This window comes from Hyla sarda, chromosome 5 (genome assembly GCF_029499605.1).
Source record: "Hyla sarda isolate aHylSar1 chromosome 5, aHylSar1.hap1, whole genome shotgun sequence".
Taxonomy (NCBI): domain Eukaryota; kingdom Metazoa; phylum Chordata; class Amphibia; order Anura; family Hylidae; genus Hyla; species Hyla sarda.
Genome location: NC_079193.1, coordinates 146622131 through 146766309, shown reverse-complemented (window position 1 = coordinate 146766309; position 144179 = coordinate 146622131). Strand labels below are relative to the sequence as shown.

Here is a 144179-nt window from a genome sequence, read left to right as displayed (position 1 = left end):
AATAGGAAGGGTTTGGAAGGGTCAGGTCTGGAGAGGACGGGAGCCGAAGAAAAGGCAGACTTGAGTCGTTTAAAGGCGTCTTCTGCTTGAGGAGGCCAGGACTTGGGATCAGCATTTTTTTTGGTTAAAGCCACGATAGGAGCCACAATGGTAGAAAAATGTGGAATAAATTGCCTGTAATAATTGGCGAACCCCAAAAAGCGTTGGATAGCACGGAGTCCGGAGGGGCGTGGCCAATCTAAGACGGCAGAGAGTTTGTCTGGATCCATCTGTAGTCCCAGGCCAGAGACCAAATATCCTAGAAAAGGAAGAGATTGGCATTCAAACAGACATTTCTCAATTTTGGCATAGAGTTGGTTGTCACGAAGTCTCTGAAGAACCATACGGACATGCTGGCGGTGTTCTTCTAGATTGGCAGAAAAAATTAGGATATCGTCCAGATATACAACAACACAGGAGTATAACAGATCACGAAAAATTTCATTGACAAAGTCTTGGAAGACGGCAGGGGCGTTGCACAGTCCAAAGGGCATGACCAGATACTCAAAGTGTCCATCTCTGGTGTTAAATGCCGTTTTCCACTCGTCCCCCTCTCTGATGCGGATGAGGTTATAGGCGCCTCTTAAGTCCAATTTAGTGAAGATGTGGGCACCTTGGAGGCGATCAAAGAGTTCAGAGATGAGGGGTAAGGGGTAGCGGTTCTTAACCGTGATTTTATTAAGACCGCGGTAGTCAATGCAAGGACGTAGGGAGCCATCTTTTTTGGACACAAAGAAAAATCCGGCTCCGGCAGGAGAGGAGGATTTACGGATAAAGCCCTTTTTTAGATTCTCCTGGACGTATTCGGACATGGCAAGAGTCTCTGGGGCAGAGAGAGGATAAATTCTGCCCCGGGGTGGAGTAGTGCCCGGGAGGAGGTCGATAGGGCAATCATAAGGCCTGTGAGGAGGTAGAGTCTCAGCTTGTTTTTTGCAGAAAACATCCGCGAAGTCCATATAGGCCTTAGGGAGACCGGTTACTGGAGGAACCACAGAGTTACGGCAAGGGTTACTGGGAACCGGTTTTAGACAGTTCTTGGAACAAGAGGACCCCCAACTCTTGATCTCCCCAGTGGACCAATCCAGGGTAGGGGAATGAAGTTGAAGCCAGGGAAGTCCAAGGAGAATTTCCGAGGTGCAATTGGGGAGGACCAAAAGTTCAATCCTCTCATGATGAGATCCGATGCTCATAAGAAGGGGCTCCGTGCGGAAACGTATGGAACAGTCCAATCTTTCATTATTTACACAATTGATGTAGAGGGGTCTGGCGAGACTGGTCACCGGGATGTTGAACCTGTTGACGAGAGAGGCCAAAATAAAATTTCCTGCAGATCCAGAGTCCAAGAAGGCCACTGTAGAGAAGGAGAAGGCAGAGGCAGACATCCGCACAGGCACAGTAAGACGTGGAGAAGCAGAGTAGACATCAAGGACTGTCTCACCTTTGTGCGGAGTCAGCGTACGTCTTTCCAGGCGGGGAGGACGGATAGGACAATCTCTCAGGAAGTGTTCGGTACTAGCACAGTACAGGCAGAGGTTCTCCATACGGCGTCGTGTCCTCTCTTGAGGTGTCAGGCGAGACCGGTCGACCTGCATAGCCTCCACGGCGGGAGGCACAGGAACAGATTGCAGGGGACCAGAGGAGAGAGGAGCCGAGGAGAAGAAACGCCTCGTGCGAACAGAGTCCATATCTTGGCGGAGTTCCTGACGCCTTTCGGAAAAACGCATGTCAATGCGAGTGGCTAGGTGAATAAGTTCATGTAGATTAGCAGGAATTTCTCGTGCGGCCAGAACATCTTTAATGTTGCTGGATAGGCCTTTTTTGAAGGTCGCGCAGAGGGCCTCATTATTCCAGGACAATTCTGAAGCAAGAGTACGGAATTGTACGGCATACTCGCCAACGGAAGAATTACCCTGGACCAGGTTCAACAGGGCAGTCTCAGCAGAAGAGGCTCGGGCAGGTTCCTCAAAGACACTTCGGATTTCCGAGAAGAAGGAGTGTACAGAGGCAGTGACGGGGTCATTGCGGTCCCAGAGCGGTGTGGCCCATGACAGGGCTTTTCCGGACAGAAGGCTGACTACGAAAGCCACCTTAGACCTTTCAGTGGGAAACAGGTCCGACATCATCTCCAGATGCAGGGAACATTGGGAAAGAAAGCCACGGCAAAACTTAGAGTCCCCATCAAATTTATCCGGCAAGGATAAGCGTATCCCAGGAGCGGCCACTCGCTGCGGAGGAGGTGCAGGAGCTGGCGGAGGAGATGACTGCTGAAGCTGTGGTAGTAACTGTTGTAGCATAACGGTCAGTTGAGACAGCTGTTGGCCTTGTTGCGCTATCTGTTGTGACTGCTGGGCGACCACCGTGGTGAGGTCAGCGACAACTGGCAGAGGAACTTCAGCGGGATCCATCGTGCCGGATCTACTGTCACGATGCCGGCTGGCAGGTAGTGGATCCTCTGTGCCAGAGAGGGATTGGCGTGGACCGTGCTAGTGGACCGGTTCTAAGCCACTACTGGTTTTCACCAGAGCCCGCCGCAAAGCGGGATGGTCTTGCTGCGGCGGTAGTGACCAGGTCGTATCCACTAGCAACGGCTCACCTCTCTGGCTGCTGAAGATAGGCGCGGTACAAGGGAGTAGGCAAAAGCAAGGTCGGACGTAGCAGAAGGTCGGGGCAGGTAGCAAGGATCGTAGTCAGGGGCAACGGCAGAAGGTCTGGAAACACAGGCAAGGAACACACAAGGAACGCTTTCACTGGCACTAAGGCAACAAGATCCGGCAAGGGAGTGCAGGGGAAGTGAGGTGATATAGGGAAGTGCACAGGTGAACACACTAATTGGAACCACTGCGCCAATCAGCGGCGCAGTGGCCCTTTAAATCGCAGAGACCCGGCGCGCGCGCGCCCTAGGGAGCGGGGCCGCGCGCGCCGGGACAGAACAGACGGAGAGCGAGTCAGGTAGGGGAGCCGGGGTGCGCATCGCGAGCGGGCGCTACCCGCATCGCGAATCGCATCCCGGCTGGCAGCGGAATCGCAGCGCCCCGGGTCAGAGGACGTGACCGGAGCGCTGCCGCGGGGAGAGTGAAGCGAGCGCTCCGGGGAGGAGCGGGGACCCGGAGCGCTCGGCGTAACAAGTACCAGCCCTACACAGTTTTGTGGAAGAGAAGGTGGGCCATTCCTTGAGCCTGTCTGTGTTTACTAAGTGCACGGCAGCGCCGACTTTTGAAGCTATACGAACAGAGAAAAGTCATCACCGATTTCTTGATGATCCAAGCGGATAGGAGTACTCCCCTGTGTAACTTCAATGTCAGCCAGTGGCAGCTCATACGTGACACCTGCCGTTTGCTCAGGCCCTTTGAGGAAGCCACATTATTAGTAAGTGGCCAGGATTACGGGATGAACAACGTCATTCCACTGCTTAATTTCCTACAACACGTGTTGGAAACGATGGCTGGTCAGGGCAATGGAGACGTGGTGCCTACATCTCACGGCCACATGAGCCCTGTGGGGGCTGAACTGGAGGAGGAGGAGGGGCACAGTAGAGCACAGTTCATGTTTCGTCAAATGGGCGGTTTTTCTAGTCATCAGACAGGAGAGGAGGAGCAGGAGCAGTCAGAGGAGCTAGTGGGTTATGAGGAAGGTGAGACAGAGGACCCAGATACACCGTGGCAATATGCAGTGGAGATGGAGTCCCTCCGAGTCACTTGCACAAATGGCACAATGCATGCTCACTTGCTTGCGTAGTGACCACCGAATTGTCACCATTCAGCAGTGGGATGACTTCTGGCTCTCCACCTTATTGGACCCTCCCTACCGCCATAAAATGGGGGCCTTTTTTTACACCCACTGAGAGGGAGGACAAACTCACCTACTACAGAAACATCCTACGTAGTCAGTTGGTCAATGCCTATAGGCGCCATCGTCCATCCTCTCGCAGGTCTGACTCGGGGGGCCCTCTGCTCTCACCTTCCACTGCCATACCAGCTCCATCAGCAGCAGCCTGAGTCGTTGATGAGTACCTTTCTTCACCTGCATAGTGAAGCAACTTATCAGCAGCAGGTAGACCTGGAGCAGGACCTGAACCAGCAGGTGGTGGCATGTCTTGACATGACCATGCCAACACACCTTTAAGATCCGCTGGACTTCTAGCCAGCAAAACTTGATTTGTGGCTGCAACTAGCAGAGTTTGTCCCGGAAAAGCAGTCCAGCCCAGCCAGTAGTGTATCATCAGAGCAGGTGTTTAGTGCGGCGGGGGCAATAGTCACCCCAAGGAAAACTCGTCCACGAAAAATGTGGAGAGACTGACCTTTGTGAAGATGAATCAGGTATGGATCAGACAGGATTTCCATCCACCAATGTCTGATGCGTCAGAGTAGATGGACCATGGTGCCACACCAACACTTCACAAATATGGATAGTGCCAAACAGATTTAAGGCGCTGCTCCCCAGTTACAAACATCTCTCCGCATCAGACCTTTTTTCACCCACCTTCGTCATCGGGTACTGGTATTGCTACCCATCACACCACTCATCCATCACACCGCTGTCTCATTCAGCCACTATATCGTCTCCTCATACTTCAGCCACCTCCAGGCTGTGCCATTCAGCCACTTTATGGTCTCCTCATATGCCGCCAACTCCAGGCTGCACTATTCAGCCACTATATGGTCTCCTCATCTGCTGCCAAATCCAGGCTGTGCCATTCAGCCACCATATGTTCTGCTAATGCTGCCGTCTACTCCAGGCTGTGCCATTCAGCCACTATATGGGCTCCTCATCTGCTGCCAACTCCAGGCTGTGCCATTCAGCCACAATATGTTCTACTCATGCTGTCACCAACTCCAGGCTGTGCCATTCAGCCACTCTATGGTCCCATCATTTGCCACCAACTCCAGGCTGTGTCATTCAGCCACTATATGTTCTACTAATGCTGCAGCCAACTCCAGGCTATGTCATTCAGCCACTATATGGTTTACTGATGCTGCTGGGCATGGGACATTACCTACAAATTTTCATGGTAGCACTAACTACCATAAATCTTCAATTTCAATTTCAAAATTCATCTTTAAATCTTATGGATTGTGAGGCCCTATAGTCTCCTCATGCTGCTGCGAGCTGCAAACTGTGTCATTTAGCCACTATATGCCACCTCTAGCCTCTGTCATTGTGCCGCCATGTGACTCCTTGTTAGTTTAGGTTTTGTGGTCATACAGTATTAGTTCAAAGTAAACACTGGGACATTAAACTTGGGAATCTAAAATAAATCTTAAATTTAAATAAATCAATGTAATCTTTTCAAGACTGAGGCCCTATGGTCGTCGCCGTCATATTACCTGTAGAATTATCACAAGAATCCAATAAAACAGCTTGGAGCGATAACAATGAATCATAACTGATTAAATGAAAAATTCTCACTTTCACAGTCAGGGGGACGCTGAGAGGTAGGGTCTGGAACAGGTGGCATCTCGCCTGGTGGAGGACCGCCAGCTCGATTTTAAGATACAAGTACGAGCTTTTTCACTGCAGCCACTTTTAGCTTTATGTGCCCACTTATCCAATGGCACAGAAACTGAATATGCTCCTGTCCAAGTTTCTGGTACTGCAGTCCCTCCCTTTTCAAGTGGACACTCAGAGTATGGGGGTGCGCTGAGAGCCAGGGGCTGGGACAGGTGGTAGCTCGCTTCGCGGCAGACCGGCAACTCGATGCTCACCAGAATGGATAATCAAAAAATTTAAATACATTCTAATTAAATTAAATAGAAATTACAGAAAAAAATCTACCACATCCAGACGCTCTGCGGTAGTGATTCTAATAGCGATGCCTGTAATCTGCATGTCATACTGAATAACAATATTATTTCACTAACACAGCACACTCCCTATGCATGTTAGAACAAAGCAAAGAGTTCTACACCCCTATTGAGGCTCGCTGTAGGCCAGAAATAGCCGTTTTTAATCCAGATTCGCCGCAAATAAATTCAAACCGAACCACATTTTTTTCAGAAAATTCTGCGAATCGGACGAATTGAAATTTTTTAAAAGTTCCTTCATCTCTATTATATATCAATATATATACATCCACAGTTAGTCTTTTCTCACCAGTGCAAACAAGAAACCCAGTGCACAGAAATAAAAAAGGGGTGGGAATGCCATTGTGCTGTCGTGACTACGAGAAAACAATTATCGGTGAGAGGCTATCGCATTAGTAAAATGGGCATTTAGATTACATGGAGGATAAAGCCCTGCTAAGAGATAGGCAGAAGAGATAGCCTGATGAATCCACCTAGAAAGGGAACCTCTAGCAGCCTTATTTCCCTTGTTAGGACCTGAATATAGATGAGCAAAGTTACAGTAATTCGATTCATCACGAACCTCGCGGCTCGGCGGTTGCTGACTTTAGCCTGCATTAATTAGTTCAGCTTTCAGGTGCTCCGCAGCACCTGAAAGCTGAACTAATTTATGCAAGCTAAAGTCAACCGCCGAGCCACGAGTTTCGTGACAAATTGAATTTCTGTAATTCGCTCATCTCTAGACCTGAAATCTGGACAAAAAGTCTCTGATCTCCTAAAATCTTTTGTCCTATCAATGTACTCTAACACACACCTCCTGAAATCTAAGTTATGAAAGGACCTTTCTGTATCATTAGATGTGTTGGCAGAGAATGATGAGAGAACAATTTCTTTGAGACATATGGAAGGCAGATACCACTTTTGGTTGAAAGGCAGGATCTGGACTGATTACATTTCTGTCATCCAGGATTTTTTGTATACGGTTCTTTGAATGATAAGGCCGCTAGCTCTCCTACTCATCTGGCAGATGTAATAGCCCCTAGGAAGACAGTCTTTTGAGTCCGAACTGATAACAGAATCTCAGGCAATGGTTCAAATGGATGTTTACTTAAAGCATTAAAGGGGTACTCCAGTGGAAACCTTTTTTTGTTTTAAATCAACTGGTACCAGAAAGGTAAATAGATTTGTAAATTACTTCTATAAATAAAAAATGAATCTTTCATCAGTACTTATTAATTGCTGAATACCACAGAGGAAATTATTTTCTTTTTGGAACAAAGAGCTCTCTGCTGACATAACGAGCACAGTGCTCTCTGCTGACACCTCTGTCCATTTTAGGAACTGTCAAGAGCAGCATATGTTTTCTATGGGGATTTTCTCCTACTCTGGACAGTTCTTAAAATGGACAGATATATCAGCAAAGAGCACTGTGCTCCTGATTCCACAGAGAGCTCTGTGTTCCAAAAAGAAAAGTATTTCCTCTGTAGTTTTCAGCAGCTAATAAGTACTGGAAGGATAAAAAAAATTTAATAGAAGTAATTTACAAATCTGTTTAACTTTCTGGCACCAGTTGATAAAAAAAAAAAAAAAATAGGTTTTCTACCGGAGTACCCCTTTAATGCTTCGGACAGTTCCTGAGACAAGCAGAGGTGTCAGCAGAGAGCACTGTTGTCCTAAAGAAAAGAACAACTCAACTTCCGCAGCTGATAACTACTGGAAGGATTAAGATTTTTTTTATTAGAAATAAATTACAAATAGGTTTAACGTCCCGGAGCCAGTTGATATAAAAAAAAATAATAATAATAATTTTTTCCTGGAATACCATTTGTGTTGATCACAGCGGGTCTTAGTCCTAAGACCCACTGCAATCTCTCTGCCAGCCGGGAAGCTGATCACAAGACCACCCGCTTCCCTGGCCTGTCATTGAGGATTGCAGCAGGTCTCAGGACTGAGACTCCCTTCAATCAAAACAACTTTTGACATGCCTGATTGTCATGTCAAAAGTTGTTTTAATTGCAGTAACCCTAATGTAAAACCAATCTTCAGTGTCTTGGGAGAATCACACTGTAGGTTAAATAAACACAGGTTAAGTATAAATAACTATATAAATCCTAGACATGGTGCACTAGGGTACATGGAATCCCATTAATATAACTGTGATTAATGTCATATTTAATGTCGTATTCTCTACAAGCCAACTCTTGTGGATAGGCAGCTCAATGTGCTACTATACAAAGTAATAGGAAATATCATTATAAAGAGACAGGATGACATCTAGTGGCTAGACTAGGAAATGCCTGCAAAACTTATTAGGTAGGTAGGGTCCAAATCAAAATAGGCTACACTTCATGGTGTCGCTTACAGGTTTTAAGCATGAAATTCCCATCTCTACTCATGGAATTAATCGTGTAGGACACATCAAGAATAATGTTTTCGCTATTACATTTATTTAGCATACCTACCTCCTTCTCCTAATATTTCCTCATCCATCCTTGTTACTCTCTCACTCCTTGGAGTTAGACTATTTCTCTATACCTCCTGCCATTCACCTCTGTGCCTCCTGCCACCTACTTCTGGTCACAACCAATAGCTGCTGCAGACTTATCTCTGGGGTAAATCATTGCGTATTTTAGGGCTCTGCCACTGCCTCAGACTGCCCCACAATCCCTCTGTGGCTTGTCTTGCAGTGGGTTTCCTTGGTCAAACATGCTCCCCTTGTCTCCAATCCTGCCCATTCCTAAGTACCTTCCTGGGGCTATCTTCTCTGCCAGCACTGCTCTGTGGGGCTGGCAGATGGGTCCAGAGATGGCCGCTGCGTCACTGCTTCTGTATGGCTGCCGATGTTCAGGTCCGGCTCACCAACTCTGGCTTAAAATTAAGTCATTGGATAGGAGATAAGGTGTATAAAGCCAGAACACCCTTTTAAGTTTGTGATAATATCTGTAGTCACCTAGCTTTAAAAAAATTGACTGAAGAATTGGGTGAAATTACTTACAGCACAACCCCAACGATGGTTCGTACCGCCACCCGAGCCTATAGCACTTAAATGGGCACTTTCATTAAAAAAATTTTTATATTGCACTCCTTATGGTAAATAAAAAATCTTTCTAATGTACTTTTATTTGTGTTCAACCCTTTAAGGACTCAGGGTTTTTCCGTTTTTCCGACACTACAAATGTTCACATTTATTTTTATTTACATTTAATTTTATTTTTTTTAATGGGAAAAAGGGGAGGGGGGATTCAAACTTTTATTAGGAAGGTTAAAGGTTAAATCACATTTATTATCTAACAAGAATCCCAGAGGATTTCGGGGCATAAATTTGAACAACAACCTTTCGGGGTCACCCCCAAAGGGTTAACCCCAAACTAGAAATCCCCCCTAAAACATGTATACTTTATTATAGCTACTTAAAATATAAGTACTAGGTGTGACTTGTGAGTTAAAAACACAGCCTTAGTTCAGACTATTATATCTGTGCATCCATATACACTACACGTAAATATCACTAATGATATGCAAAAGTCTATGACTGAGGATGCATAATAAAGCTTGTTTGCTGACAACAACAGCTGCTGATTAAAAGAGATCACAATCTAGCCATCCGCATCCCAACGTTTCGTCAGCCTCCGCCTGAGTGATGCTAAACTTTAGACTTTAAGTACACCAAAAAGAGGCCATACTTACTGGTTACTGTTTCAAAAGCTGTTTCAAAACTGATTCTGTCCCAGTGCTACATAGGGGAAGCTGCAAAATACTGAAAAACAGCTTCTCACATGGAGAGGAGGTGGCTTCTTAGGATTATAGTTGCACAGAAAGCAAGCATCTATAACTAGTGAGCATAGCTTCTTCTCATTGAACTTAACTCCTTAACGACGCAGAATGTATATTTACATCCTGCGCGTGCTCTCGCGATATAATGCGGGGTCACGCGATGACCCCGCATCATATCGTGTCGGTCCCTGCGGCCATCAACGGCCGGGACCCGCCGCTAATAACGGTCATCACTGATCGCGGTGATGCCTTGTATTAACCCTTCTTTCCGGCAGCTCAGTGGTGCTGTTCGGGACCGTCGCGGCATCACAAACAGCTTGCAGGATGCAAGGAGGATCCCTACCTGCCTCCTGCGTGTCCGATTGCCGAATGACTGCTTCATGCTTGAGAACCAGGCAGGAGCAGTTGAGCGGCAATAACACTGATCAATGCAATGCTATTGCATGGCAGTGATCAGTGTAGGAAATCAGTGCGTGTGCAATGTTATAGTCCCCTATGGGGGCTATAACATTGGAAAAAAAAGTGAAAATAAAGTGTTAATAAATGTGATTTAACCCCTATCCTAATAAAAGTCTGAATCACCCCCCCCCCTTTTCTCATAAAAAAAAAACTATGTACATTTTTTGATCACTTTTGTATTTTTGATCACTTTTTAAACCATAAAAAAATGAATAAAAAGCTATAAAAAAAAGTCCGATCAAAACAATGGTACTAATGGTACCAATATAAACTTCAGATCACGGCACAAAAAATAAGCCCTCACACATCCCCATATGCGGAAAAATAAAAAAGTTATAGGGGTCAGAAGAGGACATTTTTAAATGTATACATTTTCGTGCATGTAGTTATGATTTTTTCCAGAAGTACGACAAAATGAAACCGATATAAGTAGGGTATCATTTTACTTGTATGGACCTACAGAATAAAGGAAGGTGTCATATTTACCCAAAAATGCACTGCGTAGAAACGGAAGCCCCCAAAAGTTACAAAATGGCGTTTTGTTTTTTCAATTTTGTCGCACAATGATTTTTTTTTGTTTCACCGTCGATTTTTGGGTAAAATGACTGATGTCATTACAAAGTAGAATTGGTGGCGCAAAAAATAAGCCATCATATGGATTTTTAGGTGGAAAATTTAAAGGGTTAAGATCTTTAAGGTAAGGAGGAAAAAGCGAAAATGCAAAAAAAGGAAAAATGCATAGTCCTTAAGGATTTAACCCCTTAAGGATGCAGGGCGTACCCATACGCCCCCGTTTCCGAGTCATTAAGGACTCAAGGCTCTCCGCTTCCGGCATTCACCCCCCCACCCCCCATGTCGGCCATCGCCACAAATCGCCGATAAATTCAGAAAAATAGGGATGATCGGAAACAGCTCCGATCATCCTGAAGGATAGGAGCAAGGTGGCAGGGGTGCCAACTCCTCCTATCCCCTGCCATTGGTCGGTTAGGACTAACCGACCAATGGCAGGAGGGGGTCGGGAGGGTTAAAGTTGAAATCCCCACTCTACCCGGCCCTGGATGTTGGGGCAGAGAGGGGAGAAGATGGCGACGGGTACCAGAGTGTACGGGAAGGTGGCGGGATGACAATCGTGGTGGGCAGTGGCAGGATCGGCAGCGGGATTGGCGGCAGTAAGGAGGTGGCGGCAGAGGCAGCGGTTGAGGCAGCAGTGAAGGTCAGTTGTAAGTGATCTTCACTGCTGCCTTCTAGGAGTTGCCAAACTACAACTCCCAGCATGCCCAGACAGCAAAATGATGTCTGGGCATCCTGGGAGTTGTAGTTTGGCAACATCTGGAGGGCCACCGTTTGGAGACCACTATACAGTGGTGCCCAAGCTGTAGCCCTCCAGATGTTGCAAAACTACAACTCCAAGCATGCTTAGACTGCCCAGGCATGCTGGGAGTTGTAGTTCTGTAACATGTGGCCCTTCAGATGTTGCAGAACTACAACTCCCAGCATGTCCGGACAGTCTCAGCATGCTGGGAGTTGTAGTTTTGCAACATCGGGAAGAGCACAGTTTGGAGACCACTATACAGTGGTGCCCAAATTGTAGCGCTCCAGATGTTGCAAAACTACAACTCCAAGCATGCCCAGACTGTCCAGGCATGCTGGGAATTGTAGTTCAGCAACATCTTGCCATTCAGAAGTTTTGCAACAGCTGGAGGTTTCCCCCCCCCCCCCCCCTCCACACCATGTGAATGTAATGTACAGGGTACATTCACACGGGCGGGGGTTTACAGTGAGTTTCTCGCTGCAAGTTTGAGATGCAGCAAATTCTCCGCTGCAGCTCAGACTTCCAGCGGGAAACTCGCTGTGAACACTCCTGTTTGAATGTACCCTAAAAACACTACACTACACTACATCTACACAAAATAAAAAGTAAAATGCTAAATATACACATACCCCTACACAGTTACCCCCCCCCCCCCCAATAGCCTACAGCTGTTGCAAAACAACAACTTTCAGTGTTCCTGGACAGCCATTGACGGCATTCTGGGAGTTTTGCAAGAGTTGGAGGCACCCTGCTTGGGAAACACTGCCGTAGGGTAATTTTGGTATCGGAGGCAAGTATAATTCTTGCATTCCGGTCCGTCCCTATGCAATCCCTAATTTAGGCCTCAAATGCGCATGGCGCTCTCTCACTTCAGAGCCCTGTCGTATTTCAAGGCAACAGTTTAGTGCCACATATGGAGTATTTCCTTACTTGGGAAAAATTGCCTAGCAAATTTTGGGGGGATTTTCTCCTTTTACCCCTTATGAAAAGGTAAAGTTGGGGTCTACTCCAGCATGTTGTTGTAAAAGAAATTCATTTTTTACACTAACATGCTAGTGTTGCCCCATATTTTTAATTTTCACAAGAATTAAAAAGGAAAAAAAGACCCCCGGAAATACCCAATATGTGGACATAAAATGCTCTGCGGGCGCACAACAAGGCTCAGGAGTGAGAATGCCATGTGTTACGCCGAGCGCTCCGGGTCCCCGCTCCGCCCCGGAGCGCTCGCAGCGTTCTCTTATTCACAGCGCCCTGGTCAGACCTGCTGACCGGGTGCGCTGCGATATTGCTCCCAGCCGGGATGCGATTCGCGATGCGGGACGCGCCCGCTCGCGATGCGCATCTCGGCTCCCGTACCTGACCCGTTCCCCGTCTGTGTTGTCCCGGCGCGCGCGGCCCCGCTCCTTAGGGCGCGCGTGCGCCGGGTCTCTGCGATTTAAAGGGCCACTGCGCCACTGATTGGCGCAGCAGGCCTAATCAGTATCCTCACCTGTGCACTCCCTACTTATACCTCACTTTCCGTGCACTCCCTCGCCGGATCTTGTTGCCATTGTGCCAGTGAAAGCGTTTCCTTGTGTGTTCCTAGCCTGTGTTCCAGACCTCCTGTCGTTGCCCCTGACTACGATCCTTGCTGCCTGCCCTGACCTTCTGTCACGTCCGACCTTGCTCTTGTCTACTCCCTTGTACCGCGCTTATCTCAGCAGTCAGAGAGGTTGCGCCGTTGCCGGTGGATACGACCTGGTTGCTACCGCCGCTGCAAGACCATCCTGCTTTGCGGCGGGCTCTGGTGAATAACAGTAGCAACTTAGAACCGGTCCACCGACATGGTCCACGCCAATCCCTCTCTGGCACAGAGGATCCACCTCCAGCCAGCCGAATCGTGACAGTAGATCCGGCCATGGATCCAGCTGAGGTCCCGCTGCCAGTTGTCGCCGACCTCACCACGGTGGTCGCCCAGCAGTCGCAACAGATAGCGCAACAAGGCCACCAGCTGTCTCAACTGACCGTGATGCTACAGCAGCTACTACCACAGCTTCAGCAATCATCTCCTCCGCCAGCTCCTGCACCTCCTCCGCAGCGAGTGGCCGCATCCAGCCTCCGATTATCTTTGCCGGATAAATTTGATGGGGAGTTTTGCCGTGGTTTTCTTTCGCAATGTTCCCTGCATTTGGAGATGATGTCGGACCAGTTTCCAACTGAAAGGTCAAAGGTGGCTTTCGTAGTCAGCCTTCTGTCTGGGAAAGCCCTGTCATGGTCCACACCGCTCTGGGACCGCAGTGATCCTGTCACTGCCTCTGTACACTCCTTCTTCACGGAGATTCGAAGTGTCTTTGAGGAACCTGCCCGAGCCTCTCCTGCCGAGACTGCCCTGCTGAACCTGGTCCAGGGTAATTCTTCTGTTGGCGAGTACGCCATCCAATTTCGTACTCTTGCCTCTGAATTATCCTGGAATAACGAGGCCCTCTGCCTTTAAAAAAGGCCTATCCAGTAACATTAAAGATGTGCTGGCCGCACGAGAAATTCCTGCTAACCTGCATGAACTTATTCATCTTGCCACCCGCATTGACATGCGTTTTTCCGAAAGGCGTCAGGAGCTCCGCCAGGATATGGACTTTGTTCGCACGAGGCGGTTTCTCTCCCCGGCTCCTCTCTCCTCTGGTCCTCTGCAATCCGTTCCTGTGCCTTCCGGCCGTGGAGGCTATGCAAGTTGACCGGTCTCGCTTGACACCTCAAGAGAGGACAAGACGCCGCATGGAGAACCTTTGCCTGTACTGTGCCGGTACCGAACATTTCTTGAAGGATTGTCCTATGCGTCCTCCTCGCCAGGAAAGACGCACGCTGACTCCGCACAAAGGTGAGACAGCTCTTGATGTGAATTCTGCTTCTCCACGTCTTACTGTGCCTGTGCGGATGTCTTCTTCTACCTTCTCCTTCTCTGCTATGGCCTTCTTGGATTCCGGATCTGCAGGAAATTTTATTTTGGCCTCTCTCATCAACAGCTTCAACATCCCAGTGACTAGTCTCGCCAGACCCCTCTACATCAACTCTGTTAATAATGAAAGATTGGACTGTACCGTGCGTTACCGCACGGAACCTCTCTTAATGTGCATCGGACCCCATCACGAAAAAATTGAATTTTTGGTCCTCTCTAACTGCACTTCTGAAATTCTTCTTGGATTACCATGGCTTCAAGGCCATTCCCCAACCCTTGATTGGACCACAGGGGAAATCAAGAACTGGGGTACTTCTTGCCACAATTATTACAGACAATTTATTCCACACTTTTCCACTATTGTGCCTCCTATCGTGGCTCTAACCAAGAAAAACGCCAATCCTAAGTCCTGGTCTCCTAAAGCGGAATGTCACGATTCGGCTGGCAGGAGGTGGATCCTCTGTGCCAGAGAGGGATTGGCGTGGACCGTGCTGGTGGACCGGTTCTAAGTTGCTACTGGTATTCACCAGAGCCCGCCGCAAAGCGGGATGGTCTTGCAGCGGCGTTAGCAACCAGGTCGTATCCACTAGCAACGGCTCAACCTCTCTGACTGCTGAAGATAGGCGCGGTACAAGGGAGTAGACAAGAGCAAGGTCGGACGTAGCAGAAGGTCGGGGCAGGCAGCAAGGATTGTAGTCAGGGGCAACGGCAGGAGGTCTGGAACACAGGCTAGGAACACACAAGGAAACGCTTTCACTGGCACAATGGCAACAAGATCCAGCGAGGGAGTGCAGGGGAAGTGAGGTATAAATAGGGAGTGCACAGGTGAACACACTAATTAAGCCAACTGCGCCAATCAGTGGCGCAGTGGCCCTTTAAATCGCAGAGACCCTGCGCGCGCGCGCCCTAAGGAGCGGGGCCGCGCGCGCCGGGACAGGACCGACGGAGAGCGAGTCAGGTACGGGAGCCGGGGTGCGCATCGCGAGCGGGCGCCACCCGCATCGCGAATCGCATCCCGGCTGGGAGAGGTATCGCAGCGCACCCGGTTAGCAGGTCTGACCGGGGAGCTGCAATTGCGAGGATGTTGCGAGCGCTCCGGGGAGGAGCGGGGACCCGGAGCACTCGGCGTAACACGGAAGACGCATTTAAACATCTCAAGTCTGCCTTTTCTTCTGCTCCCGTACTCTCCAGACCTGATCCATCTAAGCCCTTCTCGCTGGAGGTAGACGCCTCCTCGGTGGGAGCTGGAGCAGTACTCCTACAAAAAAAATTCTTCCGGGCATGCTGTTACTTGTGGGGTTTTTTCTAGGACCTTCTCTCCGGCGGAGAAAAACTACTCCATTGGTGATCGAGAATTACTGGCCATAAAATTGTCACTTGAGGAATGGAGGCACCTGCTGGAGGGATCCAAATATCCAGTTATTAAATACACTGACCACAAGAATCTCTCTTATCTCCAGTCTGCCCAACGGCTGAACCCTCGCCAGGCTAGGTGGTCGTTGTTCTTTGCCCGTTTTAACTTTGAAATTCATTTTTGCCCTGCTGACAAGAACATTAGGGCCGATGCCCTCTCTCGTTCTTGAGATGCCTCTGAAGTGGAAGCCTCCCCGCAACACATCATTCCTCCGTACTGTCTGATCTCCACTTCTCCAGCTTCCATCAGACAAACTCCTCCAGGGAAGACCTTCGTTTCTCCACGCCAGCGCCTCGGGATTCTCAAGTGGGGACACTCCTCCCACCTCGCAGGCCATGCTGGCATCAAAAAATCCATCCAACTCATCTCTCGATTTTATTGGTGGCCTACTCTGGAGACTGATGTTGTTGATTTCGTGCGGGCTTGTACTGTCTGTGCCCGGAATAAGACCCCTCGCCAGAAGCCTGAAGGTCTCCTTCATCCTCTGCCTGTTCCTGAACAACCTTGGTCACAGATTGGTATGGACTTTATTACTGACTTGCCTTTATCCCATGGCAACACAGTTGTTTGGGTGGTCGTTGATCGATTCTCCAAAATGGCACATTTTATCCCTCTTCCAGGCCTTCCTTCGGCGCCTCAGTTGGCGAAGCAATTTTTTATACACATTTTTCGCCTTCACGGGTTGCCCACGCATATCGTCTCGGATAGAGGCGTTCAATTTGTGTCTAAATTCTGGAGGGCCCTCTGTAAGCAGCTCAAGATCAAATTAAACTTCTCTTCTTCTTATCATCCCCAATCCAATGGGCAAGTAGAAAGAATTAATCAGGTCCTGGGTGACTATTTGCGACATTTTGTTTCCTCCCGCCAGGATGACTGGGCAGATCTTCTACCATGGGCCGAATTCTCGTACAATTTCAGAGTCTCCGAATCCTCTGCTAAATCCCCATTCTTCGTGGTGTACGGCCGTCACCCTCTTCCTCCCCTCCCCACTTCCATGCCCTCTGGTTTGCCCGCTGTTGATGAAGTGACTCGAGACCTTTCCACCATATGGAAAGAAACCCAAAATTCTCTTTTACAGGCTTAATCCTGGATGAAAAAATTTGCTGATAAGAAAATAAGAATTCCCCCCATTTTTGCTCCCGGAGACAAGGTATGGCTCTCCGCTAAGTATGTCCGCTTTCGTGTCCCCAGTTATAAACTGGGACCACGTTATCTTGGTCCTTTCAAAATCAGGTGCCAGATCAACCCTGTCTCTTACAAACTCCTTCTTCCTCCTTCTCTCCGTATTCCCAATGCCTTCCATGTCTCTCTCCTTAAACCACTCATTCTTAACCGCTTCTCTCCCAAAGTTGTTTCTCCCACTCCAGTTTCCGGGTCATCTGACGTCTTTCGGTGAAGGAGATTCTAGCATCCAAGACGGTCAGAGGTAAAAGATTCTTTTTGGTTGACTGGGAGAATTGCGGCCCAGAGGAGAGATCTTGGGAACCTGAGGACAACATCCTGGACAAAAGTCTTATTCTCAGGTTCTCAGGTTCCAAGAAGAGGGGAAGACCCAAGGGGGGGGGGGTACTGTTACGCCGAGCGCTCCGGGTCCCCGCTCCTCCCCGGAGCGCTCGCAGCGTTCTCTTATTCACAGCGCCCCGGTCAGACCTGCTGACTGGGTGCGCTGCGATATTGCTCCCAGCCGGGATGCGATTCGCGATGCGGGATGTGCCCGCTCGCGATGCGCATCTCGGCTCCCGTACCTGACCCGTTCCCCGTCTGTGTTGTCCCGGCGCGCGCGCCGGGTCTCTGCGATTTAAAGGGCCACTGCGCCACTGATTGGCGCAGCAGGCCTAATCAGTATCCTCACCTTTGCACTCCCTACTTATACCTCACTTCCCCTGCACTCCCTCGCCGGATCTTGTTGCCATTGTGCCAGTGAAAGCGTTTCCTTGTGTGTTCCTAGCCTGTGTTCCAGACCTCCTGCCGTTGCCCCTGACTACGATCCTTGCTGCCTGCCCTGACCTTCTGCTACGTCCGACATAGCTCTTGTCTACTCCCTTGTACCGCGCTTATCTCAGCAGTCAGAGAGGTTGAGCCGTTGCCGGTGGATACGACCTGGTTGCTACCGCCGCTGCAAGACCATCCCACTTTGCGGCGGGCTCTGGTGAATACCAGTAGCAACTTAGAACCGGTCCACCGACACGGTCCACGCCAATCCCTCTCTGGCACAGAGGATCCACCTCCAGCCAGCCGAATCGTGACACCATGTATATTTGAGGGGCTTTGCACAGGGGTGGCTGATCATTACAGCGGTTCTGACATAAACGCAAAAAAAAAAACGCACATGTGACCTCATTTTGGAAACTACACCCCTGACGGAATGTAATAAGGGGTACAGTGAGCCTTAACACCCCACAGGTGTTTGATGAATTTTTGAAAATGAAATTTTTTCATTTTTTTTTCGCTAAAAGGCTGGTGTTATCCCAAATTTTTCATTTTCACAAGAAGTAATAGGGAAAAATCCCCCCAAAATTTGTAACCCCATTTCTTCTGAGTATGGAAATGCCCCATATGTGGATATAAAGTGCTGTGCGGGCAAACTACAATCAGTCTGGAATTGAAGGCCATGTGTGTTTACAAAGCCCTCCGTGGTGCCAGAACAGTGGACCCCCTGCCACATGTGACCCCATTTTGGAAACTACACCCCTCATGTAATGTAATAAGGGGTACAGTGAGCATTTACACCCCACAGGTGTCAGTGGTCTGTGAAAATGAAAAATAAAATTTTTCATTTGCACAGCCCACTGTTCCAAAGATCTGTCAAACGCCAGTGGGGTGTAAATTCTCACTGCACCCCTTATTACATTCTGTGAGGGGTGTAGGAGGTGAGAAATAATGTTATAGTAAAGATCTTCGGGATGGCAAGAATATTAATATTGAGGAGATGGTTTGCCCCAGAGGGTCCAAAAGTTCAAGAATGGCAAAACGCAATAGAACAGATAAGAAGATATGGGTCTATTTATTATGGGAAGAAAAATGGCCCTAAGATTGAAAATTAATGGAGGAAATGGTGGTGGTGGGGGGGGGGGGTATGGGAGGGAGAAGGGGGGAGGGAATAGGATGCTTTGTCAATTTTTATTGTTATTTACTGTTGTAATTTATATTTGGAAAAAAAATTATTGAAACAAGAAAAAATAAATATATAGGGGGGGGAAGTCAGTCATAGTCAGTCTCAGTCAAGTAAATCAAGTATTCTGTATCAAGTCAGCGTGGCCCTGCATCAATTTGTCCAAGTCCACTATAAGTCCCAGCAAGCCCTGTGGTCTCTGAAGTCACTGGTCACCTCCTTGGGCCTAGTCAAGCTGTATAGACCGTTACACCTGTCTGACTCAGTAAGGCTGCCTTTGTTCCATAATTTGGCATCGGAGTCATTATTTGCCCCCGTGCCTAGCCCAGCATCCAGCAGTATACCTTCGGGTGGTGTAGAGGATAAACCATGCCCTGGCATCACTTACACAAGGGGTTAATGCCATCTGCCCCTAGGGTAATTCCATCTGCTTTCATCACACCCTCACCACACTCTCTCCACAGTGTCAATGCTCTGCAGCACTGACATACACATACAAGAGAAGCAGAAGCAGGTAGACAGAAGGCAGGGTAACACCTGGGAAGTGACAGGAGGCTGCCGGTGTTCTAAATTTTTCTACGCGATTGTAGAAAACTGTGAGAAACACCACATCAGTGTAGCTGGTGTAGCCTCTGGTGGCTGATTTGCCATGCTGCAGCACACCATCTCTGTCTCCTATTTTGACACAGTATGGAGGAGGAGGAGGAAAATGTCACCTGCCACAAAACTTTACACAGAACAGGGTGGAGGCGGGACATGTCACCTGCCAAAACACTTTACACAGAGCAGGGTGGAGGAGGGACATGTCACCTGCCACAAAACTTTACACAGAGCAGGGTGGAGAAGGGACATGTCACCTGCCACAAAACTTTACACAGAGCAGGGTGGAGGAGGGACATGTCACCTGCCACAAAACTTTACACAGAGCAGGGTGGAGAAGGGACATGTCACCTGCCAAAACACTTTACACAGAGCAGGGTGGAGAAGGGACATGTCACCTGCCAAAACACTTTACACAGAGCAGGGTGGAGGAGCGACATATCACCTGCCACAAAACTTTACACAGAGCAGGGTGGAGGAGGGACATGTCACCTGCCAAAACACTTTACACAGAGCAGGGTGGAGGAGGAACATGTCACCTGCCACAAAACTTTACACAGAGCAGGGTGGGAGGGACATGTCACCTGCCAAAAAACAACTTTACACAGAGCAGGGTGGAGGAGGGACATGTCACCTGCCAAAAAACTTTACACAGAGCAGGGTGGAGGAGGGACATGTCACCTGCCACAAAACTTTACACAGAGCAGGGTGGAGGAGCGACATATCACCTGCCACAAAACTTTACACAGAGCAGGGTGGAGGAGGGACATGTCACCTGCCAAAACACTTTACACAGAGCAGGGTGGAGGAGGAACATGTCACCTGCCACAAAACTTTACACAGAGCAGGGTGGGAGGGACATGTCACCTGCCAAAAAACAACTTTACACAGAGCAGGGTGGAGGAGGGACATGTCACCTGCCAAAAAACTTTACACAGAGCAGGGTGGAGGAGGGACATGTCACCTGCCACAAAACTTTACACAGAGCAGGGTGGAGGAGCGACATATCACCTGCCACAAAACTTTACACAGAGCAGGGTGGAGGAGGGACATGTCACCTGCCAAAACACTTTACACAGAGCAGGGTGGAGGAGGGACATATCACCTGCCACAAAACTTTACACAGAGCAGGGTGGAGGAGGGACATGTCACCTGCCAAAAAACTTTACACAGAGCAGGGTGGAGGAGGGACATGTCACCTGCCACAAAACTTTACACAGAGCAGGGTGGAGGAGCGACATATCACCTGCCACAAAACTTTACACAGAGCAGGGTGGAGGAGGGACATGTCACCTGCCAAAACACTTTACACAGAGCAGGGTGGAGGAGGGACATGTCACCTGCCAAAACACTTTACACAGAGCAGGGTGGAGGAGGGACATGTCACCTGCCAAAACACTTTACACAGAGCAGGGTGGAGGAGGGACATGTCACCTGCCAAAACACTTTACATAGAGCAGGGTGGAGGAGGGACATGTCACCTGCCACAAAACTTTACACAGAGCAGGGTGGAGGAGCGACATATCACCTGCCACAAAACTTTACACAGAGCAGGGTGGAGGAGGGACATGTCACCTGCCACAAAACTTTACACAGAGCAGGGTGGAGGAGGGACATGTCACCTGCCAAAAAACTTTACACAGAGCAGGGTGGAGAAGGGACATGTCACCTGCCACAAAACTTTACACAGAGCAGGGTGGAGGAGCGACATGTCAGCCACTTTCTCCCTCTCAAACATACCTGTACCAGAGGTGAGGGCTCTCTGCTAGGTTAATATAGCAGTGCTGTCTGTTACGTTAATGTAGCAGAGTTAAGTAGGCTCTACTAATGTAGCAGATGCGTTTGCGCTTTGCTACCTTAACATAGCAGAGGAACGTTAATGTAGCAAAGGAATTTTATTATAGCAGAGGTTAAAGCTCTCCGTTATGTTATTGTACCAGAGGTGAGTGTTCTCTGCTATGTTAATGTAGCAGAGGCGAGTGCACTCTACTATTTTAATGTAGCAAAGGGATGTAAAGGGATGTGTGGTGACAATGTGGTGCAGGTAATAGTGTAGGGTATGTTGGTATGAACCCTATGTTGTTGTGACGCCAGGATGTGGTTTCCTTAGAGTAATGGTCCTACCGCAAACCGTCCCAGAAACGGTAGGGAGAAATAATTGAATGTCCACAGCAGATATTGATGAAAACCGGAATAAACTTTACTGCATATTTTATGCAACTGCAGGAAACAGAACAGTCTTTAGTATAGAGGATCGTAGTTCAGGTTCCTCACAGGTTGGCTGGGACTTGTTAGATATCAATGAGCTTTGATTTGCTAGCCACTGTGCTACTGGTTTGAAGATAATTGAGTTGCAGTAGTCACACAGGATTTAGTAGTTTTGAGCTGGTTAACTCACGGTTTAGTGGCTGCGGAAGATAAGGCTTCAGGCCTAGCTTGAATTGATGATTTGTGCTGAGATCAGTGCTGCTTGATAGTCCGGAACTAAGAGAGCAAGCTAAGTGAGTGAATCTAGTGGCAGCAGCCCCTTATATAATAAGAGGGGGGGGGGGGACAAAGCTCATTGGTCAGCCAAACCTGTCAGTCCTGACGCATGGAACCCTGGGTATATCACATAACCCAAAGGTCCTTAAACCATAGCATAACATAAACGAAAGGCACGTGACCTCTAAGGTCCTATACATAGGTATCCTATGTGAATTAAATATATACATTGAATATTACATATTAAGAGGCCACTAGGAGTTAGCCCTTCAGGAGAGCCCATTATCATGGAGGTAGGAGACGAGAGGGGAGAAAAAGGTGCAGGGGGCGCTCCCTGAGAGAAATGTATTCACTGATGTGCACCCTCCACCACACCAACAGTGATATACCGACCTTGGAGGGGCCGCACTGGGACCTGTGGAGCCCTAATGTTGGATGAGCTGCTGCTCTCCCACCGGCATCAAGCTCCTAAGTAAGGAGCCAATATGCAATGTGAGGAGAAATGGTGGTAAAAAGCCGGTACAGTGGAGGCGCTGCTCGAGTGGTGAAATTACTGAGAAACTCAGGCGGTGCAGGACAACGATTTTTATTGAAAGTATTGGGACAGCGCGTTTCGGCATCTGCTGATGCCTTCCTCAGGTCCACTTAACAATTCCCATATTCCTTTGATGTTCAGTGTGGGAGAGCTGAAAAATGATCCTGTCTGGGGTCTGCACCGAGGCTTTTTTCCACCATTTCTCCTCACATTATCATGGAGGGAGTCTGGCTGAGGGGACTCCAGACAAAAGGGACAGGACACCACAGATGTTAATGTAGCAAAGGGATGTAAATCTACTTAAAAAAATAGAGGCAAGTATGCTCTGCTACATTAATGTAGCAGAAGTGAGTGCTGTCTGCTATAATTATGTAGCAGAAGAACATTAATATAGAAGAGAAGAGTGGTCTCTGCTATATTGATGTAGAAGAGATGAGTGAGCTTTGCTATGTTAATGTAGCGGAGGCTATTGCATTCTGTTATGTTAATGTAACAGAGGCATTTGCACTCCACTATGTAGCATGAGCGGGCTGCTTGTTGAGCCCTGCTACATTAATGTTGCCAAAATAAGTGCACTCTGCTGCCTTAAAGGGGCTGTGGTGACCCACGGGTGTATGACGGGACCACGAGTGTAGCGGTGTGAGTGGTGGGATCAGATGGTATTAACTCCTAGTGTTCCGGAAAACCACACGCCCGGTTCCTCCGCTATCCCAGTTGCTAGTAGTGAAATGAGAGTCCACAACCAGTTATGGTCAAACGGAGGCTTTACTGAGTATAAGACAGATGGAATTATCTTCACAGCTAAGACCAAATTTCCCAGAGAGGTGGTCAGGACCCAGAACGACCTCCCAGCTTGCTGGACCAAAATACTATTAATTAAGTTGACTTGAGATTGGACTTGACTTGACTATATGCAGGACTTGATTAGTTTCAGTGACAGCAGATATTAGACTTGAGACATAATGGAATGACTGTTGCTTTTGGGGTCTTCCAGATGCTGATCACTTGCAATGAGATCTCTGGTGGTGACTGTACTCAGGTAGCAGGTGGTAAGAGCTAAGAGAATGAATTGTAATGGCCGCCCCATTATATAGTGGGGGCGGGGCTGGACTAAAGCCCATTGGTCAAGCTGTGGGTCCTAGGTTAAGCTGGTGCTCTCTGGGAGAACATGTGACAACAAATCATGTGACTGCATAACATAACATGTGACAATTTCACAGGTCCTTGAGACCTCCCACAAGTCCTGTGTACTGCCTATACATAAGGATACTGGCTAGGCATTAAAGTGATACACACAACATTATGGAACAACAGGGGGAGACCATGCAGGGGAGCCCCCAGGTCATTAAGGGACTCAACCTGACAGGGCCTACGGGTAGTGCAGGACCATGTCCTGTACTGGGACATCACAAATTGGTGCATGCACCATCTTTTTCTTCAGCTATACTCCACTAAAACAATGGACCCCATTATAATCAATGGGATCTGGTGATGCCCGTTGTGACCTGTCCCGATAACAGCTGTTAAAGGCCAACGAAAAAAAAAAGATCCTAACAGACCCGTTAGGGGTGGGTCACAACGGCAGTGTGAGAGTAGCCTAAGAAAAATCCTGCCTGTTTCTTGCAAAAACAGCGCCACTCTTATCCACAGGTTATGTCCAGTATTGTAGCTCAGCTCCATTAAAGTTAATGGGACTGAGCTGAAGTACTACGCACAACCAATGGCAGTATTTTTCTAATTCTAGACAACCTCTTTAACCCCTTAAGGACCCTCGCTTTCTGGGACTTAAGGACCCAGGACGTATCCATACGCCCGTGGGAATTTCTGTCCCCACCGCGCGCCGGGCGGGGACCGGATCGGGGTGCCTGCTGATATCGATCAGCAGGCCCCCCGTGCAAATGCCCAGGGGGGTCATCAGACCCCCCCCCATGTCGTCGATCGGCGCAAATCGCAAGTGAATTCACACTTGCGATTTGCGCGATTCGGATCTATGGTGACCCGATGACCAAGAATAGAAGGGGGATCGCGGGTATCCCTGACACCCACGATCCCCCTGAAGCGATAGGAGTGAGGTGGCAGGGGTGCCACCCCTCCTATCCCTGTTATTGGTCATCAAGACGCGATGACCAATAGCAGATCGGGGGCAGGGGGGGCTTTACTTTAGGTTTCCCCGTCCTGCCCACCCACAATAGGCGGGGCAGAACGCCGAAGCGCCGAAGTCCACTCATCCATCGGCGACGGCAGCGGGCAACGATCGACAGCGGCAGCGGGCGACGATCGACGGAAGAACAGGACGGTGACGCAGCTCCGTGGATCCTACGGAAGCCGGTGAGTTGCTTAGCAATATCTGGAGGGCTACAGTCTGAGACCACTATAGAGTGGTCTCTAAACTGTATCCCTCCAGATGTTGCAAAACCCAGAGCGCTGTTTAGCCCAGAGAGCTGTTTAGGCATGCTGGGATTTGTAGTTTTGCAACAGCTGGAGAGCTAGAGTTTGAGACCACTGCACAGTGATCTCTATACTGTCGGTCTCCAGATCTTGCAAAACTACAACTCCAAGCATGCCCACATAGTAGTTTGCTGTCTGGGCATGCTGGGATTTGCAGTTTTGCAACATCTGGAGGTCCACAGTTTGGAGATCACTGTGCAGTGGTCTCTAAACTATAGCTCTCCAGATGTTGCAAAACTGCAAATCCCACCATGCCAAACAGCAAACAGCTGTCTCATCATGCTGGGAGTTGTAGTTGTGTACCTCCAGCTGTTGCATAACTTCTTCTCCCAGCATGCCCTTCGGTGATCCTTACATGCTGGGAGTTGTAGTTATGCAACACCTGGAGGCACACTGGTTGGAAAATACTGAGTTAGGTAACTGAAGGTTTTCCAACCAGTGTGCCTCCAGCTGTTGGAAAAGCACAACTCCCAGCATGCACGGTCTGTCAGTACATGCTGGGAGTTGTAGTTTTGAAACAGCTGGAGGTTTGCCCCCCATGTGAACGTACAGGGTACATTCACACGGGCAGGTTTACAGTTAGTTTTCTGCTTCAAGTTTTGGCTGCGGCAAATTTTTCGCCGCAGCACAAAATCCTAGTGGTAAACTCACTGTAAATGCCCGTCAGTGTGAGCGTACCCTTAGAACACTACACTAACACATAATAAAGAGTAAAACACTACATATACACCCCTTACACTGTCCCCCCCCCCCCCCCCCCCCCCAATAAAAATGAAAAACGTATCATACGGCAGAGTTTCCAAAACTGAGCCTCCAACTGTTGCAAATCACCAACTCCCAGCATTTCCGGAGAGCCACTGACTGGCATGCTGGGAGTTTAGCAACAGCTGGAGGCACCCTGTTTGGGAATCACTGGCGTAGAATACCCCTATGTCCACCTCTATGCAATCCCTATGAAGTCCTCAAATGGGCATGGCGATCTTTCACTTCAGAGCCCTGTCGTATTTCAAGGAAACAGTTTAGGGTCACATATGGGGTATTTCCGTACATGGGAGAAATTGCACTACAAATTTGGGGGGCTTTTTTCCTTTTACCCCTTATGAAAAGGAAAAGTTGGGGTCTACACCAGCCTGTTAGTGTAAACATTTTTTTATTTTTTAAACTAACATGCTGGTGTTGCCCCATACTTTTTATTTTCACAAGCGGTAAAAGCAAAAAAGACCCCCAAAATTTGTAATGCAATTTCTCCTGAGATACCCCATATATGGGCATAAAATGCTCTGTGGGCACACAACAAGGCTCAGGAGTGAGAGCGCACTATGTACATTTGAGGCCTAAATTGGTGATTTGCACAGGGGTGGCTGATTTTACAGCAGTTCTGCCATAAACACAAAAAAATAAATACCCACATGTGACCCCATTTTGGAAACGACACCCCTCATGGAACGTAACAAGGGGTATAGTGAGCCTTAACACCCCACAGGTGTTTGACAAAATAGTTGGATGGGAAAATGAGAAAAAAAAATTTTTGCTAAAATGCTGGTGTTACCCTAAATTTTTCATTTTCACAAGGGAAAATAGGAAAAGCCCCCCAAAATTTGTAACCCCATTTCTTCTGAGTTAGAACATACCCCATATGTGGAGGTAAAGTGCTCTGCGGGTGCACTACAATGCTCAGAAGAGAAGGAGCGCCATTGGGATTTTGAAGAGAAAATTTGTCCGGAATTGAAGGCCACATGTGTTTACAAAGCCCCCATAGGGCCAGAACAATGGACCCCCCCCCCATGTGACCCCATTTTGCAAACTACACCCCTCACGTAATGTAATAAGGGGTGCAGTGAGCATTTATGCCCCACAGGTGTCTGACAGATTTTTGGAACAGTGATCCGTGAAAATGAAAAATTTTATTTTTCATTTGCACAGCCCATTGTTCCAAAGATCTGTCAAACGCCAGTGGGGTGTAAATGCTCACTGCACCACTTATTAAATTCTGTGAGGGGTGTAGTTTCCAAAATTGGGTCACATGTGGGGGGGGGTCGACTATTATGGCACCACGGGGGGGCTTTGTAAACACACATGGCCCCTGACTTCCATTCCAAACAAATTCTCTTTCAAAAATCTCAATGGCGCTCCTCCTCTTCTGAGCATTGTAGTGCGCCAGCAGAGCCCTTGACGTCCACACATGGGGTATTTCCATACTCAGAAGAAATGGGGTTACAAATTTTGGTGGTCATTTTCTCCTATTACCTCTTGTAAAAATGTAAAATTTGGGGAAAACACAGCATTTTAGTGAAAATTTCTTTTTTTTCATTTACACATCCAACGTTCACAAAAAGTTGTGAAATACCTGTGAGGTCTTATGGCTCACTGTGCCCCTTGTTGCATTCCTTTAGGGGTGTGGTTTCCAAATAGTATGCCCTGTGTTTTTTTTTTTTGCTGTTCTGGCACCCTAAGGGCTTCCTAAATGAGACATGCCCCCCAAACACCATTTCAGCAAAATTTGCTTTCCAAAAGTTAAATGTGACTCCTCCTCTTCTGAGCATTGTAGTTCGCCCGCAGAGCATTTTACATCCTAACATGGAGTATTTATATACTCAGAAGAGATGGGGTTACAAATTTTGGGGGGCATTTCCTCCCATTACCCTTTGTAAAAATAATAAATTAGGGGAAAAAACTGCACTTTAGTGAAAAATTTTTTTTTTTCATTTACACATCCGACTATAATGAAAAGTCGGCAAACACCTGTGGGGCGTTAAGGCTCACTGGACCCCTTGTTCCATGCCTTGAGGGGTTTAGTTTTCTGCAGTTCTGGCACCATAGGGGCTTCCTAAATGTGACATTCCCCCGAAAAACCATTTCAGCAAAATTCACTCTCCAAAATCCCATTGTCGCTCCTTCCCTTCTGAGCCCTCTACTGAGCCCGACGAACACTTGACATCCACATATGAGGTATTTCCTTACTCAAAAGAAATTGGGATACAAATTTTCTGGCGATTTTTCATCTATTACCCCTTGTAAAAATTAAAAAACTGGGTCTACAAGAACATGCGAGTGTACAAAATGAAGGTTTTGAATTTTCTCCTTCACTTTGCTGCTATTCCTGTGAAACACCTAAAGGGTTAACACACTTTCTGAATGTCGTTTTGAATACTTTGAGGGGTGCAGTTTTAATAAAGGGGTCATTTATGGGGTATTTCTAATAAGAAAGCCCTTGAAATCCACTTCAAAACTGAAGTGGTCCCTGAAAAATTCAGATTTTGAAAATTTTGTGAAAAATTGGAAAATTGCTGCTGAATTTTGAAGCCCTCTGGTGTCTTCCAAAAGTAAAAACATGTCAACTTTATGATGCAAACATAAAGTAGACATATTGTATATGTGAATCAATATATAATTTATTTGGAATATCCATTTTCCTTATAAGCAGAGAGCTTCAAAGCTAAAAAAAAATGCAAAATTTTGAATTTTTTCATCAAATTTTGGAATTTTTCACCAAGAAATGATGCAAGTATCGAGAAAATTTTACCACTAACATAAAGTAGAATATGTCATGAAAAAACTGTCTCGGAATCAGTATGAACGACGCAGGACGTAAATGTACGTCCTGGTGATGTGGTACTTACTGCACCAGGACGTACATTTACGTCCTGAGCATAGCCGCGGGCATCGGAGCGATGCCGGCATCATGCGCGGCAGGTCCCGGCTGTGGATCGCAGCCAGGGACCCGCCGGTAATGGTGGACACCCACGATCCCGCGGATGTCCGCCATTAACCCCTCAGATCAATACAGATCACGGCATCGGCAGCATTGCGGTCACTTAACAGGATGATCGGATCGCCCGCAGCGCTGTCGCGGCAATCCGATCATCCTGCACAGCAGGCAGAGGTCCCCTCACCTTGGTCCGCTGTCTTCCGGGAGTCTTCTGCTCTGATCTGCCTTCCCACAGACCAGAGCAGAAGATTACTGTCACAATCACACCCTAGAAATTTGAAAAAAACCCTCCCCCAATAAAAAACGTAAATTGTCCCATTTTCCCTATTTTACCTCCAAAAAGTGTAAAAAAATTATTTTATATACAAATTTGGTATCGCCGCATGCGTAAATATCTGAGCTATTAAAATAAAATGTAAATGATCCCGTACAGAGAACGGCGTGAACATAAAAAAAAATCCAAAATAGCTGCTTTTTTTTTTATAACATTTTATTCCAAAAAAATTAATAAAAAATGTAATAAAAGTTTTGTATAAGCAAATATAGTATTAATAAAAAGTACAGATCACGGCTCAGAAAATGAGCCCTCATACCACCACTTATACGGAAAAATGAAAAAGTTATAGGTCTTCAAAATAGGGGGATTTTAAACGTACTAATTTGGTTAAAAAGTTTGCGATTTTTTTTAAGCGCAACAGTAATAGAAAAGTGTATAATCATGGGTATCATTTTAATCGTATTGACCCAGAGAATAAAAAACACATGTCATTTTTACCATAAATTGTACGGCGTGAAAACAAAACCTTGCAAAATTGGAGTTCTCTTTTTCATTTTCCCACACAAATAGTATATTTTTGATTGCGCCATACATTTTATGGTAAAGTGAGTGATGGCATTACAACGGACAACTGGTTGTGCAAAAAACAAGCCCTCATACTAGTCTGTGGATGAAAATATAAAAGAGTTATGATTTTTGAAGGGGAGGAGGAAAAAACGAAAACGTAAAAATAAAATTGTCTTAGTCCTTAAAGGAGTAGTCCAGTGGTGACTCAGTGGTGAACAACTTAACCCCTATCCTAAGGATGGGGGATAAGTTGCAGATCGAGGGGGTCCGACCGCTGGGGGCCCCCCGCGATCTCCTGTACGGAGCCCCGACAGCCCGCGGGAAGGGGGCGTGTCAACCTCCGCACGAAGCGGCGGCCGACACGCCCCCTCAATACAACTCTATGGCAGAGCCGAAGCGCTGCCTTCGGCAATCCGGCTCTGCCATAGAGTTGTATTGAGGGGGCGTGTCGGCCGCCGCTTCGTGCAGGGGTCGACACGCCCCCTATCTGCCGAGAGCGCCTGGCCCCCGTAAAGAGAGATCGCAGGGGGCCCCAGCGGTCGGACCCCCCGCAATCTCAAACTTATCCCCTATCCTTAGGATAGGGGATAAGTTTTTCACCACTGGACTACCCCTTTAAGGTCCAAATGGGCTGAGTACTTAAGGGGTTAAGGGGTTAAAGACGTATTCCAGGAAAAAAAATATTTTTTAAATCAACTGGCTCCGGAAAGTTAAAGGAGTAGTCCGGCGCGCACTTTTTTCATTTAATTCCGTCCGGGCTGCAAAATAAAAGAAAACACACTTTCTCTTACCTGCCAACGAGCCCCCGGAGCTCCGGTACAGGTGTTCGGTCCCCGTCTGTATTCTTCTTACTTCCTGTTAGCCCGGCACATCACACGGACCTTCAGCCTATCACTGGCCGAGGCGGGACATCGCTGCGGCCGGTGATAGGCTGAAGCTCCGTGTGACTTATATATATATATATATATATATATATATATATATATATATATATATATAAAAGTTTTTTCCTGGATAACCCCTTTAATGTAGCAGAGCTGCACAATGTAGCAGAGCCGAGTGTGCTCTTCTGCATTAATGTGCCAAGTACTCTCTTCCCTCTTGTGCTAGTGGCTCCGGCTAGTGTGTGCATTTGTGAATTGCAGAAGGAACCATTGGCAAGTCCAGATCCCACCTGCAGTTTACAATCGCAAGTGTTGGCCATAGACGCTAGTACAGAAGAGAAGAGCAGCCCTGATTTAGTAAGGCTATGATCACACCATGTCCTTGTCTTTGTTTAATTATATGTTTTTCAAGAATAAACTAATCTGTTTCCCCTTTACCATGAAAAATTACCATAACTGATATATATATATATATATATATATATATATATATGTTTCCTTTTTTTTTTTTTTTTTAACTTTATATTGGTTTTATTATTTCCAACAAGGAACACAAATAAGAGAACAGGGAGAGTAATACGGTCCATCCAATGTCAAATCTTCAAGGTGTATGCAATTATGCAAATATATATAATAAGGTACAAAAAACAGTAAGGTTACAGGAGAGCAATATAGAAATCATAATGCAAAGCACTACAACTGTTCAATCCAATTAAACCACATATCAATACGTTGTTTAGAAAGTCCTCATCGTTTGGCTATGAGGCCCTCAAGGGTGAGGTTATTGCGTATTTCTGCTTTAATGGCCGGGAGGGCAGGAATGTCTGTTGACTTCCAGCACCTAGCAATCGCCGTTCGAGCCACAGTGAGAACTTGAAACAAAATTGTAATGTGTTTAGGGAGCAACAATTCTACACCCAGGGTCAACAGGGCCACCTCCGGACCCCATGGGAAGGGAACCGTGAGTAAGGAGTCAAGCAGGCTCCTCACTTGCTCCCAGAACGGTCGCAATTCGGGGCAGGACCACCAAACATGCAACAGCGACCCCTCCGCTGCCCTGCATCTCCAGCACAATGGCGGTACTAACGGGAACATTCTAGCCAATCTGACTGGGGTGTAGTACCATCTATACATGAGCTTGCGGGAAGCCTCAAAGTGAGAAGCACATCTAGAGTGTTTTTTAGGTAAAGAAAATGCTAGCTCCCACTGTTCGGAGGAGAATGTCATATTCAAGTCCCGCTCCCATTTGTCCTGAAAGGGATAACGCTCCAGGCAATCTAATCTCACTATCTCAGAGTATCCGATAGTAATGCCTTTCCGAAACGTCCCCCCATCCAGGAAATGGGATTCGTATGTCGTTTTAAGGGGAGCCACTGTAGGGAGTGCATAAAATGTCTCAGTCTAAGATATAGAAAAATGTCCTTATTAGAGATCCCATATCTAGCAACTATCGTGGAGAAAGGAAGCAGGCCATCCCCATTGACTACGTCAGAAAGGAATCTGATACCTCTAGTCACCCAGTGTCGAAAGTCAATGTCTGGTAGGTACAGACCGATTGCCTCCACAGGAACCAGGCTTATTCTAGGGGGGAGTAATCTATTGCATACTGCAGACCTACTCCATTGTCTGACTGCAGCTGCTATCGTAGAGTAGGGAGAAGAAGGCGAAGAGGTAGGATTGAAACGGAGAGTCCATAGGAAATAGAAAAGTGAAGGAGAGGACAGAAGAGATGCTTCAATACCCACCCAATGTGGCGATTCCACCTGCCACCACCACTTCTTCAATTGGTCTAATAAGACCGCATGGTAGTAAGCCCTAATATTTGGAACTCCCATACCCCCCCCCCCCCCTCTCCACAGACTGATACAGTAAGGCTGCTCTAACTCTGGATCTGTTCCCTGACCATATAAAGCGGAATACCATCCTCTGAAGTTGTGCTATATAGAAGGCCGGTATTATCACCGGCAAATTCCTAAAGAAGTATAGAATTCTGGGTAATACCATCATTTTAGCCGTGGCTATCTGCCCCGCCCAGGAGATAGGAAGTGAATTATACTGTTCCATATCCTTCCCAATTTGTGCCTTCAAGATGGAAAAATTCACTGCCACTAGGTTGTTGGGATGGGGGGTTAATGATATGCCCAAGTAAGGTATCCTCTCTGAGGCCCACCTAAAGGGAAACTGCGCTTTCAGTCTGTTCTCCAAGTCTACAGGAATGTTAAGTGCCAAGATATTGGACTTAGAAGCATTCAGGTTGTAATAGCTAGCGTGGCTGAAGTTCTCCAGTATCTCCATCACAGCTGGTAGGGAGATTTGTGGTCGGGAGAGGCACAGGATAACGTCATCGTCAAACAGGCCGATTCAGTGATCCGTGGGGCCCACTCTAATGCCGGTGATGACGGGAGATTCTCTAACCCGTTGCGCAAACGGCTCCATGACAAGGATAAAAATTATTGGGGACAGGGGGCACCCCTGTCTCGTTCCATTAGTCAGGGGAAATCCCTCGGAGAGGGCACCAAACGAGAACACTGTCGCCGAAGGTGAGGTATAGAGGGCCATGATCGCTCGCCCGAATGCAGGAGGAATGCAAAATTTAAGGAGGACCGCTCGCAGGTATCCCCAGTGTACCCGATCGAACGCCTTCTCCGCATCCAAAGAAATGAGCAGAGAAGGCGTCCGATCAGTGCGGGCCTTAGTAATCAGGCTCATAAGGCGTCTCGTGCCATCTAGGGTCTGACGTCTCTGCACAAAGCCTACCTGGTCTCTATTCACAAGGGAAGGGAGATAGATGTTAAGTCGGGATGCCAGCACCATAGCGTATAGCTTGATATCACTGTTAAGCAGCGAGATGGGCCTATAACTACTAGGGTCATCAGGAGGTTTACCTTCTTTAGGGATGGTGACTATCAAGGCCTCCAACATCTCTTTTGGAGGCTGACCGGAGTCACTAATATTGTTAAAGACCCTGGTTAGGTAGGGGGCAACTAGCATGTCGAACCTCTTATAAAAGTCATTCAGGAGACCATCTGGTCCCGGTGACTTGCCCTTTTTAAGGGAACGGATACAAGAGATCACCTCCTCCTCCGAGAAAGGCCTACTAAGGTCTTCTGTCTGGTCAGGTGACAGAGAGGGCAGAGATACAGAAGAAAGGAATGAAGAGATAGCGTCAGCAGATGGTTGGTGTGTCAAGGGGTCCTGGCGTAGGTTGTATAAGTTGCCATACTAACCAGCGAAGCAATCAGCCATTCCCTTCGGGTCAGTAAGTTTGACACCCTGCGAGTCAGTCAGGTAAGCTTTTCTGGACCTAGACATCTTCTTCTTCAACTGCTTGGCTAATGTAGAGCTAGTCTTATTTCCCTGCCAATAGTACGTAATTTTAAGCCTTCTAAGTGCCAGCTCGTGGGAGTGTAAAGACAAGGCGTGTAGTTCAGCGTGCAGTCGTGTGAGGTCAGCAGCAGTAGCAGGTGAGAAGCATTCTTTGTTATGTCTATGTAACTCAGCTATCCTCTGTTGCAGTTTCAAAGTCCTGGACACTCTCTCTTTTCGCTCATGTGCCATCTGGCTAATGAAATGGCCCCTAATGGTAGCCTTAAAGGCGCACCACAAGGTAGTGTCTGCCACAGATCTATCATCATTAATCTGGAAAAAGGCGGGGATAACTGCAGCTGTGGCTTCAGCATACTCAGGATTGTGCAAGATCATGGGGTTAAGTCGCCAGACCGAAACTGGGTGGTGAGTGTACGCCTCCCTGATAGAGATACTAATGGGGGAGTGATCAGACCACTCCAACGGCATAATCGTAGTCTGTGCTATCAAAGGGAGCAGAGATCTAGACACCAAGGTGTAATCTATGCGGGAGTAGGTCCTATGTGCAGTAGAATAAAATGTAAAGTCTTTCTCAGTAGGATGGGTCACCCTCCACGCATCATACAACCCAAAGGCAGAGATCATAGAAAAAAAGCTAGTCGGGCCCGACCTAGTGGGCACAGCTGTAGTGTCAACCTGCGGCCACATTGACATATCCGTGTGACCTATTGCCACTTTCCCCACCTGACGTAGGAGTGATTTAAGGAACACACACTGACGGCGATTAGGTGCATACAGAGCCACCAGCGTGTATGGCACACCATTGAGCGTGCATGTTAAAATTATATATCTGCCGTCAGTGTCAATCTGAGTATGTTGTACAGAAAAAGCCACCGAGTCCCGTATGGCAATGACCACCCCCCTCTTCTTGTGCTGGGCGTGAGAGTGAAGCATGTGGGGGTACCTAGAATGTTTTAGACGTCCGGCATCTTCTACATTTAAATGGGTTTCTTGCAGGGAGAGCACATCGGCACGCAGACGCTTGGCTTCATGCCATACACGGGAGCGCTTGAATGGCGAGTTCAATCCTCTAACATTAATAGAGACTAAGTTAAGTACCATTGCAAGACATAGGAAAAATCACATTCACCGCTGGTAACTTCACAACAGTAATAAACACCAGCATTAGGAACCTCGGTTCTTTTGTGCAAATACAATCGTCAGGGCTTGAGGACATGTACCTTAATGATTTAGACAGGACAGACCAACAAACAGGGGTAAAACACAGAAAAGAGGAGAACAAGAACAGGGAAATCACAGGAACACAAAGAGCAATGAAGGCCATGTGGTAAGCCTCAATGGGGGACAGGAGAAATCGTAATGTCCGCAGCTGGGCCTGCAGAAAGAAACCCGTCCAGAAAGTACCTAGCAAAAGGCACAAAGAGGCTAAGTAGGACCATAAAGACTGTACCAGTTCCAGTCGCAGTAACCAGTAGCAAATAGTCCACACAACATAGGGAAAAACCAGAGATCACAGCACCATCACATCACTTAGGATTCTTTCGCTTGCGGTTGGTGACCACACTCCATTCCTCCTCTACTGCAGGGATGGGAGAAGTTCCAGCGGCCCGCAGGGACGGTGAAGTAGCAGGTAAATTCCATTCAATGCATAGGCGCTCCAACTCGGCTGGCGTGGACACCACTTTCTTAGTGCCCTCATGAGTAACAATCATCTTGACTGGAAAACCCCACTTGTAGGGGATCCCTTGCTCCCGCAGCACTTTAGCTCCAGCACTGAATTCCCGTCGCCTGGCAAGAGTGGCCGCCGAGAGATCCGTGTATAATTACAGGGCAGCAAATCGTTCAGGCAGGTCAGAGGCAGTACGAGCAGCTTGCATAAGTTGGTCTTTAATGTGGAAAAAGTGCATTCGGAGAATCACATCACGCGGCACAGAGCTGGGGAGAGACTTCAGCTTAGGCAGTCTGTGCACCCTGTCTATGAGCAAATCAAGAGCATTGGCATGAGGAAGAAGCAAGGTGAAGAAGTTGGTTAGGTAGTCATGTAGGTCATCCGTTTTGACAGACTCCGGCACCCCTCTAACTCTAAGATTATTACGGCGGGAGCGGTCCTCCACATCCGCAAGCTTCAATTTAAGGGTCAGCACCTCATCCTCCAAGGAGTTAGTCACATCCACCACTGCATTATGCGAGGCCGTGAGCTCCGCCATTTTAGTCTCAATATGAGAGGTACGGTGCCCTATATTAGCAAGTTTAGTCTGTATGCTTGTAACCGCCGTTTGCAGGTCAGCCTGTATGGAGCGTTTCAGTTCTGATAACAAGCCTCTCATGACTTGCTCTGTGAGTGGGGCTTGGGCAACACCCTCAGTATCCCTCCTAAACAGACCCCCTGGCGGTTGCTTATCTGGAGGCACAGGAGAGAGTCGTACCTGAGGGGAGCCGGGCAGCGCTGCAGAGCCGCCAGGAGCAGACAGAGCCGCGGATGCTGGAGCCAGGTAATGATCGCTGCTTGCTCTGGAGGAGGCCGAAGCTGGAGAGGCACTCCCCGCCGACGGTGATGCCGATCCACTCGCAGAGGGCACTCCAGCCTGCTGAGGCGGGAGGACCGCCGTGCCATCTTGGGTGATCTCTGCAGCGGGGAAGAATGCCGTAAGTTTCATGGGGCTTTTCTTCTTGTTTCCCCTTGTACGGGTCATGGTTCCGCTGACAGGTAGTTCCCCAACCGGTGGCAGTCCGTGAGGAGCAGATTAGGCAGGTACAGACGCTGTGAAGCCGCTAGCAAGCCCAGAGGAGAGCGGAGCACAGGGATTATGCGACCGCCGCCATGCGCTGCAGGACACCCCCCCTCGTTTCCTTTTTTTTTTGTTTCTGTGCACAATAACGCTGTTGACTTAGTTTTTTTTTTATATATATAGTTAAACTAAACACAATGTAATGGAGACAAAGACCCATATATGAAGGGTGCTCTTCCATGCTACACTAGGGTCTCTGGCTAATGCTTAAAATAATGGAAATTCTAGGTCCCCCCCCCCCCCCCCCTGCATTTTGCAAATGCATACACTAGCTAGAGCCACTAGGACAGCAGGGAAAAGAGCGCTTTCCACATTAATAGGCAAGGGGGCCCTTGCCTCTACTACAGTAACATAGCAAAGTGCAATCGTCTCTGCTATATATAGTATTAACGTAGTAGATCACATTCCTCTTTACTACATTAACGCAGAGTGCATGGAAAGGTTCTGCAACAGTGTATGGGGATTATAAGAGGTTCTGCAGCAGCAAATGGGAAGCTTAAATGGGCACTGTCAGATACAAAAACTTGTGATATGTTGTAAACCAATAGGTTTTGCAATTGCTTTCAATAGAAAATGTTCAGTATTTCTGAAAAAGCCAGTCAAACAACTGCTTGGACACACACTAGTCCTGCTGTGTCCATGCATCATCACCTATATCATGGACACACTTCCTTGATTGACAGCTGTGAGCGCAGGGGTCACAGCTGAAGGAAAAATCCTCCCACTGTCAGCTTGTTTCCCGCTACTTTCAGTGAGGACAAGCTGGGAGTTATAGTTTTGCTAATGCCAGGGGAGATGTGAACAGACAGCATACTGAGGGAGGGGGCGGAGACCTGCACAGTGAGGCCACGCCCGCTCCCTTTGAGAGGACTTCAGACTAGAGAGCTAAATTAAAAGTGTAATAAAAAAATAAATAAAGGGGATAGACATATACAAATTAGATGTACATGGTCAGGATTAGGTACTGAATGATATATTTAAAAAAATAAGTTTTTGTTGGATCTGACGAGTACACTATAAGGGTTTTTGCAACCATGTGTTTGTAAGAGGTTCTGCAGCAGTACATGGGAATTTGCAAGAGGTTCTGCAGCATTACATGGAGATTTCAAGAGCATCTTCTATGTTCATTTTCTGTGCCTGTGATAACTGATCACAACGCCTCTCCTCTCGGGGATGATGGGAGTGCTCTGACTGTAAAGAGGCAGCGTTACTCATAGCAATCATATTCCAGTATTTATTTCCAGGTTGGAGGTTTCTATGGGCAACACAACATTTTCTTCCATGAGTTTGGCAGCTAGCGTGCCTTTAGGGTTATGACAGGAAAGCTATTGGCTACACAAGTATGCTTGACATCCCCCTCCTCCCCCTCCCAGCTCTGTGCAAAGTTTTCTGTGAGGTACAAGATCAGTTTGGCTGCAGCACAGCAAATAGGAGAGAGAGGGCGTGCCGCCGCTCAGCGAATCAGCAACTGGCTTCTACGTCAGCTACCCTGATGTGGTTGGTGTTTGTCCCAGTTTTCTACGAGCTCGCAGAAAACGTTAGAACACCGGGATGTGACTGCAGTGTAAACCTCTGACAGGCCGGATATAGACGAGAGAAAACAACGGGAGGGAGCTGGGAGAGGCGGAGGAGCATACTACCTGCAGGTCATGGCCCTGTGCCCCTGCCTGTGACTGGGATGAGCAGTGTGTATCTGGTAAGAGAGAGCTGACATACTGAGGAGAGTGTATATACTTGGGGAACTAATAAACTGAGGAGAGCCTATATACTGGGGAGAGCTTATATACTGGCGAGAGCTTATATACTGGGGAGAGCTTATATACTGGGGAGAGCTTATATACTGGGGAGAGCTTATATACTGGGGAGAGCCTGTATACTGGGGAGAGCTTATATACTGGGGAGAGCCTATATACTGGGGAGAGCATATATACTGGGGGAGCTTATATACTGGGGAGAGCTTATATACTGGGGAGAGCTTATATACTGGGGAGAGCCTGTATACTGGGGAGAGCCTGTATACTGGGGAGAGCCTATATACTGGGGAGAGCCTATATACTGGGGAGAGACTATATACTGGGGGAGCTTATATACTGGGAGAGCCTATATACTGGGAGAGCTTATATACTGGGGAGAGCTTATATACTGGGGGGAGCTTATATACTGGGGAGAGCCTATATACTGGGGAGAGCTTATATACTGGGGAGAGCTTATATACTGGGGAGAGCTTATATACTGGGGAGAGCCTATATACTGGGGAGAGCCTATATACTGGGGAGAGACTATATACTGGGGGAGCTTATATACTGGGAGAGCCTATATACTGGGAGAGCTTATATACCGGGGAGAGCTTATATACCGGGGAGAGCTTATATACCGGGGAGAGCTTATATACTGGGGAGAGCTTATATACTGGGGAGAGCATATATACTGGGGAGATCCTATATACTGGGGGAGCTTATATACTGGGAGAGCCTATTTACTGGGGAGAGCCTATTTACTGGGGAGAGCCTATTTACTGGGGAGAGCCTATATACTGGGGAGAGCCTATATACTGGGGAGAGCCTATATACTGGGGAGAGCTTATATATACCGGGGAGAGCCTATATATACCGGGGAGAGCCTATATATACCGAGGGAGAGCCTATGTACTGGGAAGTGCTTGTATATTGGGGAGAACTGATATACTGGGGCAAGTTGACATATTAGAAAGATCTGATACACTGGTAATGGCTGATACTGGTGCTGACAAACTGGAGAGAGCTTATATACTGAAGATAATATATTGGGAAGAGCTGGGACTGGAGCTGATACACTGGGGAGATCTGACACTGGTGCTGATATACTTGGGATATCTGGTACTGCTACTGGTGCGGATACTGGTGCTGATAAACTGGGGAGATCTGATACTGGCGCTGATACTTGTGCTGATACACTGGGGAGATCTGATACTGATACACTGGGGACGTCTGATGCTGATACACTGGGGAGATCTGGTGCTGATACACTGGGGAGATCTGGTGCTGATACACTGGGGAGATCTGGTGCTGATACACTGGGGAGATCTGGTGCTGATACACTGGGGAGATCTGGTGCTGATACACTGGGGAGATCTGGTGCTGATACTGGTGCCGATACACTGGGGAGATCTGGTGCTGATACACTGGGGAGATCTGGTGCTGATACTGGTGCTGATACACTGGGGAGATCTGGTGCTGATACTGGTGCTGATACACTGGGGAGATCTGGTGCTGATACTGGTGCTGATACACTGGGGAGATCTGGTGCTGATACTGGTGCTGATACACTGGGGAGATCTGGTGCTGATACACTGGGGAGATCTGGTGCTGATACACTGGGGAGATCTGGTGCTGATACTGGTGCCGATACACTGGGGTGATCTGGCGCCGGTACACTGGGGAGATCTGACGCCGGTACACTGGGGAGATCTGACGCCGGTACACTGGGGAGATCTGACGCCGGTACACTGGGGAGATCTGACGCCGGTACACTGGGGAGATCTGACGCCGGTACACTGGGGAGATCTGGCGCCGGTACACTGGGGAGATCTGGCGCCGGTACACTGGGGAGATCTGGCGCCGGTACACTGGGGAGATCTGGCGCCGGTACACTGGGGAGATCTGGCGCCGGTACACTGGGGAGATCTGGCGCCGGTACACTGGGGAGATCTGACGCCGGTACACTGGGGAGATCTGACGCCGGTACACTGGGGAGATCTGGCGCCGGTACACTGGGGAGATCTGGCGCCGGTACACTGGGGAGATCTGGCGCCGGTACACTGGGGAGATCTGGCGCCGGTACACTGGGGAGATCTGGCGCCGGTACACTGGGGAGATCTGGCGCCGGTACACTGGGGAGATCTGGCGCCGGTACACTGGGGAGATCTGGCGCCGGTACACTGGGGAGATCTGACGCCGGTACACTGGGGAGATCTGACGCCGGTACACTGGGGAGATCTGGCGCCGGTACACTGGGGAGATCTGGCGCCGGTACACTGGGGAGATCTGGCGCCGGTACACTGGGGAGATCTGGCGCCGGTACACTGGGGAGATCTGGCGCCGGTACACTGGGGAGATCTGGCGCCGGTACACTGGGGAGATCTGACGCCGGTACACTGGGGAGATCTGACGCCGGTACACTGGGGAGATCTGGTGCTGGTACACTGGGGAGATCTGACGCGGGTACACTGGGGAGATCTGACGCTGGTGCTGGTACACTGGGGAGATCTGGTGCTGGTACACTGGGGAGATCTGGTGCTGGTGCTGGTACACTGGTGGGGGGGGGTCTTGGTAAGAGAGGAGACTGTAAACAAAATGGTGAATCTGATGAAAAAACTATAAAGACCATTGTAACCCATGTCACCTATACTATTAGTCTGTATCAGCTGGTTGGTCAGGGTGACGCTGGTGACAGATTCCATTTAATGAAAAATTGAACGGAAGGGTCTGAATACTTATATCAATGCATATTTGGCTTTTTTATTTTCAATAAATTAGCCTAGATTCTTAACATTCTGTACTCACTTAGTCATTATGGGGTATTGAGGGAAGAATAATGGGGAAAACAATACCAAGCATAGCAAAATGTGCAGAAAAGTGAAATGGTCTGAAAACTTTCCGAATATATTGTACGTTTGGTTCCTGCAGACTGTCTGGTGTGGATCTTTGTGCTAAACCAGTTATTAAAATGCCCTGCACCTTTAGAAGATTCAAGCTATTTTGTGACATTGCTTCTGAGTGCAGGTTGCTGTCAATTGTTCTGGGTACTCCGCTGACACACCTGCAGAGCAGTAGAGAGGTATTTAATTTTGCTATTGCTTCTCTTCTTTATTTTTGCATTGCTGTTCCACATAAAAAGGCATGCATCTTATACATAAAGATATGATGGCATTGCATTGTGTACACCCACACATATCATGTATGTGTCTCATCCGTTCTCATATGATGACGGTAGGTTAGACCAAGAAATGGGCCATTGCACGCTTAGTGGGACATAAATCACTAAATGAAAGTGCATGGATTAAATAGGATTTAGGTTAAGTCTGTAAATCAGCGGTTTCTGACAATCTACAATACAGAATGCATGCTGGGAGTTGTAGGTTTGCAGCAGCTGGGGACCACTGCTGTGAATGGAAGAGTTGAAGCTGAATAGTGGGATGAATATGGTGCATATGGTACACTACAAATTACTTGATCCTGTATAGACATATAGAAGATAGCTTAATAGATGAATAAAGAAGTGGTTGAAGTAACATTCGAACAACAGCTGTTGCGTCTTAAAGAAGTACTCCGGTGCGTCTTTTTAAACCCTATGTGCCCGGGCTGTCAAGCGAAACAAAACAAACTTTACTCTCCTTCCCACGTCCCCCCGTTGGTCTGATATCGACGTCCCGTTCCCTGACTTCTTCCTGTAAGTCGAAGAGTCACATGACGCTCAGCGTATCACCGGCCGTAGGGGGACACTGCTGCGGCCGGTGAGCGTCATGTGACTCTTCGACTTACAGGAAGCAGAAGAAGTCGGGGACCGGAGAACGGGACATCGATATCAGTGCAACGGGGGGAACTTAGAAAGGTGAGTTAAAGTTTGTTTTGTTTCGCTTGGCAGCCAGCGCACAGAGGGTTAAAAAAATGCAACGGAGTACTCCTTTAATTACTTTGTAATACTCCTTTCAGTATCCTTATCTTTAATAAACAATGTTCTTCAGTTAGCTTGACCTTTTGAAAAATGTAACAAGTGATCTCAAGTGTTTTTGGTAAGTGTCCTCAAAAAGTCAGGGAACTGTCTCCCCACTGCCTCTTACTGGTGGTTGCCACCTTTTTAGTCACTAACTATCAAACTGTGGCCTTCCAGATGTCTCAAAACTTCAACTCCCAGCATGCTCGGACAGCCAACGGCTGTCCGAGCATGCTGGGAGTTGAAGTTTTGCAACATTTGGAGGGCCACAGTTTGAGACCACTGGGCCATAAAAGAGCCCTGAGACAAGACCAAGCATTATGAGTCTTGGAATTTGTTAGGAAAAAATAATTGGCCAGCTGCCACCAAGCTTTTGGGAAGCCCGGTTTGCAGCTTTAAGTGGATGGTGTGTCTATTTCTAGGTTAGGACCCAGGTAGACAATACCTAACTTTTTAGTTTATTTTATTTTAATTCCTACTTTAGTATTATTGTCAGTCAAGTACAGAAGTCAAGTATTCTGTCTCAAAAATTTACCTTATTTTGTTCATCTCTGGTTATTATAATACGAACCAATGAGGGGCAGGGCTGCAAAGACAAGGGGCTACAATGTCCTCCACATGGGATATACCCTGGTCACCCATTCACATTTAAAAGCTTCCTATGTATCACAAGTAGTGGAACACTTCTATTTAGCCATATAGCCAAGAATGTTCACACTGAGGAGTTGACAAGGAAAAGTTCCTCACTTATTTCCTTTTTGGGCTCCATGGTAAATAGAGCAGAAATGATGTGGAATCGGTGCTTATTTTCCTGGCAGGTTGCTGTGGAAAAAAGTGCTGGAAACAAGGAAAAGTAACACTATTGGTATTCAGTTAAGCTATAGTTATCCTATACATTTACAGTACAACTGGGGCACTTGGGGGCAGCTGCCCGGGCCACTCTCATCTCCTCCTGTTGCCCCACTGGACCACCAAGCACAAGCCGTCCCTCAGCAGGAGCCAAGGCCTCCTGGGACTGTCACATGGCTCTATGTCACTACTGAAAGACAACTGGGGCTCTGTAATCTGGCGGGGTTACAGGAGAAGACAGGAGTAGTCTGGGTGAATGTCCCCAGTGCACCCGCTGGACTGTAAGTATACAGAATCTACATCACAGTGCCAGGGAAGCCACTTTTCCTTTAAAAATGGGGATTCTGCTTGCAGATTAAACTCAAAGAATGAACATATTCATTCATTCTGTGGGTCAATTTCTGCAGCAAAATTTTTCGGCACTGAAATCAGCAGAAGACCCATTCACACCGACGATTAGGTTCATGCAACTGAATCCTTGAGCACAATTCCTCTCGTGGCAATTCCGTAGCGTGAATATTTCCTTAAGGATATGTTTATAGATAAAGCCTACATTACTCATGTGGAGTCCCAGTACCAAAGATCCTGTGGGCTGTGGATCTCCTCAGGCATGCCTGCTGCTCCTGTGATGGGCCCACTGTTCTATTGTTTACTGTGTTTATGCACTTTGCTCTATTTATTGTATTCTTATATTATATGTGCACGGTACCCTTAAGAAGGAGATGCAGAGTGACCAGGTGATCCCTGTTACCCAATGTGAACCCCAAATTGTCCTGTATATAGTGAAGGGGGGAAGAATTGCCCCAGTTTTGTCTAGGCTCTGTTGAGTTAAGACCTTGTTCTGTGCAGAGCCCCATGTGAGCTACAGTGTGGAAAGGAGTTGGAACAAGTGTGAGGTGATACCAAGAGAAGCCTGAAGAAAAGCCCTAAACAAATCAGCCCCACCATTCTGCAAGAGTTCCCTGTTGGTGAGTCATACCCTGGCGGTGTCAGTAATTGGACCTTAGCAGAGCCCTAGTCAGTGTGGGATATCTCTTAATCTCCATGTCTCCAGTCTAATTCAAGTGGGTGGAAAGCACCATAAGTCCCAGCAAGGAAACAGGGCAACAGGTTACACTGAATCCCTTCTACTGTATTCCGTACTTTGAGTGTGGTACCATCTACTCCGGCCTCATTAATAGACAGTCAGTGTGTTTCTTGCCCCGTGCCTGGCCCAGGAGAAGCTGTCTCCACCTCAGACCGTGTATAGGCTAACGGTGCCCTGGCATCATGACCATTGAGGCATGGGCAGAGCTTAGTGACGTCACCACTGCTGTTCTCTAGCAGTGGGACCCAGCAAAGAACAGCAGCGGTGATGTCACTAAGCTCCCCCATAGCTCCAAGCCGGCCTGGAGCTGAAGATACCGGAGAAGATTTCCAAAGAACGACTGCACGGAACAGGACAAGGTAAGTACTGTTGTCATCTGTACCGACACTGGTGACAGATTTCCTTTTAAAAGGAACCTGTCACCTTTGTCCTTCTGCTCATAACAACGTACTATGAGACATTGCAGCTTTTCAGATAAATGATAGTTTAACCCCTTAAAGGAGTAGTCCAGTGGTGATTCAGTGGTGAGCAACTTATCCCCTATCCTAAGGATAGGGGATAAGTTGCAGATCGCGGGGGGTCCGACCCCTGGGGCCCCCCGCGATCTCCTGTACGGAGCCCCGACAGCCCGCTGGAAGGGGGCGTGTCGACCTCCGCACGAGGCGGCGGCCGACACGCCCCCTCAATACAAGTCTATGGCAGAGCCGAAGCGCTGCCTTCGGCAATCTCCGGCTCTGCCATAGAGATGTATTGAGGGGGCGTGTCGGCCACCGCCTCGTGCGGGGGTCGACACCCGCTATCTCGGCGGAGAGCCGGGGCCCCGTACAGAGAGATCGCAGGGGGCCCCAGCGGTCGGACCCCCCGCGATCTCAAACTTATCCCCTATCCTTAGGATAGGGGACAAGTTTTTCACCACTGGACTACCCCTTTAAGGACACAGCCCATTTTGCCCCTAGAACACAACTAATTTTCATTTTTGCATTTTCGTTATTCGTTAACTTTTTTAAGTTTCATCCACAGACCCAGATGAAAGCTTATTTGCACAACCAATGGTACTTTGTATAGAAACCTTTCATTTCGCCATAAAATGTACGGCAAAACAAAAAAAAATATTATTTGTAGGGGGAAATTGATATGAAAACCGCAATTGTCTGACCCCCTATAACTTTTTTATTTCTCCACATACGGGACTGCATGAGGGCTCATTTTTTTGGGCGGTAATCGATAGTTTTTATCAATGCCATTTTTGCTTTGATGGGGCTTTTTGATCGCTTTTTATTTTCTGATATATGATGTGGCCAAAAATCAGCATTTTTTGTCATTTAGTAGGGATCGACCGATATCAATTTTTTTAGGACCGATACCGATAATCTGTGGACTTTAAGGCCGATAGCTGATAACTTATACCTATATTCCGGTATAAGTCATCGGCTATTTCAGCAAACCCCCCCCCGGCCCCGCTGCAGATCAATGATCTAAAGCGGGCTCTTTAAATCGATGAACTGCAGCGGCTTTTGCTGGGCCATAGACGACCATCACCACCCGCTTCTCTCTCCCTGTCTGTCCTGGGGTCCTCCCTAGTCCAACCACCGCCGCTGCCCCATTGCCTCCCCCATCCCTGGTTTTATAATTACCTGTTCCCGGGGCCCGGGTCCGCGATACTTCTGGCTCCGGCGGCGTCCTGAGCTGTCACTGTGCGCACTGGCGGTGATGTCGCATTGAGGATGTCACTCGTCATTGCGCAGCGCACAGTGTAATGCAGGCCGCCGCAGGAGCCAGAAGTAGCGCGGACCCCGGGAACAGGTAATTATAAAACCGGGGATGGTGGAGGCAAAGGGGCAGCGGCGGCAGCGGTCTCTGGCCGGGGAGGTGCGGTGGGGGGGCGGGGCATTATCGGCTTATTGGCAAGGTAATTGCCAATACCGATAACGTCCAAAATCGTGAATATCGGCCGATAATATCGGCCAAACCGATAATCGGTCGATCCCTATCATTTAGTATATTTTTGCATTTCTGCCATTCAGGACCATGCAAAATCCTAAACATTATGTCCCAGATTTATCAAACTGTGTGAGAATAAAAGTGGAGAGATTTTCCCACAGCAACCAATCACAGCTCAGCTTTCATTTTACCAGAGCTCGTTAATTGAGCTGTGATCGGTTGCACCACTCCACTTTTTCTCTCACGGCGTTGGATAAATCTGGGCCTATATTTTAATAGTTTGGACAATTACACACGCTGGGATAACAAATATGTTTATTATTTTGATGTATTTGGGGGGGGGGGTAAAAAGGAAAAAGAAGAGTGATTTTATCTTTTATTAATGGAAGGGTTTTATATTATATTTCTACTTTTTAAATGCAAAATTGAATTCATTGTATAATGAATGCATTTTTTTTATTTGATTGCATTGAGTGTGTAATGCTATGCTAGTATTTTACAGTAAGATCGGCACTCCACTGATACAACGCTAAAGCCTGGCTTGGTGTATCAGAAATGTGCCAGCTGAAGGCAGGTAAGGGGAGCCTCATCTGGGGGATGGGTGTCCAATAACCCCCCTGAGCTAGCTGGCATCTATGATATAGTACTTTTAAACGGTGTGATCTGCATTGATCAGAGTCTAAGGGTATGTTCACACTGCGGAATTCCGCCAGTAGAATTCCGCGCTGTGAACATTATCATGAGTGTGAATGGGTCTTCCGTAAGACCCGATCACACTGCGGAATTTCAGGGGCGAACAATTTCACCGCTGAAATTGTTCCGTGCAAAGAAAGAGCATGTTCATTATTTGCGCAGAATTCCGTGAGTACTGCATAGCTGTCAATGGTGACGACGCAGTGCACCATGGTCCTACCGCCGAAGTATCTTCGCTGGTGGCCGCCTGATGGAGATTCTGCTCACGGAATTCCGCTAGTGGAAAATCTGCAGTGTGAACATACCCCAACAGGTTAATAAAGGGGGGGGGGAGAGAGAGCTTATTCCCGTCATTAGTTGTGAGTTGCTGACACGAATAGTAGCTGTAACTCACCACTATGTAAATGCGTGATTTCAAAGTCACTTAACACACAAGGGTGTAAATGTTCACTCTGGAGAGTTAAAGGGGTACTCCAGTGGAAAACTTTTTTTTTTTTTTTTTTTTTAAATCAACTGATGCCAGAAAGTTAAGCACATTTGTAAATTACTTCTATTAAAAAATCTTAATCCTTCCAGTACTTATTAGCGGCTGTATACTACAGAGGAAGTTCTTTTCCTTTCTTTTCCAGCCAAGACGCTAGAGAAAGTGTGATGGTGCAAGGGTTAAGGCCACCAGACCTCTGGGTATTCACTGCTAGTCCCAGCAAGTCACCAAATTAACCCTTAGATAAACATGTTTCCACCAGAGCTGCCTTCAGAAAGGTGAGCTCATATATTTAGAGATCAAAGACCAGAGCTGATTAATTTAACATTTAATCTGATAAAAGGTATCACAGTGCTATATATATATATATATATATATATATATATATATATATATATATATATATATACACACACATACAGGAACAAATTAAATACAGGTATAAAAATATATAAAAGAGTTTTGCAAGACAAGTTCAGAAAACAAAAGATGAAGTTACAGCATGATGGTATCAGTCCATGAGAGTGAGAGTCTAGCTTTGTCTTGGATGGTCTTGTCAACTTTGGGCACAACCTTCAACACCCTGAGTCTAGCATTGTTTTAAATATCAGATCTGCTTTCTTGGGAGGGAGACTCCATTCCCCCCTCCCCTCTGATCCCACCAGGGGGTCTTCTCTCTTCCTGGCCCCTTATCTGTTTGATTATAGGATGGGACCAGAGTGCATGACTTCAAAAAAGCCTTGAACTTCAAAGGAGATGTAAACAAACAGCCAGACCCCCAATAAAATGCAATACACAAACCCACAGTCTGAATGACCTCTCACCCATGGCTTGGATAATACATCACACAGTTATTATAATACTGTAAGGGATTAGGTAACGGGGATAACGTCTCCTGGGTAGACAGGCACAGTTTTGCAGGAACACTGTATAAATTGCAGTCCAAACAGCAGGGGATTCGTTTAACTGACCTCAGCCAGTTTTATTGACAGGTTGAGGTACAGAACATAAAATATAAAAAACAAAATCCTAAGCCTGTCCGGCTCTAACTAACAACAGGAAACCTCACTAACCAAGTGCCGGCCTAATACCGGGCACCAAACAATATAGCAAAGTCCATACCACTTGTAGTGCTCTCACAGGCTCCATGCAGATAACCTGTTCCCAGGCTGAGAGAGATGTGTCTGAATTCTCAGCCTTATATCAGGCCAGCACACCTGAGGAGTGATTACCTGACAGCCCAAAACCCGGACTGTCCGGATGGAGTGGGGGCCCACCCTTCTCTCCCCACTCCAGCAACACAGGCCCTAAAAACACACAGGTTTTATACAAACCCAAATTGCAGAGATGTCTGCATAGACCTCTGCTGAACATTTCCCTGGTTGCTTTAAATTACATAAGTGAGGAACCTCGGGCACACATAGACCCCGTCCACTACTTCTCCAGACACTCTGTCACATATCCTCCCCCCCTGTTTCAGACCCGGGGCTGGAACACATCTGGACGTCAGACAATGTACCCGTGACAAGGCATCTGCATTTCCCATTTCGGTCCCTGGCCTGTGCTTTACCGTAAACTGGTACTCTTGTAGGGCTAAGAACCATCTTGTTACTCTCCTATTTTTTTCCTTATTCTCACACATCCATTTTAAGGGAGCATGATCTGTGACTAATTCAAAGTGACGGCCCAGCAAATAATAGCGGAGTGCTTCCAGGGCCCATTTAATAGCAAGGCACTCTTTTTCCACAATTGCATATTTTTGCTCATGATCATTAAGTTTTCTGCTCAGATACAGTACGGGGTGTTCTTCTCCATCCCGTACCTGTGACAGTACTGCCCCCAGTCCTACCTCAGATGCATCTGTCTGTAGGACAAACCCTTTCTTAAAGTCTGGGGTTATCAGCACCGGCTGAGCGCACAGGAGAGTTTTTAAAGTCTGAAATGATTTTTCAGCCTCTTGTGACCACTTGATCATGACAGAGTCTTTTCCTTTTGTCAGGTCTGTTAATGGGGCTGCAAGGGAAGCAAAATTTGGTATAAACCGCCGGTAATAGCCTGTAATCCCCAAGAAGGCACGGACTTGCTTCTTGTTTACCGGTTGAGGCCATCTTTGTATGGCTTCAATTTTGTTTAACTGGGGCTTTACTAGGCCTCGGCCTATGGTGTAACCTAGATACTTAGCATCTTCAAGACCAATGGCACATTTTTTTGGATTGGCCGTGAAGCCTGCCTCACACAGTGAATTGATAACTGCCTGCACCCTAGGTAGATGGGATTCCCAATCTGGACTTTGGATGACGATGTCATCTAGATATGCTGCTGCGTACCGTCTGTGGGGTCTTAATATCTTATCCATTACCCTCTGGAAGGTTGCAGGGGCTCCATGCAAACCAAATGGCAAGACAACATAATGGAACAACCCATCAGGAGTGGCAAAGGCAGTTTTCTCTTTGGCCTCATTTGTCAGGGGAATTTGCCAGTATCCTTTGGTTAAGTCTAGAGTGGTTATATACCTGGCATTTCCAAGCCTGTCAATGAGCTCATCAACACGTGGCATTGGGTAGGCATCAAACTTAGATATGGAATTCAATTTCCGGAAGTCATTGCAAAACCTCCAGCTGCCATCTGGTTTGGGGATCAGAACTATGGGACTGGACCACTGGCTATGGGACTCTTCGATTACCCCTAGTTCCAACATTTTCCTCACCTCTTCAGAGATAACCCCTCTTCTGGCCTCTGGTATCCTGTAGGGTCGCAGCTTAACCTTTTTCCCTGGTTCTGTAATGATGTCATGTTTTATGGCAGAGGTGCGACCTGGGACCTCTGAGAAAAAATCCCTATTCTTAAAGAGGAACCCCTGAACTTCTACTTTTTGTGTCTTGGACAGGGAGTCTGGCACTGTTACCTCTGGCAACAGGGGCTTCCCAGAGCATCGCTGCTCTAGTGGGAAGGTGGTGTCGGCAGCAAGTAATAGTCGATCTTTCCATGGTTTTATAAGATTGACGTGGTATACTTGCTCCGGCTTCCTCTTACCTGGCTGACGGATTTTATAATTTACCTCATTTACTTTCTCTATCACCTCAAAGGGGCCTTGCCACTTAGCCAGAAATTTACTGTCTACTGTAGGGATTAGCACAAGAACCCGGTCACCTGGGGCAAAGGTACGTACTCGGGCACTGCGGTTATACACCCTTTGTTGTGCCCCCTGAGCCTGGGCCATATGTTCACGGACAATAGGCATCACCGCCGATATACGGTCCTGCATTTGGGCCACATGTTCAATGACACTTTTATAAGGGGTAGCTTCTTCTTCCCAAGATTCTTTTGCTATGTCTAGCAGACCCCTAGGGTGACGACCATATAGCAACTCAAATGGGGAGTAGCCCGTGGATGACTGAGGTACTTCACGGATGGCAAACATAAGGTAGGGGAGAAGAAAATCCCAGTTTTTCCCATCTTTGTCCACCACTTTCTTAAGCATGGCTTTTAGAGTTTTATTAAATCTCTCTACCAGTCCATCAGTCTGTGGATGGTAGACAGAGGTACGCAGCTGTTTCACTTTGAACAGTTTACATAACTCCTTCATGATGCGTGACATAAAGGGGGTACCCTGATCTGTTAGGATCTCTTTTGGTAGACCCACACGACTGAACACCTGTACCAACTCTTTAGCTATGGCCTTGGATGACGTATTACGCAAGGGTATAGCTTCAGGGTACCGAGTAGCATAGTCCATGATTACGAGAATATGTTGATGGCCTCGAGCAGATCTTACAATAGGCCCCACCAGATCCATGGCTATTCTCTCAAATGGTATCTCAATGATTGGTAGAGGTACCAGGGGACTACGATAGTGTGGCCTAGGAGCTGAAATTTGACACTCTGGACAGGTGTCACAATAATCTTTAACATCTTTATGGACCCCAGGCCAAAAGAACCTTTGAAGGACTCTGTCTGTAGTCTTTTCAGCTCCCAAATGCCCCCCCATAAGGTGACCATGAGCCATATCTAGTACTGTTCGTCTGTACACTTTAGGAACCACTAGTTGTTCCACCAGATCCTCTCCCCTTTTTACCACCTGGTACAATAAGTTGTGTTTCACAGCCATATGCGGGTAGCTAAGTCTGCTGTCAGGTTCCACCAGCTTACCATCGATAGACTTCACATTTTCCCTGGCTCTAATAAGGGTGGGATCTTTTAACTGCTCAGTACCAAAATGCTCTTTCCTTACTGCAAGGTCTGGCAGATTGTCATTAGCAGAGTCTACTCTCTCTGGATTGCTCTGACCCTCTTCTAACCCATCACTATGGTCAGAGACCTCAGACTCCCCCACCATGACAGAGAAGGGAAATGATTCATCATCAACAGAAGTCCCTCTTAAACACTCACACCCTTCGGTACCCGGTGGTAGGTCATCCCCTTCCTGACGGGCATTTGAAAGTTTATATTCCCATAGCTGCCAAAAATGTGGGAAATCCCGCCCCATGATGACATCATGCATTAATCTGGGTACTAAACCAACCATAAATTTTTCTGCCCCCAACCGGGTATTTACATCTACCACAGCAGTGTGATAATTATGGGTGTCTCCGTGTATGCAGGTTACCGCAATGGTTTTCGCTTGCCATTTCCTGGGATTTACCAAGTCCTTTTTTACTAGGGTAACCAGACTGCCTGAGTCTAACAATGCACTCACATCTTTACCTTCCACAGTAATAACACACATTTGTTTCTCACCCTCAGTATTTGGATATGCCATACACGCAAGCTGAGCATACAGTGATAAACGGCGGTTTATATAGGAGGCATCACATTGCATTGGTTCGTCATACATTGGGCAATTGGCAACAACATGACCTGGCATTTGACATCTGAAACATTTTATTAAGTCTCGATTAAGTCTCTTATAGGCCACAGACCTCCCTGGCCCAGCTGGCCAGCTTCTAGAGCTTGGGCCTCCAGTCTCTCCACTTGCACCCACAGATATCTCACGTCTGCCAGACCCCTTTTCCCTTAGAACAGTCTTACCAGGTAGTCCTGGAGATCTTCGCTGCGGGGCTAGGGGGCGCTGTGGCAGGGTCAGTAGCTCCTCTGCGGCTGTGTACCTCTCCACCATCTCCACCATCTGGTCAGCATTCTTGGGGTCACCATGGCTCACCCACTTACGCAACGTAGCAGGGAGGGCCCTTAAGTACTGGTCCATCACAACCCGCTCCACCATCTGGGGACCTGTCAGGATCTCCGGCTGCAACCACTTCTTGGTCAGGTGTATGAGATCGTGCATTTGGGAACGTGGAGGTTTATCCATGCTGTAGTCCCAGTTGTGCACACGCTGTGCGCGGACTGAAAGAGTAACTCCCAGACGTGTAAGGATCTCCTTTTTTAGCTTATCATAGTCCATAGCATCACGATTCTCCAGGTCAAAATATGCCTTTTGGGGTTCCCCTGAAAGGAAGGGTGCCAACAGTCCTGCCCATTGCACCTTTGGCCAACCCTCTCGCTCAGCAGTCCTTTCGAAGGTGGTTAAGTAGGCTTCCACGTCATCTGTGGTTGTCATCTTTTGCAAAAAGTGACTAGCCCTTATGGAGGAATGAGTGGCGTCCGCCATACCTGGGTTTCGTCCAGTGACACTGGTTAGTTGCTGCACAACAACTGTTAAGGTCTCCCGGTCTTTTCTTTGGGCCTCTTGTGTAGCCTCAATTTGGGCCGTCAGCCTGTGGCTGGTTTCCTCAAGTGCCTTTTGCTGTACTCTGGTAGCCTCCTGCTGCACTCGGGTAGCCTCCTGTTGAGATGCAACAGCTTGCAACATAGCTTTAACCACATCCTCCATTTTCCCAGAGGCAAAAAAAATAGTCTTTGGTGCCCTGCACAAAAAAAGGATTCTGGCCCTTTAAATGTTCAGTTTTTGGCTTTCTTATACCAGAATTACTTTGCCTGCATCCTCCACCACTTGTAAGGGATTAGGTAACGGGGATAACGTCTCCTGGGTAGACAGGCACAGTTTTGCAGGAACACTGTATAAATTGCAGTCCAAACAGCAGGGGATTCGTTTAACTGACCTCAGCCAGTTTTATTGACAGGTTGAGGTACAGAACATAAAATATAAAAAACAAAATCCTAAGCCTGTCCGGCTCTAACTAACAACAGGAAACCTCACTAACCAAGTGCCGGCCTAATACCGGGCACCAAACAATATAGCAAAGTCCATACCACTTGTAGTGCTCTCACAGGCTCCATGCAGATAACCTGTTCCCAGGCTGAGAGAGATGTGTCTGAATTCTCAGCCTTATATCAGGCCAGCACACCTGAGGAGTGATTACCTGACAGCCCAAAACCCGGACTGTCCGGATGGAGTGGGGGCCCACCCTTCTCTCCCCACTCCAGCAACACAGGCCCTAAAAACACACAGGTTTTATACAAACCCAAATTGCAGAGATGTCTGCATAGACCTCTGCTGAACATTTCCCTGGTTGCTTTAAATTACATAAGTGAGGAACCTCGGGCACACATAGACCCCGTCCACTACTTCTCCAGACACTCTGTCACATATCCTCCCCCCCTGTTTCAGACCCGGGGCTGGAACACATCTGGACGTCAGACAATGTACCCGTGACAAGGCATCTGCATTTCCCATTTCGGTCCCTGGCCTGTGCTTTACCGTAAACTGGTACTCTTGTAGGGCTAAGAACCATCTTGTTACTCTCCTATTTTTTTCCTTATTCTCACACATCCATTTTAAGGGAGCATGATCTGTGACTAATTCAAAGTGACGGCCCAGCAAATAATAGCGGAGTGCTTCCAGGGCCCATTTAATAGCAAGGCACTCTTTTTCCACAATTGCATATTTTTGCTCATGATCATTAAGTTTTCTGCTCAGATACAGTACGGGGTGTTCTTCTCCATCCCGTACCTGTGACAGTACTGCCCCCAGTCCTACCTCAGATGCATCTGTCTGTAGGACAAACCCTTTCTTAAAGTCTGGGGTTATCAGCACCGGCTGAGCGCACAGGAGAGTTTTTAAAGTCTGAAATGATTTTTCAGCCTCTTGTGACCACTTGATCATGACAGAGTCTTTTCCTTTTGTCAGGTCTGTTAATGGAGCTGCAAGGGAAGCAAAATTTGGTATAAACCGCCGGTAATAGCCTGTAATCCCCAAGAAGGCACGGACTTGCTTCTTGTTTACCGGTTGAGGCCATCTTTGTATGGCTTCAATTTTGTTTAACTGGGGCTTTACTAGGCCTCGGCCTATGGTGTAACCTAGATACTTAGCATCTTCAAGACCAATGGCACATTTTTTTGGATTGGCCGTGAAGCCTGCCTCACACAGTGAATTGATAACTGCCTGCACCCTAGGTAGATGGGATTCCCAATCTGGACTTTGGATGACGATGTCATCTAGATATGCTGCTGCGTACCGTCTGTGGGGTCTTAATATCTTATCCATTACCCTCTGGAAGGTTGCAGGGGCTCCATGCAAACCAAATGGCAAGACAACATAATGGAACAACCCATCAGGAGTGGCAAAGGCAGTTTTCTCTTTGGCCTCATTTGTCAGGGGAATTTGCCAGTATCCTTTCGTTAAGTCTAGAGTGGTTATATACCTGGCATTTCCAAGCCTGTCAATGAGCTCATCAACACGTGGCATTGGGTAGGCATCAAACTTAGATATGGAATTCAATTTCCGGAAGTCATTGCAAAACCTCCAGCTGCCATCTGGTTTGGGGATCAGAACTATGGGACTGGACCACTGGCTATGGGACTCTTCGATTACCCCTAGTTCCAACATTTTCCTCACCTCTTCAGAGATAACCCCTCTTCTGGCCTCTGGTATCCTGTAGGGTCGCAGCTTAACCTTTTTCCCTGGTTCTGTAATGATGTCATGTTTTATGGCAGAGGTGCGACCTGGGACCTCTGAGAAAAAATCCCTATTCTTAAAGAGGAACCCCTGAACTTCTACTTTTTGTGTCTTGGACAGGGAGTCTGGCACTGTTACCTCTGGCAACAGGGGCTTCCCAGAGCATCGCTGCTCTAGTGGGAAGGTGGTGTCGGCAGCAAGTGATAGTCGATCTTTCCATGGTTTTATAAGATTGACGTGGTATACTTGCTCCGGCTTCCTCTTACCTGGCTGACGGATTTTATAATTTACCTCATTTACTTTCTCTATCACCTCAAAGGGGCCTTGCCACTTAGCCAGAAATTTACTGTCTACTGTAGGGATTAGCACAAGAACCCGGTCACCTGGGGCAAAGGTACGTACTCGGGCACTGCGGTTATACACCCTTTGTTGTGCCCCCTGAGCCTGGGCCATATGTTCACGGACAATAGGCATCACCGCCGATATACGGTCCTGCATTTGGGCCACATGTTCAATGACACTTTTATAAGGGGTAGCTTCTTCTTCCCAAGATTCTTTTGCTATGTCTAGCAGACCCCTAGGGTGACGACCATATAGCAACTCAAATGGGGAGTAGCCCGTGGATGACTGAGGTACTTCACGGATGGCAAACATAAGGTAGGGGAGAAGAAAATCCCAGTTTTTCCCATCTTTGTCCACCACTTTCTTAAGCATGGCTTTTAGAGTTTTATTAAATCTCTCTACCAGTCCATCAGTCTGTGGATGGTAGACAGAGGTACGCAGCTGTTTCACTTTGAACAGTTTACATAACTCCTTCATGATGCGTGACATAAAGGGGGTACCCTGATCTGTTAGGATCTCTTTTGGTAGACCCACACGACTGAACACCTGTACCAACTCTTTAGCTATGGCCTTGGATGACGTATTACGCAAGGGTATAGCTTCAGGGTACCGAGTAGCATAGTCCATGATTACGAGAATATGTTGATGGCCTCGAGCAGATCTTACAATAGGCCCCACCAGATCCATGGCTATTCTCTCAAATGGTATCTCAATGATTGGTAGAGGTACCAGGGGACTACGATAGTGTGGCCTAGGAGCTGAAATTTGACACTCTGGACAGGTGTCACAATAATCTTTAACATCTTTATGGACCCCAGGCCAAAAGAACCTTTGAAGGACTCTGTCTGTAGTCTTTTCAGCTCCCAAATGCCCCCCCATAAGGTGACCATGAGCCATATCTAGTACTGTTCGTCTGTACACTTTAGGAACCACTAGTTGTTCCACCAGATCCTCTCCCCTTTTTACCACCTGGTACAATAAGTTGTGTTTCACAGCCATATGCGGGTAGCTAAGTCTGCTGTCAGGTTCCACCAGCTTACCATCGATAGACTTCACATTTTCCCTGGCTCTAATAAGGGTGGGATCTTTTAACTGCTCAGTACCAAAATGCTCTTTCCTTACTGCAAGGTCTGGCAGATTGTCATTAGCAGAGTCTACTCTCTCTGGATTGCTCTGACCCTCTTCTAACCCATCACTATGGTCAGAGACCTCAGACTCCCCCACCATGACAGAGAAGGGAAATGATTCATCATCAACAGAAGTCCCTCTTAAACACTCACACCCTTCGGTACCCGGTGGTAGGTCATCCCCTTCCTGACGGGCATTTGAAAGTTTATATTCCCATAGCTGCCAAAAATGTGGGAAATCCCGCCCCATGATGACATCATGCATTAATCTGGGTACTAAACCAACCATAAATTTTTCTGCCCCCAACCGGGTATTTACATCTACCACAGCAGTGTGATAATTATGGGTGTCTCCGTGTATGCAGGTTACCGCAATGGTTTTCGCTTGCCATTTCCTGGGATTTACCAAGTCCTTTTTTACTAGGGTAACCAGACTGCCTGAGTCTAACAATGCACTCACATCTTTACCTTCCACAGTAATAACACACATTTGTTTCTCACCCTCAGTATTTGGATATGCCATACACGCAAGCTGAGCATACAGTGATAAACGGCGGTTTATATAGGAGGCATCACATTGCATTGGTTCGTCATACATTGGGCAATTGGCAACAACATGACCTGGCATTTGACATCTGAAACATTTTATTAAGTCTCGATTAAGTCTCTTATAGGCCACAGACCTCCCTGGCCCAGCTGGCCAGCTTCTAGAGCTTGGGCCTCCAGTCTCTCCACTTGCACCCACAGATATCTCACGTCTGCCAGACCCCTTTTCCCTTAGAACAGTCTTACCAGGTAGTCCTGGAGATCTTCGCTGCGGGGCTAGGGGGCGCTGTGGCAGGGTCAGTAGCTCCTCTGCGGCTGTGTACCTCTCCACCATCTCCACCATCTGGTCAGCATTCTTGGGGTCACGATGGCTCACCCACTTACGCAACGTAGCAGGGAGGGCCCTTAAGTACTGGTCCATCACAACCCGCTCCACCATCTGGGGACCTGTCAGGATCTCCGGCTGCAACCACTTCTTGGTCAGGTGTATGAGATCGTGCATTTGGGAACGTGGAGGTTTATCCATGCTGTAGTCCCAGTTGTGCACACGCTGTGCGCGGACTGAAAGAGTAACTCCCAGACGTGTAAGGATCTCCTTTTTTAGCTTATCATAGTCCATAGCATCACGATTCTCCAGGTCAAAATATGCCTTTTGGGGTTCCCCTGAAAGGAAGGGTGCCAACAGTCCTGCCCATTGCACCTTTGGCCAACCCTCTCGCTCAGCAGTCCTTTCGAAGGTGGTTAAGTAGGCTTCCACGTCATCTGTGGTTGTCATCTTTTGCAAAAAGTGACTAGCCCTTATGGAGGAATGAGTGGCGTCCGCCATACCTGGGTTTCGTCCAGTGACACTGGTTAGTTGCTGCACAACAACTGTTAAGGTCTCCCGGTCTTTTCTTTGGGCCTCTTGTGTAGCCTCAATTTGGGCCGTCAGCCTGTGGCTGGTTTCCTCAAGTGCCTTTTGCTGTACTCTGGTAGCCTCCTGCTGCACTCGGGTAGCCTCCTGTTGAGATGCAACAGCTTGCAACATAGCTTTAACCACATCCTCCATTTTCCCAGAGGCAAAAAAAAATAGTCTTTGGTGCCCTGCACAAAAAAAGGATTCTGGCCCTTTAAATGTTCAGTTTTTGGCTTTCTTATACCAGAATTACTTTGCCCGCATCCTCCACCACTTGTAAGGGATTAGGTAACGGGGATAACGTCTCCTGGGTAGACAGGCACAGTTTTGCAGGAACACTGTATAAATTGCAGTCCAAACAGCAGGGGATTCGTTTAACTGACCTCAGCCAGTTTTATTGACAGGTTGAGGTACAGAACATAAAATATAAAAAACAAAATCCTAAGCCTGTCCGGCTCTAACTAACAACAGGAAACCTCACTAACCAAGTGCCGGCCTAATACCGGGCACCAAACAATATAGCAAAGTCCATACCACTTGTAGTGCTCTCACAGGCTCCATGCAGATAACCTGTTCCCAGGCTGAGAGAGATGTGTCTGAATTCTCAGCCTTATATCAGGCCAGCACACCTGAGGAGTGATTACCTGACAGCCCAAAACCCGGACTGTCCGGATGGAGTGGGGGCCCACCCTTCTCTCCCCACTCCAGCAACACAGGCCCTAAAAACACACAGGTTTTATACAAACCCAAATTGCAGAGATGTCTGCATAGACCTCTGCTGAACATTTCCCTGGTTGCTTTAAATTACATAAGTGAGGAACCTCGGGCACACATAGACCCCATCCACTACTTCTCCAGACACTCTGTCACAATACACATATAGGATTTTAATAATCAGGCCTTGGGCCTGACAGTATGCCTGATGTCCTTAACAGGTTAAAGAGTACCTGTCATTTCCCACCAAAAAAAGGTTATATGTTAGTCAGTACCTAAACCTCCATCCTGATTATGTAAATATAATTTATATGGGACTAGCACCTATCTATATGCCTAATATCTATCATCTATCTATCTCATATCCTATTCATCTATATCTAGAGAGAGAGATCCTGTCCATACACATTTCAGAAACTTACTCCAGTTTAGTGGTAGTGGAGAATAGAAACAAATCTGGCTGCATTCCTCTCTCCTGCACTGCAGACTTCCGTCTGTGACACACTCCCGACTCACACAGCAGGCTGATCGACAATCCAGGAGCCTAACGGATTCCTGCTAGTCCTGCCGTCACTTTCTTATTTTTGTCTCGGTGCAGCCAGGGACTGAGACAAGTCAGACAGAGCTGCAAGACAAGCTTTCATTCTTATCAGAAGGAGGACCTCTAGTGGCAGCAAGTATAGGGAAATATTTCTTATATAAACATACATTTTTGATAACATAAATTCATTACAAAATGTCAAAACCTCTCATACCCTGTCATACATAAAACTTCTCCTAAACGACAGTGACCATAATCAGAAAAAAACCTGCGTGTAAACCTAGCCTCAAGGTTATATTTGTATTGGACAGAAAAGAAAAAATGACTTAACAATTGAAGCAGGGTTAGCAAATAAGCCTAGTGTTGTCTCAATGGCGGACTGATATGTGCCATACATATAACTAGATAAATAGAAAATAAAGGATCAGCAGCACTTCAGGGATCAAGTGTTGCGGAACCCTCATTTGTTGTTTACTTGGAACCCGTGACCTGGGCTTATATCCGCCTGCACCTGCTGACGGCTTTTTCTTGGATGTGCTACTCCTTAGATAAATAATAGATAGATGTATTATAAATTCCTATTTAGAATCTTAAAGTAAAAAATAAAAGATTAAAGTTTTTGTGCTGCCAACACTTTCCTCTACTAGGATAGGGGGTAAATGTATGATCACTGAGCATCCAAGTGATGGGATCCCCAGTGATATTTGGAATGCGGTCCCTAGTCTCCTGTCTGAATGGAGTGGTGGTTACATGTGGACACCGTCACTCTTTTATTGTCTCAGAATGCCAGAGCATACAGCTATCTCATTAAGTCCTATAGATAGTGACTGGCACAGCAGACACACACACACACACACATATATATTATATATAAAAATTATACACTGCTCAAAAAAAATAAAGGAACACTTAATGAACACAATATAACTCCAAGTCAATCACACTTCTGTGAAATCACACTGTCCACTCAGGGAGTAGGTAGTATCCCCTTGCAGTCATTAGCTGCAGCCCCCTGGCAGTCATTAGTAGCAGCCCCTCCTGTAGACAGCTGCCCTTTTGTAGACAGCAGCCCCCCTGTAGACATAAGTAGCAGCCCCCCTGTAGACCACAGCCCCCCTTCAGACAGTGGTCCCCCCTTTAGACAGCAGCAGGGCCCCCCTTTTAGACAACAGCAGGCCCCCCCCTTTGGACAGCAGCAGCCCCCCCCCCCCCGTTTAGACAGCAGCAGCAGCCCCCCCCCCCCATTTAGACAGCAGCAGCCCCCCCCCCCCCCGCTCAGACATTAGTAGCAGCCCCCTCCTTGCAGGCAGCTCACCTCCTCAGGCCGGGTGCTTGTGCTTCCATTCTGCTGCCCCGTTCTCCTGTCCTCCGGTCCGCATCGTGTCATCCTATGGAGGAGCATGTGACATCCCCGTCACTCTGCTTCCTCCGTAGCGTTACGCTGGGTGCAGGGGAGGAGGCGGAGTGACGTGTGTGTCACATGCTCCTCCATGGAACACTATGATGCGGACGGGAGGATGGAAGAACTGGGCAGCAGAGTGGCACCAGGTATCGGGCATGGTATCGGGGACATTAAACGAGTCCCCGACACCATGCAAATGGCTAGTATTGGCCCCGATACCAGTATCGGTATCGGGACATCCCTAGTTCCTCCTAATGCAAGACAATGTTAGACCTCATGTGGCTGGAGTGTGTCAGCAGTTCCTGCAAGAGGAAGGCATTGATGCTATGGACTGTCCCGTTCGTTTAGTGTGACTCCATATCCAGACCTCCATGGGTTGATAAATTTGATTCCCATTGATCATTTTTGTGGGATTTTGTTGTCAGCACATTCAACTATGTAAAGATGAAAGTATTTCATACGATTAGTTCATTCATTCAGATCTAGGATGTTATCTTAGTGTTCCCTTTATTTTTTGGGCAGTATATATATATATATATATATATATATATATATATATATATATATTATTCCGTACCCTGTGGGTTGGGCATTTGTTGTTGGTGGGAGATTCCCTTTAACCACTGGAGTTCTACATACAGCTGTACATAAGACCTTAGTGGTCTAACACAGCAGATCAGTCATATATAGGGAAGTGACTGCCTGAAATCCAGAAGCCTGACATAGATGATATTGTGTGTAGGGATATTAATGTAGATTTGTTGTGGATTGCAGATCCATAGCATATCAAGAATTTCCACAGGTTTTCTGCTTCCTATGGATGGAGTTTTGAAAACCCTATCCCAGTGTTTTCCAACCAGGGGGCCTCCAGCTGTCCGGGCATGCTGGGGGTTGTAGTTTTGCAACAGCTGGAGGCCCCCTTTTTGGAAAACAGTGCCTTATCCACATGTACTGTACTGCAGATTGGAGCTGATTTTCTGTGTCCAAACAAGAATCTATCATTCCCACATTTCCTTTACATGTAGTATTGCATTATGGGTATTTCTTCATACCCATTAGTCTTTGCAGTCATTCTGCATTTCAGATTTTATTTGGTTGTTTTGCCTGACAACATTGCATTGTAGGAATTTCCAGAGTGACTAAACAGCCAGCCCACTCTATCTTGCAGAGTTTAGAAGTTATCTTCATATATTCAGATCTAATGGAAGGTACTGTAGGCATTTCCAAGCTGTTTTACAGGATGTGTTGGTTACAATAATTGCTTTACTTATCAGCCTGAATGAATGTGTCATTTCATAATTACTTAAAATGTCTGATATTTATTGGGGCACCTTTTTGTGTTAAAGGGGTACTCTGCTGGAAAACATTTTCTTTTAAATCAACTGGTGACAGAAAGTTAAACAGATTAGTAAATTACTTCTATTAAAAAATCTTAAAGGGGTATTCCAGGATTTTTTTTTTATTTGACTATGCTACAGGGGCTGTAAAGTTAGTGTAGTTCATAATATAGTGTTTTCCTGTGTGTGACGGTTTTCTCACAATTCTTCTGTGATTTTCACTCCAGGGATGGGGAAATCCTATCGCCCGACGCCCGGGACAAGTAGTTTTGGGCGCCGGGCAGGTGAATTTTTTTTTTATAGATTTAGCCCGACTTCCCCCTTATTTTTCTTTAATACCGGTGTGAGGCGCAGGAGCGGATGCAAGTCTGCACCTCACACCTGCCCTCAGGGTGTATGGAGGGGGCGGCGGTGTGAGGTGAGATTTCCGAACCCATCTCACCTCACAGTGGCCCCCAGCTGATTTCAGTAGCCGGGGAACGCTGCTCAGAGCCCCCCAGCCGGTGTGAAGGGATCTCACCTCACCGCTCCTCCCCTCCGCTCTCCGAAGCTTGCCGGAGCTAGAGCGGGGTGGAGCGAGGGCAGAGCCCGAGGACGGTCTGCTGGAGATGATTATGCCACGCCCCCTCATCCCCCTCCCGGAGTATGGAGAGCGCAGCTCTGAATACAAGAAGACCCGGGGGAGAATGAGGACGTACACAGCCCCTCCCCTCCCCTGCTCTGTCTACACAGAACCTCACTTATCACAGGGAGGCTTCAAGTTTTCACGGGGGAAAATACAGAGCAGGGGGAGGGGAGAGGACGTGTGAGAGGAGACATACTGAACTGCACTGCACAGGCTGGGGATTTTACCTCACACCGGCATGTATGTATGTAATGTATGATTAGGGGGGGGTGTATCAGCGGCAGGTGTATGTATGATGTGTGCATATGTATGGTGTATGTGTCATGTGTATATATGATGTGTGGATGTTGTCTGTATGATTTGTCTATGTGTGTATGTAATGTATGATATAGGGGGCAGCAGCCCGGTGTATGTGTATGTATGATGTGTGTATGTAATGTATGGTGTATGTGTGATGTGTGTATGTAATGTATGATGTGGGGGGGCAGCAGCAGGTGTATGTATGATGTGTGCATATGTATGGTGTGAGTGTATGTGTGATGTGTGTATGTAATGTATGATGTGGGGGGGAGCAGCAGCAGGTGTATGTATGATGTGTGCATATGTATGGTGTGAGTGTATGTGTGATGTGTGTATGTAATGTATGATGTGGGGGGCAGCGGCAGGTGTATGTATGATGTGTGCATATGTATGGTGTATATGTATGGTGTGAGTGTATGTGTGATGTGTGTATGTAATGTATGATGTGGGGGGGGCAGCGGCGGGTGTATGTATGATTTGTGCATATGTATGGTGTATATGTATGGTGTGAGTGTATGTGTGATGTGTGTATGTAATGTATGATGTGGGGGGGGCAGCGGCGGGTGTATGTATGATGTGTCTATGTATGATGTATGTATGTAATGTATAATATAGGGGGCAGTGGCCGGTGTATGTATGTATGATGTGTCTATGTATGATGTATGTATATACTGTATAATATAGGGGGCAGTGGCCGGTGTATGTATATGTGTATGTATGATATGTGTATGCATGTATGTTTTGTACAGGGGCGGACTGACAAGTGCTGCTGCCTGTTGTGCTTTATAATTTTTTTAATGTATTTTTAGTGGTTTCTGGCCACCCGCACTAAATTGCACCCCCAGAATCCTCCCCTTCATACTCACCCGCCGACCAAGAGCCACACGGATGCACGCAAACACACCCGAACCAAAACTACAACTTCCAGCATGTTGCACCATAACCTAAACTGTAGAACTATAAAGTGTAACATGCTGGGAGTTGTAGTTTTGGTTCATGTCAGCTGCAGAGCCATAGGCTGCATCAGGGCATGCTGGGAGTTGTAGTTACTAACCAGTATTCCTTGACACAGCCTATGGCTCTGCAGCTGACATGAACCAAAACTACAACTCCCAGCATGTTACACAATAACCTTAACTGTACTGCTATACAGTGCAACATGCTGCAACACCCACAGAACCATAGGCTGTATCAGGGCATGCTGGGTGTTGTAGTTATCTAGTAACTTAATGCAACATAATGAAACAAATTAGAGTAAATAAAATGCAGCATATAAACTGGAGAAGCAGAACCCCCCCAGCGCTGTTCAGTGTTTTCCAATCAAAAGACTCCATATATAAGTCCCTATGAAGACTGAAAAATAGTGATTAAAATATTTTAAGAAGTGCGTATATATATGTGAATAAGCCCCTTTCCTAATAAAACGTTCCGCTGCTGAAGAAAAAACCGAGGATGGTTTTGAAACGCGTCCAACGATTTTAAATATGCGATATTGAGCCTGACAATATAGAATATCTTTCTGACAATACTAGCGATCATCCGCCAGATCCAAGGCATTTATTACAGTGCGGTATCTCCCGAGCGCGCGACCTGTGCACGAGGAACGCCGCCGGGTTATTTACTCTGCTTACCGCACACAGCCGTTATATTAACTACTGGTGAAAAGCCAATCTGGCCATCCACAATAAGGACTTGATGCTTGCGGACCACCATCATTCCCAGCTGGTCCGACCAAGGGACTCCGCTTGACAGCGCTGCAGTCCCCCCAAACGGTACCCACCACCAAGTGCTGCGCTCTTAGGAGTTGGCTGAGACTCCAGCAGCACGATCCCTGACTGAGGCAAGTCACCGGGCGAAAGATGCTATACAGCCGGCCCACAGGACTAAACTGAAGGGAGATCCGTGGTATCCCGGGAGTGGTGAGCATTGTATGAAGCTTATTGCAAACTGGCTGATTTGATACTTTGATGTGCGGCATACGCAGAGATGCTTAAAGATTGATTTTAAGTGACTGTTCATTGTTCACAAAACGCTACATTCTATTACTGTGTCGGTGGGATTGAGTTGCCACTGTCTGGACAGATACAGTATCACTGCACCAATTGACTAACTGTTATCTGTAGCTGCTACATTGTATCTGTTGTATATTGAAGATCTCTGGGAACAAGAACAATTGAATGAACATTTGCACTGTGCTGCTCTACAGGATTAGTAGATCGCCATATTGATATCACAGGCTCAAATCGCATATTAATTTTATAGTTGTTATTTTTAGTTATTTTTATATTAGGATTATTATATTTTATTTTATTATTGTGTATTAAATTAATTAGGGGAGTACAAGGGCCCTGTACATTCCCTATTTAATCCATTCTATATTAATAAATACCAATTATTTAAAACCAGATATCTTTGACCCTTGAGCCCCATTTATTTTTAACGTACTAAAATCACCTTATGGTGGATAACCCATTTAACCCTTCCAGTACTTATCAGCTGCTCTATACCACAGAGGAAGTTATTTTCTTTTTGAATTCCCTTTCTGTCTAACCACAGTGCTCTCTGCTGACACCTCTGTCCATGTCAGGAACTGTCCAGATCAAAAGAGGTTTGCTATGGGGATTTGCTCCTACTCTGTACAGTTCCTAAAATGGACAGAGGTGTCAGCAGAGAGCACAGTGATCAAGCAGAAAGTAAATTCAAAAAGAAAAGAACTTCCTCTGTAGTACCCAGCAGCTGATAAGTACTGGAAGTACTTAAGATTAAGTGGTTAATATTTTTTAATAGAAGTCATTTACAAATCTGTTTAACTTTCTGGCACCAGTTGATTTAAAAAAAAAAAAAAAATGTTTTCCAGTGGAGTACTCTTTATTTATTTATTTTTTTAAATTTTTTTTTAAGAAGGCCCACATACTTCTACTGAATGGTTGTGTTCCTCCTGAATTGAGAATGCCCGTAAGGGGGCAAACAACGGCTGCTGGCCGTCCCCATACGGAATGTGGCAGCCAATCAGCCCATGAATTTTCCCTCAAGCTTGTACGCCGATCGGCTGTGTGTTTTTTTTACACCAACTCCTAGTTGTCGTTTTCTTAATACCAAGAACAGGTGCTCCTGAATTATTATTTAATGGGAAATGTACTGGAGTCACATGTGCTAACTTATGCTCTTCAAGGGCAGGATCACACGAGGCGCATGCGCAGCATATTTCACTCTGCGGATGTGCCGACAGCAGTCACAGAGGGACTGTGGAGCAAGCTCTAGACTGCAGGTGGGTAGCTCTGTATGTCTGCTAGAAGCAGCTGATTTCTACAGCAGGAAATGTTATGGGTGCAGCAATATCATTGGTGCGAAAATGCCAGTATTAGGCCATGTTTACACGTCATAGTGTCTGTGCAGAATTTCACATGAATATTTAGCACGGACATTCCACAATGGGATTCTGCTGCTCTGTTCACACAGCAGCAACATTGCTGCCGCGGAATCCTGATTTCAGCGTCCACAAAAACACTGAATCTATGTGACTACCGACATTTTCCGTGTTGACAGTCCACCGTGTGAACATAGCCTTATGCTTGTGGGCAGGGGGGCTGAGGAAGAAGTTCTTCATAATGTAGGATGTCATGATATGACAGCTACAGTGTGCCAATGTGTAAAATCACAGGTATGTTTTTACAGAACTGGACCTGAACAACACGTGTAAAGCCAGATTCATAGTTACATAGTATGGTTGAAAAAAGACATACATCCATCAAGTTCAACCAGGGAATTGAAGGGTGGGGTGTGGCGTGATATTGGGGAAAGGATGGGATTTTATATTTCTTCATAAGCATTAATGTTATTTTGTTCCAGGAATGTATCTAATCCTTTTTTAAAGCTGTTAAATTTACCTGCTGTCACCAGTTCCTGAGGTAGACTGTTCCATAAGTTCACAGTTCTCATGGTAAAGAAGGCGTGTCGCCCCTTGAGACTAAACCTTTTCTTCTCCAGACGGAGGGAGTGCCCCCTCGTCCTTTGGGGGGGTTTAACCTGGAACAGTTTTTCTCCATATTTTTTGTATGGGCCATTAATATACTTATATACATTTATCATATCCCAGGGATGTGGAATTTCTATCGCCCGACGCCCGGGACTAGCAGTTTTGGGCGCCGAGCAGGTGAATTTGTCCGGCCCTTAGCCCGGCTTCGGGCAAGCAGGGCCGGACCTGACAATTGCGGCGGATCTGCAGTCTGTATGGAGCAGCTCCTGACTCCTGCCCGCTCCATACTCTGCAGCCTGTGTCCTCCGAAGCAGAGCAGGGGAGATGAGAAGCTGTGTACAGTATTTGTCTTCTCTCCCCTGCTCTGCAGACGTGCGGGATGAAATGAGGGGGCGTGGCTTCTTGCTCCCCGTGCAGACCTGTGTCCTCTGCCTTCACTCCCCCCAGCTGTAGCTTCGGAGAGCTGAGGGGAGGAGGCGCGTCTGCACGGGGAGATGCTTGCGGCGCTCTGCAGTATGTATGGAGCGGGCTCTGGATTCCTGCCCGCTCCATACTCTGCAGCCCCCGGCTGTTCTCAGTAGCCGGGGGCCGCCGCTAATAGCCAGCATGCGGCGATCGCCGCGGCTGGCTATTAACCCTTTAGATCGCCGCTGTCAAAGCTGACAGCGGCGTCTAAAGGGAGATGTGAATGCTCCCTGGTGGGCTAGTGGGGTGGATCGCCCCCCCCCCCTTCCCCCCACAGCGCGATCGCAGGGGGGCGATCCACTATAGAGGTAGCCGGAGGACTTACCTCTGCTTCCTCCTGTCCCGGCTCTGTCATTGATGGATCCTGGCTGGACCAGGCTCTATCAATGGATCACAGAGCACACAGATTAATAGAGTTCAATAGAATCTATTCATCTGTCTGAGGAATCTAATGATTCCTCCTAGAAGTGTAATGAAGTGTAAAAAAAAAAAAAAAAAAAAAAAAAAAAAAAAAGTTTTAATAAAAGTTTGAAAGTCACAAATTAACCTAGTGGTCTTCAAACTGTGCCCCTCCAGATGTTACAAAACTACAATTCCCAGCATGCCAGGACAGGCGTTGGCTGTCCGGGCATGCTGGGAGTTGTAGTTTTGCAACATCTGGAGGGCCACAGTTTGAAGACCGCTGCATTAACCCCTTCCATGTTAAAAGTTCAAATCACCCCCTTTTCCTATATAAAAACATGCAAACATAATAAAAATAAACATATTTGGTATCGCTGCGTGTGTCATTGTACGACCTATTAAAATATAACATTATGTATCCCGTACGGTAAATGTAAAAAAAAAAACACCAAACCACAGAATTGCAATTTTTATAATATCCCAGAAAAAAAAGTTAAAAAGCGATTAAAAAGTCAGATCAATACCAAAATGGTACCGATACAAAAAACTGATTATGGCGCAAAAAATGAGCCCTCATACAGCCTGGTATGCCGAAAAAAAATAAAGCTACGGGGGTTAAAAAATGGCAATTAAAAACATTTGAAAAAGTCCAGTATTAGTAAAACATGATGTAAACGATACAAATCTGATATCGCTGTAATCAGGCGCCTAAAGTATAAAACTAACATGTTATCTGACCACAAGGTAAATGGCGCAGAAAAGAAAACCACCAAATCTGCTAAATTATCTTTTACTATTTCAATTTCACTTCCCTTAATTAATATATATTATTTTTTTTGGTTCGGAGAATATGTTATTGAAAAATTAAAAGGTGTCATTATAGTAGGTAGTTATGGCTATTATAGGGCGAGGAGGAAAAAACTAAAGTGTAAAAGCGAAAATTGGCCCGGAAAAGTGGATCGTCATGAGGGACAAGTAGATTTTGCTCCATTTTAGTCCCGTGGACAAGTAGTTTTTTATAAAATTTCCTCACCCCTGTATCCCCCTTAAATGTCTCTTCTCAAGACTAAACAATTGTAACTCCTTTAATCGCTCCTCATAGCTAAGATGTTCCATGCCCCATATTAGTTTAGTCGCGCGTCTCTGCACCCTTTCCAACTCCGCAGTGTCCCTTTTATGGACTGGCGACCAAAACTGAACAGCATATTCCAGGTAAGGCCGTACCAATGATTTATAAAGGGGGAGTATTATGTCCCTGTCCCTTGAGTCCATGCCTCTTTTGATACATGACAATATCCTGCTGGCTTTGGAAGCAGCAGCCTGACATTGCATGCTATTCTGTAGTCTGTGATCTACAAGTACACCCAGATCCTTCTCTACCAGTGACTCTGCCAGTTTAATCCCCCCTAAGACATACGATGCATGCAGGTTATTAGTACCCAGATGCATAACTTTACATTTATCCACATTGAACCTCATTTGCCAAGTGGATGCCCAGACACTTAGTCTATCCAAGTCATCTTGTAACCTATACACATCCTCTATAGACTGTACCGTGCTACAAAGCTTGGTGTCATCTGCAAAGATAGAAACAGAGCTGTTAATACCATCCTCTATATCATTGATAAATAAATTAAACAACAGCGGGCCCAGTACTGAACCTTGGGGTACACCACTAATTACCGGGGACCAATCAGAGTACGAATCATTGACCACCACTCTCTGGGTACGATCCATGAGCCAGTGTTCAATCCAGTTACAAACTAAAGTTTCCAAGCCCAAGGACCTCAACTTACCTGTCAGACGTCTGTGAGGGACAGTATCAAACGCTTTAGCAAAATCCAGAAACACAAAAAAATTGCAATTCTGTGGTTTGATATTTTTTTTACATTTACCGTACGGGATACATAATGTTATATTTTAATAGGTTGTACAATTACGCACGAAGCAATACCAAATATTTTATTTTTGTTTTATTTATGTTTACATGTTTTCATATAGGAAAAGGGGGTGATTTGAACTTTTAACATGGAAGGGGTTAATGCAGTCGTCTTCAAACTGTGGCCCTCCAGATGTTGCAAAACTACAACTCCCAGCATGCCCCGACAGCCAACGGTTGTCCTGACATGCTGGGAATTGTAGTTTTGTAACATCTGGAGGGCCACAGTTTGAAGACCACTGGGTTAATGTGTTTCTTTCAAACTTTTATTAAAACTTTTTATTTTTATTTTTTTTCTTTACACTTTATAACACTTATATGAGGAATCATTAGATTCCTCATACAGATGAATAGAGTTCTATTGAACTCCATTAATCTGTGTGCTCTGTGATCCATTGATAGAGCCTGGTCCAGCCAGGCTCTATCAATGACAGAGCGGGACAGCAGGGAACAGAGGTAAGTCCTCCGGCTACCTCTATAGTGGATCTCGCCCCCACGATCGCGCTGCGGGGGGCGATCCACCCCACTAGCCCACCAGGGAGCATTCACATGTCCCTTTAGACGCCGCTGTCAGTTTTGACAGCGGCGATCTAAAGGGTTAATAGCCAGCCACGGCGATCGCCGCATGCTGGCTATTAGTAGCGGCCCCCGGCTACTGAGAACAGCCGGGGCTGCAGAGTATGGAGCGGGCAGGAATCCGGAGCCCGCTCCATACTCCCCTGTGAGCGCTGCATGCATCTCCCCGTGCAGACGCGTCTCCTCCCCCCAGCTCTCCGAAGCTACAGCTGGGGGGAGTGAAGGCAGAGGACGCAGGTCTGCACGGGGAGCAAGAAGTCACGCCCCCTCATCTCCCCCCGCACGTCTGCAGAGCAGGGGAGAGAAGACATACACAGCTTCTCATCTCCCCTGCTCTGCTTCGGAGGACACAGGCTGCAGAGTATGGAGCGGGCAGGAGTCGGGAGCCGCTCCATACAGACTGCAGATCCGCCACACTTGTCAGGTCCGGCCCTGCTTGCCCGAAGCCGGGCTAAGGGCCGGACAAATTCACCTGCCCAGCGCCCAAACCTGCTTGTCCCGGGCGTCGGGCGATAGGAATTCCACATCCCTGAGCTGTATAGTTATTTAGAGTTGATTTAAAGATGTCCCATTTACCTTCTGTATCAGTATTTGAGAACACCCCCCCCCCCCCCCCCCCCCCCCGTCTATGTCCTGTAGTGCAGCTCTCAGCCCAGGGAAATTTGCCTTTTTAAAGTTATATGTTTTTGCCTTCCCCGTCTGTCTTTGTTTTCTACATTTTAAATCAAAAGTAACTATATTGTGGTTGCTATTACCAAGGTTTTCCCGCACAGTTACATTACCAACCAGCTCTGCGTTGTTGGAAATGATCAGATCCAACAAGGCATCACTTCTTGTTGGGTCCTTCACAAACTGGCCCATAAAATTATCCTGCAATAAATTTAGGAATTGTCGCCCCTTTGTAGTTTTAGCCAGCCCCCGACCCCAATCTATATCTGGATAGTTAAAATCTCCCATTATTACCACTGTACCTGCACAGGCGGCCCTCTCTATTTGTTTATACAGCTGACCTTCTATCTCTTCAGTCATATTAGGGGGTCTGTAGATTACACCAAATACTATTTTTTCAGTATTTCCCTCCTTTTTGTAATTCTACCCACAATGATTCCACATCCTCAGAATCATCACACACTATGGCATCGTTCACACTGACTTTCATACCACTTCTTACATACAGACAGACTCCACCACCTTTTCTGTTCATTCTATCCTTGCGAAACAATGTAAACCCCTGCAGATTGACAGCCCAGTCATGCGAGGAGTCCAGCCATGTCTCAGTGACCCCAACTGTATCAATATGTTCCTCCAGTATCAAGGCCTCAAGCTCCCCCATTTTATTTGCTAGGCTTCTGGCATTTGTGAACATACACTTTACATTTCCATCCTTTATGTTATTGGGGTTAATGGGATTCAAGAGTGTAAGTTTTATTTTCACATGAACAGATTTGTAAATTACTTCTATTAAAAAATCTTAATCCTTCCAGTACTTATTAGCTGCTGAAAACTACAATGGGAATTATTTTCTTTTTGGAACACAGAGCTCTCTGCTGACATCACGGCCACAGTGCTCTCTGGCGACACCTCTGTCCATTTTAGGAACTGACCAGAGCAGCATATGTTTGCTATGGGGATTTTCTCCTACTCTGGACAGTTCTTAAAATGGAAGAAAAGAATTTCCTCTGTAGTATTCAGCAGCTAATAAGTACTGGAAGGATTACGATTTTTAAATAGAAGTAATTTACAAATCTATTTAACTTTCTTGCACCAGTTGATTTAAAAAAAAAAATAATAATAATTCACCGGAGTACCCCTTTAACCCCTTAAGGATCGGGGTTTTTTCCGTTTTTGCATTTTCGTTTTTTGCTCCTTGCCTTTAAAAAATCATAACTCTTTCAGTTTTGCACCTAAAAATCCATATGATGGCTTATTTTTTGCGCCACCAATTCTACTTTGTAATGACTTCAGTCATTTTGCTCAAAAATCTACGGTGAAACGGTAAAAAAAAAATCATTGTGCGACAAAATTGAAAAAAAATCGCCGTTTTGTAACTTTTGGGGGCATCCGTTTCTACGTAGTACATTTTTCGGTAAAAATTACACCTTATCTTTATTCTGTAGGTCCATACGATTAAAATGATTCCCTACTTATATAGGTTTGATTTTGTCGGACTTCTGGAGAAAATCATAACTACATGCAGGAAAATTAATACGTTTAAAATTGTCATCTTCTGACCCCTATAACTTTTTCATTTTTCCGTGTATGGGGCGGTATGAGGGCAAATTTTTTGCACCGTGATCTGAAGTTTTTAACGGTACCATTTTTGCATTGATAGGACTTATTGATCGCTTTTTATTCATTTTTAAATGATATAAAAAGTGACCAAAAATGCACTATTTTGGACTTTGGAATTTTTTTGCGCGCACGCCATTGACCGAGTGGTTTAATTAATTATATATTTTTATAATTCGGACATTTCCGCACGCGGTGATACCATAGATGTTTATTTTTATTTTTATTTACACTGTGTTTTTTTTTTATTGGGAAAGGGGGGTGATTCAAACTTTTAATAGGGGAGGAGTTAAATGATCTTTATACACTTTTTTTTTCCACTTTTTTTTTGCAGTGTTATAGCTCCCATAGGGACCTATAACACTGCACACACTGATCTCCTATGCTGATCACTGGTTTCTCATAAGAAACCAGTGATCAACGATTCTGCCGCATGACTGCTCATGCCTGGATCTCAGGCACTGAGCAGTCATTCGGTGATCGGACAGCGAGGAGGCAGGTAGGGGCCCTCCCGCTGTCCTGTCAGCTGTTCGGGATGCCGCGATTAGCCGCGGCTATCCCGAACAGCCCGACTGAGCTAGCCGGCCACTTTCACTTTCACTTTTAGCCGCGCGGCTCAGCTATGAGCGCGCGGCTAAAGGGTTAATAGCGCGCGGCGCTGTGATCGGCGCTGCGCGCTATTAGAGGCGGGTCCCGGCTTCACTATGATGCCAGGCCCGCCGTGATATGACGCGGGGTTACTGTGTAACCCCGCATTATATCAGGAGAGCAGGACCAAGGATGTACCGGTACGTCCTTGGTCCTTAAGGGGTTAAGGACCAGGCCAATTTTACACCTTAAGGACCAGAGCGTTTTTTGCGAATCTGACCACTGTCACTTTAAACATTAATAACTCTGGAATGCTTTTAGTTATCATTCTGATTCTGAGATAGTTTTTTCGTGACATATTCTACTTTAACTTAGTGGTAAAATTTTATGGTAACTTGCATCCTTTCTTGGTGAAAAATCCCCAAATTTGATGAAAAAAATAAAAATTTAGCATTTTTCGAACTTTGAAGCTCTCTGCTTTTGAAAGGCATATTCAAAATAAAAAAATTTTGGGTTCACATATACAATATGTCTACTTTATGTTTGCATCATAAAATTTATGAGTTTTTAAGCCCAATTTCTCCCGATTCAGAAAACACCCCATATGGGGGTGAAAATTGCTCTGCTGGCGCACTACAGGTCTCAGAAGAGAAGGAGTCACATTTGGCTTTTTGAAAGCAAATTTTGCTCTGAGGGCATGCCGCATTTAGGAAGCCCCTATGGTGCCAGAACAGCAAAAAAAAAAAAAAAAAAAACATGGCATACTATTTTGGAAACTAGACCCCTGGCCGGCCATACAGGGGATCCCTGAACGGAGAAGACACCGAGGAGGCAGGTAAGGTCCCTCTCGGTGTCCTGTAAGCACTAGCCCGGCTATTCAGTCGGGCTGTTCGGAACCGCCGCGGTGAAATCGCGGCGGTCCCGAACAGCCCGACTGAACAGCCGGGTTAGTGTCACTTTCCCTTCAGACGCGGCGGTCAGCTTTGATCGCCACGTCTGAAGGGTTAATACAGGGCATCACCGCGATCGGTGATGTCCTGTATTAGCCGCGGGTCCACAGGGACCGCCGCGATAGGGGTGTATTCGCCGTAAAAGACGCACCGACTTTTTCCCCCCAGTTTTGGGGAAGAAAAAGTGCGTCTTATACGGCGAAAAATACGGTAAGCAGGAGAAAGTTTATCCCACCTTTTAGTGTTTATTTTTTTTTCCCTGTAGGACTTGTTCACAAGGACAAAAATTGTATGGTTTTTGACATGTTTTTCCCATTTAAAAAACTACATACGGTAGCTTTACAAAAAAGTCTACTTCTTCCATTGATGAGTAATGTCCTAAAAACCATGTGGTTCTGCATAAAAAGTTCCCACTGAAAACAATTGAAGCTTTAAAAAAATCCTGTGGCTATACTCTTACAGATTCTGGATAATGTTTACATAACCATTTTATTAATTGAGCCCTTAAAAAGATTATACACATCTCAAGTAGGCCTCAATATAAGTTTCATTTGCAGAATAATTCTTTTTTTCTCTCTGTAGTTTCCTCTCTGCACTTGGAGACACTCCTGGAACCTGGCCAATGACATGTGATATGTGAGAAATACTTTTCACTTCTTCCGGGTATGCAGAAGATCTACAATTATACCAATATGCTATGTAAGTACTGATGCCTGTACATTTTTACATTGAAATACTGTGAACCTTCTCCAAGAATGCCACGGCTTTTGTTAAAACTGGCCTGTCAGTACATTGGGCTTTTTTTTTTTTTATTGAGAGGGCTACCTTTTTAGAACACCATTTTTCAAAGCAGCTATGGACAGTCATTTTAGAAAGGTTTTACAGTATGTGCTAATATTATTCCCTAGAAAGTATTTGTAATGCTGTTGAACATGTAAAATGTTGTACACTGTTTTAAATTACATAAGGCCTCACTCAGTTAAACTTTGTGTACCTCAGCTCAATCTGTAAAAGAAAAGAGACATTCATGTCTATAGTGTGCAAGTTTTGCCAACAGGCCTAGGGCAATGTAGATGGGCCAAGGTGGTCTTTTTCCGCAGAGATTTCTGCTTCATGGTCCCACTGCTCTTCACTTGTCTTTGTGTGTGACGGGAAAGGACCTTCCCCCTCAGCCAAGCAGTGGAGGAAGTGGTGTCCGCCTAAGCTTTAGGGCTAACATAAAAAAAACTGCTTCAGTGGGGAATAAGGGGAATATGCACACAGCATAGACATGTAGTCTATGGATTCACCTTCTACATCACTGCACTTCAGGTCTCATAGAGAGGACAGACATTATATCTTCAGCAGCATTCTGTGCATGGGGGACATACAAAGGAACAAGAAGAGCAGAGCTGGGTGGGGAAGGGTGGGGTGTCTGGGAGCTTCTAGGAGAGTTATGATAGATGATGATGTAATGATGTAGTCTGTATTTTACGCAGGAGTGACTGACAACCTATCCACACAGTAGATAATTTGTGGTTTTCAGATTTTCAGATTGCGATCACATAACCCACCTGCAGTGATGACATGTATAAATGCAGCTGAGCTGGGATGAAACAGATGACACTGCAGGAATACTTGTACTGAGTTGGCTTTATTAGGCAAAAAACAACAACAAAGTGCTTCTTTAATGAAAGTTTAAAATTCATTTTAGCCATAAGACTGCCCTCAGTTGCTATCGGAATCTATATTTTAGCTTTCTCAGGTATGTAAAGTTACATACGTTTTTCTTTTTCTTTATGATGGAAGCTTGTGGATGATGAGTACCACTGTCTTACAATGCAAAACATAGGGAGAAACTAACCGTTAAAATGTATTTGGTGTCCTTTATTTAGATTATGTACACTGCCCTCTGCTTTGCAAGTCTATTTTTAAAGGAAAACTGTCAGCTCCATGATGGCCCTTAAAGGGGTATTCCAGGAAAAAACTTTTTTTTTATATATCAACTGGCTCCAGAAAGTTAAACAGATTTGTAAATTACTTCTATTAAAAAATCTTAATAATTTCAGTACTTATGAGCTTCTGAAGTTAAGGTTGTTCTTTTCTGTCTAAGTGCTCTCTGATGACATCTGTCTCGGGAACCGCCCGGTTTAGAAGCAAATCCCCATAGCAAACCTCTGCTAAACTGAGTGGTTCCCGAGACACGTGTCATCATAGAGCACTAACACAGAAAAGAACAACCTTAACTTCAGAAGCTCATAAGTACGAAGATTTTTTAATAGAAGTAATTTACAAATCTGTTTAACTTTCTGGAGCCAGTTGATATGTAAAAAAAAGTTTTTCCCTGGAATACCCCTTTAAGTTGCCCTCAGTACCAGGTAACTTTTGTGTACAGCATTCTGATGCTCTACCTGTATTGGATGCCGCTTTTCCATTAAAAACAACTTTTATCATTAGTCCTAGAGCCCGGTATGTAAGCACGGAGGCAGAATCACAGCAAGATGCAATCAAGCTGACTCTGCCCTCCTCCCACCCATTCAGGCTTCATTAACACCCTAAGTGCTGGGAACTTCATGCAAAGCCCAATACTGAGCGTGTCAGTCAAGCCTGTGTGGATGGGAGGAGGGCAGGGGCAGCTTGGCTACATGTCTCTGTGTGTAAATGCCTGTGTGTAAATCAGCTACCTGTACCTGGTACTTTTGCCAGCTTATAGGCCATCAGGGAGTTGACAGTTTCCCTTTAAGGATACGTTTACATGTACAGGATTGGCTGCATATTTTGCTGGATATTTTCTGTAGCTGATTTTGCTACCCATTGAAGTCTATAAGTAGCAAAATCAGCTGCAGAAAATCTGCAGTAAAATATGAAATAGATTTTGTATATGTGAACATACCTTTTATGGCTTATTCCTGTTTAATACAATTAGGCATATTACCATCACCTAATGATCGGTGGAGTGCTCCTATCACTCCATATGCCCAAAAGGGCATATGAAATGGAGTTATGAGCTAACACAACCCACTTATGTGTTGTTTCTTACCAAGAGAGACCATTAGTGTTATAAAGCAAAGCAGACTGACCAGCCTGCAGCATAGAATATTCTGATTATCCTATACTTGTAACAACAGTTTATTTATTTGCCCAAATCCTTTTAGGTGATGATAAAGAAAAGAAGGCATCTTCTGCTCAGTCACAATGAACCAGCAGCCAGTTGACAGCGAGTACCCACAGAGCGGTGTCTTGAATTCTCATGGGTCATTGCTTGATGTCCATTCAATTAATAGTGCTGAGTTTGTGGCAAGACTTGAATCATATGAGGGCTCAGGGAAAAAAAGCATATCGGATGTCAGAAGAACGTTCTGCCTCTTTGTCACCTTTGACTTCCTGTTTGTAGCTTTGTTGTGGATCATAGAGCTAAATGTGAGTGATTCCATTTGACTACATGTTCCCTGTATATGGCACATATAGTGTTTTCTTTTAATATTAAAGCAATAAGGTGCACTTTCAGTTCCTTTTTTTCATAATATTTTAATATAAAAAGTTTGGCATTTATTGAAATAATTTTCTGTTAAGTAATGGACATGATTATGTGGCCACATGCCATTAAAATAAATTGAAAACAGCCAAGTGCACTTAGTCCAAAGGACAACCACCTCTTTTGTGGTCTCACACCTCCAAAAGTCATACATCTTTAAAGGGAAACTGACACCTTGTTCACCCACACATAAAGGAGATGTGCGGTGTATAACACTTATCCCCTATCCGCAGGAATGCTGGGACCCCCACAATCTCCTTTACGGGGTCCAGGCATTGCCGCGGGAGAGGCGGGGATGCACGAACACTGCATCTCTGCCTCTGCCACAGACATACATGAAGGGCGTGTCGGCCGCGGCATCATTCGGAGGCCATCATGCCTCCTGCACAGGAAAGCTGTATCAGAGCCCCCGTACAGGAGATCGCGAGGGTCCAAGCATTCGGACCCCCCACAATCAGACACCACAGATCTACTTTAACCTAATAAACAGAGTTATATATATTACCATTGCTAATCCCCCGCCTCGTGCAATTGAAGCGGGAGCTGGTATACAAATCTTTTCTGCCTTGACCTACTTCTGCTTTCATGTGCCAGCCCACTTCATAAATATTCATAGACCCTTTGCTGATGTAAGCTCAAGGTGGGTGGTCCTATGGGAGCAGGAGGGGATGGAGGCATGGAAGCTCTGTATGCCGACTCCTGCCTCCATTGTGCAGGAGGCATTATCATTGGTGCCTAAACACAGTCTGGAACTCCGGAACCAGACCATGAATCAGAGTGAGTTATGCCACTTTTTAATCAGGTTAAATATTGGTAAAATCTTCTTCCTCACCATGCATCTTAAAAAATATCCTGCCCGCAAGGGGGTGAGGATATAAAGTTTAAAAGTGTCCCCCTCGTGCCCCTTAAGTAGTCCCCTGGTTGGAGAGCTATGCTCACCTAGTCCCGTCTGCTGCGCTGTAATCACGCCCTCACAGCGTGATTGAAAGCACTCGTCACTGCTCTGCTGGCTAAGCATACAGAGCAGAGCAATGATGTGGGCCGTGGCCAGGCTGTAAATCCCAATAAAGAGGCAAAATTGGTGCACTGGGTATAGCGCTGGTTCTGCTAATTCCTATAAGGCTCATAGGACTTGTGGATATTTTTTAAGATGCATCAATAGAGTTTATTGACCCCAGTAAAAACAAAACAATGATACCTACAATAGCAATGACGCGTTTTGGGGGTTTGATTCCCCTTCCTCAGATTGGCATACAGGCAGTACATTACCCTCATCTTATCTGGATTGGTGATTGGAGTTACAAACCACCAAAACATGAGGTGCATAAAATAACATAAAATATATTCATAAACTGGTTTATACATTTCATAATTAAAACAAATATTTCTAAAATCTCCCATTATTTGCAGTATAAATATATAAAGTTATATAAAACATGTCGATGTCATTAGAGAAGCCAATGACATCGACATGTCCTATATAACTTTATGTATGTGATATTTATGTTGGAAGACACCTCCAGTAATAGATTTTACTGCACAGTGTGTGAAAATTACAACCATAGAAAATAATATGTTTAACCCCTTCTCACATCATGATGTACATCTGCAGTGCTGGCAGCTTGTGGTTAGGGATTTAGATAGCAGCAGCTGCCAGCTATATATTACATTTGCCATCCTGCTACATCGATGGAAAACATTTAATGATACAAATATAATAATTTTCAATAAAAAGTGTGAATAAGCAAACAAATTAAAAAGGTAATGCTGGGTTTATTTCACCCCCTCCCCCAAAAGTAATGAAATCATACATTATGGGGGAGATTTATCAAAACCTATGCAGAGGAAAAGTGGTACAGTTTCCCATAGCAACCAATCATATTGTGTATTTCATGTTTAAGAAGATCTCTGAAAAATAATAGAAGCAATCTGATTGTTGCTACAGGCAATTGCCCCTCTCTTCCCCTACACAGGTTTTGATACATTTCCCCCTATACGTGCCAATAATGTTGCATTAGATGCAAAAACAACTTTTCATATAGTTATGATGGTGCAACATTGAAACATCTTGACTTTTGGAACTACAGACTCCCTAAGGGGTTAATGCTGACTAAAAAGAGTAGTAATAGGCAGTGTTTGCTTTTTTTCCCCTTCTTTCATGGTGGGAGTATCGTATCGGTAAGTCCTGTGATAAGGAAGTGGCACAGGTTCTCCTTTTTGAAAAGAAGGAGATTAATCATTTAACTGGGAAGTAGTAGAAATATTACAGTTTTTGTTCCCATTGTGTGTTTATTATTATTATTTTTTTGGGCTGTATGTGAGGTTAGGAATGTTCTTTATGTATTTCTCTGACATACCATATTTATCGGGGTATAACATTCACCGGTCTATTACACGCACCCTAATTTTTCCAAGGAAATTTGGGTAAAGTTTTTTTACCTAAATATCCTTGTTAAAATGACGGCGCATGAGTGTTTTACCCTGATAAATCTTTCTGGCCCCACAGAAGCCACTGCAGTTCAATGATTTAAAGAGGCCGCTTTAAATCCTGTAACTGCCACCGTCTGGTTCCCATGTCCCTTTTAATCTTTCATATTTACCTGTCGGCGTGCTCCTGCAGGCTCCGGCGGCGTCCGGCACTGTCGCTGTGCGCTGACGAGTGACGTCCTCAACGCTTTTAGCGTAAAATTTTAGCTTCAGAAATACCTGTTCTATGCCAATAAATATGGTATGTCACTGTATAACAATAGATAATTGGCTACAATTTTGGAAGGAAATGTTTCCTGTTTGAGTGTTTTTTTTTTTTGTTTTTGTTTGTTTCTTTGTGATGGTCCACTACAGTTTTCCCAACCAGGGTACCTTTGGCTGTACTGGCATGCTGGGAGTTTAGTTTTGCAACAGCTGGAGGCCCCTGGTTGGGAAACACTGGTCCACTGTATAGGAAAAGGCATTCTGCTATGCTTTTCTATACAGCATAAAAAAGAAAAAAGTATGCTGACAGATGCCAGTCTACAGAGGCCAAAAAGACTCTTTGGCCTCCTTTAGGATCATGTGGGCCTGTGGCTACATGCAGCATATGCAGAAGCTTTCCTGTTGCAAAATCCAAAGGGGTTCACCTAAATGCCTAAGTTAAAGAAATTGCTTCAGTTATGGGAGTGGAAGGGGCACATGCCAAGGCAGTATGGGAGCGAGATGTAAGGGAATTTTGGAGTTAACTAGGAAGGCTAGGAAAAAGGGAAGGGTGGGCATGGGCAGCCTTTATCAGGGAGGGGCTGAAAGGGTAGGAGCTAGTCGGGCAGTGTAGTGAGGAAGTTGCCGGCACACCCTGTTTGTTAATAGGCTGGGAGGTACCTGGATATTCCGGGTGGTTAAGTTGCAGTGGCGAAAGCTGGAGGGAGATTTGGGGACACTTTTTAAGAGAATGGTGGTCATTGGCTTGAATATTCTGGTTATTGTGAAGCTGGCATGGTACCCAGCTGATTGGGGCAAAGTAGGAGACCTGACGGAGATAAGCTGCCATTAAGTCTTCCTCCTGCTAAGTGGTGTACATAAGATTGGGATATATTTTTTTTATTTATTTATTTTTTTTTATGTTTTTTGCTCATAATAATGTTACATGGGTAGTGTTCACCTGGTTATTTTAGTTGTTTATATTGGTATATATAAGTATTTTTTTAATAAATGTGGCTTGGCTGTGATTGTTTGCACCACAACAATGACTCTGTATTTTATGAGTGTAGAGGGGATTTGGTGAAGAAGATTAAAACAAATCTATACGATCCTAGTGATATAGCTGCCATGTGAAAATTCACACAGATTTTTTTCTGCTGGTGTATTTGGAGTTTTGTAAAACCATATTCACATATCAGTATATTGTACTGTACTTTGATAAAAATGTTAAATATTCTGTAACATATATATATATATATATATATTTTTTATTCTAGGCACATGTTAATATTCTAGAGGCCTTGCAGAAAGAAGTTTTACATTATGACTACTATTATTCGTTCTTTGACATCTTTGTAAGTATTTATGTGTGAAGTAAGAGTTCTAATGTACTTTACATGTGGTATAGGGGTTGAAAACTTTTAGCCACTAGTTAGGAAGGCAACACACTTGAAGTATCTAGTACTTTGCAGCACATTACATTACAAAGTTATACAGTGACCCCCCCGACCTACGATGGCCCCGACATACGATAATTTCAACATGCGATGGCCACTCAGAGGCCATCGCATGTTGAAGGCAGAATCAACATACGGTGCCCCGTGTGCTCTGGTGATGGTCTCTTTCCTGTCCTCGGGGCTCCGGAGCATCCTCTTCGGGATCCCCTGCATCTCCAGCGCTCTCCTTCGTCGTCATCACGTAGAGCGACGTTCCCGGCCAGCAGAGACGGTCCGGAGCATCGGGGACACCCCAGGGACGACATCAGGGCATGGGTGACGGTCCGTAGCAGCAGGGACAGGTGAGTATAACTTCCTATTCTTTCCATTGCATGATGGTTTATTTGGAACGGATTACCATCTCATGTTGAGGGACCATTGTACTTGTACTTGTATTATGTATGTGCGTGAATGATTATTGTTAGTGCACCATGATGTACATTTACATCATGTGCATGGAGTGAGTGCAGGATACGGCTGGTCCTCACTCATAATGACGGACATCAGCACTCATGCTAATGTCCCCCATTAACCCTTTAGATGCCGTGATGATCAATGCTGAATCTGGATGGGAAAATAAGCGTTATGGCTCTTAAAGGACGAGAAGGAAAAACGAAAATGCAAAAATTTAAATTGCCAAAGGGCAAAATGATCTGTGTCGTTAAGGGGTTCATACTGGCTAATAGAAGATTTCCAAATGTATACACCTGTGTGCCATGTACCACTTGGCTCTGCAACAGGCAATTAGCAATGAGGCTACTTAGACATAACTTTAATGGGAATACCCGATCCAAAATTTAGCATCATATAAAGCAAGCTGCAGTTTGCAAGGCCCCGTAGACTCGCCAAAAAGGAATTTTTCATCAGAAAATGACCTCTTGTTTTAATCTGGTAATTATGCTAAACATTTTTAGGAACTTTTGGTGATGTTTTTCCAAATATTTAAATTTTACAATCTACATTATAAAACAATCCTGAAGTCCTAATAAAAGGTTTTCAGTTTGAACCCTCAGCCTAATAACTGACACTTCCTAAAGATCCCCTATATTGTAAAGAAATATAAACCTCTCCTATAGAAATGATTAGGTTCTGCTCCAGACTGTTCCAATATCCATATAGCTTGCTCTAAAGCAGTGCAAAACAGTTCACACAAGGTCGCTGCTCCCATAATAATGTACAAAAAAATTTAATTTAGAATGTTTATCTCAGAATATAGAGGTAAAGTAGAAAAAAAGAACATGTTGCCATATCTACTATCTAGCGGTACTCTGGAAAAAAAATCTAGGTGATACAAGGCAAACACATTCAGGATACTGTTTAAGGGTAGGGTCACACGAAGTGTATCCACAGCAAACAAATGGCGGCTGCTTCCCCTGCTCCCTTATCTAGGCCAAGAGCGGCAGCGATGCCTGGAGTACACTGTGCATGCACACGCAACTTGCAGCTCCTCTCTGCTTGTAGCGGCGGATTGCTGCTGAGAGCAGGACACACGGGCACAGCTGGAGGCACACTCTAGGGACAAGAAGTAGTCAAATATGCTACGTGTGACCCTACCCTTAAACAGCATTCAGATATAGCTTTAATATATTATTTAGTGTTAGAAACCATGAATTCATTTTAATGCCATCTTCTTTTTCTCCACAGTTGTTATCATTCTTTCGATTTATCGTTCTAATTGTTGCATATGCAATATGCAAACTGCACCACTGGGGGGCAGTAGCGGTAGGTATCTACTTTTTTGCGGTTGTATGAATGCAGTGAAGACAGTTATGTGTTTTATGCTGACTGTGCTGGTTATACAAATCCTAAAGCTGTTTGGATCTCTACAAGGTCCTCTATACACTTACACATTCAGTCCAGCTGAGTATGCATATGTTCTGAGTGGATAAAGGGGAGTATTTTGCTGCCAGACACCGTTGGCAGCGTCTGAGCTCCCAACAGAACATAAGGATAGGGCAAGTTAAAGGGGTACTCCGGGGAAAGCCTTTTTTCTTTTAAATCAACAGGTGGCAGAAAGTTAAACATATTTGTAAATAACTTATATTAAAAAATCTTAATTCTTTCTGTACTTATTAGCTGCTAAATACTACAGAGGAAATTCTTTTCTTTTTGGAATGCTCTCTGATGACATCACGAGCACAGTTCTCTCTGCTGCCGTTATTATAATAATAATAACGCTTTATTTATTGTTGTCCTTAGTGGGATTTGAACCCAAGTCCCCAGCACTGCAAGGCAGCAGTGCTAACCACTGAGCCACCATGCTGTTCTTGGCATAGATCTGCTTTGCACCTGCTATGCATGGTTGCTAAAATGGACAGAGATGTCAGCAGAGAGCACTGTGCTCGTGATGTCATCATTTTTCCAAAAAGAAAGGAATTTTCTCTGTAGCATTCAGCAGCTAATAAGTACTGGAAGGATTAAGATTTTATAATAGAAGTAATTTACAAATATGTTTAACTTTCTGCCACCAGTTGATTTAAAAGAAAAAAGGTTTTCACCGGAGTACCCCTTTAAATCCAAATGCCTCTCATGTGCTAGTTTGTTAGATAACACTGCAGTTTTAAAAATAATGGGAAATATAAAAGAAGGACTTATACTTCCTCTTTTTGCTGGACCCACTTCTGGTTTTGGCTTAAAAGATTGCAGCAGCTTTTATTTCAAATAAGTTGTGTGACATAATTTAAAAGGCTTTGTTGTGTGGACCTGGGGGGTTAAAGGGGTTATCCAGGAAAATACTTTTTTTTATATATCAACTGGCTCCAGAAAGTTAAACAGATTTGTAAATTATTTATATTAAAAAATCTTAATCCTTTCAGTACTTATGAGTTTCTGAAGTTTAGGTTGTTCTTTTCTGTCTAAGTAATCTTTGATGACACGTGTCTCGGGAACCGCCCAGTTTAGAAGAGATTTGCTATGGGGATTTGCTTCTAAACTGGGCGTTTCCCGAGACACAACCTTAACTTCAGAAGCTCATAAGTACTGAAAGGATTAAGATTTTTTAATAGAAGTAATTTACAAATCTGTTTAACTTTCTGGAACCAGTTGATATATAAAAAAAAGTTTTTTCCTGGAATACCCCTTTAAGTCAACCATTAAACAGGTAGTAAGCAATTTATAACTTGTGGTCTTCAGTGCAGTAGAAGTGGGTTCCATGACTTCTCACTTTTTGTTGTGTTGTGACCTTGTGCTAAAATAAATAAAAAATATAGTTTCCACCATTACTCTGCATCCAATACCCCAAAGTGAAAACAGAGTTTTACAATTTTTGTGAGATGTTTCTACACCTTGACTGGAGTCACCTGTGGTAACTTCAGGTGATTGGACATGATTTGAATAATACACATTCCTGATGCAAAAATTGTCATGAAATACACAAAAATTATTAAAAGCAAGTAAAATGGATATGGAGGTGCAAGAGAAATGTCAAGGAGGACAAGAACTAAAGTTGGTGGCTAGGAAATTATATGCAGCATAAATACAGGAAATCCAATTATGATCCCCATAGTATCACCAGGTATATGCCAAATATTAAGTACAAGGTGTATCAACAATGGTAAATGCTATCAGATACAATATATAAACATAAGACAGCAATGTGCAAGTTACTCGAAATGAGAGGATAGCATACCACGCAACACGCCAAACCCAACGTTTCGCTATTGCTTCATCCGGGGCGTAGTCATGATCAGGACTAACCTCTTATTTGTATTGCGCCAAGACCAATCATCTACAGCTCCCTGGATCAGCTGGTAGCAGCGTAAATAAGCCGCAACATGTCAGCGTCATAGACATGGTGCCGACAGTGTTGCCGGACCTTCAGGACTTCAGAGGAAACTACCCAATCATAGATGCTGTAGAATTGGTCACGTGACACGGCCATCATTCTGTCACATGGTGCGGGCACATGATCATGCAGCCGAGCGGAGGCCAAGGGAAACTGAGTGCCTCCGAGTCACAAGCTGACACTTACATAAGTGCCGCCCACTTACCGCCCATTGGGAGAGCTCAGGCAAGCGACAGGTAGATAGTTACACCAATAGAGAAGCCAATTATTGCGCAACCAAGGCATACGGAGACCGCAGAACACTGCAGTGGACATATAATATCAGCAGCAGTCCTCCGCAGACTCCGGCCCCCTCAATGCCCAAACAATAGACAAAGCCATAAGCAAATATTGACATATACATAAAAAATTATAAATAATGATGTAAACATGACACCATAATGTAATATTTGGTCGGTATAACAACAAAGCATACAGAAAGTACAATTCTACATCATATTCAACTAATATTGATTTTAAAAGGTAAGTATATAAAATCCATAATGATGTAAGAAATGAATGATACGTATAAAGTAGTAAGTGAATGTTAGCCGTGTATTGCCGGTGAATCAAAGCTTGTCAATCTATAGTGAACAAAAAAGCATTTAAGAAATACCATCTAGACTTATCAGTCAAAAATGTGCTATAAGCATGTAGGGGGGTACCATAAAGTGTACCCAAAGTGCATGTGCAAAAATCTGATATAGAAGAGCAACATAAAGAGAGGTCCATACAGTGACCATGAAAAGGAAAATGAAAAAGGGAAAAGAAAAGATAGTGGAAAAGTGAGTAGATGTGCAAGAGTGCAAAAGAGTGAAAAATGAGTGAATACTTACCCATAGATAAATAATCCATAATGTATAATGTAGAAGCAACCTATAAATAATAATACATTATACCCAAAGGAATACCTAGATAGATAAACATAGAGAATTATTTTGTAATGGCCTACAGGTAAAAAGCCACATTAATAACATATTATTATATGTTTCACAATGTTTTTATTGAATTTTATAAACATAAGAAATGTAACATATAACATAATAGGACATCAGATGTGTCAGAGTTTATATATGAACATGCATAATAACCTTGACTGGTGGAGCATAATTGTTCATCCAAACAGTGTTACGTATATTCACAAAGGATCTATCAGGTCCAAAGGGACCTTCATTGAAATTTGAGAGCAAGATAATAACAATAAGAAAGAAAACAATAAAATAGTGAGTCTCCATAACTTCTACAAAATCAATCAAAATTGCTGCATCAGGCAGTTGTCTGGTATTTGGTAGAATTCAGAATCGAGGTCTTACAAGGGTCAGCCGTCTTATACACTCGAAGAACCGCTCTTTTGTGTGTAGTAAGCTTAATTGTATCATTACTTAGTTTACATATAAGGGTCTATGGGGGTTTATAAAGCTTAATCCAGGATTACCATGAGGCTGTACACTCATCTCTTTTTCCCCTTTGACCAAAAAGTATTAGCTCATAGTTATAATGAGATAGCAGTGTATGTATTAATTCGTTAATGTGTGGAATCTCTTTTGATTTCCATTTGGAGGCTAGTAACATTTTATATGACAAACATATGTGTACAATCGGAGTTTGTATGTTTTTTGGGAGATCTTCCAGACCCAGAAGTAATAGAAGTAATTCATCTTTAGGTTGTGAACAATGAGGGATCAATTTCAAAATCATACTTTTTACTTCTGAAACAAAGGTAAGTATGGCCGGGCAAGTGAGGAAGATATGTTTTAGGGAGCCTTGTTCCCCACAATCCCTCCAACATAGTGGCGACAGGTGAGGAAAAATCAAAGATAATTTTTTAGGTGTGTAGTACCATCTATTGACAAACTTGCAATGATGTTCCCATAAATTAGCACATACTGTTGCTTTTTTATCTTTAAGGATGTATTCAGCCATTTAGATTCAGAGAATGATTGTCCCAAGTCGGATTCCCATCGTGCCATCCCCGAATTTTTGTTTAACCGTTTGTCTTCATTAAAATAGGAATAAAAGTTTTTAAGTCCTTTTTTTTTCTCCTTTACAGGATCAAGGAACCAAGTATGGAGGCTTTTTGGGAGCGTAGAATAGGATTCAGGGAATTTTTGCAAGTGCTTCTGTAGAATGTTGTAATATTTTTTATCGGATTCGGGTATTTTGTAGTTTGACTGTAATTCATCAAATGATAGCATTTTGTTATTCCTAAGTACATCAGAGATGTATTTAATGCCCAGATCCTCCCAATGTAGTATGTTCAGTTTAGGGAGAAAGAGCTGGAGAGATTGTAGTGGTATCGGGGAGTCCATGGTACCCTCAATTTTGTCAATGTTTATAATACTTGAACTCCACACTTTGCCCGCTATTGAGAGGGTTGGGGGAATTCCAGGTCTATTAAGTAATTGGAAGCGTGATTTATTTAATAGGGTAGTGCTCCAGTTCTCTATTTTAGTAATATTTGATTCAAGCTTAACCCATGGTTTCTGTTATTCTAGGGGTATTAGCCATTCCAGGGATTGCCTGATAATAATAGAACAGATTATTATATGTAAATGACCTAGGGGATCATAATTGGACAAATATCACAATTTGATACAGCCCAAAACACAGTGACCGAAAATAAAAAATTATACATTTTTTGGGTAGGTAGAACAATCCTGAAGAGGAGATCAGTTCGGGGAGAGTGCAAACAAAACTGTTCCAGTGGTAATCTGCAAATTAGAGGAAAGAAACAAATTAAAATCAATTAAAAAACATAACAAAAAACTCCTCTGAGCTGAAAAGATCACCCGAAAGGAACAAAAGAGGGGGCATGGAAAGTTGGGGGAACTCCAGGCAGAAAAATGCCCAAGAGCCTATACCTAAAGTTATTGTGGGTCATCGTTCCAAGTCGGAAAATCCAGCGAGTCTCACGTTGTGCCAATATGCCTTTGTGCGAAAGGCCAATTGCCTTTGCATGGTCCAATTGCTACATGGTCTATGCCTTTAAAATGAAGGCGAGAGCTGTCACACTGATGGTACTGTTTAAAATGACACGGAATAGACTTTGTGTGTTTGATCAGTTTCCCCTTTTGCCGCTTGTATATCCAAAACATGTTCCCTGATTCTGCAGCGAAACTCTCTGGTTGTCATGCCGATGTACATAAGATTACACAGGCATATAGTGCAGGTGATGGGATGTTGAATCTCGTATGTCCTAGTCCCTAGGGCATCACAAAATTGTGTTATTCTGTCCATTTTCTTGCATGCTACACACTTACCACATGCTGAGCTGCCACATCGCAGACCCTTGCAGCCAAAGAGGTACTGATCATCTTGCATCGTGTAGTAGCTATGCACCAACATGTTTTGATGTTACTGGATCAACGATAAGTGATGAGAAGAAGGTAACATATCACATAGAACTGGATCTGTTAAAAGAATGGACCAGTGACGTTTCAGGATATCCATCACCTGTGAGCTTTTAGAGTTGTAATCAAAGATGCATCTGATCTGTTCTGTAGAATTCCTTACCTCTTTCCTTGTACACAACAAAGAAGTACGGTTTTGTGCTCTCGCCCTTCTGTGGGCATATTTGATACGATTGCTGTATCCACTTTCCTTAAATCTCATTTTCAAGTCTTCTGCTTGTCTGTCAAAGCGTGTCATCAGAGCACAACCGCCTGGCTTGTAAAAAGTGTCCATATGGGATATTTTTTACGAGATGGGATGGATGTGCTGAACTGGCGTGTAAAATGGTGTTGGCAGCAGTACTTTTTCTATATAGATCTGTCTGGATGTAGTCTTCATCATCCACCTGTATCTGGATATCAATAAAATCGATGTTGGTACGACTCATCCTGTATGTTAATTTTAAGTTTAGATCATTGTCATTCAAATAACACATAAACCTCTCCAATTCTTCACATGTCCCCTGCCAGATAATCAAAATGTCATTGATGCAGCGACCCCATGATACCAGTTTATCAATGTGGGGCGCTACATCCTGTCACGGATCGGCAGGCTGGAGGTGGATCCTCTGTGTCAGAGAGGGTTTGGCGAGGACCGTGTCGGTGGACCGGTTCTAAGTAGCTACTGGTTTTCACCAGAGCCCGCCGCAAAGCGGGATGGTCTTGCAGCGGCGGTAGCAACCAGGTCGTATCCACCGGCAACGGCTCAACCTCTCTGACTGCTGAGATAGGCATGGTACAAGGGATAAGGCAAGAGCAAGGTCGGACGTAGCAGAAGGTCAGGGCAGGCAGCAAGGATCGTAGTCAGGGGCAACGGCAGGAGGTCTGGAACACGGGCTAGGAACACACAAGGGAACGCTTTCACTAGGCACAAGGGCAACAAGATCCGGCAAGGGAGTGCAGGGGAAGTGAGGTATAAGTAGGGAGTGCACAGGTGGAAACTAATCAAGCTAATTGGGAAGATTGGGCCAGGCACCATCATTGGTGCACTGGCCCTTTAAATCTAGAGAGCTGGCGCGCGCGCGCCCTAGAGAGCGGAGCCGCGCGCGCCAGAGCATGACAGCCGGGGACCGGGACAGGTAAGTGACCCGGGACGCGATTCGCGAGCGGGCGCGTCCCACTGTGCGAATCGCATCCCCGACGGCCATGTCAGTGCAGCGCTCCCGGTCAGCGGGACTGACCGGGGCGCTGCAGGGAGAGAGACGCCGTGAGCGCTCCGGGGAGGAGCGGGGACCCGGAGCGCTCGGCGTAACAGTACCCCCCCCCCCTTGGGTCTCCCCCTCTTCTTGGAGCCTGAGAACCTGAGGATAAGACTTTTGTCCAGGATGTTGTCCTCAGGTTCCCAAGATCTCTCCTCTGAGCACTCGACTACAAAGGGTCCAAGATAACGTGGTCCGAGATAAAAACTGGGGACACGGAAGCCGATATACTTGGCGGAGAGCCACACAAAAACAGGAGGAGCTCTTCTCTTTTTTCCGGCAAGCTTCTTCACCCGGGATGAGGCCAGCATGAGGAATTTCAGAGTCTTTTTCCAGATGATGGCGAAGCCCCGGGAAACCACATCAACAGCGGGCACACAAGAAGGCGTGGGGGTGGGAAGGGAGGGAAGAGGGTCAAGCCCGGCACGGGGCAGAGTGTCAACAGGACGGGAGCCGTGAGGAGGAGACACAGCATAGTCCAGACAGGCCTTGGGGAGGCCAGGTAAAGGGGGAGACACAGAGGCTTTACTGACGGGACTGGGAGCAGACGTGAGGCACTTTCTGTGGCAAGAAGTACCCCAGCTCCCGATCTCCCCGATGGTCCAGACAAGGGCAGAAGATGGGGGTTGGAGCCATGGCAGACCGAGGGGGACTTCAGAGGAGCATTTGGGCAAAACAAAAAGTTCCATGCTCAAGAGCAGGGGTTCTGTGCGGTAACGCACAGTGCAGTATAGAAGTAAATCTTCTTTCTTCCTGCGGCGAGTCCTCTCTTCAGGGGTCAGGCGGGACCGATCCACTTGCATAGCCTCCTCGGCGGGAGGCACAGGGGTGGATTGCAAAGGATACTGTGAGAGAGGTGCTCCGGGCGGTGTGGCACATGGCAGGGCCTTCCCAGGCAGGAGACCACGGCAGAGTCTAGAGTCCCCATCAAATTTGTCCGGCAGGGACAAGCAGGGGTTAGGAGCGGCCGGTCGCTGCGGAGGAGTTGCAGGAGCCGGCGGAGGAGATGGTTGTTGCAGCTGCTGTGTCTGTGACTGAAGTTGCTGTATCTGCGGCAGCAGCTGCTGTATCTGTGACTGAAGTTGCTGTGTCACGGTGGTCAAGTATGCCAGCTGGTGATTTCGTTGGGTGATCATTAGGGATTGCTGGGCGATCACCGTGGAAATGTCGGCAAGACTTGACAGCGGCACCTCAGCGGAATCCATGGCCGGATCTACTGTCACGGATCGGCAGGCTGGAGAGGGTTTGGCGAGGACCGTGTCGGTGGACCGGTTCTAAGTAGCTACTGGTTTTCACCAGAGCCCGCCGCAAAGCGCCATGGTCTTGCAGCGGCGGTAGCAACCAGGTCGTATCCACCGGCAACGGCTCAACCTCTCTGACTGCTGAGATAGGCATGGTACAAGGGATAAGGCAAGAGCAAGGTCGGACGTAGCAGAAGGTCAGGGCAGGCAGCAAGGATCGTAGTCAGGGGCAACGGCAGGAGGTCTGGAACACGGGCTAGGAACACACAAGGGAACGCTTTCACTAGGCACAAGGGCAACAAGATCCGGCAAGGGAGTGCAGGGGAAGTGAGGTATAAGTAGGGAGTGCACAGGTGGAAACTAATCAAGCTAATTGGGCCAGGCACCATCATTGGTGCACTGGCCCTTTAAATCTAGAGAGCTGGCGCGCGCGCACCCTAGAGAGCGGAGCCGCGCGCGCCAGAGCATGACAGCCGGGGACCGGGACAGGTAAGTGACCCGGGACGCGATTCGCGAGCGGGCGCGTCCCGCTGTGCGAATCGAATCCCCGACGGCCATGTCAGTGCAGCGCTCCCGGTCAGCGGGACTGACCGGGGCGCTGCAGGGAGAGAGACGCCGTGAGCGCTCCGGGGAGGAGCGGGGACCCGGAGCGCTCGGCGTAACATATCCGATGAAAAGAGGGTCCTTTCCCACAACCCCAGTAAAAGGTTAGCGTATGAGGGTGCACAGGAGCTGTAGGAAAGGTACCCCCTTAATAATAAAGAAATTGTGGGTCAACTTAAAAGTCAAAAGATCCAACAAAAACTAACATAAATTGGGATTGATGTTGTTACTCTCCAAAAAGAACTTTGTGGCTGCTATTCTCTGTATGTGGTGGATGGAAGTATATAAGGCTTCCACATCACAGGTTATCAGCAGCATATTGGGGTCTCAATGTGTCCCCTCTAGTTTCCTAAACACATCATTGGAATCTTTAATGTATGATGGTAGAAGTTCAACCAAAGGCTGTAAATGAAAATCAATACATTTGCATACCAGTTCTGTTAGTGAGTTGGATCCTGATACTATAGGGCGTAAGCCATCCATCTGTTTTTGAGTCAAAAGGCCATTGTCTCTCGCGGATTCCAAAATAAGTATTAGTTCAGATCTATAAGACAGTAAAGGGTTAAACGTCAAGCGTTGATAGCAAGTATTATCCTGTAACTGTCTCAACATATCCTTTTCTAACATGGCCCTAGGCCAGATTACTACATTTCCACCTCTACATTTCTTTATTTTTAAGAGGGTACCTTTCCTACAGCTCCGTGGAACAGCAATAGGGCATCCTGTGCGCCCTCATATGCTAAGGCTGGGTTCAAATCGGCGGTTTTCCCACCGGACCTAAAACCGTGATGGACCACAGTTTTAGGTCTGGTGGGAAAATCGCATACGGGACAAAAATGAGCCGACCGGAGTCATCACTTCCCTACGGTCGGCTCATTGAAATACATTACATACGGGCCACATACGGCAGGGATACGGGAGGGCCTGGTTTTAGCTCTCCCCAGCTGTATGCGGTCCCATATTGCTTAAAACGTGATGTGAGCCCAGCCTAACGTTTTCCTGGTGTTGTGGTAAAGTACCCTCTTTTCATCGGATGTAGCACCCCGCATTGATAAACTGGTATCATGGGGTCGCTGCATCGATGACATTTTGATTATCTGGCAGGGTACATGTGAAGAATTGGAGAGGTTTATGGGTTATTTGAATGACAATGATCTAAACTTGAAATTAACTTACAAGATGAGTTGTACCTACATCGATTTTTGTATCCAGATACAGGTGGATGATGAAGGCTACATCCAGACAGATCTATATAGAAAAAGTACTGCTGCCAACACCATTTTACATGTCAGTTCAGCACATCCATCCCATCTCATAAAAAATATCCCATATGGACAATTTTTACAAGCCAGGCGGTTGTGCTCTGATGACACGCTTTGACAGACAAGCAGAAGACCTGAAAATTAGATTTTAGGAGACTGGGTACAGCAATTGTATCAATAATGCCCACAGAAGGGCGAGAGCACAAAACTGTACTTCTTTGTTGTGTACAAGGAAAGAGGTAAGCAATTCTACAGAACAGATCAGATGAATCTTTGATTACAACGCTAAAAGCTCACAGGTGATGGATATCCTGAAAAGTCACTGGTCCATTCTTTTAACAGATCCAGTTCTATGTGATATGTTACCTTCTCCGGCGATCATTTATAGTTGATCCAGTAACATTTAAGACATGTTGGTGCATAGCTACTACACGATGCAAGATGATCAGTACCTCTTTGGCTGCAAGGGTCCACAATGTGGCAGCTCAGCATGCGGTAAGTGTGTAGCACTCAAGAACATGGACAGAACAACACAATTTCGTGATGCCCTAGGGACTAGGACATACAAGATTCGACATCCCATCGCCTGCACTACTAAAGGGGTAGTTTACGCAGCTATATGCCCGTGTAATCTTATGTACATAGGCATGACAACCAGAGTTTCGCTGCAGAATCGGGGAACCTGTTTTGGATATACAAGCGGCAAAAGATTAAACTGATCCAACACACTTGAAGTCTATTCCGCGTCATTTTAAACAGTACCATCAGTGTGACAGCTCTCTCTTTTTGTTTTAGAGGCATAGGCCATGTAGCAATTGGACCACGCAAAGGCAATTGACCTGGCATATTGGCACAACGGGACACTCTCTGGATTTTCCAACTAGCAATGAAGACCCCGCAAGGATTAAATGAGGTGAATAGCTATGCCCCCTTCCTGTAGAGTTTTTTTCTTATTGTTATAGCGCTTTCGGTATAGTCGCTCGGGCGTTTTTCTGCCTGGGGTGCCCCCCAACTTTTTGTTTCCTTTTATTTTCAGATTACCACTGGAGCGGTTTTATTTCCACTCTCGCTGGACTGATCTTCAGGATTGTTCTATCTACCCAAAAAATTTATACTTTTTTCCTCTCGGTCACTGTGTTTTGGGCTGTACCAAATTGTGATATTTGTCCAATTGTGATCCCCTAGGTCATTTACCTGTAGGCTATTACAATATAACTCTCTGTTTTTCTATCAAGGTATTCCTTTGGGTATAATTTATTATTATTTATAGGTTGCTTCTACATTATACATTAAGGATTATTTAGCTATGGATAAGAATTCACTAATTTCTCGTTCGCTCTTCATTGGGGGACACCTAACTGATGGGTATATGCTCCAGCCACTAGGAGGCGCTGACATTAGGAAAAAGAAAAGTCGGCTCCTCCCTGGTAGGATATACCCACCCACCTGCAGTAAGGCAACCAGTTTTAGGTAGTGTCACTTAGGAGGTAGGCACACAGGTCTGGAGCTCTCCAGACCCTGTCTTTTATTATTTTCTAGTTATGGCTGTTTAGTCAGGTTCTTTACTCCTTTTTGTTTCCCTTTTTCAGGTGGGGGTTCAGGAGCATGGCGCCTACCTGTTCCCCCATATGCGGCTAAGGGGCACGGGACATAAGATACAAATGCACCGTTAACCCCTTCCTGCCAACGGCCAGCGCCTGGCGTTGCACCTTGGGTCCAGGTCCCCCTATTTTTCCTGCTTGTCTTGGGCTGTAGCAGCATGACATGATGCAGGTGACTAAAATGCTGGCTGAAGATGTCTCTAGGTGAGCATGTGAAGATAGGTGAGTATGGGTGATAGGTGAGTATGTTCTGCCCCCCCCCCCCCCCCGGCAAAGGGGTTAAAATCTTTATTGGGGTTGGGTCCCCCTGGTAGTCTCACCCTCAGTTTCATGTTTCCGGGCAGCCACCGACCTTAGCGGAGGCTCCCTGTACTTATTTCCCACTTTCACGGCTCTCCTCATCGGGGCGCGGTGCCGCCCGGCGGGAGCCGTAATGGCGGCGGATAACTCCGCCCCTCTTCTTCCCTTCCTTAGAGCTGGATTCTGAGGGTCAAAGGCTGACTCTCTCCCTGCTCTGACAGCTCTACCTTAGGGGCGCTCGACAGGGAGGGATAGGTGTATCTTCTACGGAGCTTAGCTCCACCCCTCTCCACCCCTCAGCGAGTCCTCCGGACTCGACACACTGCTGGGGTCTTTTCTGGGATGTCAGAGGCTATCTCCTCTGACTCTCTGTCCTTTTGGAACGTATCTCTCCAGCCCACTGGCCCCTACCCAGCCGGGCACCGTTTCACTCTCCCGTCGCTGGAGAGCTACGGACTCTGTGCGTAGCTCCGCCCCCGTCCTCTCTCTTTCAGTGCGGGACCCGACATTTTCTCTATCCCCAGCAGCTTTTATGCAGGGGAAAAGATAGCTCCGCCATCCTCCCCCGTACAGGTGCCGGCGGCTGTGCTGCTGATTGGGGACTCGGAGTGTACCTCCGTCCCCCCTCTCCTCCACCACCATTTTCACTGGGGCGGTATTTGCTTCTAGTTGCCAACCTTTTTTTTGGGGGGGGGGGGGGAGTTGGGGGAATGGGAATTTTCCTCTGGAGGCAGGCAGGTCATTTAAAAAAATGTTATATATATATATATATATATATATATATATATATATATATATATATATAGATTGACCCGTAAATGTATGTGCTTTTCTGTGTATTATGCTAATTTAATGTTGTGTCATCTCTTGAGGATTTCTCTGTGTAGACACATTCCTGCCTATATGAGGTCTCCCAGCTGACATATCAGAACAAGAACAAAGTCATGAGGTGAAAAGAACTGCCTGTACAGCTCAGAGGCAGAATTTTGTGTTGTAACAGGTCTGGAGAAGGGTACAAAACATTTTCTACTGCTCTAAAAGTTCACAAGAGCACAGTGGCCTTCTTAAATGGAAGTTTGGAAAACCAGGACTATTGCTTGAGCGGGCTGCCAAGAACCCACTGGTCACTCTAGCTGAGCTCCGAAGATCCTATGTGCAGAGGGGAAACTTTCAGAAGGTCAACCATCACTGCAGCAGTCCGCAATCTGGAATTTATGGCAAGAAAAATATCCTTTTCTCGGTAAAGGACAGGTGAAAGTCAAACTGGAGTTGCAAAAAAAGCACCTAAAGGACTCCCAGACTGTAAGAAACAAGATATTCTGGTCTTGCTTAATTAAGCCAAAATTGAACATCCAGGATGTGGGGTGCTTTTCAGGGACGGGGACAGGGAGACAGGTCAGAGTTAAGGAAAAGCCAAATGGAGCAAAGAACAGAAATATTCCTAATAAAAACCTGATCCAGAGTTCTCCAGGCTAAAGTTTCACATTCCAGTAAGTTCAATAATGACCCTAAGCAAACAACCATGACAACACACGGATGGCTAAGGGACAACTCTGTGAATGTCCTTAAGTGGTCCAGCCAGAGCTCTGACTTGTACTCTAGAGAGACCTGAAAATGACTTCCACCAATGGTCCCCATCCAACCTGACAGGGATTAAGAGTGCAATATTTCAATTATGCACTTTTTAATGAATTTACAAAAAAAAAATCTAGAATTTAGTTTGGACATTCACTTTATGGGATATTAAGTGCATATTAATGGGGAAAAATGTGAATTTTGTAGATTTTTAGCACAATGTTGCACCATAAAATGTGAAAACGTGAGAGTTAGAAGTCTTTATGAATGCACTGTCTATCTGTGGATTCTAGTAGTTTAGAAAGTTTAAATCCAGCGGCAGGTAGTATGTGGTGAGAAAAAAATATGTTGTTAAGTTATTATTATTTCATTGTGGATAAGAAAGTCATAAAGAAGCTCTTTTTTTAATTTTTTTATTTCTTATAAATTACTTTTATTCTCGTTCTTCTAAGGTGACCACAGCAACAACTTGTGCCTTTCTGATAGTGAAAGTTATTTTATCTAAGGTAAGTACGGTACATATCAAGCTTGGGTGGATGAAGGCTCTATCCAAATAATCTGACAAATGTGAGTGAATGTAGTGATTTAAAGTTTAAAGAAGTACTGCAGTGAAGGACAACTTATCCCCTATCCAAAGGATAGTGAATAAGTGTCTGATCGCATGGTGTCCGACTGCTGCAACCCCCTGTGATCTCCTGCACAGCACTCCGACTCTCCCCGCACACGGAGCAGGGGTTGACACGTGCCCTTCCTTCATCTCTATGGAAGAGCCGGAGATACGCGGGTACAACGCTGGAATGGAGGAGAGCTGGAGTGCTTTGCAGCAGATCGCAGGGGGTCCCAGCAGTAAGCCCCTTCACGATCAAACACTTATACAATACAAATTGGGTATTGTAATCGTACTGACCTGAAGAATGTCAGTTGTAGCGCGATTGTAAGTTTTTCTTTCCGTTTCATGTCACAATTTATTTTGGTTTCACAGTTTATTTTATGGACAAATGAAGGATGTCATTACAACATAAAATTTGGCTCACAAAAAATCCTCCCCCATATGACTCTGTAGATGGATGCTTAAACATTTCTATGGCTTTTACAATGTGTGGTGTGTTGCTGAGTAGACACGTGCAACAAACTCTTATGCAACTTCTTTGCCACTGTGGCATTTATCTCCTTATCACTGCTTTGGTTACTTTTACCCTTATTTTTCTTTCACAGGCTTAATTTTTGCATGTATGCATTTTTACATTTGATATATCTGTACCGGTCATTACTATAGTGGCCCACTTGTATTTGTATGAATTATTAATAATGTGTTTGATCTGTTATCCTAGGGGTACTGTATGTTGTTAAATGTAAGGACAGAGGAAAAAGGGAAATGCAAAGACAAAAATTGTCCCAGTCCTTAAAGGGGTACTCTGGTGGAAAACTTTTTTTAATCAACTGGTGCCAGAAAGTTAAACAGATTTGTAAATTACTTCTATTAAAAAATCTTAATCCTTCTAGTACTTATTAGCTGCTGAATACTACAGAGAAATTTTTTTTCTTTTTGGAACACAGTGCTCTCTACTGACATCATGACCAAAGTGCTCTCTGCTGACACCTGACAACTGCTAACAACATATGCTGCTCTGGACAGTTCCTAAAATGGCCAGAGATGTCAGCAGAGAGCACTGTGCTCGGGATGTCAGCAGAGAGCACTGTGTTCCAAAAAGAAAATATTTTCCTCTGTAGCATTCAGCAGCTAATAAGTACTAGAAGGATCAAGACATCTCTGGCCATTTTAGGAACTGTCCAGAGCAGCATATGTTGTCAGCAGTTGTCAGATGTTAGCAGAGAGCACTGTAGTCAAGATGTCAGCAGACAGCTCTGTGTTCCAAAAAGAAAAGAATTTCCTCTGTAGTATTCAGCAGCTAATAAGTACTGGAAGGATTAAGATTTTTTAATAGAAGTCATTTACAAATCTGTTTAACTTTCTGGCACCAGTTGATTAAAAAAACAAAAGTTAACCACCGGAGTACCCCTTTAAGGCGTTAAAGAGTACCAGATATATTTACTTAGACCAATGTCATCTAAACATAAGTATAGTTATTGGGATTGTCTGGAGGTTAACTCCTCTCTAAACACATTCCCCAAAGAGTCTTGTGAGAGCTATAAAAGATAAAGATAAGGTGCTTTATTTCTATATAGAGTCCATAGTCCATAGAGATCTCTATATCGGATGGGATTAGAGACAAGGTGATAGGTAGTGTGCTCACCTCAGAGATATGTGCTATTGCAGTATGAATGTCAGGAATATTGAGAGTGGCTGAAATAGAATTCAGATATATACAATAGGATAACTTTTTTTTTCTAATACAATAGGATAACTTCTATTCATATGGCAACGCATTTCCGCATTGAACTGATACTTTCCTCAGGCCAATATAAAAAACATGGGTATTGTGAAAAGCATAGCATATAGAAAGTAGTGTACATGGATGAGGACTGAATAATATATAAATATATATATACACACACAGTGGTCCCTCAAGGTACAATATTAATTGGTTCCAGGACGACCATTGTATGTTGAAACCATTGTATGTTGAGACCAGAGCTCTATGGAAACCTGGTAATTGGTTCTGAAGCCACCAAAATGTCATCACAAATAGGAAAAGGTGAGGGTTAAAGAAAAATAAGTAGATAACTAATAGAGATAAAGCAATGCCATACATATAAAAGTAAGAGCTGTAAATCACTGTCTATGTCAGTGTTTCCCAACCAGGGTGCCTCCAGCTATTGCAAAACTACAACTCCCAGCATGCCCGGACAGCCGTTGGCTGTCCGGGCATGCTGGGAGTTGTAGTTTTGCAACAGCTGGAGACACCCTGGTTGGGAAACAATGGTTTATGTAGAGGGCAGGAGCTTCTTCAGGGTTCTATACAGTACACCCAGTGTCCCAAATGGAGCCGCCCTTACTTGGTGTCCAAAGGAGCAGCTAACCCTGGCAGAGGTAAGGAGTAGTACAGAACTTGTACTGTAGGGGGCGCTACTAGAAAGCCAGTCAGTGCATGCACTTCAGTAATACAGGTGATTTACCAGTAAAATGCCCATTCTGATTGGTCAGTTCCTCCAGTTGTGACAGGTATCACAGATCTGGACTGTCCGAAGCATTGTATGTTGAGTCTGGTTTCAAGTTACAATGGTCCAGAAAATACTATTGCATGTTGAGGCCATTGTAAGTTGAGGGATCACTATATATATATATATATATATATATATATATATATATATATATATATATATATATTGGTCTTTGCATATGAAAGAGAAGCCAGTAACTGTAGTAACCAGAAAGTCACTAAAGGGACACTACAGAGGCATAGTGGTGAGAAGGTATACTTAGTAATGAAGAAACTACTGGGAGGGGAGGGGGTGCTACAGTAAATACTAAATGCAATTATTGATAGAGAAAAAGAGGAGTCTCCCCTGAAGTGTTGTAACATGTTGGAGTGTGATCACAGGGTTGATCTCCTGTCATTGTAGGTATGTCATGCTTATCGTTCCCTTGCACTATGATGTATAGCACTGTGCAGTACGATTTTTATCTGGCACCCTTTAATGCTTGTAAGAGATGTGGGAGTAGAGGTTATACAGATCTAGTGCTTGAGGGATGCACTGAGTGTATATAGGAAATAGACTATAGTTATGTCAGTACTCTGTGTGTATTTAGCTGTGATTTTTCGACTATGAACGCCTGTACGCGAAAGCAATTTTCTGGGTTTTTCTTTAAACCTCTGGTAATATTTTAACCCTGAAGAAGGATTTTTCAGTTTTGTGTTTCATTTTTTTCCTCCTTACCTTTTAATAGCCATAATTCTCTTCATTTTCCACCGACAGGACCATGAGGGTTTACTTTATGCAGGATTAATTGTACTTTGTAATGACATAATTTTACCCCAAAATTTACAGCAAAGCCAAAAAATGAAGAAAAATTATAATAATAAATAATATATATATTTGTGTTGTAAAGTTAAAAATATAAAACTTCAGTTTTGCAACTTTTGGATTTTGTTTATGCACTTTATGGTTACATGACATGTTATATGGGCGGTTAAAGAGCTACCTCTAGCACTAGCATTTTCAACATTATGATTGTCTTGATTTGCTTTGATAACAGCATTTAAAGGGTTTATCCCGTGTCTTCTTTATTTACACCTCCATGGCCTGTTTGCATCTGCCTACCCTTTTTGACTAACAGCCACCAGATATGAGCTTTAGTTACCTGGGCTTATGCCATGCTGGGGAACGCCCCCTGGGCACTAAAACCTCATTTACATAATAACAAAAGGGCTTATATCACTGGAAAAGACTAGTCATGGACATATTTACTTCTGCTAAAGCTGATTAATGTGCCTTTGGTGCTTTTGTTGGTTATACTAGTTCATTTTTATACTTAACCTTTCAATTTACTTCACTACATTTGTTTTAGCAAACCATGCTTTTATTTTACTGTCTCCAAATGTAAAAACATATCTGTGAATGGTAGTAACTGGAGCAACAATTTTAAAGGTATATACAGCGTCTTGCTTTGCTGGTGATGTTCTAAACAACAACAAAGACGTGGTCTCAAATGGCTGGAGGTGCTCAACCCCAAATGCAGTTGTGCATGTTAGGGATCGACCGATTATCGCTTTGGCCGATATTATCGGCTGATAATCACGATTTTGGGTATTATCGGTATCTGCAATTACCTTGCCGATAATGACCCGCCGCACCGCATTGCCAGATGTAGAGTGGACCCCGGGCGCAGGTAATTATAAAACCGGGGATGGGGGAGGCAATGGGGCCGGGCGGTGCGGTGGGGGGTGCGGCGGTGGGGGAGGGGATTGGCAGTCGCGGTGGCGGTGATAGGACTCAGGGCCCCCGGACAGGCAGGGGGAGAGAAGCGGGTGGCGGCGGCGGTCTATGGCACCGCAAAAGCCACTGCAGTTCATTGATTTAAAGCGCCCGCTTTAAATCAATGATCTGCAGCTGTGTCGCGCAGGGATAAATACCCGATAACTTATACCGGAATATCTGTATAAGTTATCGGTTATCGGCCCTAACCTCCACCGATTATCGGTATCGGCCCTAGGGCATATATACTGGGGGAGCAGATCCTGCCCTTGTGGTCTGTTGCTAAGGGCAATCCCCAGCATAAAAATGCATACAATGGAGGATGCCTGCAACAGACTACAAGTGCCACAATAGGATCCTACACCAGATAGACGATGTGGATGTGTAACAATTAGAATAATACAGGATTTTAGGTGCACTACTGTGGTAGATGTAAACAATGACATTGGCTAACCCTTAACACTGATGTTAAGATTGAGATATTCGCCAGTATATCCTTATATGAAGGACATACCTGAGCCCGAAAACACCAATGCCAAGGTTTCTCAAATGGCACGGGACCGAACACTAAACCTACCTGTGCGTGGTAAGCAAAACCAGGGGCCAGTGGGCAATTATGGAAGCATTAGGCTGACTCACAGCCTCCTCCTGGGTTACCTCCAGTGTGGCTGGGCACACATACAATGGGAGGAGGGAGGCAGGCTACAAGCCCCACCCAAGTTGGCAGATATAGTTGCTGGCCTCACAGGGGAACCTTAATGCTGCCTAGAAAGTGTTCAAGGCGCATTACGTATGGAGTTTACACACCTCCAAGTATAAAATGTAAACAACAACAAAGACGTGGTCTCAAATGGCTGGAGGTGCTCAACCCCAAATGCAGTTGTGCATTTATACTGGGGGAGCATGATGTTCTAAACACACTGAGGTCAGTTGCTGGCTGTAGGGTATTTGGGGGGTCATTAGCAGAGCATTACAGCATAAGGAATAGACCAATGTAAACACGATATATGTCCCTGTATGATGCTGTCTCTGCATGTTCCATTTTATATATGTTTTTTGTTCTTTATATTATACCTTTTCTCATTTTGCAGCTTTTTTCCCAAGGTGCTTTTGGCTATGTCCTTCCTATCATGTCCTTTATCTTGTCCTGGATAGAAGTCTGGTTTTTAGATTTTAAAGTTTTACCGCAAGAAGCTGGAGAAGAAAATCGTGAGTTCAGAATTGTTTTTTTTTTTTTCTTTTACCAACTGTTGTTTATGATTGTTTATGATATAAAAAAAAATTATGAAGGTTTTAGAAGTTTTTGGAACGCCAATATTGAACTGTTAAGCAAAATAAATGTAAAAGCAAGGGAACCCATCATTTTTTTTATCAATGTAGCAAAAGTAAAAAACAATCCAGGGTGCCATCCTAGTGCATTATCGTTGTATGCATAGATAGAAGAAGCTTCATAAGTAATTCATGCTTACCAGACGATGTTGCCATAAGAGCACAACATCTAAGATGGCATGTAGCAAAGGGTACTCCGATGGCAACATATTTTTTTTTTAAATTAACTGATGCCAAAAAGTTTTACAGATTTGTAAATTACTTCTATTTAAAAAATCTTAATTCTTCCAGTACTTATTAGCTTCTGTAGACTACAGAGGAAAGTTCTTTCTTTTTTGATTTCTTTTCTGTCACGCCCCCAGTGCTCTCTGCTGACACCTCTGTCCATGTCAGGAACTGTCCAGAGCAGGAGAAAATCCCCATAGCAAACATATGCTGCTCTGGACAGTTCCTGACATGGACAGAGGTATCAGCAGAGAGCACTGTGTTCATGACAGAAAAGAAATCCCAAAAGGAAAGAATTTCCTCTGTAGTATACAGCCGCTAATATGTACTGGAAGGATTAAGAATTTTAATATAAGCAATTTACAAATCTGTTTAACTTTCTGGCACCAGTTGATTTAAAAAAAAAAAAGTTTTCCACCAGAGTACCCCTTTAAATCAGTCTTGGTCAGCAGCCCTGGGCCGGCCCGATAAGGACGGTAGTAGAAAAAACGATCCCTTCTCCAAAATAAAGGAACTTTATTATACAGGTATGTGCATAGGGTAATTGAAATTGCACAGTCAATGCGTTTCAAGTCTGAACGGACCCTTTCTCAAGTGCATGCATAACAATAAAAGCTTAGATCGATAGTTTAAAAAGAGAGGGGACACTTTCCTCAAATCTGGTCTTTCATAAGCTCACTAATAGGAGCATAAGCAGTATTATGATATTGAATGTTCACAGTCGGATATACAAAATTAAAAGATGCAATTTAGATAAGAAATGGTATTATTTATTATAAAAATGTAAATATATATGGCATTATCTGCTGGGCCCTTGCAGAAATGCCAATAGATAGATAAGGAAAAAATACAATGAAATCTTTCCGTAAAAGTACGTATTATGCAATCTGTCATCGCATGCAATGTGTGTACATTGCCTGCACACTATTTCTCTATAGAGGCTGAACAATATAGATTGCATAATACACACTTTTATTGTATTTTATCCTTGTATATATCTATCGGCATTTCGGCAAGGGCCCTGCAGATAATGCCATTATATATTTTAATTTTTATAATAAATAATACCTTTTTCTTATCTAAATTGCATCTTTTAATTTTGTATATCCGACTGTGAACATTCAATATCATAATACTGCTTATGCTCCTATTAGTGAGCTTATGAAAGACCAGATTTGACGAAAGTGTCCCCTCTCTTTTTTTTGTATATTTGCTCTACAGGTTGTATAGAGTACGCAACTTTATTATACACTAGTACTCATCTGGCATATTTATTTATATCAACTTTTTCTTGTGGTTTGAGCTTCCTTCCATATTTCTCTCAAATTAGATCAATACTTATATGGTAGCTAACAGTAAGAACGTACTGTTCAGAGTATGCCCGGAAAAACTTGAGCAGAATGTACACCCTGCATTTGAAGCTCATAGTGGGGTTAGTAACATGGCCACGGTCTATTAAATCAGTCTAAATCCAAATAGGAAGATCTAAGACATCACGCAGCTTACATGCAATACTATCAGAAGCAGCATCGTGCCATGTATCCGAATGAATGTATAGCATAACTAATTCAATTAAAGCAATATTATGTTCACTTAGAAACAGAGCTTGATGATATTATATATATAGTTACATAGTAACATAGTTAGTACGGTCGAAAAAAGACATATGTCCATCAAGTTCAACCAGGGAATTAAGGGGTAGGGGGGTGTGGCGCGATATTGGGGAAGGGATGAGATTTTATATTTCTTCATAAGCATTAATCTTATTTTGTTCCAGGAATGTATCTAATCCTGTTTTAATTTAGATATAAAAAGTATATCATATAAAAAATTGTATAATCGCTACAACTAGAGTAAAATGCAATAAAAAGCTAGAACAAGTAGAATTTATGAGTGGTAAAAAACCTGTTTTGTACACAGTAACCATAAGTTAAAGGGGTATTCCAAGCCAAAACTTTTTTTATATATCAACTGGCTCCGGAAAGTTAAGCAGATTTGTAAATTACTTCTATTAAAAAAATCTTAATTCTTCCAATAGTTATTAGCTTCTGAAGTTGAGTTGTTGTTTTCTGTCTAACTGCTCTCTGATGACTCACGTCCCGGGAGCTGTGCAGTTCCTATGGGGATATTCTCCCATCATGCACAGCTCCCGAGACGTGACAACATCATTGAGCAGTTAGACAGAAAACTTCAGAAGCTAATAACTATTGGAAGGATTAAGATTTTTTTATAGAAGTAATTTACAAATCTGTTTAACTTTCTGGAGCCAGTTGATATATATAAAAAAAAGGTTTTGCCTAGAATACCCCTTTAATAAATATGGCCACATACTAAACGGAATATACGTGGGGGAAGTGGCTGCGCTCTTAGGCATAAAAGCGCTAAGCGCTTTTATGCCAAGGAGTACCCTAAGACTTTAGTTATACACACCTTCAGTCAGGTGAGAAAACGGACGCAGAAGGAATGCCTAGTACCCACACGAAAACAATCTTCACAACCCCGTGACATACAATGCAGTTTCATTACGGTTTATAATAATGCTTCAGGAGATATTAAGCGCATCCTTAGGAACAACTGGTATATCCTGAAACGTGACCCCTTCCTCAAGACATTATGGCCACCAGCTTCCACCACCACATTTAGACGAGCACCAAATCTGCTAGCCCCTAGCCAGCTCAGGCAGCACAAGAAGCCATCCTGTCCACCAGGAGCAAAGGGTAGCTTTCAGTGTGGTAAAACAAGATGATGTTGTTCTGAGTTATATCATGGAGCCCACACGTTCGGTTCCCAAGTAACGGGTGTGGAGTTCCCTATTATACTTCATATGACCTGCTCATGTTATTTATTTACTGGATTGCTGCCGATCTGCTGATCGGACATACAAAATAGAATAAAAAATCAACAATTAGAAAATAAAAGGAAGGAAGGAAAAAATATGTATGGGTATCGGGTATTTTATATAAAAAAAAAAAAAATTATATATATATATATATATATATATATATATATATATATATATATATATATATGATGCATTCCCACTAAATGTTTTTTAAAGTGATGCTGTAAGATGTAAAACATAAAAAATATATGATATTTATGTTATCATGGTAAGCACTATTAAAGACAAAAACAATCTTAGCATAAACCTTTTGTTTATCAGTGTTTACTATGTGGCAGGGATTTGTAGCCTTCTCTAGTGTGTTGGCTTTTTACCCTCAGGAATTCAACTGTTTGTTACCAAAACATCTTTTAAACGAACACTGCAGATTGGTGATTACTGCAATGTAATAGCTGCTTACAGCTAGCAATGAAAACAAATACACTATGAGGTCACTGTATAACAAATGTCATAAACTTCATTTTTATGGGCTCGTAAATAACCTCTTAGCAAACAATAAGCTACAACATGTGACAGATATGAGTAGTAAAAAGGTACAAAAAGATCAGTTTAGCTAGGATTAGAGGGGTACTTCAGTGGGGAAATTTTTTTTTTCAAATCAACTGGTACCAGAAGTTATCAGCTGCTGTATACTACAGAGAAAGTTGTGTATTTTTTCCAGTCTGACCTCAGTGCTCTCTTCTGCCACCTCTGTCCATGTCAGGATCTTCACAGAGCAGGAGAGGTTTGCTATGGGGAATTTCTTCTACTTTGGACAATTCCTGACGTGGACAGAGGTGTCAGCAGACAGCACTGTGGTCAGACTGGAAAGAACTACACAACTTCCTCAGGAAGGCTTATAGAGTACCTGTCATCAAAAAAACCTTTTAATATATTGTTCATTAATGTCTCCCTAACAACTTTCTAATTTCTTGTCATTACCTAAAATTGTTATTTATATATATATTTTTTTTGATCAAAAATAGGGCCACTAGGGGGTCTCCCTACATGTCTGTCTTTCAGAGATTCCAGACTCATGCTGGCCTGGCGCATGAGTCCGAAATCTCAGTGCAGCTGGGCTGACAAGCACAGCGCAGCTCCCTGCCTGTCAATTAGACAGGCAGGAGCGAGCGCTGTGCCCGAAGCACAGGCAGCAGGGCACGGCACAGGAACTAGCTGCATTTTCGAACAGTGCATTATTTGTTACTTACCAGCTGATCAGGAGAGAGGAGCAGCAAGAAAAAGGATGGGGAACCGGAAGTGGAGGAGGGAGCTGTGACTGGGGAGGCTGCCGGTGCTTAGGGCCAATGCAGGCTCATTTTCTGTGGCGGGGCTGTGGTGCTTGCAATGAGGGTGGCTGGCTCTGCTGTAGCATCCTGGAGCTGACAGGGGTGTGGAGCTCAGACAAGCTAGCGGGCGGGAGGTACGGGTAGTTCTCAAGGTTGGGGTCCTGAGTGGCCACAGTAGCAGGGGTGGCCACCTGGGGAGGTAGAACCAAGTCAGCCATAGTAGCCCTTCTTCCATGGCTCTCTGGCGGATCTGGGACAAAAAGTGGTATTCACAGCCTCTATGCGCTGTATTCACAGCCTCTATGCACGGTCCCGACAGGGATCGCAGCATAGAGGAAGGGCGGAAGTGAGGCCTTCCTATGCCCCCTTCCTCCCTCCACACGGGCTGCAGACTGAGCAAGGAAACTAAGAAGACAAAAGGTACATAGGGGGTATTTAGAAAAAAAATTGACACAGGGTTAGTGTCAGGGACAGATTGGGGGGGGGGGAGATTAGGGACAGTTTAGATCATGATAGGTACTCTTTAAAAAATAGAAGTAATTTAGAAATCTGTATAGCTTTCTGACACTGGATAATCTGAAAACTTTTGTACTCCACCAGAGTACCCCTTTTAATTGTTTAATTTTTTTTTTTTTAGGACGCTTAGTGATACAGAGTGTCTCTGAACGTGCGGCATTACTACCACCAGGGCCAAGGTCAGATGGACAATTCTACTCACCCCCAGAGTCTCCTGCAGGTAGATCTTTTTTTATATCTGTTGAGCACTGTGTAAGGTTAAGGTATAGCTTTTTTTTTCTTTTTTTTTACGTTAGCTGTAAATCCATAGAAGCACTGAAAAATTTCAATGGAGTATTGAGTCTGGTGTAACTCCTGGAGTTATGTAAACAGCATAACTCACAGAGCTCTGCCCTTGGCCCATTAAAGTCATTGGAAGTTATGTAAATTTGATACCAAAAAAATAAGGCTATGCAACTATAAGTCAATAACTGGTGTGTTGCTACGATAGATAAACTCCCATAAACGCACCAGAACAATGAATACAAATAATTGTTAATCTTTATTAGACATACATGGTTAAAAACATTAAAACAAGGGACAGCAACAAGACAGACCAATCATGGCTGCTATATAGGTGGGTAATTGGTAATGTGCAAAAAAAAATTTTTGATGTGCAAAAATACAAAAAATATAAATACTATAAAAGTGACTTATGCAATCTATAAAGTAGATATCGACAACGTAAACACTTCAATATGTAAACAGTAGATATTATGGCCGCAGCCAAATAATATTGCACATAACATAAAGTGGCTCAATGAAAGGGGGCAGAACTATAGAAAAGCCTGCACTTATCTGATCTGTTACTGAGCTGGGCAAGAGGAACACCTAAGATGTTGGTGGGAAAGACAAAAAGCAAAACCCACCACATCAAACCCAGTGTCCGCTAGTAGGATGAAAGGTAAATTGCCTCAGCAGAGTGACGGATCAGACCCATGGTACACACATACCCCTATGCAGCACACCAGACCCCAACGCCGTTAACCCCTTTAACTCTTACTGAACGGAACGGGAAACAACAGAATCTGAGTCTCAGACACAGATGTGAACCTAGGCTAAGAGCAACTGTCTGTTTTTATGTTTTTTTTTTTTTTTTTTTTACATCATGTATTCTCTTTTTGTATGGCCAGATTTAGACATTGGCTCAACTGACTGCTTCTTTTATATGTAAGAAAATAAATATTAACATTTTTTAATGCCTCAATTTTATTTTTCTTGTTTGCAGATTCTGATGAAGATGTTGAAGGGAAACAAGACAGTGAAAAATCTCTTATTTAGTAACGTAAGAGTGTATTTTTTATATAGAGATTAAAAGCATTGTCAATGTATTTATTTATATTGTCTAGAAAGATGGACTAGTTCTCAAGGACCTAATACAAGAGTGTAAGTTATAAACCTATAGTGATGTGTAGTATTAAATACTTGGTGGTGTATTGATGTTAATCCCAGAAAAGATGATGGGTTTTTAATGTGAGGATGTATAGGAGGATATAAATGTGGTGGATAGAGTTATTAAGAAATGTAAGTGTATATGTGTATATGCAAGAATAAAATATAAAAATTGATAAAAAATGAATAAATATTAAATAGATGTGGGTAGTATGGGGAGGATATAGAAATGTGCCTTTGAAACTTCCAAAAATGCACAGACGCAGATATTCTCAAATAGAATGCAATTTATTAAGGATACAAATAAGGTAAAGGAGGAACCACTGGGCCCTAGTGGTTCATAACAAGTTATAATAGATTAATGTACAAACGAGGAATAAAGAACAGGGTTGATTAATGTATAGATATTAGTTAGAATCCCGTCCTGTGTACTGCTATGACACTGTGAATCCACATAGTGAGTGAGTCCTAGCTGTCATCACGGTGGGCACTCATATATGTGGTCACAGCCACTCAGGATAATATGGATAGTGATCTGCCGGCGATAATCAAATGTAGATAATGTAGAGCTCTGTAAGTGTGATTGCAATATAAGTAGTTATGGGCGTTCAGTTCAATAACAAAAGGTAGCAAATGTCAGTAACAGTTTTGCCGCTGTAGATGTTCTGCTCCCCCTGTATGTGAGTATGGAACGATTGGTACACTGTACCACACACCGGAGTACGGCTGCTTGTACCCGTCTTGGCTCATATGTCAGCTGCAGTCTCGGTGTGTGTCCTCCAGCTGGGTAGGAGGCAGCAAGCAAGAGCCGATGCCATAGAGTCCTCATGGGGGAGTGCGAGAACAGTGATGGGTTCCGACGGCAGCTCTGGGTTTGAAGTGCAGTTACCGACTGGCAGGTATGTTAGTCCGTGAGGCAGTGTCAAGGGATAGATATAATCAACAGATGCATTTCAGGCCAACTTGGCGCTTCTTCAGTGATGGATAAGGTCAATGTATTGGTATGGGTCATATATAGAGTTACCAGGTAATTGGTTAGGGAAAAATCACTTAACGGATTTCTGCATATGGACATTTCTGGTTGCTCAGGAGTAAAAAATGGCACTGGAATAATGGAGGGGAGAAACTTGCAATACATAAAGAATGGCGGAGAATGAGTCTATGAGGGGAATTGAATTGGATAATACAAATAGTTCTGTGTGTAATCAGTTTAGAGATATAAGAGGGGGCCATGAGAAAGAAGTATATATGGATGGTAGAAAATCCATATATAGTTGAGCGCTACAATAATTAAAAATCTGATTAAAATGGAAAAAATATAATAAAGAACTAAAATTGTAAAAAAAAAATAGAGAAAATACAGAATATAATAAAAAATATGAGAAAAGAAAATAGAAAATATGACCAAAATGTGATGCAATACATATACATATGGGGTAAATAAATACCAATTAGTGTAGTGGGGAGATTCATAGATTAAATATCATGTTAAAAAAACTAAAATTTCCAAATCTGCGTTCAATCCAAATGGTGCCAATGTTTTAAGTTCGTATATCATTTTATTATCTTCCCATGACATCTTGGAGATATGTTCACCTCCTCTCCAATCTTTCTTGATCCATTTCAAGGCTGCAAAGGACTTTCCTGACGGGTCACTGTTATGGATTTCTCAATACTTAATCTTGATCGTGAAAACATAATTTGTATGGCAGCTATATTTCTCTCACAAATACCTTCTTTTTATTGCTCACTTGGTTTCTTGTCATGTGCTTGGATGGGGCGTGCCCAAGGCAAGTATTGAGCCCCACCTCACTTACCATGCATTCGCTGTGCAGTCTGCTGTCCTGTGCTGGCTCTGTGCTGGCATCCAATCACTGCAGGCTTCTCTGTAACCCCCTTCGCTCTGTGTTCATGCAGTTTGATAGACAGGACAGAAGGGAGCACAAAGTGCTAGTCCCACCCACACTTCCTGGACTTTGCCCCAGCCTGCGCTTCACCTTGGACAAAGGTGATGCTGCAGCCGTACAGGATTATGCTCTGGATGGTATGGGGACCCCCAGTGTGTTTTTTTTTTTTTTTTTTAAAGCTGTGATTTCTGTAAAAAGTAGATATTTTTTTTTATAAAGTATATTAGAAAAGTTTATGTTTTGCCATATGTGTTCCACATATAAAAAGTTCATAAGAACAATAGGGGAGAAATGTATAATAGCCTGCTGTACTCTCTGGCTTGCAGTGAACTCTGTCCTGCAACCATTTTATAAGACTATACAGCTACTGCAAGCTGGGGAATGAAGTGTGACCTCACACTTCACCCCACTGGTTCTGATTGGTGGAGATCTCAGCACTGACACCCCAATCAATCAAAAATGTTGACATGTCAAAAGTTTTTGTAAATGGCAGGAACACTTTAACCCCTTAACGACCACCGACGTAAATGTACCTCCTGGTGTGGCGGTACTTAGCGCACCAGGACGTACATTTATGTCTTGTGTATGACCGTGAGCATCGGATCGGTGCTCACATCATATACGGCAGGTTCCGGCTGCTGGCAGCAGCCGGGGACCCACTGTTAATGGCGGACATCCACGATCGCGCGGATGTCCGCCATTAACCCCTCAGATGCAGTGATCAGTATAGATCACGGCATCTGCGGCAATGTGCATGTTAAAATAGATGATCGGATCGCCCGCAGCACTGCTTGGGGGATTCGATCATCTGTAATGGTGGACAGAGGTCCCCTCACCTGCCTCCGTCTGTCTCTCGGCGTCTGAAGATCACCGATAATACTGATCAGTGCTATGCCCTATGCATAGCACTGAACAGTATTAGCAATCAAATGATTGCTATAGATAGTCCCCAATGGGGACATAAGTGTAAAAAAAAAATTTAAGAAAAAAAAGGGAAAAATCCCCTCCCTCAATAAAAATGAAAATTGTCAGTTTTTCCCATTTTACCCCCAAAAAACGTAATTTTTTTTTTAATAAACATAAATGGTTTTGCCGCATGCGTAAATGTCCAGACTATCAAAATATTATGTTAATGATCTCGTACGGTGAACGGCCTAAACGTAAAAAAAAACATTTAAAAAGTCCCAAAAATGTTAAAAAATAATCTAAAAGTTTTATATATGAAAATTTGGTATCAATAAAAAGTACAGATGACGGTGCAAAAAATAAGGCCTCATACTGTCCTATATACGGAAAAATTGTCAAAATAGCGTTTTTAAGCGGTACAAAAATATAAAAGTATCTAGCCATGGGTATCATTTTAATCGTATTGATCCACAGAATAAAGAACATGTCATTTTTACCGTAACGTGTACAGTGTGAAAACAAAACCCTCCAAAATGTGCAAAATTGTGATTTTCATAAGCATTTCCTCCCTAAAAAGTTTTTTTGGGGGGTTTGCCTTACATTTTATGGTAAAATGAGAGGTTTCATTACAAAGTACAATTGGTCATGCAAAAAACAAGCCTTTATATGGGTCTGTAGATGGAAATATAAGAGTTCTGCCTTTTAGAAAGCGAGGAGGAAAAAACAAAAACGCTAAAATAAAATTGGCCTGGACCTTAAGGTGAAAATGGGCTTAAGGTATTAAATTAAATGAACATTTCCAAACCATTGCCCTTCATTTGTTGCCCACTAGGTGGTGACTTTCATTCATATATTTTAAGTATTTGTTGAGGTATGGTAACTACGGTTGCACTATTGAAGTATAAACATACTTACCAGTTGATTTGTTTTTCGCATATTATAGTTTTGTAAAATGTAATGGCAAACTCCATATTCTTTTCTCCCCACAGAAGACATTTTATTGAATGGAATCATATCAGAAGAAGTGATGACAACATGAATTAAAGCCACCTAAAGCCTTTTATTCGAATACAGATCATGCTGTTCTAATGGATAGATCCAGAAGGCTGCTACCACTGTTGAAGATGCTGTGGGCATAGGTTTAAGCCTACCTTAGCAGGATGAGAAAAATATAGTACATACTTTGTATTACAGCAGATACCATAGGAACACCGGCCTTGTAATACTATATCCTAGAAAGGATGCAAAATTGGACAAACTTACTCTCCTGGAGTCCACAGTATCAAATGTCAGTGCCTTTGTGCTCTCTGTAATGCAGAGAAAAGTGCAAACTTGAAGATGGGTTCTTCTGTAAGATTTAAAGTGTGAAGAAGATGTGGGATTTTATTACAAAATCAGCTTGGTGTTAAATTGCAAAAAATAAGTCATTTAAAGAAGTAAATTGTTCGCCTAATGTATTTAACAAATCCTGACAAGCCTTTTCTAAAGTGGCACACTGGTAAGTGAGAAGAAACGGATTCAGTATACAGATCTCCCTACACAGGGCAGGAGTTAGGTGTGTACGGTTCTGTAAACTCGTCTTGCTCAAACTTTTTTTGTTAGCTGCTATTGTAGAGATTAATGCAATTTTTTTTTTTTTTTACCCTTGTGTGTTATCCATATTGTACATTTCTGAATTGTTTTCTATTTATTGTCCTTACTAATTACTTATTGTCCTTACTAATTACTAATCATTTTTCTTACATACTAAGCACTTTACAAGTGCAATATGACCATTGGATGTCCAGTATCCATTGTTCTTGCATTCTGCAGATGATTTTGTGAATCCATCAGGCTTCAAATAAATAAAAAATGAAGAAGGCCCTTAACATAGATAAAAGTATGTGCAGTTTAGCAACCAGTCAGATTCTTTGTCTTTTAAGGGATGCCAATTTCATAATAATTGCAACGTATATCTTTGCATTATTTAATTAATGAAACAGTGCAGTGAAAATACTTCAAAGGGAATCTGTAAGTGCAGTGTCTACCCTTAAAGGGGTACTCCGGCGCTTAGACATCTTATCCCCTATCCAAAGGATATGGGATAAGATGCCTGATCGCTGGGGACCCCCGTGATCTTGCACGCCGCACCCAGTTAAAATCAGTCCCCGGAGCGTGTTCGCTCCGGGTCTGATTACTGTCGATCACTGGGCCGGAGCGTTGTGACTCAAGGCTCCGCCCCGTGTGACGACAGCTGTCACGCCCCCTTCCCATAGACTTCCGTTGAGGGGGCGGCGTGACGTCACGAGGGGGCGGCCTCGAACACGGAAGCCCGCACACAGCGTTCGGAGTAATAAACTTCCGGATGCTGCGAGGCAGGGCAGTGGAGAGCCCCTTGAAGGTGCTGTTCACATCATACATTTTAATTTATGTGTATATCTCGGCTCCACACAGACATGTTTAACGTATCCATAGCTTTCCTTTGCAAGGCGGAGACCAAAAAGAGTGTTCTTTTTACATCCATCTGTCTGACTGCTAAACGTTAGTTTACAGAGAAAAAGGTATAAGGCTCGGTTTGCTGCATAGCATTTTTGCACGGCAAATATGCAGAGGTGACATGTTGGCAATAAGTCAATAAAGAATTAATAAAACGCCAAACCTACTATGGTTTTTTGGTTTGATTTCTCCCTGCTTTTAAGCATTTTGGGGATACCTGGACTTTTCCCAAAACAGAGCATAGTAGACAATATAATTCCACTGAATTTAGTAAAAAGTATCTGTCAACGTATACATTTTAAACATAGTTCCATCAGTATGGCATTAGTTACAGACATCCGCTAAACCAAAATGTATTGAATTTTTCATGGCATATCTATTAAAGGAGAACTCCAGCCAAAATTAACGTATCTCCTATCCACAGAATTGGTTATAAGTAGCTGCTCGCTGGGAGTCCAACTGCTGTCACCCCCGTGTTCTTCGGTACGGGACCTCAGCTCTCTCAGTGAGGAGCGCATCTAATCTACTTGTAGACGGCACATGCTCCATTCATTTCAGTGGGAATGCCGATGATGCCAGAGTGCTGTACTTGGGTCTCTTTGGCACTCATAGGGTTTTGTTCACACTGCGTAATTCCCAATTGGAATTATGCGCTGTGAACATTAGCATCAGTTTAAATGGGTCTTCCGCAAGACCCATTCACACTGAGGAATTTCAGCGGCGAACAATTCCGCCGCTGAAATTGTTCTGCGCAAAGAAAGAACATGTTCATTCTTTGCGTGGAAGTCTGCAAGCACTGCATAGCTGTCAATGGTGATGGCGCAGTGCCGAGCGGACCGCCAAAGTATTTTCGGCGGCGGCCGCCAGATGCACTCTCTGCTTGCGGAATTCTGCAAGCAAAGATTCCGCAGTGTGAACATACCCTTTTACAAATGAATGGAGATCATGGGGGTTCCCAGCGGTCAGATGCTTGCAATCAGCTACTATATGGAGCTTTCCCTGGAGAATATGCTATGTAAAATGGGATATGAACATCACCTAACTATTCAGAATGTATATGGCACTACCATATAAAAATTTTTTTTAGATAAGATAACCACAAAGTAAAGCTACATTTTACTGGGTATATGAATCAAATGTATGTACTTTATAAATGCACTTTATGGGTACCTGACTTCAGACAATAATGGGAAATGATATAATGTTTCATAGTAGTCATATATCCGCTTTCCTCGGCTATAACATTACTTACGGTAGTTGTTTTTTTAACAAGTAATTAAGAACTTTCATGAAAATAACAACTTTTGTTTTTAATGCCAATGTTTTTAATTTGTTTATACCAAAATGTCTCATATATCCATATTCCTGTGGTTTTTACTATATGAGTGTTCACTTAAATGCAGATCATTATTAAGAAAGTATTGTACACCTAAGACTTCTGTGTTTATTTGTGTGTTTCACCTACAAAACTGATTTGTTTATGATGTGTTTATGATTTTTTTTTTTTTACACCTGCAGGTTAGGTTGACCTTTTTATTTTTGTTCAGCATTACATCCCATTTTGTGAATTAACCAAAGGAATTGCTCCTATTATATTGTGAATGTAATATTTCTAATAAACATAGCTGATATTAATAAAAATTTGAGTATAGTGCGTAAACTATATTGTAACCTATAGCAAGCAAAATGTTATATTTTAAAAATAATACCTAGAGACCAAATACAGATGATAACGCTTATAGCCAAAATCAGCTCTTGAAAATCCAGGTTTGAATTTACCTAGAGCAACTTGTTATTCATGGCTTGTCTGTGAAAGTTGTCTTCTTAAAAAAAAAAAATTCATAAGCTAAAAATGTTGATATTCTGTGATCCGTTGCCTCGTTTGGACTACCACTGAAAGAATTCAACAGATGCCTGCCAAACAGGAAGAGGGATTTTACCCTCGAAACGCGTTATTGCCATTTTATTGTTTTGTTTAAGTATCAATAAAAGGATTGATGCTTTACTATTGCATCTGAACTTTGCGTTCTGTATGGGACCACCACGGATACAGCGCCATCCAGTGCCTTTTTCGTCATTTCTTTATTTCCTCTGGCGGGTTCCTGCCAAGGATACCAGCATTCACACTGACGGGCCGTAGATCCACGCCTCTACAGTACCCCTATATTGTGGTGATATGCATGCACCCAAGTGGGTTAGAAGGTGAGAGACAAACCTACACTGCTTTTTAACACATCCTTATCCACAGAATTACACGAGGTGCCGTCCTCCTGCCTTTTTTTTTCTTTTATTTCTACTTTATCACAATCCGTTTGGCAGGCATCTGTTGAATTCTTTCAGTGGTAGTCCAAACGAGGCAACGGATCACAGAATATAAACAATTTTAGCTTCTGAAATTTTTTTTTAAGAAGGCAACTTTCACAGACAAGCCATGACTATAATCCGATTGCTAAGGGGATGCTAAAAGTGAACGCAGGAGTATAGCGACAAACCTTTGCAGTTGCAAGATCTGATGAAATGTGACCTATAGTCACTATAGTATGGTCTGTAGAATCAGAGTAATTGTTTGGGGACATCAGCCATAACATTTTTTATCAAGAGTTAAAATGACCCCCAAAGGTCTTTGACAGATTTTGTCCCCACCTGTATATGTGTCCACCTATATGGGAATGACTGAAAAAGCAAGGGTACATTTTGAAAAGTAGTCCAAGTTTAGATCAGCTTTTAGTTGGGTTATTTAAACTAGTCGTATGACAAAATGTTTCCAAATTTAAGTTACTTCTTTTTTTTATAGTGGCAGTAATAGTCTAAAATTGATAATAAATGTTGTGTAAGTTATATAAAACAGTTTTCATCCAGACATAATAAATCTGAGGTTATGTTTATAATTTGATGTTTTATTCAACTCCATGATGACACAACCATACATGGGCAATGCTAGGGCACTATGGAGTGAGCTAATATCATGATTATTTATAATTAAATCCCTTTGAAGACTGCGATCAATAGCTATCACTGTATTTGAAAGCCTAAATGATAGGTGCCATGTTTGTCAGGTCAGAGTGCCACCCCAGGCAATTTTATTGTGGGGTGTAGATCGATTACCTTGGCACCTGGAGCCCTTCTAATGGTCTGTTGCCTGACATGGTAGATCTGCTAATACATCCTGCACTGAACTGATTTAGCATTGCATTAATCAGTATACACAATCTAATTTGTGATAAGAATTATAAAAATAAATAAAAAATAATAAGTTACCCCTCCCAAGAAAAACTTAACTCCCCCCCCCTAATTTTTCAAAGAAAAAAAGAAGAAATGCTCTAAAACTTAGCATTTTTACTTTAACATATGCTATGTCCTCAGACACAAGTGTGTGTACAAATAGACCAACAAAAGAAAATAGTTAAGACCAGAAAGGATGCCACTTTTTAAAGTATTTTTAAGTATGATGGCTGCATTAAACAATATAAACAGTAAATGTACTCCTAAAGGGCAAGTAATTACCCCACACTGTCAGTTGGAAATTCTCAGTGTCCTAACTCATTTCTCCTCTGTCATCAAATTATCATGGTTATTCAGGGGTACATATTAGTAGCAGCATTCTCACCATCTGTATGCATGGTCAGCTCTAGTTTATCCATTATAGTATCCAACAATCTTTTAATAAATTATTTTATAAAGTTGATTTATTGGTGTTAAAGATTTTTCTGATACCAAAAATGTATAAAGATATATTATGAAATCAAAAGAAACGCATCACATTGAACATTAAAGGTGTATTCCAGGAAAAAAAAAAACTTTTTTTATATATATCAACTGGCTCCAGAAAGTTAAACGGATTTGTAAATTACTTCTATTCAAAAAATCTCTGATGACACCTGTCTCGGGAAACGCCCAGTTTAGAAGCTAATCCCCATAGCAAACCTCTTCTAAACTGGGCGTTTCCCGAGACAGGTGTCATCAGAGAGGATTTAGACAGAAAAGAACAACCTTAACTTCAGAAGCTCATAAGTACTGAAAGGATTAAGATTTTTTTATAGAAGTAATTTACAAATCTGTTAACTTTCTGGAGGGGAAAGTTAAACGGGGGATTTTTCACTTTTTTATTTTTAGATTTTTCAACATTTTTTTTTTTACACTTTTTATGTCCCCATAGGGGACTATCTATAGCAATCCTTTGATTGCTAATACTGTGCAGTGCTATCGGTCATCTTCTGCTCATTACGGGCCGACACCGTTCCGATGCTCGCGGTCATACACAGGACGTAAATGTACGTCCTGGTGCGGGAAGTCCCGCCAAACCAGGACGTACATTTACGTCCGTGGTCGTTAAGGGGTTAAAGAAGAAGTTACAGGTCTGTGAGAGCCAGAAATCTTGCTTGTTTGTAGGTGACCAAATACTTATTTTCCACCATAATTTGCTAATAAATTCTTTAAAAATCATACAATGTGATTTTATGGATTTTCTCATAGTTGAGGTATATCTATGATGAAAATTTACAGGCCTCTCATCTTTTTAAGTGGGAGAACTTGCACAATTGGCGGCTGACCAAATACTTTTCTGCCCCACTGTATAAATCTGATTAACCCCTCTGCATTTTTAGTCTGGCAGATTCCCTTTAAGCAGCACTGTATACATTAAAAGATCAGAACCAATGGGTACACTTTAATCTATGCTGAACAGGGAATTATGTACCTTTTGTATGTGACTTCATTAATGAAACGGTGTAATGATTGTAACGTAACATATAAATATTTGTATATATAAGATTGAATAATATTGCTTAATAATTGTATTTAGTGGGCTGCTAAGTGTTTATTAAACCATATTTTTTTTTTTCAAATAAACAAATCTATCATAATATTTTAAGTCCAGTGGCTTCTATGTAAATAATATTGCAGAGTTAAGAGATGGTACACCAGCTCTATACCCAATATACAGGGTTATAGTTCAGGTGAACCAGATTCAAATGAGATAACTTCTGTGCCGCCATTCACAAGATACAAGAAGTATTGTGGCCCATTGCTTATGTTCTAATGCTGTCCATTGTGCAATGGAAGTGGGACCTGGCATACAGAGCTTCCTTGTCTCAGCCCCCTCTGCTTGCGTATGCCAGCCCTCTCACTTGTGAAGGGTCTCCCATAAATATTTATAAGCTGGGCAGGCATATGGTAGAACACTACACCTCACCCCTGCAGACCTTACAAGTGATGGGTCAAAGTAAGGCAGAATATAGAATGACACTTGGCACAAGGTATTGCACATGGTCTTGCACACTTTTGGTACGTGGTGTTGCATCTTAAGCAACTCACCCTTTTTTTATACCCTTATGCTGAAGTCTCTTGTTGTAAATGTTGAAGGTGTCTAACCTTTATAACAAATGTGGCATATCATGTAAGACACTTTTTTGATGCAGATTACACCACCATACTGTTACCATATTACCGCTGCACATTGACTGCACAGTACCACTGTTTTGTTCCTGAACAAAAACTACTATGCAAAGACCAATTTGACCACCATACAGATGTCTTTTGGCTCCTCCTTTTTATCAGTACCCTCCCACTTATTTCCCACCTTCTACATACACGTTCTATCCTGTTGCCCCTTTAACAATGCCAATAATGTCTGCAGCCGCCACAGTGCCCTCAAAACTATGGCTATTCCCACAAAATAGGGCCAACTCGATATTGCTTTACATAGCCATAGTGCCCCTTACAACAGCAGTACCCCCTCTTGTGCCCAACACAGGGACAGTGCCTCTCTTTGTGCCTTACACAGTAACAGCGGTTCTCTTTGTGCTCCATGCAATGATAGAGCTACTTGTGTGCTTCTCAAAGTAGTAGTATTTCCTTAGTGCTATGCTTTTAGTAGTCATAGTATTTATTTACTATCCTTGCAAAGTTAGCCTGCATTCCATAATGTTTTGTAGTTGTGGGGACCTACATCTCCGGCTTGGAGATGTGAAAACCGGGCGCTCCCGTATCCCAGCCGGACCCGGCCCGCAGCTCATTGGTTTGAATGAGCTGACCGGAGTTAGTTAGTGACTTTGGTCGGCTCATTTTTGCCCCATATCCGTTTTTTGGACCGGACAGAAAACTGGTATGATACGGTTTCCAGTCCTGCCAGAAAACTGTATACGGGGCAAAAATGAGCTGACCAGAGTAACTATCTGACTCTGGTCGGCTCATTCAAATGAATGAGTTGCGGGCCGGGTCCGATACGGGAGCACACGGTTTTCACATCTCCAAGCTGGATCCAGTCACCATAACTACAAAACATTATGTGAATGCAGCCTAATATTGTTTCCTTAACAACCACGGACATAAATGTACATCCTGGTGCGGCGGTACTTAGCGCACCAGGACGTACATTTACGTCCTGTGTATGACCGCGAGCATCTGAGCGATGCTCGCGTCATACACGGCAGGTTCCGGCTAACAGCCGGGGACCCGCCGGTAATGGCTGACATCCACAATTGTGCGGATGTCCGCCATTAACCCCTCAGATGCTGTGATCAGTACAGATCACGGCATCTGCGGCAGTGCGTGTGTTAAAATAGATGATCGGATCGCCCGTAGCGCTGCCGCAGGGATCCGATCATCCGTAATGGCGGACAGAGGTCCCCTCACCTGCCTCTTTCCGTCTCCCGGCGTCTCCGGCCCTGGTCTGAGATCAAGCAGACCAGAGCAGATCATCATCGATAATACTGATCAGTGCTATGCTCTATGCATAGCACTGAACAGTATTAGCAACCAAATGATTGCTATAGATCAGTGATGGCAAACCTATAGCACACGTGCCACAGGTGGCATGCCGAGCCCCCTCTGTGGGCATGCGGCCATAGTTCGCCATGCAACCTGTGAAGACTTGCGACTGCTCCTCCCCTCAGCTCTCCAAAGGTTTCCGAAGCTAGAGCTCGGGGGAGCGAAGGCAGAGCAGAGGACGCAGGTCTGCACGGGAGAAATAAGCCAGAGCAGGGGAGAGAGGACACAGCTTCTCATCTCCCCTCCCCCTGCTCTGCCTTCGGAGGACGCAAGTTTCCACAGCAAAAAGAAGCCAGAGCAGGGGAGAGAGGACGTACACGGCTCCTCATCTCCCCTGCCTAATGTTTCTATGTGTGAAGGGAGTGAAGGGAGACATATTGCACGGGCTGGGGATAAGGGGGGGGGGAGGGACATCACAGACTGGGGATGATTTCTATGTGTGAAGGGGGACATACTGAACGGGCTGGGGATAAGGGGGGGGCATCACAGACTGGGGATGATTTCGATGTGTGAAGGGGACATACTGAATGGGCTGGGGATAAGAGGGGGGACATCACAGACTGGGGATGATTTTTATGTGTGAAGGGGGACATACTGAACGGGCTGGGGATAAGGGGGGGGGCATCACAGACTGGGGATGATTTCTATGTGTGAAGGGGGACATACTGAACGGACTGGTGATAAGAGGGGGGACATCACAGACTGGGGATGATTTCTATGTGTGAAGGGGACATCTTGCACTGGCTAGGTATAAGTGGGGGGACATCACAGACTGGGGATGATTTCTATGTGTGAAGGGGACATACTGAACAGGCTGGGGATAAAGGGGGGGACATCACAGACTGGGGATGATTTCTATGTGTGAAGGGGACATACATCACGGGCTGGGGATAAGGGGGGGGACATCACAGACTGGGGATGATTTCTATGTGTGAAGGGGGACATACTGAACGAACTGGTGATAAGAGGGGGGACATCACAGACTGGGGATGATTTCTATGTGTGAAGGGGACATCTTGCACTGGCTATGTATAAGTGGGGGGACATCACAGACTGGGGATGATTTCTATGTGTGAAGGGGACATACTGCATGGGCTAGGGATAAGGGGGGACATCACAGACTGGGGATTATTTCTATGTGTGAAGGGGACATACTGAACGGGCTGGGGATAAGAGGGGGAGGGAAATCACAGACTGGGGATGATTTCTATGTGCGAAGGGGGACATACTGAACGGGCTGGGTTATAAGTGGGGGGACATCACAGACTGAGGATGATTTCTATGTGTGAAGGGGACATACTGCACAGGCTGAGGATAAGGGGGGACTGGGGATGATTTCTATGTGTGAAGGGGACATCTTGCACTGGCTAGGTATAAGGGGGGGGACATCACAGACGGGATGATTTCTATGTGTGAAGGGGGACATACTGCTCGGGCTGGGGATAAGGGGGGGCATCACAGACTGGGGATGATTTCCATGTGTGAAGGGGGACATACTGAACGGGCTGGGGATAAGGGGGGGACATCACAGACGGGATGATTTCTATGTGTGAAGGGGACATACTGCACGAGCTGGGGATAAGGGGGGGACATCACAGACTGGGAATGGTTTCTATGTGTGAAGGGGACATACTGCACAGGCTGGGGATAAGGGGGGCATCACAGACGGGATTATTTCTTTGTGTGAAGGGGACATACTGCACGGGCTGGGGATAAGGGGGGGGCATCACAGACTGGAGATGATTTCTATGTGTGAAGGGGACATACTGCACAGACTGAGGATAAGGGGGGGCATCACAGACTCGGGATGATTTCTATTTGAGGGCACTTTGAGGGGAAAAAAGTTGGTGTGCATTACGGTTTGGGCACTTGGGCTCAAAAAGGTTCACCATCACTGCTATAGATAGTCCCCTATGGGGACATAAAAAGTGTAAAAAAAAATAAAATTGAAAAATGTTAAAATAAAAAGTAAAAAAATTTTTTTATGAACATATTTGGTATCGTTGCATGCATAAATGTCCAAACTGTCAAAATATAATGTTAATGATCCCATACTGTGAACAGCGTAAACAAAAACAAAAAATAATAATAAAATGCTGCTTTTTATTTTATTCCAACAAAAATTTATAAAAAATGATCTAAAAGTTTTATATATGCAAATTTTGTATCAATAAAAAGTACAGATGACGGTGCAAAAAATGAGTCCTTATACCGCTCTTTATATGGAAAAATAAGTTATAGGTGGTCAAAATAGGGCGATATTAGATTACTGATTTTGTACAAAAAGTTTTACTGTATATACTCGAGTATAAGCCGACCCGAATATAAGCCGAGGCCCCTAATTTCACCCCAAAATCCCAGGAAAAGTTATTGACTCGAGTATAAGCCTAGGGTGGGAAATACATCATCCCCCCTGTCATCATCCAGACCCCCGTCATTAACACCCTCATCATCATCACCCTGTCATCATCCCCCTTCATCATCACCGCCTGTCATCATCCCCTTGTCATCATCCCACACCCCACCTTCATCATCCCCTTGTCATCATCCCACACCCCACCTTCATCATCCCCTTGTCATCATCACCACATGTCCCCACCTTCATCATCCCCGCCTGTCAATGTCTAATACAGTGGTCTTCAACCTGCGGACCTCCAGATGTTTCAAAACTACAACTCCCAGCAAGCCCGGGCAGCCATCGGCTGTCCGGGCTTGCCGGGAGTTGTAGTTTTGAAACCTCTGGAGGTCCGCAGGTTGAAGACCACTGCGGCCTTCGACATCATCCAGCCCCCCCACCCCCTCTCAACCCCTTTAGTTTTGTACTCACCTCCGCTCGGCGGGACGTTAGGGTGCGCTGGTCCGGTGCTGCAGGACTGTCCGATGGGGAGGTCGTCCGGTGGGATAGTGGTTCCGGGCTGCCATCTTCACCGGGGGGGCTCTTCTCCGTGCTTCAGGCCCGGAATAGAGGCATTGCCTTGCCGACCACGCAGAGGGACGTTGGTAATGAACGTCCCTCTGCGTCGCCGTCAAGGCAACGTGACTATTCCGGGGCCGGGCCCGAAGCGCGGAGAAGAGGCCCCCCGGTGAAGATGGCAGCCCGGAACCACTATCCCACCGGACGACCTCCCCACCGGACAGTCCTGCAGCACCGGACCAGCGACCCTAATGTCCCGCTGAGCGGAGGTGAGTACAGAACTAAAGGGGGTGAGGGGGGGGACTGGATGATGTCGAAGGCCGCAGTGGTCTTCAACCTGCGGACCTCCAGAGGTTTCAAAACTACAACTCCCAGCAAGCCCGGACAGCCGATGGCTGCCCGGGCATGCTGGGAGTTGTAGTTTTGAAACATCTGGAGGTCCGCAGGTTGAAGACCACTGAGGGCGGAGAGTTCACTCGAGTATAAGCCGAGGGGGGTGCTTTCAGCACGAAAAATCGTGCTGAAAAACTCGGCTTATACTCGAGTATATACGGTACATATTTTTTTAAGCGGTACAAAAATATAAAAGTATCTAGCCATGGGTATCATTTTAATCGTATTGACCCACAGAATAAAGAACACGTGTAATTTTTATCGTAAAGTGTACAGTGTGTAAACGAAACCCTCCAAAATGTGCAAAATTGTGGTTTTCATTTAAATTTCCTTCCTATAAAAAATGTTTTTGTTCGCCGTACATTTTTGGGTAAAATGAGAGGTTTCATTACAAAGTACAATTGTTCACGTAAAAAAAACAAGCCCTTATATGGGTCTGTAGATGGAAATGTAAAAGTTATGGATTTTAGAAGGCTAGGAGGAAAAAATGAAAATGCTAAAATAAATTGGGTTGGTCCTTAAGGGATTAACCCCTTAAGGACCAAGGGCGTACAGGTATGCCCTTGGACCTGCTCTCCTGATATAACGCGGGGTTACACAGTAACCCCGCGTCATATCACGGCGGGCCCGGCGTCATAGTGAAGCCGGGACCCGCCTCTAATAGCGCGCAGTGCCGATCGCGGCACCGCTCGCTATTAACCCTTTAGCCGCGCGCTCAGAGCTGAGCCGCGCGGCTAAAAGTGAAACCGAAAGTGGCCGGCTAGCTCAGTCGGGCTGTTCGGGATAGCCGCGGCTAATCGCGGCATCCCGAACAGCTGACAGGACAGCGGGAGGGCCCCTACCTGCCTCCTCGCTGTCCGATCGCCGAATGACTGCTCAGTGCCTGAGATCCAGGCATGAGCAGTCATGCGGCAGAATCGTTGATCACTGGTTTCTTATGAGAAACCAGTGATCAATGATGAAGATCAGTGTGTGCAGTGTTATAGGTCCCTATGGGACCTATAACACTGCAAAAAAAAAGTGAAAAAAAAAAGTGAATAAAGATCATTTAACTCCTCCCCTATTAAAAGTTTGAATCACCCCCCTTTTCCAATAAAAAAAAAACACAGTGTAAATAAAAAGAAAAATGAACATATATGGTATCACCGCGTGCGGAAATGTCTGAATTATAAAAATATATCATTAATTAAACCGCTCGGTCAATGGCGTGCGCGCAAAAAAATTCCAAAGTCCAAAATAGTGCATTTTTGGTCACTTTTTATATCATTTAAAAATGAATAAAAAGCGATCAATAAGTCCTATCAATGCAAAAATTGTACCGTTAAAAACTTCAGATCACGGCGCAAAAAATGAGCCCTCATACCGCCCCATACACGTTATAGGGGTCAGAAGATGACAATTTTAAACGTATTAATTTTCCTGCATGTAGTTATGATTTTTTCCAGAAGTCCGAAAAAATCAAATCTATATAAGTAGGGAATCATTTTAATCGTATGGACCTACAGAATAAAGATAAGGTGTCATTTTTACCGAAAAATGTACTACGTAGAAACGGAAGCCCCCAAAAGTTTTTTTTCAATTTTGTCGCACAATGATTTGTTTTTTCCGTTTCACCGTAGATTTTTGGGCAAAATGACTGACGTCATTACAAATTAGAATTGGTGGCGCAAAAAATAAGCCATCATATGGATTTTTAGGTGCAAAATTGAAAGAGTTATGATTTTTTAAAGGCAAGGAGGAAAAAACTAAAATGCAAAAACGGAAAAACCCCCGGTCCTTAAGGGGTTAAAGGGGAACTCCTGTAAACAAACTTTTCTTTTTTTTATGAACTTGTTCCAGAAAGTTAAATAGATTTGCAAATTACTATAAAAAGAGAAAATTACCATAAGCCTCTAGACTAATACCATAAAATGGTACATCATGAGTGAATAAAGAACTGTGCTTCACTTTTGATAATGAGAAGTTTTATTTCTAAAATATTATTAATAACATTATTCTATTTTTTAGAAATAAAACTTCTCATAATATTTTAGAAATAAAACTTCATATTTTAGAAATAAAAATATTTTAGAAATAAAACTTCTCATTATCAAAAGGGAAGCACAGTTCTTTTAAATTCATTCATCATGTACCATTTTATGGTATTAGTCTAGAGGCTTATGGTACCTTTCTCTTTTTATAGTTATTTGCTCTTTGTACTTTTTTAAGTGTAAGTACTTTTTCCATCTAGCCTTGCCTAATAAAATTTTTGTGAGCTGCAAAAAAAAATTTTGTGAGCTGCACAATACCCATTTTTTCTTTGATTTGTAAATTACTTCTATTAAAAAATCATAATCCTTCCGGTACTTATCATGCACTGTATACTACAGAGAAAGTTGAGTTTTCTTTCCAGTCTGACCACAGTGCTCTCTGCTGACACCTCTGTCCATATGAGGAACTGTCCAAAGCAGGAGAGGTTTGTTATGAGGATTTGCTCCTACTCTGGTCAGTTTCTGACATGGACAGAGGTGTCATCAGAGAGCACTGTGGTCAGCAGAAAAGAACTGTACAACTTCCTCTGGACCATACAGCAGCTGATAAGAACTGGAAGGATTAAGATTTTTTAACAGAATTCAATTACAAATCTCACCAACATGGAATTCAGGCTTTATTGGAAGCGGGTATACATACAGGTGCACATTCATAAAGGGCGATGTCCGTTTCACACTATCGTGCTTCTTCTGGCTTGACTTTATATTATTATAATTTTTTATTTATTTTTTTGTAAACCAATGTGCCCAGAGTAGCTAATAAAACAAAAAAAGCTTATACATACCATATATACTCGAGTATAAGCCGAGTTTTTCAGCACGATTTTTCGTGCTGAAAACACCCCCCTCGGCTTATACTCGAGTGAACTCCCCACCCGCAGTGGTCTTCAACCTGCGGACCTCCAGAGGTTTCAAAACTACAACTCCCAGCAAGCCCGGACAGCCATCGGCTGTCCGGGCTTGCTGGGAGTTGTAGTTTTGAAACCTCTGGAGGTCCGCAGGTTGAAGACCACTGCGGCCTTCGACATCATCCAGCCCCCTCTCACCCCCTTTAGTTCTGTACAGTACTCGCCTCCGCTCGGCGCTGGTGAAGGGGGGGGTGTGGGATGATGAAGGGGGGTGTGGGATGATGAAGGGGGGGTGTGGGATGATTACAAGGGGATGATGACAGGTGATGATGATGAGGGTCTGGATGATGACAGGGTGATGATGATGAGGATGTTAATGACGGGGGTGATGAAGGGGGGGTGTGGGATGATGACAAGGGGATGATGACAGGTGATGATGATGAGGGTCTGGATGATGACAGGGTGATGATGATGAGGATGTTAATGACGGGGGTCTGGATGATGACAGGGGGGGGGATGATGTATTTCCCACCCTAGGCTTATACTTGAGTCAATAACTTTTCCTGGGATTTTGGGTTGAAATTAGGGGCCTCGGCTTATACTCGGGTCGGCTTATACTCGAGTATATACGGTACCTTCCTTGCTTCCTTGCAGCCTCTGGTATTGGTTCCCGATATCCGCCGAACATCTTCACAGAGCTGTAGGCGTAGCAACGCCGCTCAGCCAATCACTGCCTCTGCCTCAGTCACTGACTGGCTAAGCGACGCTGCTAAGTCATGTCTGCAGCTCCATGAAGGAAAAGTTCGGCAGAGACAGGACACCAATAACAGAGGCTACAAGGGATCAAGGAAAGTATGCATACACTTTTTTTGTAACTCCAAAATAGAACACGGTCGCACATTCACAACTTATACTATTATCTAATGGCTTCACAGCACAATTTAAAAATGAACAGGTAGGTAGTGTACCTTTTTGATCAAAATTTACAAGTCCACTCGCCACGTCAAGGCCACCTAAAAAAAGGTGGGTCCCTGAACTATAACTGGTAAAATGCCAGGCGGTGGCTACCAACGCCGCAACACCAAGCCCACAGGGGGAATGGCCCAATGGCCAGGCAGCCCACTGCTGCCCAACCAAGCCCCCGACTCTTGACCGTGCCACCCCACATCCTATCTATGAATGCAAAATTCTGGGATAATAGATTGTAAACTTGTAATCAGAATATTTGAAATCTATGACAGAGATATGTCAAAACCTGTGCAGAGAAAAAAGATGACCAGTTGCCCATGGCAACCAATCAGCTTCTTTCATTTTTTTACCTCTTTAAAAAGGAAAGAATCAATCTGATTACTTGCTATGGGCAACTTTTCCTCTGCACAGGTTTTGATAAATCTCCCCCTATATGTATACAAATGCACAACAGTATTATGGCTTATCTTTGTGAGATGAAGCATATTTTTAATTGGAGTAATTTGGACTACATAACTATTAAAGAACATTTTTTATGGAGGAGGGTGGGGGGACAATTTCTATTTCTAGACAGATTAGTTTTGTTAGGATTTACTGTGAAGCATAAATGACATGTTAACTGTGGGTATCAGTACAATTACAGTAATACAGTACTTTATTTAGTTTTTGCTTTACTACTCACTACTTTACAGTTTTAAAAAAAATAAATAAATAAATAAATAAATAAAAAAATAAATATATATATATATATATGCATATATTTATATATATATAGTATTTTTCGCCGTATAAGACGCACTTTTTCTTACCCACAACTGGGGGGGGGGAAAGTTGGTGCGTCTTATACGGCAAATACCTGTCCTATCGCAGCGGTCCCTGCGGCCATCAACGGCCTGGACCCGCGGCTAATACAGGACACCGCCGATCGCAGTAATGCACTGTATTAACCCTTCAGACGCAGCGATCAAAGCTGACCGCCGCATCTGAAGCGAAAGTGACACTAACCCAGCTGCTCAATCGGGCTGTTCAGAAGAACCGTTGCGGTGAAATTGTGGCGTCCCGAACAGCTTACAGGGCACCGGGAGGGACCTTACCTGCCTCCTCGGTGTCTGCTCCATGCCGGGATCCCCTGCATGGCCTGCGCTCTCCTTCGTCACCATCACGTCGTCGTGCACGCCGTCCTGTCATCCAATAGGAGCAGCGTGCGTAGCGACGTGATGGCAGCGACGGAGAGCGAGGATACCGGGCAGCAGGAAAGTTTTGGAGCGACGGGGACACCCCGGGGTCGCGGCGACAGCGATGAAGCGACATCCAGGGCAGCGGTGACGGGCGGTGACGGGTCCAGAGCGGCGGGGACATGTGAATATTACCTCCTATACCAGTGGTCTTCAACATGCGGACCTCCAGATGTTGCAAAACTACAACTTCTGGCATGCGCGGACAGCCAACGGCTGTCGGGCATACTGGGAGTTGTAGTTTTGAAACATCTGGAGGTCCGCAGGTTGAAGATCACTGTCCTATACTTTACATTGTATTTGGTTCAGAATATTTTTTTTTCTACATTTTCATCCTTTAAAATTGGGTGCGTCTTATATGCCGGAGCTTCTTATATGGCGAAAAATACGGTATATATATATATCATGTTTTTTGTCATTGCATTCTAAGGGTGTCACCATTCATGCAAGCATAACTGTTGAGGCCAGTGATTGGCTGCCATCAATGTATGTGACCAAATCGCAGCAGGCCCAGCGGGGACAACAGTGCTCATTTCAATATATTGTGCCCGTGCATACAAATAACAAATATGCCCTAATTGTAATATATGAGATTGCCCTGTGATGCATACAGCCACCCACCTACCTTTCTACAGATTGATTGGGGTCTCAGCACTGAGACCCTGATTGATCAAAATGTTTGATGCTTCTGCATGACATGTCAAAACTTTATAATATGACAGTAATGCTTTAATATACCTGGAGCAATGGTCCAAAATGTTATGTATCAGAAAAATAGAGCTCCAACTTTTAAAAAGAAATGCTTAGAGAGGAACTGGCATAGAATAGTGGGCCTAAGAATGAAACTGTGGACATTCACTTAGGATAGAGTTTTTTTGTAGTCACTTGGGGAGTAATTAAATGTTTTCTCAGTAGAGTATTATAAGCAGCGTAGTAAAGTGGTGCAGAATATTCAGTATATATCTATATACATAAGATCATTATTGTTAATTGTTACACATTGCTGTAGCAAGATTTATGAGCTGTACAGCAATTTCCCAGAAGAGTGGTCCCTATTACCACTAAAGCTTGTGGTTGGTACAAACATTACAGATGTGTTTCCTGTTTCACAAACCAGTTATTTTAATCTTTCATTTGCGATGATAAAGGGCAAATATTAACCACATTTGTGGCGTAGCTGCCCCTTATCTTATCTGCAAGAGGGCTTATATGTTTATACTTTCCTTCAGTGTATAACCCCTTCATGACCAAGGGTGTTTTCACCTTTCAGAATGCTGCATTATGATACATACACAATTTTTTCCCCCCAAAAATAGTATGTGTGTGTTATTAGGGCATATTTATGTGGTGTCTTTTCTCCCTACATTCTTCTCATTTCAAGTCATGGGATTCTTTGATCATATTGACGTTTTGTTGTTGTTGTTGTTTTTTAATTCTAGAGGTCTATGGGAGAAAACATGCCACACTTTCTTGAAAAAAAAAAACAGACCATGCAAAAATTGGGCAAAACTGCCACTGAGCCAAAAAACACAACTGAACCACTGTCGTTTCTGAGCCAAAACTAAGAGTGGATTCAAAAGGAATGAGAAATATTAAGGGAGGACTTATATACTTCTGTTTTCTTCTGGATCCACTTATGACTTTGGCTGTCTTTGGCCAATGTTAAGGGTACCTTTCCTAGCCTGCCATATTTTTACAGTGGGACCAAAATAAGACAGCTCCCGTGTGTCTCCCCTGCAGGGATAGCAGGAGCTCAGCTGTCGGCATGACAGCCAGGTTCTCATTTGAACTTCCAGCAGAGAAATACATTTGAGGAATCCCTGTGCTGCCTTTATACCGTCAGCTTCCTGGTGATATGGTCACTGGTGCTGATGGATTTCCATGGCAGACCTAAAGGTGAGAGTACCTATGCTACATTGTGTACTGGTAAAGTGTAATATATCAGTAATATAAGTTCCCTCATGGGACTAGTAAAAAGAAAATGTAATAAATTCATCCACCTCCAAAACGTAAAATAAATGAAATGTAATTTTTATTTACATTCCTTTTTTTTAATGCAGAACAAACACACATATATTTGGGATCTCCACTGTAATCTGTAATGATCCAAACAATTAAAATAATGTTAAATGCTTTATATAAAATAAAAAAAACGCCAAGATTGCTGTATTTTATTAATCCCTCTCCAGAAAAACAGAAAACGAATGGTACCAAATGTTTTTTAAGTCACATAGACATGCCAGTGGAGGGGGTTAAAATATCAATTCAGTTTATAGGTTTATTTAGGAAAAAACATGATCAACATAATGGTTCAAAAAAAAGAAAAAAATCTTCTAGTTCTCCCATGCATTGGAATGCAAAATTAGCTGTACACTACAAGGCTCTTTTATAGCTTTAGTCCATTAAAGCTGTCTGCCATACATTCATAGTACAGGACTGTGGAACAACAAAGTAAAATTGGCAGCCTGGGGTGAAAAAAGTTCTTGCTTTAATATACATTCTGCATGACAGGAACATCTGAGCACCTTACAAAAATGCGCTGTATTGCTGGATGTCTGAAATAGAAATAGGTGCTTGTGCAATTGGAGAATTGTGCAATTTTTGCCCAAGGGGGGGGACTTCTGCCTGTTTACTGACCATTCTTTAGCATTCTTTAGCTTTCTTTGATGCTTGCTTGCCTTTGACTATCCCTCTGCCCAGTGTTTTGGTACTGTATTACTTTCTAGTTTTGACTTTGGCCTGTTTGACTACACTTTGTTTGTCTATCGGTCTGTTTGCCTGTTTGTTGTATACTTTGTTTGTTTTGGATACTTCTGATGTCCCTGCACTTAGTCAAGTGCAGGGACCATTGCCCAGTTGAGAGTCTGCTACCAATAGGCAGGGTCAGATATTGTGGGCAATGCTCTTCCCTGCCCAACATGACAGTTTAATTTTTTTTTTCCTATCCTTTTACTTCTGGAGCACAGGTTAGTAGGGAACACATTTTTGACACGTTCCCAGCAGTCCCCATATACAGATACAGCCCACTGATGGTAACAACCCATTAGATCACTGTTCCCAGTGATCTGTATAAACAGGCAGGAAGAGAAGATGTAGACTGCATATTCTCTGCATACCTTCGGGCATGCCCACTATGCTGGGGGAAACCCTGTAATATTATTACTTATGTCACAGGCTTCCCAAGGAGAAAAACACTGTGCTTAGGACATTTTAGTAACAGGGAATAGATCATTTTCAGTCCCCTGTCACAGTACAAGATCGTGCTATTAGTTTAACATGCTGATCCTGCTGATAGATCTGCATGCAAGCACAAGCAAAGCTGTAAAACATAACTGCATTCATGAACAGGTTGTAGGCACAAGAACCATTTATTAATGTGGTGTAGTCGTCATGGGGTTGATAACTGCTCACACTTAGCATTCCTTTTAGAAAAATATATATCCCTTCACATTTTATGAATTCTTATTTTAAATGGTGCCTACTGCAAGATTCCTCAAGGTTTAGGGTAGGATCACGTGTAGCATATACACAGCCTATTTTGCTGTAGAGCAAACACATAGAACTTCCCCGCCGCAGTCCTGTGTGCACAGTGAGGGTCAGAGGCAGGCCCACATGTCACAGTCACGCCACCGCACTAGGTCCGCCTCCAAACCTTACTGCGCACACAGGGCTGCAGCGGGAAAGCCCTATGTATCTGTGGGGGGGGGGGGGGTCCCTTGCTTAGGATCACCTTAGTAGTCAGGTTAGTCTGCTCTACCACACTCAAACAATTTATGTATTGCATGAATGGCCATTTTTGCATTATTATACTATGTTTACAGTGTGGAAAATCCATAGTAAACTACAGTACACTGTATCTGGAGGAGCTTTTGTAAAAGACAGAAAGGTGGTAGATGTTACAGAGGAGATTACATTTGCCATTATAAGGGGCAAAATCTGTGTTCAAATCTCCATAAAATCTGAATGACTTTAGTTGTTGACTTACTGCAGATAGTAAACAGCAGAACTGTGAATGCAGCTCTGGATGATAACAAAGGCCATAACACAAGCATAGTGTTCAAAATGTTTATATGTTTTATAAACTACATGTACTGTTTTTTTATGAAACAGAGATAATCATGTGGAAACCATCTGATATTTAATACCACCATATGTTTCCCATTTTAGCATTGTGGTGAATATACAGTACAGCTGCTTGGTTTTTAACTACTTCTCATGAGAACATGCTGTTTGTGGTGTCTTTAGACTGTGGTGGATTAGTTCTACTTTTGGTGCTTAGAACAAGGTGAAACTTTTAATCTTGCTTTTCAGTAGATTTTGTATTAGGCAGGTATTAACAGTATTTAGATGGGTAACTTAACTTCTACCTTCAATCCTTTCTACACAGCTTCAAGGATGTGTGATTCCTACTGTATATTATACTTACAGTATATAATATTATCTGTATCTTATTATAGCAGTATTCATATGTGTCATTGTAGCTGCTTTTTGGTTTGGCCTGGTGATAAGAATGGCCCTGAAGAATAGGCACCTGATTGTTATTGTATTTTGTATGTACCAGACAATATATTATATCATGTTTTATATAAATCTTATATTTCTTATTTTCTTAGTTATGTTTAAACATCATTGATATATATATATATATATATATATATATATATATATATACACACACACACACTGTTCAAAAAAAATTAAGGGAACACTAAGATAACACATCCTAGATCTGAATGAATGAACTAATCGTATAAAATACTTTTGTCTTTACATAGTTGAATGTGCTGACAACAAAGTCACACAAAAATTATCCATGGAAATTAAATTTATCAACCCATGGAGGGCTGGATATGGAGTCACACTCAAAATCAAAGGGGAAAACCACACTACAGGCTGATCCAACTTTGATGTAATGTCCTTAAAACAAGTCAAAATGAGGCTCAGTAGTGTGTGTGATGCCTCCACATGCCTGTATGACCTCCCTACAACACCTGGGTATGTTCCTGGTGAGGTGGCAGATGGTCTCCTGGGGGATGTCCTCCCAGACCTGGACTAAAGCAGCCGCCAACTCCTGGACAGTCTGTGGTGCAACGTGGTGTTGGTGGATGGAGCGAGACATGATGTCCCATATGTGCTCAATCGGATTCAGGTCTGGGGAACGGGCGGGTACATAGCATCAATGCCTTTCTCTTGCAGGAACTGCTGTCACACCCCAGCCACATGAGGTCTAGCATTGTCTTGCATTAGGAGGAACCTTACTGAGAGCTTGCTCTTCTGAGTGTTGCTGTGTAAGAGGGGGCGTGAAAGAGGAGTTTCAAAAACAGGAGTTTGAAAGCAGGAGGTTGAGATCGCTGTGAGTGTTAATTTCTGAACCCACAAGGTCTACAAAAAATTTGAAGTGTAATTTTGACTGTCTTTTTTTGCCTATACATTTGTGAAATCCCCATAACTAGATGGCCTCCATGTTGGAAAATGCAGTCCAATGTATGCAATCCTTGAACAACAGTTTGAGGGTGCATATTGTTGTGCGAGATGTGTGCTAGGTGTTCATTTGGAAGCCCAGATCCTGCATCTAGAGGAGCGACTGGCAACAATGAGAAGCATTAACAACATGGAGAGGAGTCTCCTGCTCATTGAGCAGGCACTCTCGGGAATAGAGGTGGGGGAGGATAGTGGGACGGAGTTGCAGGACAGTCAGGCAGTTAGCTGGGTTACAGTTAGAAAGGGGGTAGGGGAAAAAGTGTCAGGGAGGCTAGTCCTGAACTGGCACACCCCAACAAGTTTGCCTGCTTGGCAGATGAGGGCGATGCTATTACAGAGCTAGCAGAACTGCAGTAGGACTCTGCCTCTGACCGCCAGGGGGGTGTCTGCTCCAGTAAGGAGGGAGGGAGGAGTACAGGGCAGGCCAGACAGGTACTAGTGGTGGCGGACTCAATTATTAGGGGGACAGACAGGGCGATCTGTCACAAAGACCGGGATCGCCGAACAGTGTGTTGTCTGCCTGGCACACGAGTTCGGCACATCGCGGATCGGGTTGACAGGTTGCTGGGCGGGGCTGGAGAGGACCCAGCAGTCATGGTACATATTGGCACCAATGACAAAGTAAGAGGTAGGTGGAGTGTCCTTAAAAATGATTTCAAGGACTTAGGCCGCAAGCTTAAGGCAAGGACCTCCAAGGTAGTATTTTCTGAAATACTGCCAGTACCACGAGCCGCACCAGAGAGGCAGTGGGAGATCAGGGAGGTAAACAAGTGGCTCAGAAGCTGGTGTAGGAAGGAGGGGTTTTGGTTCATGGAGAACTGGGCTGACATCGCTGTCGGTTACCGGCCCTACCGTAGGGACAGGCTGCACCTCAATGGGGAGGGTGCAGCTGTGCTTGGGGAGAAGATGGCTAGAAGGGTGGAGGAGTGTTTAAACTAGGGACTTGGGGGGAGGGAACCTACAGCAAAGAGGGGGAAGATAGCGTAGATAGAGAGGTGGGAATTATTAATGTACCTGGGGGTGGAGCAGAGGGAGGGGTTAGAATTGTTAATAGGAATAGGCTTCATAGGAAAATAAAACTTACACCCTTGAATCCCATTAACCCCAGTAACATAAAGGATGGAAATGTAAAGTGTATGTTCACAAATGCCAGAAGCCTAGCAAATAAAATGAGGGAGCTTGAGGCCTTGATACTGGAGGAACATATTGATATAGTTGGGGTCACTGAGACATGGCTGGACTCCTCGCATGACTGGGCTGTCAATCTGCAGGGGTTTACATTGTTTCGCAAAGATAGAATGAACAGAAAAGGTGGTGGAGTCTGTCTGTATGTAAGAAGTGGTATGAAAGTCAGTGTGAATGATGCCATAGTGTGTTTTCATGATTCTGAGGAGGTGGAATCACTGTGGGTAGAATTACAAAAGGAGGGAAATACTGAAAAAATAATATTTGGTGTAATCTACAGACCCCCTAATATCACTGAAGAGATAGAAGGTCGGCTGCATAAACAAATAGAGAGGGCCGCCCGGGCAGGTACAGTGGTAATAATGGGAGATTTTAACTATCCAGATATAGATTGGGGTCGGAGGCTGGCTAAAACTACAAAGGGGCGACAATTCCTAAATTTATTGCAGGATAATTTTATGGGCCAGTTTGTGGAGGACCCAACAAGAAGTGATGCCTTGTTGGATCTGATCATTTCCAACAACGCAGAGCTGGTTGGTAATGTAACTGTGAGGGAAAACCTTGGTAATAGCGACCACAATATAGTTACTTTTGACTTAAAATGTAGAAAACAAAGACAGGCGGGGAAGGCAAAAACATATAGCTTTAAAAAGGCAAACTTCCCTGGGCTGAGGGCTGCACTACAGGACATAGAGTGGGGGGAGGTGTTCTCAAATACTGATACAGAAGGTAAATGGGACATCTTTAAATCAACTCTAAATAACTATACAGCTAAATATATACCAAAGGGGAACAAATATAAACGATTAAAACGAAATCCTACATGGCTGACAAATGATGTTAAAAGAACAATAAACAACAAAAAAAATGGCTTTCAAAAAAATACAAATCTAATGGGTCAGCTAAAACATTTAAACAGTACAAGGAGCTTAATAAAATATGTAAAAATGTAATAAAAACAGCAAAAATTCAAAATGAGAGACAGGTGGCCAAAGAAAGCAAAACTAATTCTAAATATTTTTTTAGATATATAAATGCAAAAAAAAACAAGGACAGAGCATGTAGGACCCCTTAATAATGATAATGGGGAGGTTGTCACCGGCGATAAAGAGAAAGCAGAGCTACTGAATGGGTTCTTTAGTTCTGTATACACTATGGAAGAAGGAGCTGACATTGGCCAGGTCAGTGCTGGTAACACATCATGTAATGTACTGAACTGGCTTAATGTAGAGATGGTACAAGGTAAGTTAAGTAATATAAATGTAAGCAAATCTCCAGGACCGGATGGACTACACCCAAGAGTTCTTAGAGAGGTAAGTTCAGTAATATCTGTACCCTTGTTCATGATATTTAGAGATTCACTGTGTCTGGTATTGTGCCAAGGGACTGGCGCAAGGCGAATGTGGTGCCAATCTTCAAAAAGGGCTCTAGGTCTTCCCCAGGAAACTATAGACCGGTAAGTTTAACGTGCATTGTGGGTAAATTGTTTGAAGGACTTATAAGGGATTACATACAGGAATACATAGGGGATAATTGTATTATAAGTGATAACCAGCATGGGCTTACTAAGGATAGAAGTTGTCAAACCAATCTAATTTGCTTTTATGAAGAGGTGAGTAGAAGCCTTGACAGAGGAATGGCTGTGGATATAGTGTTTCTGGATTTTGCTAAAGCGTTTGATACTGTCCCTCATAAACGTCGGACAGGTAAGTTAAGGTCTTTGGGTTTGGAAACTTTAGTTTGTAACTGGATTGAACACTGGCTCATGGATCGTACCCAGAGAGTGGTGGTCAATGATTCGTACTCTGATTGGTCTCCGGTTATTCTTTACCATAAGAACTGTGAACTTATGGAACAGTCTACCTCAGGAACTGGTCATAGCAGGAAATATTAACAGCTTTAAAACAGGATTAGATACATTCCTGGAACAAAGTAACATTAATGCTTATGAAGAAATATAAAATCCCATCCCTTCCCCAATATCGCGCCACACCCCTACCCTTCAATTCCCTGGTTGAACTTGATGGACGTATGCCTTTTTTCAATCGTACTAACTATGTAACTATGAACCCAGGGCCATCCGCACCAGCATATGGTCTCACAAGGGGTCTGAGGATCTCATCTCCGTACCTAATGGTAGTCAGGCTACCTCTGGAAAGCACATGGAGGGCTGTGCGGCCCCCCAAAGAAATGCCACCCCACACCATTACTGACCCACCGCCAAACCGGTCATGCCCCCTCCCATAGACTTGCATTGCGAGGAAGGGGGGTGACGTCACGATAGGGGATAAGATGTCTTTGGATAGGGGATAAGATGTCTCAGGGCCGGAGTACCCCTTTAACAGCATTTGCTGGAGTCAAAAAAAAATTATGAAAATGTCAGACTCGTGTAGTCTGTAAAAGGCTCAACTGAAACCTCAAAATACTGTATATGTACACATAATCTGTAGGTGGTAACTTCCCTGTGTTATACAGTGTCTAAAACAACTAATAAATGTGGCCTTTTTTCAGGTATTTAACATAGCCACTAATGTTCCTTATGTCAAATACAGTGATTACAAATAGAATTTTATTGAAAAATCATTTATTGCATATTTTTTTGTAATGGTATATTTGGTAAATATTTGTTCAGAATCAAGATATAGAGATGTAAACTATTTCTGCATTGTTAGGAAGCAAGCATGTTATTTTTCTCTGGTAAGATTTTTTGATTCTGTGCAAAGAATATTGAAGGAGATTTATCATTCTTTTCAAGCATATGGCTTTTATATGATAGTTTTTTTTATTTACTTTTGCTAACATGCAATCTATTTATCAAATAGCCGCACGACCATGATAAATAAATCAAACGTAAGCAAAACCCGGGAAACCCGCTTACAAACGCATTTTTTAAAGCAGAAAAGTTTTCCCTTATATTAATAGCCAAAGTTCTTTATCTACCCTTTATTACCAGTAGCGTCGATAGAGAGTGATGGGGAGGGGGGCGTACCGCATCGGGTGACACCCTGCCTGGCCTGCCTGGCACTAAAAAGCTGCACTCCAACTATCCCGCAACAACCCATCCACCCTCCTCAGAAAAAAAAAAAATTAAAAACATACTATGCCGCACCATGAATATCCCACATTTTGTGACGTGGGTGGGCAGAGTCTTGCGTTGCTGCGCTGAGGCCGGAGTTTACATCAGGAAGGCAGACATCGCAGCACCACCAGGCACATAAACAAGCCACACACACACACACAAAAAAAAGGCTCAGTACATTACCCACCCCAAGATGTGCATGAAGCTGTATTATTCTTTTTTTAAAGAATAAATGTTAGTGCCACATATGGGTTATTTACGTAGTCTGTAAAAATTCTTACACAATTATTTTGTGCTTTGTTCTATTTTAACACAACATTATTTTTTAAATGTCGTGGGTATGCCAGCATGTACGTGTCCTAAAATCAACAAGGTGCGCAGTGTGTATTTTCAATCTTAAAATTTATAGAGTTACTAGTTATATAATGCATTTTTCTATAATTAACATTAATGTAGTAGCTTTGTTTCATGATGCAGAACAAGAGCAGTTGTTAAAGTGGGTGTTAATGTCCTTTTCTGCAGATGTATTGGATGCACTTTCTGTAAGCCAGGTTGGACCTGGAATACATATGCGACTTTTAAGTGGAGATACAAATTTTTTTCTTCATAAATAGCAACTATCGCATTTGATAAATACATGACCACTGCAAAGTTAAAAAAAAAAAATTACTAAGTGAGCAGATTTCCGAAATGTGCTTCGGAATAAGCAAAAATCTAAAAGTTGCGCACGTGCAACTTTTTTACGCAAAAAAAAAATCTCGATAAATCTTCTTCATTATGTATTTGGTTTAGGAAGAAAGCAAGTCTGGGGCTTTGTACTTAAAGAAAAGCAATAGTGGACAATACATGAAGCCCTTTAAGAGCAAGAGAGCATAGATGAGCTGTGCTGTACGAAGGATTATAGGTTCTCCTCCTACATTACCTGCAAAATTAAAAAAAGAAAAACATTCTGTTAGTTGAAATGTTTTTTATGGCAATATGTTTAAAGTTCTGCAGTTGCAAGGTTCCCCAAAAATTTGACTTGTTTTTTTTTCCAGTATATCCCACATGTGTTCAATCAGACTGAGATCTGAAAGATTTGTTGGCCAAGATAAGACCCTGAACTCTTAATCATGTTCTTTAAACCATTCATTAACTATATTTTAACCCCTTAAGGACCAGGCCATTTTACACCTTAGACCAGAGCATTTTTTGAACATCTGACCACTGTCACTTTAAACATTAATAACTCTGGAATGCTTTTACTTATCATTCTGATTCTGAGATTGCTTTTTCGTGACATATTCTACTTTATTTTGGTGGTAAATTTTCGGCGTTACTTGCATCCTTTTTTGGTGAAAAATCCCAAAATGTCATGAGATTTTGAAAATTTTGCATTTTTTGACTTTGAAGCTCTCTGCTTGTAAGGAAAATGGATATTCCCAATAAATTTTATTTTTATTCACAAATACAATATGTCCACTTTACGTTGGCATCATAAAATGGACATATTTTTGCTTTTTGAAAAAAATTTGAGGGCTTCAAAGTAAAGCAGCAATTTTCAAAAATTTCATGAAAATTGCTAAATCTGAAGGGACAGATGTTACAGAACTACAACTCCCAGCATGCCTGGTCAGTCTAGGCATGCTGAGAGTTGTAGTTTGGCAACATCTGGAGGGCTACCGTTTGGGCACCACTGTAACAGTGGTCTCCAAACTGTGACCCTTCAGATGTTGCAAAACTACAACTCCCAGCATGCCCAGACAGCCTTTGGCTGTCTGGGCATGCTGGGAGTTTCAGTTTGGCCTTCCTAGTGGTTGCCACAATAAAGATTACTTTACTTTCACTTTCAATTCCCCCCTCCCCCACAGTAGTTTCCCTACCTGACCCAGGATCCAGCAGTCTCCAGCAACGATCGGGGTCTCCTGGCCTCTTCTCCTGCAGGTACCGACCTCCATCTTCTATCCACGATCCCCAAGACATCCAGGGGTGGCCAGAACGGGGGGTTGCCATGGCAACCCACTGTCCTGCTCTTCCATTGGTCAGAATCAATTCTGACCAATGGCAGGGGATAGGAGGAAATCGCAGCATTGCAACTTCACTCTTACCCTTCAGGATGATCTGGGCTGTCACTGAATCAGTCAGATCATCACAATTTTCCGGGTGATCGGGTCACCAGAGACCCGATCAGCCCGGAATAGGAGAAAATCGCATGTCTGAATTGACATGCGATTTTCTGTGATCGCCGGCATGGGGGGGGGGGGGGGTCCTGGATGGGGGGGTCCCGGGACCCCCCTCGGCATTTGCACGGCATGCCTGCTGAAGGATTTCAGCAGGAATGCCGTTCTGATCTCTGCCCGGCGAGCAGCAGAGACCGGAGAAACACCAGGACGTTCTGGAACGTCCTTGGTCCTTAACCCCTTAAGGACCGGAGGTTTTTCCGTTTTTGCATTTTCGTTTTTTGCTCCTTGCCTTTAAAAAATCATAACTCTTTCAAATTTACACCTAAAAATCCATATGATGGCTTATTTTTTGCGCCACCAATTCTACTTTGTAATGACGTCAGTCATTTTGCCCAAAAATCTATGGTGAAGCGGGAAAAAAAATCATTGTGTGACAAAATTGAAAAAAAAACGCTGTTTTATAACTTTTGGGGGCTTCCGTTTCTACGTAGTAAATTTTTCGGTAAAAATGACACCTGATATGTATTCTGTAGGTCCATACGATTAAAATGATACCCTACTTATATAGGTTTGATTTTGTCGGACTTCTGTAAAAAATCATAACTACATGCAGGAAAATTAATACGTTTAAAATTGTCATCTTCTGACCCCTATAACTTTTTTATTTTTCCGTGTATGGGGCGGTATGAGCACTCGTTTTTTGCGCCGTGATCTGAAGTTTTTAACGGTACCATTTTTGCATTGATAGGACTTATTGATCACTTTTTATTCATTTTTAAATGATATAAAAAGTGACCAAAAATGCACTATTTTGGACTTTGGAATTCTTTTGCGCGCACGCCATTGACCGAGCGGTTTAATTAATGATATATTTTTATAATTCGGACATTTCCGCACGCGGTGATACCACATATGTTTATTTTTATTTACACTGTGTTTTTTTTTTTATTGGAAAAGGGGGGTGATTCAAACTTTTAATAGGGGAGGAGTTAAATGATCTTTATTCACTTTTTTTTTCACTTTTTTTTTGCAGTGTTATATGGGACATAGGGACCTATAACACTGCACACACTGATCTTCTATGTTGATCACTGGTTTCTCATAAGAAACCAGTGATCAACGATCCTGCCGGATGACTGCTCATGCCTGGATCTCAGGCACTGAGCAGTCATTCGGCGATCGGACAGCGAGGAGGCAGGAAGGGGCCCTCCCGCTGTCCTGTCAGCTGTTCGGGATGCCGCGATTAGCCGCGGCTATCCCGAACAGCCCGACTGAGCTAGCCGGGAACTTTCACTTTCACTTTTAGCCGCGCGGCTCAGCTTTGAGCGCGCGGCTAAAGGGTTAATAGCGCGCGGCGCCGCGATCGGCGCTGCGCGCTATTAGAGGCGGGTCCTGGCTTCACTATGACGCTGGGCCCGCCATGATATGACGTGGGGTTACTGTGTAACCCCGCGTTATATCAGAAGAGCAGGACCAAGGACGTACCGGTACGTCCTTGGTCCTTAAGGGGTTAAAGCCCAGGGTGCAGGGACGTTCCAGAACTTCCTTGGTCCTTAAGAGGTTAAATGTTACATGGTCCACTATGCTGTACTGCCAATACGGGTCACTGCTATTAGCCTTTGCCTTAACCCCTTCATTTTTTCCTCACCTTCTAAAAAGCATAACACTTTCAATCTTCCACCTAGAGACTAGTGTTGAGCGGCATAGGCCATATTCGAATTCGCGAATATTCGCGAATATATGGACGAATATTCGTCATCTATTCGCGAATATTCGCGTTTAATTCTCGCATATGCAAATATTCGCGTGTGCGAAAATTTACGTACGCGAAAATTTGCATATATGAAAACCCGTACAAGTAAACATTCGCATATCCGAAAATTTGCATATGCAAATATTCGCATATATGAAAATTCGCACACCAGTCTCACACAGTAGTATTAGAGCCTTCTTTACACCACACAAGCTGGAAGCAGAGAGGGATGATCACTGTTATGTGTACTGTGAAAAAAAAAAAAAAGAATATTCGTAATTACGAATATATAGTGCTATATTCGCGAATATTCGCGAATTCGCGAATATGCGATATTTGCGAATAAAATTCGTATTGCGAATATTCGCGAGCAACACTACTAGAGACCCATATGAGGGCTTGTTTTGTGTGCCACCAATTTTTATTTGTAATGACATCAATCATTTTACCACAAAATCTACAACGAAACCAGAAAAAAAATATTTGTGGGCCTAAATAAAAAAAAAAACAAACAAACAGCATTTTATAACTTTTGGGGGCTTCCCCTTTAATTAATGATATATTTTTATAGTTCGGACATTTACACACGTGGCGATACCACAAATATTTATGTTTTTTTATTTACATAGTTTTCTTTTATGGGAAAAGGGGGGGGGGGGGGTGATTCAAACTTTTATTACGGAAGGGGTTCAATCACATTTACTAACTCTTTTTTTTACACTTTTGTATAGCCCCC

The 144179-nt window shown here is 44.3% G+C and overlaps 2 protein-coding genes across 3 annotated transcripts; one reads left to right on the top strand and one right to left on the bottom strand.

The window, feature by feature from the left end:
• Positions 1 to 37965: 37965 nt before the first annotated feature.
• Positions 37966 to 115951, top strand: STARD3NL (STARD3 N-terminal like). 2 transcript variants are annotated; one of them, XM_056520467.1, is made up of 11 exons: positions 37966 to 38138; positions 74639 to 74755; positions 75582 to 75800; positions 77191 to 77455; positions 81518 to 81595; positions 83381 to 83458; positions 97242 to 97295; positions 102759 to 102876; positions 108029 to 108127; positions 109175 to 109231; positions 113141 to 115951. In XM_056520467.1, the coding sequence occupies exons 4-10, from the start codon at positions 77231 to 77233 to the stop codon at positions 109225 to 109227; spliced, it is 705 nt and encodes a 234-aa protein (XP_056376442.1). In that variant the 5' UTR covers positions 37966 to 38138; positions 74639 to 74755; positions 75582 to 75800; positions 77191 to 77230; the 3' UTR covers positions 109228 to 109231; positions 113141 to 115951. The 2 variants fall into 2 exon arrangements, with proteins under 2 accessions (XP_056376442.1, XP_056376441.1); XM_056520466.1 differs by lacking the exon at positions 75582 to 75800 and having other exon boundaries at positions 37968 to 38138.
• Positions 39304 to 42682, bottom strand: LOC130274540 (deleted in azoospermia protein 2-like). Its single transcript, XM_056522981.1, has 2 exons — positions 42669 to 42682; positions 39304 to 40762 (listed from the first exon to the last, which is right to left on the bottom strand). Exons 1-2 carry the CDS (start codon positions 42680 to 42682, stop codon positions 39304 to 39306), a joined length of 1473 nt encoding a protein of 490 aa, XP_056378956.1.
• Positions 115952 to 144179: the final 28228 nt, after the last annotated feature.

Excerpts from the sequence above, each read along its gene's own strand:
- STARD3NL (XM_056520467.1), top strand. The coding sequence starts at position 77,231 with ATGAACCAGCAGCCAGTTGACAGCGAGTACCCACAGAGCGGTGTCTTG. Across the intron at positions 77,456-81,517 it reads TGTGGATCATAGAGCTAAAT|GCACATGTTAATATTCTAGA; the intron begins GTGAGTGATTCC and ends TTTTTATTCTAG. Across the intron at positions 108,128-109,174 it reads ACCCCCAGAGTCTCCTGCAG|ATTCTGATGAAGATGTTGAA; the intron begins GTAGATCTTTTT and ends TCTTGTTTGCAG.